A 121896-nucleotide genomic window follows, 5' to 3' on the forward strand; every position below is an offset into this window, starting at 1 on the left:
TTATAATTAATGGCCATTTTTTTGTAGGGGTTGATACATTTTTCACAAGGGCAAATCAAGTCTGACATTTTAAAGTGGAAATTACAAACTTTAGATGCCTGGATTTAGCGAGGGATAACTAAACACAGATCAAATACATTTTATCTGGAAGGAGTTATTTTGTAAACCTGGTATATCTTGCAAGAAATGCAATATGTTTGGTAACTATCTTGTACCACATAGTGATCACCAAGAAACCAAAAAGTAATGACTAAATAATTGTTACGCAATTACCGTTTTATTTCATTTAACCTTTACGTAACAAGAAAATCCCATTAAGATGAAGAGGAGCTTCCCTAGAATAGAATAAAACAGACAGACAGGAAAGAAAAAGCAATTCTAGACAGAAAGAAAAGACATTAATATGAAAACAACATCCGTCGTTCTCCCTTCCTCCCTGAGCCAGCCGTGTTGTGTTGGGGAGGAGAAGACTAGAAAACAACAAGGCTGCAGTCTGGAGGTTCCTTCCTTCCCACAGAAGGACCTGCACTTAAAGCTGTTTGTTTTGATAAGGTGAGTCTCCATTTATCTGTCCTCCCAGCCCGTGTATTACCATAATAATGATTTAAGCCAAGACTAATCCTTCCTGTTTTAATGAACATCTTCATTTTCCCAAGCTGCCTGCTGCCTGCTGCCTGCGTGTGAGGAGACGTAGTTGCTCGGCCCCTGTTGGCCGCCGCTGCCACACGGTGTCAATCTTCCAAACCTGGCAACCCGGCCCCAGTGGAATTGTGTTGATGATACTGTGTTGCCTGATGGGTAATTTTCCCAAAACGCCCCTATCATTCACTCCCATTCAATAGCCGCCCAGTCCCACTCTCACCCCTCTCTCTAATGCTTCACAAAGGCCCACAGAGATTTAATTTATACTTTCTTATGGCCATCTACCTCTCCATTGCCGTCGGATACAAAGAGGGTAATATTTAAGGGATTGATAATATTCATAGCCAGTGCTGTGGGAGGACAATGAGGTGTACTCTGAAAAGAGAATTGTTTGGCTCTCTTTAAGTCAATACAAGTCGCAACAATGTAGTAGCACTGGTATTCATGGACTTGCCTGCCGACGGGAGGTTCACAGAATTCCAACTGCCCTCCGTCCCCCACAACCCCGTCCCCCGTCCCCCGTCCCCCTCCCAAAATGGCCACCCAAGTTAGCTTTATGGGGAACCCCCCTGGGAGCAGTGTCCGCCCCTCATACCCCCCCACTTCCCTCTCTCTCTCTCTCCCACGAGTCCTCACCCCACCACAGCAGTTCACATGGACACCAGTCGATTAAAGAACAGTTAGCAGGGCCATTCAGACAGAGGACGGGTGACAAACAGCTTTTAGAAAAATTAGGGGGGGTTTCTGCCATCCAAGTAGACATGCCCAATTCATGTATTTATTTATGCCATGGTCACTGGTAAAACTGTCACATTTACTCTCCCATGTCACTAAGAAAAGTATCCTAACGCTACATTACATGGATAAAGCCTAAAAAGCACAGCAGGAAATGCACAACTTGTTTTAAAAAGTTTGTCATTTCCAATTTAACATTTCAGACTTGATTTGCCCACAAAATGTTTTATTAACCCCTACAAAACATATATTAATTATAATGTATTTCCTGCTGTGAGAAACTGGTCAAATTAAAATCCTACATCTGTACATGTAAAATGAATGTAACCATTCATGAAGTGCTTTTCAATAGTGTTTTAAAAACACCTGGATGCACATGATAATGCTGGGTGACAGAGTTGTGGTTCTATAGAATGTACAGAGACCCTGCGGTGAGTGACATTTCTCTAAAACAACATTTAAGCTAAAAGGTTTGGTGAGGAGTCCTGTGGACCAGAGAGGTTACAGAGTACAGCTCTCTCCTAATGCAGACCCCCCACAGAGTACAGCTCAGCTAATGTTGCACTTCTGTCAATCTGACAGAAAAACATTATACACTTGTTCAAGTCCCCTTAAGTTATGAAAAAATATTTTGTTAATATTTTTCTGTATTCAGTTTCATAAGTGTTGCTATGAAAATGTTGCAAATGGATGCAGAATCATATAAACACACACACACACACACACACACACACACACACACACACACACACACACACACACACACACACACACACACACACACACACACACACACACACACACACACACACACACACACACACAATATGCATGCATGTATTTCCCGATACATCTGTATGTGACATATCACCGTTTGCAGGGAGATCATCTCTTCTACCCAACTTAAAACCCAAACACTTCAACATCTTAGGCCTTTGATGACTACGATGGTGAGGAGATTTGTAATTGGGGTGACTAGAACATTCTGGGGGATTTTCAGGGCTTTAGTTATATGCTCGCTCCGGAGTGATCCAAAATCCCTTGGCAAGAGCCACTGGAGGGATAAATATACCCAGACAGTATGGAGGGAGCTGTTAGACTCTGAGCTGTTAGACTCTGAGCTGTTAGACTCTGTTAGACTCTGAACTGTTAGACTCTGTTAGACTCTGAGCTGTTAGACTCTGAGCTGTTAGACTCTGTTAGACTCTGAGCTGTTAGACTCTGAGCTGTTAGAATCTGAGCTGTTAGACTGAGCTGTTAGACTCTGAGCTGTTAGACTCTGAGCAGTTAGACTCTGAGCTGTTAGACTCTGAGCTGTTAGACTCTGAGCTGTTAGAATCTGAGCTGTTAGACTCTGAGCTGTTAGACTCTGAGCTGTTAAACTCAGAGCTGTTAAACTCGGAGCTGTTAAACTCTGTTAGGCTCTGAGCTGTTAGACTCTGAGCTGTTAAACTCTGTTAGACTCAGAGCTGTTAAACTCTGTTAAACTCGGAGCTGTTAGACTTGGAGCTGTTAGGCTCTGAGCTGTTAGGCTCTGAGCTGTAAGACTCTGAGCTGTTAGACTCTGAGCTGTTAAACTCTGAGCTGTTAAACTCTGAGCTGTTAAACTCTGTTAGGCTCTGAGCTGTTAGACTCTGAGCTGTTAAACTCTGAGCTGTTAAACTCTGTTAGGCTCTGAGCTGTTAGACTCTGAGCTGTTAAACTCTGTTAGGCTCTGAGCTGTTAGACGCTGAGCTGTTAAACCTCTGAGCTGTTAGGCTCTGAGCTGTTAGATTCTGAGCTGTTAGATTCTGAGCTGTTAGACTCTGCGCTGTTAGACTCTGTTAGGCTCTGAGCTGTTAAACTCTGTTAGACTCTGAGCTGTTAGACTCTGAGCTGTTAGGCTCTGAGCTGTTAGACGCTGAGCTGTTAGACGCTGAGCTGTTAGTCTCTGTTAGGCTCTGAGCTGTTAAACTCTGAGCTGTTAGACTCTGAGCTGTCATACTCTGAGCTCTTAGACTCTGAGCTCTTAGACTCTGTTAGACTATGAGCTGTTAAACTTTGTTAGACTCTGAGCTGTTAAACTCTTTTAGGCTCTGAGCTGTTAAACTCTGTTAGGCTCTGAGCTGTTAGACTTGGAGCTGTTAAACTCGGAGCTGTTAAACTCTGAGCTGTTAGACTCTGAGCTGTTAGACTCTGAGCTGTTAGACTCTGAGCTGTTAAACTAGGAGCTGTTAGACTCTGAGCTGTTAAACTCTGTTAGGCTCTGAGCTGTTAGACTCTGAGCTGTTAGACTCTGAGCTCTTAGACTCTGAGCTCTTAGACTCTGTTAGGCTCTGAGCTGTTAAACTCTGTTAAGCCCTGAGCTGTTAAACTCTGTTAAACTATGAGCTGTTAAACTTTGTTAGAATCAGAGCTGTTCAACTCTGTTAGGCTCTGAGCTGTTAAACTCTGTTAGGCTCTGAGCTGTTAAACTCTGTTAGGCTCTGAGCTGTTTTACACTGTTAGGCTCTGAGCTGTTAGACTCTGAGCTGTTAGGCTCTGAGCTGTTAGGCTCTGAGCTGTCAGTCTGAGCTGTCAGTCTCTGTTAGGCTCTGAGCTGTTAGTCTCTGTTAGGCTCTGAGCTGTTAGACTCTGTTAGACACTGAGCTGTTAAACTCTGATCTGTTAAACGCTCAGCTGTTAACCTGAGCTGTTAAACTCTGTTAGGCTCTGAGCTGTTAGACTCTGAGCTGTTAAACTCTGAGCTGTTAAACTCTGTTAGGCTCTGAGCTGTTAGACTCTGAGCTGTTAAACTCTGTTAGGCTCTGAGCTGTTAGACACTGAGCTGTTAAACCTCTGAGCTGTTAGGCTCTGAGCTGTTAGATTCTGATCTGTTAGATTCTGAGCTGTTAGACTCTGCGCTGTTAGACTCTGTTAGGCTCTGAGCTGTTAGACTCTGAGCTGTTAAACTCTGTTAGGCTCTGAGCTGTTAGACACTGAGCTGTTAAACCTCTGAGCTGTTAGGCTCTGAGCTGTTAGATTCTGATCTGTTAGATTCTGAGCTGTTAGACTCTGCGCTGTTAGACTCTGTTAGGCTCTGAGCTGTTAAACTCTGTTAGACTCTGAGCTGTTAGACTCTGAGCTGTTAGGCTCTGAGCTGTTAGACGCTGAGCTGTTAGACGCTGAGCTGTTAGTCTCTGTTAGGCTCTGAGCTGTTAAACTCTGAGCTGTTAGACTCTGAGCTGTCATAATCTGAGCTCTTAGACTCTGAGCTCTTAGACTCTGTTAGACTATGAGCTGTTAAACTTTGTTAGACTCTGAGCTGTTAAACTCTTTTAGGCTCTGAGCTGTTAAACTCTGTTAGGCTCTGAGCTGTTAGACTTGGAGCTGTTAAACTCGGAGCTGTTAAACTCTGAGCTGTTAGGCTCTGAGCTGTTAGACTCTGAGCTGTTAGACTCTGAGCTGTTAGACTCTGAGCTGTTAGACTCTGAGCTGTTAAACTAGGAGCTGTTAGACTCTGAGCTGTTAAACTCTGTTAGGCTCTGAGCTGTTAGACTCTGAGCTGTTAGACTCTGAGCTCTTAGACTCTGAGCTCTTAGACTCTGTTAGGCTCTGAGCTGTTAAACTCTGTTAAGCCCTGAGCTGTTAAACTCTGTTAAACTATGAGCTGTTAAACTTTGTTAGAATCTGAGCTGTTCAACTCTGTTAGGCTCTGAGCTGTTAAACTCTGTTAGGCTCTGAGCTGTTAAACTCTGTTAGGCTCTGAGCTGTTTGACACTGTTAGGCTCTGAGCTGTTAGACTCTGAGCTGTTAGGCTCTGAGCTGTTAGGCTCTGAGCTGTCAGTCTGAGCTGTCAGTCTCTGTTAGGCTCTGAGCTGTTAGTCTCTGTTAGGCTCTGAGCTGTTAGACTCTGTTAGACACTGAGCTGTTAAACTCTGATCTGTTAAACGCTCAGCTGTTAACTCTGAGCTGTTAAACTCTGAGCTGTTATACTCTGTGCTGTTAAACTCTGAGCTGTTAGACTCTGAGCTCTTAGACTCTGTTAGGCTCTGAGCTGTTAAACTCTGTTAGACGCTGAGCTGTTAAACCTCTGAGCTGTTAGGCTCTGAGCTGTTAGATTCTGAGCTGTTAGATTCTGAGCTGTTAGACTCTGCGCTGTTAGACTCTGTTAGGCTCTGAGCTGTTAAACTCTGTTAGACTCTGAGCTGTTAGACTCTGAGCTGTTAGGCTCTGAGCTGTTAGACGCTGAGCTGTTAGACGCTGAGCTGTTAGTCTCTGTTAGGCTCTGAGCTGTTAAACTCTGAGCTGTTAGACTCTGAGCTGTCATACTCTGAGCTCTTAGACTCTGAGCTCTTAGACTCTGTTAGACTATGAGCTGTTAAACTTTGTTAGACTCTGAGCTGTTAAACTCTTTTAGGCTCTGAGCTGTTAAACTCTGTTAGGCTCTGAGCTGTTAGACTTGGAGCTGTTAAACTCGGAGCTGTTAAACTCTGAGCTGTTAGGCTCTGAGCTGTTAGACTCTGAGCTGTTAGACTCTGAGCTGTTAGACTCTGAGCTGTTAGACTCTGAGCTGTTAAACTAGGAGCTGTTAGACTCTGAGCTGTTAAACTCTGTTAGGCTCTGAGCTGTTAGACTCTGAGCTGTTAGACTCTGAGCTCTTAGACTCTGAGCTCTTAGACTCTGTTAGGCTCTGAGCTGTTAAACTCTGTTAAGCCCTGAGCTGTTAAACTCTGTTAAACTATGAGCTGTTAAACTTTGTTAGAATCAGAGCTGTTCAACTCTGTTAGGCTCTGAGCTGTTAAACTCTGTTAGGCTCTGAGCTGTTAAACTCTGTTAGGCTCTGAGCTGTTTTACACTGTTAGGCTCTGAGCTGTTAGACTCTGAGCTGTTAGGCTCTGAGCTGTTAGGCTCTGAGCTGTCAGTCTGAGCTGTCAGTCTCTGTTAGGCTCTGAGCTGTTAGTCTCTGTTAGGCTCTGAGCTGTTAGACTCTGTTAGACACTGAGCTGTTAAACTCTGATCTGTTAAACGCTCAGCTGTTAACCTGAGCTGTTAAACTCTGTTAGGCTCTGAGCTGTTAGACTCTGAGCTGTTAAACTCTGAGCTGTTAAACTCTGTTAGGCTCTGAGCTGTTAGACTCTGAGCTGTTAAACTCTGTTAGGCTCTGAGCTGTTAGACACTGAGCTGTTAAACCTCTGAGCTGTTAGGCTCTGAGCTGTTAGATTCTGATCTGTTAGATTCTGAGCTGTTAGACTCTGCGCTGTTAGACTCTGTTAGGCTCTGAGCTGTTAGACTCTGAGCTGTTAAACTCTGTTAGGCTCTGAGCTGTTAGACACTGAGCTGTTAAACCTCTGAGCTGTTAGGCTCTGAGCTGTTAGATTCTGATCTGTTAGATTCTGAGCTGTTAGACTCTGCGCTGTTAGACTCTGTTAGGCTCTGAGCTGTTAAACTCTGTTAGACTCTGAGCTGTTAGACTCTGAGCTGTTAGGCTCTGAGCTGTTAGACGCTGAGCTGTTAGACGCTGAGCTGTTAGTCTCTGTTAGGCTCTGAGCTGTTAAACTCTGAGCTGTTAGACTCTGAGCTGTCATAATCTGAGCTCTTAGACTCTGAGCTCTTAGACTCTGTTAGACTATGAGCTGTTAAACTTTGTTAGACTCTGAGCTGTTAAACTCTTTTAGGCTCTGAGCTGTTAAACTCTGTTAGGCTCTGAGCTGTTAGACTTGGAGCTGTTAAACTCGGAGCTGTTAAACTCTGAGCTGTTAGGCTCTGAGCTGTTAGACTCTGAGCTGTTAGACTCTGAGCTGTTAGACTCTGAGCTGTTAGACTCTGAGCTGTTAAACTAGGAGCTGTTAGACTCTGAGCTGTTAAACTCTGTTAGGCTCTGAGCTGTTAGACTCTGAGCTGTTAGACTCTGAGCTCTTAGACTCTGAGCTCTTAGACTCTGTTAGGCTCTGAGCTGTTAAACTCTGTTAAGCCCTGAGCTGTTAAACTCTGTTAAACTATGAGCTGTTAAACTTTGTTAGAATCAGAGCTGTTCAACTCTGTTAGGCTCTGAGCTGTTAAACTCTGTTAGGCTCTGAGCTGTTAAACTCTGTTAGGCTCTGAGCTGTTTTACACTGTTAGGCTCTGAGCTGTTAGACTCTGAGCTGTTAGGCTCTGAGCTGTTAGGCTCTGAGCTGTCAGTCTGAGCTGTCAGTCTCTGTTAGGCTCTGAGCTGTTAAACCTCTGAGCTGTTAGGCTCTGAGCTGTTAGATTCTGAGCTGTTAGATTCTGAGCTGTTAGACTCTGCGCTGTTAGACTCTGTTAGGCTCTGAGCTGTTAAACTCTGTTAGACTCTGAGCTGTTAGACTCTGAGCTGTTAGGCTCTGAGCTGTTAGACGCTGAGCTGTTAGACGCTGAGCTGTTAGTCTCTGTTAGGCTCTGAGCTGTTAAACTCTGAGCTGTTAGACTCTGAGCTGTCATACTCTGAGCTCTTAGACTCTGAGCTCTTAGACTCTGTTAGACTATGAGCTGTTAAACTTTGTTAGACTCTGAGCTGTTAAACTCTTTTAGGCTCTGAGCTGTTAAACTCTGTTAGGCTCTGAGCTGTTAGACTTGGAGCTGTTAAACTCGGAGCTGTTAAACTCTGAGCTGTTAGGCTCTGAGCTGTTAGACTCTGAGCTGTTAGACTCTGAGCTGTTAGACTCTGAGCTGTTAGACTCTGAGCTGTTAAACTAGGAGCTGTTAGACTCTGAGCTGTTAAACTCTGTTAGGCTCTGAGCTGTTAGACTCTGAGCTGTTAGACTCTGAGCTCTTAGACTCTGAGCTCTTAGACTCTGTTAGGCTCTGAGCTGTTAAACTCTGTTAAGCCCTGAGCTGTTAAACTCTGTTAAACTATGAGCTGTTAAACTTTGTTAGAATCAGAGCTGTTCAACTCTGTTAGGCTCTGAGCTGTTAAACTCTGTTAGGCTCTGAGCTGTTAAACTCTGTTAGGCTCTGAGCTGTTTTACACTGTTAGGCTCTGAGCTGTTAGACTCTGAGCTGTTAGGCTCTGAGCTGTTAGGCTCTGAGCTGTCAGTCTGAGCTGTCAGTCTCTGTTAGGCTCTGAGCTGTTAGTCTCTGTTAGGCTCTGAGCTGTTAGACTCTGTTAGACACTGAGCTGTTAAACTCTGATCTGTTAAACGCTCAGCTGTTAACCTGAGCTGTTAAACTCTGTTAGGCTCTGAGCTGTTAGACTCTGAGCTGTTAAACTCTGAGCTGTTAAACTCTGTTAGGCTCTGAGCTGTTAGACTCTGAGCTGTTAAACTCTGTTAGGCTCTGAGCTGTTAGACACTGAGCTGTTAAACCTCTGAGCTGTTAGGCTCTGAGCTGTTAGATTCTGATCTGTTAGATTCTGAGCTGTTAGACTCTGCGCTGTTAGACTCTGTTAGGCTCTGAGCTGTTAGACTCTGAGCTGTTAAACTCTGTTAGGCTCTGAGCTGTTAGACACTGAGCTGTTAAACCTCTGAGCTGTTAGGCTCTGAGCTGTTAGATTCTGATCTGTTAGATTCTGAGCTGTTAGACTCTGCGCTGTTAGACTCTGTTAGGCTCTGAGCTGTTAAACTCTGTTAGACTCTGAGCTGTTAGACTCTGAGCTGTTAGGCTCTGAGCTGTTAGACGCTGAGCTGTTAGACGCTGAGCTGTTAGTCTCTGTTAGGCTCTGAGCTGTTAAACTCTGAGCTGTTAGACTCTGAGCTGTCATAATCTGAGCTCTTAGACTCTGAGCTCTTAGACTCTGTTAGACTATGAGCTGTTAAACTTTGTTAGACTCTGAGCTGTTAAACTCTTTTAGACTCTGAGCTGTTAAACTCTGTTAGGCTCTGAGCTGTTAGACACTGAGCTGTTAAACCTCTGAGCTGTTAGGCTCTGAGCTGTTAGATTCTGATCTGTTAGATTCTGAGCTGTTAGACTCTGCGCTGTTAGACTCTGTTAGGCTCTGAGCTGTTAAACTCTGTTAGACTCTGAGCTGTTAGACTCTGAGCTGTTAGGCTCTGAGCTGTTAGACGCTGAGCTGTTAGACGCTGAGCTGTTAGTCTCTGTTAGGCTCTGAGCTGTTAAACTCTGAGCTGTTAGACTCTGAGCTGTCATAATCTGAGCTCTTAGACTCTGAGCTCTTAGACTCTGTTAGACTATGAGCTGTTAAACTTTGTTAGACTCTGAGCTGTTAAACTCTTTTAGGCTCTGAGCTGTTAAACTCTGTTAGGCTCTGAGCTGTTAGACTTGGAGCTGTTAAACTCGGAGCTGTTAAACTCTGAGCTGTTAGGCTCTGAGCTGTTAGACTCTGAGCTGTTAGACTCTGAGCTGTTAGACTCTGAGCTGTTAGACTCTGAGCTGTTAAACTAGGAGCTGTTAGACTCTGAGCTGTTAAACTCTGTTAGGCTCTGAGCTGTTAGACTCTGAGCTGTTAGACTCTGAGCTCTTAGACTCTGAGCTCTTAGACTCTGTTAGGCTCTGAGCTGTTAAACTCTGTTAAGCCCTGAGCTGTTAAACTCTGTTAAACTATGAGCTGTTAAACTTTGTTAGAATCTGAGCTGTTCAACTCTGTTAGGCTCTGAGCTGTTAAACTCTGTTAGGCTCTGAGCTGTTAAACTCTGTTAGGCTCTGAGCTGTTTGACACTGTTAGGCTCTGAGCTGTTAGACTCTGAGCTGTTAGGCTCTGAGCTGTTAGGCTCTGAGCTGTCAGTCTGAGCTGTCAGTCTCTGTTAGGCTCTGAGCTGTTAGTCTCTGTTAGGCTCTGAGCTGTTAGACTCTGTTAGACACTGAGCTGTTAAACTCTGATCTGTTAAACGCTCAGCTGTTAACTCTGAGCTGTTAAACTCTGAGCTGTTATACTCTGTGCTGTTAAACTCTGAGCTGTTAGACTCTGAGCTCTTAGACTCTGTTAGGCTCTGAGCTGTTAAACTCTGTTAGACGCTGAGCTGTTAAACCTCTGAGCTGTTAGGCTCTGAGCTGCTAGATTCTGAGCTGTTAGATTCTGAGCTGTTAGACTCTGCGCTGTTAGACTCTGTTAGGCTCTGAGCTGTTAAACTCTGTTAGACTCTGAGCTGTTAGACTCTGAGCTGTTAGGCTCTGAGCTGTTAGACGCTGAGCTGTTAGACGCTGAGCTGTTAGTCTCTGTTAGGCTCTGAGCTGTTAAACTCTGAGCTGTTAGACTCTGAGCTGTCATACTCTGAGCTCTTAGACTCTGAGCTCTTAGACTCTGTTAGACTATGAGCTGTTAAACTTTGTTAGACTCTGAGCTGTTAAACTCTTTTAGGCTCTGAGCTGTTAAACTCTGTTAGGCTCTGAGCTGTTAGACTTGGAGCTGTTAAACTCGGAGCTGTTAAACTCTGAGCTGTTAGGCTCTGAGCTGTTAGACTCTGAGCTGTTAGACTCTGAGCTGTTAGGCTCTGAGCTGTTAGACGCTGAGCTGTTAGACGCTGAGCTGTTAGTCTCTGTTAGGCTCTGAGCTGTTAAACTCTGAGCTGTTAGACTCTGAGCTGTCATAATCTGAGCTCTTAGACTCTGAGCTCTTAGACTCTGTTAGACTATGAGCTGTTAAACTTTGTTAGACTCTGAGCTGTTAAACTCTTTTAGGCTCTGAGCTGTTAAACTCTGTTAGGCTCTGAGCTGTTAGACTTGGAGCTGTTAAACTCGGAGCTGTTAAACTGTGAGCTGTTAGGCTCTGAGCTGTTAGACTCTGAGCTGTTAGACTCTGAGCTGTTAGACTCTGAGCTGTTAGACTCTGAGCTGTTAAACTAGGAGCTGTTAGACTCTGAGCTGTTAAACTCTGTTAGGCTCTGAGCTGTTAGACTCTGAGCTGTTAGACTCTGAGCTCTTAGACTCTGAGCTCTTAGACTCTGTTAGGCTCTGAGCTGTTAAACTCTGTTAAGCCCTGAGCTGTTAAACTCTGTTAAACTATGAGCTGTTAAACTTTGTTAGAATCTGAGCTGTTCAACTCTGTTAGGCTCTGAGCTGTTAAACTCTGTTAGGCTCTGAGCTGTTAAACTCTGTTAGGCTCTGAGCTGTTTGACACTGTTAGGCTCTGAGCTGTTAGACTCTGAGCTGTTAGGCTCTGAGCTGTTAGGCTCTGAGCTGTCAGTCTGAGCTGTCAGTCTCTGTTAGGCTCTGAGCTGTTAGTCTCTGTTAGGCTCTGAGCTGTTAGACTCTGTTAGACACTGAGCTGTTAAACTCTGATCTGTTAAACGCTCAGCTGTTAACTCTGAGCTGTTAAACTCTGAGCTGTTATACTCTGTGCTGTTAAACTCTGAGCTGTTAGACTCTGAGCTCTTAGACTCTGTTAGGCTCTGAGCTGTTAAACTCTGTTAGACGCTGAGCTGTTAAACCTCTGAGCTGTTAGGCTCTGAGCTGCTAGATTCTGAGCTGTTAGATTCTGAGCTGTTAGACTCTGCGCTGTTAGACTCTGTTAGGCTCTGAGCTGTTAAACTCTGTTAGACTCTGAGCTGTTAGACTCTGAGCTGTTAGGCTCTGAGCTGTTAGACGCTGAGCTGTTAGACGCTGAGCTGTTAGTCTCTGTTAGGCTCTGAGCTGTTAAACTCTGAGCTGTTAGACTCTGAGCTGTCATACTCTGAGCTCTTAGACTCTGAGCTCTTAGACTCTGTTAGACTATGAGCTGTTAAACTTTGTTAGACTCTGAGCTGTTAAACTCTTTTAGGCTCTGAGCTGTTAAACTCTGTTAGGCTCTGAGCTGTTAGACTTGGAGCTGTTAAACTCGGAGCTGTTAAACTCTGAGCTGTTAGGCTCTGAGCTGTTAGACTCTGAGCTGTTAGACTCTGAGCTGTTAGACTCTGAGCTGTTAGACTCTGAGCTGTTAAACTAGGAGCTGTTAGACTCTGAGCTGTTAAACTCTGTTAGGCTCTGAGCTGTTAGACTCTGAGCTGTTAGACTCTGAGCTCTTAGACTCTGAGCTCTTAGACTCTGTTAGGCTCTGAGCTGTTAAACTCTGTTAAGCCCTGAGCTGTTAAACTCTGTTAAACTATGAGCTGTTAAACTTTGTTAGAATCAGAGCTGTTCAACTCTGTTAGGCTCTGAGCTGTTAAACTCTGTTAGGCTCTGAGCTGTTAAACTCTGTTAGGCTCTGAGCTGTTTTACACTGTTAGGCTCTGAGCTGTTAGACTCTGAGCTGTTAGGCTCTGAGCTGTTAGGCTCTGAGCTGTCAGTCTGAGCTGTCAGTCTCTGTTAGGCTCTGAGCTGTTAGTCTCTGTTAGGCTCTGAGCTGTTAGACTCTGTTAGACACTGAGCTGTTAAACTCTGATCTGTTAAACGCTCAGCTGTTAACCTGAGCTGTTAAACTCTGTTAGGCTCTGAGCTGTTAGACTCTGAGCTGTTAAACTCTGAGCTGTTAAACTCTGTTAGGCTCTGAGCTGTTAGACTCTGAGCTGTTAAACTCTGTTAGGCTCTGAGCTGTTAGATACTGAGCTGTTAAACCTCTGAGCTGTTAGGCTCTGAGCTGTTAGATTCTGATCTGTTAGATTCTGAGCTGTTAGACTCTGCGCTGTTAGACTCTGTTAGGCTCTGAGCTGTTAGACTCTGAGCTGTTAAACTCTGTTAGGCTCTGAGCTGTTAGACACTGAGCTGTTAAACCTCTGAGCTGTTAGGCTCTGAGCTGTTAGATTCTGATCTGTTAGATTCTGAGCTGTTAGACTCTGCGCTATTAGACTCTGAGCTCTTAGACTCTGAGCTCTTAGACTCTGTTAGGCTCTGAGCTGTTAAACTCTGTTAGGCTCTGAGCTGTTAAACTCTGTTAGACTATGAGCTGTTAAACTTTGTTAGACTCTGAGCTGTTAAACTCTGTTAGGCTCTGAGCTGTTAAACTCTGTTAGGCTCTGAGCTGTTAGACACTGTTAGTCTCTGAGCTGTTAGACTCTGAGCTGTTAGGCTCTGAGCTGTTAGACTCTGAGCTGTTAGACTCTGAGCTGTTAAACTCTGAGCTGTTAACTCTGAGCTGTTAAACTCTGAGCTGTTATACTCTGTGCTGTTAAACTCTGAGCTGTTAGACTCTGAGCTCTTAGACTCTGATCTCTTAGACTCTGTTAGGCTCTGAGCTGTTAAACTCTGTTAGGCTCTGAGCTGTTAGACACTGTTAGGCTCTGAGCTGTTAGACTCTGAGCTGTTAAACTCTGAGCTGTTAAACTCTGTTAGGCTCTGAGCTGTTAGACTCTGAGCCGTTAAACTCTGTTAGGCTCTGAGCTGTTAGACACTGAGCTGTTAAACCTCTGAGCTGTTAGGCTCTGAGCTGTTAGATTCTGAGCTGTTAGATTCTGAGCTGTTAGATTCTGAGCTGTTAGACTCTGCGCTGTTAGACTCTGTTAGGCTCTGAGCTGTTAAACTCTGTTAGGCTCTGAGCTGTTAGACTTGGAGCTGTTAAACTCGGAGCTGTTAAACTCTGAGCTGTTAGGCTCTGAGCTGTTAGGCTCTGAGCTGTTAGACTCTGAGCTGTTAGACTCTGAGCTGTTAGACTCTGAGCTGTTAGACTCTGAGCTGTTAGACTCTGAGCTGTTAAACTAGGAGCTGTTAGACTCCGAGCTGTTAAACTCTGTTAGGCTCTGAGCTCTTAGACTCTGAGCTCTTAGATTCTGAGCTCTTAGACTCTGAGCTCTTAGACTCTGTTAGGCTCTGAGCTGTTAAACTCTGTTAAGCCCTGAGCTGTTAAACTCTGTTAAACAATGAGCTGTTAAACTTTGTTAGACTCTGAGCTGTTCAACTCTGTTAGGCTCTGAGCTGTTAAACTCTGTTAGGCTCTGAGCTGTTAGACACTGTTAGGCTCTGAGCTGTTAGTCTCTGTTAGGCTCTGAGCTGTTAGTCTCTGTTAGGCTCTGAGCTGTTAGACTCTGTTAGACACTGAGCTGTTAAACTCTGATCTGTTAAACGCTCAGCTGTTAACCTGAGCTGTTAAACTCTGAGCTGTTAAACTCTGTTAGACTCTGAGCTGTTAAACTCTGTTAGGCTCTGAGCTGTTAAACTCTGTTAGGCTCTGAGCTGTTAGACACTGTTAGGCTCTGAGCTGTTAGACTGAGCTGTTAGGCTCTGAGCTGTTAAACTCTGTTAGGATCTGAGCTGTTAGACACTGTTAGGCTCTGAGCTGTTAGTCTCTGTTAGGCTCTGAGCTGTTAGACTCTGTTAGACACTGAGCTGTTAAACTCTGATATGTTAAACGCTCAGCTGTTAACCTGAGCTGTTAAACTCTGTTAGACTCTGAGCTGTTAAACTCTGAGCTGTTAACTCCGAGCTGTTAGACTCTGAGCTATTAGACTCTGAGCTCTTAGACTCTGAGCTCTTAGACTCTGTTAGGCTCTGAGCTGTTAAACTCTGTTAGGCTCTGAGCTGTTAAACTCTGTTAGACTATGAGCTGTTAAACTCTGTTAGGCTCTGAGCTGTTTGACACTGTTAGGCTCTGAGCTGTTAGACTCTGAGCTGTTAGGCTCTGAGCTGTTAGGCTCTGAGCTGTCAGTCTCTGAGCTGTCAGTCTCTGTTAGGCTCTGAGCTGTTAGTCTCTGTTAGGCTCTGAGCAGTTAGACTCTGATCTGTTAAACGCTCAGCTGTTAACCTGAGCTGTTAAACTCTGAGCTGTTAAACTCTGAGCTGTTAACTCTGAGCTGTTAAACTCTGAGCTGTTATACTCTGTGCTGTTAAACTCTGAGCTGTTAGACTCTGAGCTCTTAGACTCTGATCTCTTAGACTCTGTTAGGCTCTGAGCTGTTAAACTCTGTTAGGCTCTGATCTGTTAAACTCTGTTAGGCTCTGAGCTGTTAGACACTGTTAGGCTCTGAGCTGTTAAACTCTGTTAGGCTCTGAGCTGTTAGACTCTGAGCCGTTAAACTCTGTTAGGCTCTGAGCTGTTAGACACTGAGCTGTTAAACCTCTGAGCTGTTAGGCTCTGAGCTGTTAGATTCTGAGCTGTTAGATTCTGAGCTGTTAGATTCTGAGCTGTTAGACTCTGCGCTGTTAGACTCTGTTAGGCTCTGAGCTGTTAAACTCTGTTAGGCTCTGAGCTGTTAGACTTGGAGCTGTTAAACTCGGAGCTGTTAAACTCTGAGCTGTTAGGCTCTGAGCTGTTAGGCTCTGAGCTGTTAGACTCTGAGCTGTTAGACTCTGAGCTTTTAGACTCTGAGCTGTTAGACTCTGAGCTGTTAGACTCTGAGCTGTTAAACTAGGAGCTGTTAGACTCCGAGCTGTTAAACTCTGTTAGGCTCTGAGCTGTTGGACTCTGAGCTGTTAGACTCTGAGCTCTTAGACTGAGCTCTTAGATTCTGAGCTCTTAGACTCTGAGCTCTTAGACTCTGTTAGGCTCTGAGCTGTTAAACTCTGTTAAGCCCTGAGCTGTTAAACTCTGTTAAACAATGAGCTGTTAAACTTTGTTAGACTCTGAGCTGTTCAACTCTGTTAGGCTCTGAGCTGTTAAACTCTGTTAGGCTCTGAGCTGTTAGACACTGTTAGGCTCTGAGCTGTTAGTCTCTGTTAGGCTCTGAGCTGTTAGTCTCTGTTAGGCTCTGAGCTGTTAGACTCTGTTAGACACTGAGCTGTTAAACTCTGATCTGTTAAACGCTCAGCTGTTAACCTGAGCTGTTAAACTCTGAGCTGTTAAACTCTGTTAGACTCTGAGCTGTTAAACTCTGTTAGGCTCTGAGCTGTTAAACTCTGTTAGGCTCTGAGCTGTTAGACACTGTTAGGCTCTGAGCTGTTAGACTGAGCTGTTAGGCTCTGAGCTGTTAAACTCTGTTAGGATCTGAGCTGTTAGACACTGTTAGGCTCTGAGCTGTTAGTCTCTGTTAGGCTCTGAGCTGTTAGACTCTGTTAGACACTGAGCTGTTAAACTCTGATATGTTAAACGCTCAGCTGTTAACCTGAGCTGTTAAACTCTGTTAGACTCTGAGCTGTTAAACTCTGAGCTGTTAACTCCGAGCTGTTAGACTCTGAGCTATTAGACTCTGAGCTCTTAGACTCTGAGCTCTTAGACTCTGTTAGGCTCTGAGCTGTTAAACTCTGTTAGGCTCTGAGCTGTTAAACTCTGTTAGACTATGAGCTGTTAAACTTTGTTAGACTCTGAGCTGTTAAACTCTGTTAGGCTCTGAGCTGTTAAACTCTGTTAGGCTCTGAGCTGTTAGACACTGTTAGTCTCTGAGCTGTTAGACTCTGAGCTGTTAGGCTCTGAGCTGTTAGACTCTGAGCTGTTAGACTCTGAGCTGTTAGACTCTGAGCTGTTAGACTCTGAGCTGTTAGGCTCTTAGCTGTTAGTCTCTGTTAGGCTCTGAGCTGTTAGACTCTGAGCTGTTAGGCTCTGTTACACTCTGAGCTGTTAAAATCTGAGCTGTTAAACTCTGTTAGGCTATGAGCTGTTAAACTTTGTTAGACTCTGAGCTGTTGAACTCTTTTAGGCTCTGAGCTGTTAAACTCTGTTATGATCTGAGCTGTTAGACTTGGAGCTATTAAACTCGGAGCTGTTAAACTCTGAGCTGTTAGGCTCTGAGCTGTTAGGCTCTGAGCTGTGAGAGTGAGCTGTTAGACTCTGAGCTGTTAGACTCTGAGCTGTTAGACTGAGCTGTTAGACTCTGAGCTGTTAGACTCTGAGCTGTTAAACTAGGAGCTGTTAGACTCTGAGCTGTTAAACTTTGTTAGACTCTGAGCTCTTAGACTCTGAGCTCTTAGACTCTGAGCTCTTAGATTCTGTTAGGCTCTGAGCTGTTAAACTCTGTTAAGCTCTAAGCTGTTAAACTCTGTTAAACTATGAGCTGTTAAACTTTGTTAGACTCTGAGCTGTTAGACTCTGTTAGACTCTGAGCTCTTAAACTCTGAGCTGTTAAACACTGAGCTGTTAAACTCTGAGTTGTTCAACTATGAGCTGTTAAACTGAGCTGTTAGACTCTGAGCTGTTAGGCTCTGAGCTGTTAGGCTGTGAGCTGTCAGTCTCTGAGCTGTTACGCTCTGAGCTGTTAAACTCTGTTAGGCTCTGAGCTGTTAGTCTCTGAGCTGTTAGTCTCTGTTAGGCTCTGAGCTGATGGACTCTGAGCTGTTAGAATCTGAGCTGTTAAACTCTGAGCTGTTAGACTCTGAGCTCTTAGACTGTGAGCTCTAAGACTCTGAGCTCTTAGACTCTGTTAGGCTATGAGCTGTTAAACTTTGTTAGACTCTGAGCTGTTGAACTCTTTTAGGCTCTGAGCTGTTAAACTCTGTTATGATCTGAGCTGTTAGACTTGGAGCTGTTAAACTCTGAGCTGTTAAACTCTGAGCTGTTAGGCTCTGAGCTGTTAGGCTCTGAGCTGTTAGACTCTGAGCTGTTAGACTCTGAGCTGTTAGACTCTGAGCTGTTAGACTGAGCTGTTAGACTCTGAGCTGTTAGACTCTGAGCTGTTAAACTAGGAGCTGTTCGACTCTGAGCTGTTAAACTTTGTTAGGCTCTGAGCTGTTAGACTCTGAGCTCTTAGATTCTGTTAGGCTCTGAGCTGTTAAACTCTGTTAAGCTCTGAGCTGTTAAACTCTGTTAAACTATGAGCTGTTAAACTCTGTTAGACTCTGAGCTGTTAGACTCTGTTAGACTCTGAGCTCTTAAACTCTGAGCTGTTAAACACTGAGCTGTTAAACTCTGAGTTGTTCAACTCTGAGCTGTTAAACTGAGCTGTTAAACTCTGTTAGATTCTGAGCTCTTAAACTCTGTTAGACTCTGAGCTGTTAAACTCTGTTAGGCTCTTAGCTGTTAGACACTGTTAGACTCTGAGCTGTTAGACTCTGAGCTGTTAGGCTCTGAGCTGTTAGACACTGTTAGGCTCTGAGCTGTTAGACTCTGAGCTGTTAGGCTCTGAGCTGTTAGGCTCTGAGCTGTCAGTCTCTGAGCTGTTAGGCTCTGAGCTGTTAAACTCTGTTAGGCTCTGAGCTGTTAGTCTCTGAGCTGTTAGTCTCTGTTAGGCTCTGAGCTGTTAGACTCTGTTAGACTCTGAGCTGTTAACTCCGAGCTGTTAAACTCTGAGCTGTTATACTCTGTGTTGTTAAAATATGAGCTCTTAGACTCTGAGCTCTTAGACTCTGAGCTCTTAGACTCTGTTAGGCTCTGAGCTGTTAAACTCTGTTAGCCTCTGAGCTGTTAAACTATGTTAGGCTCTGAGCTGTTAGACACTGTTAGGCTCTGAGCTGTTAGACTCTGAGCTGTTTGGCTCTGAGCTGTTAGACTCTGAGCTGTTAGACTCTGAGCTGTTAGACTCTGAGCTGTTAGACTCTGAGCTGTTAGGCTCTTAGCTGTTAGTCTCTGTTAGGCTCTGAGCTGTTAGACTCTGAGCTGTTAGGCTCTGTTACACTCTGAGCTGTTAAAATCTGAGCTGTTAAACTCTGTTAGGCTATGAGCTGTTAAACTTTGTTAGACTCTGAGCTGTTGAACTCTTTTAGGCTCTGAGCTGTTAAACTCTGTTATGATCTGAGCTGTTAGACTTGGAGCTATTAAACTCGGAGCTGTTAAACTCTGAGCTGTTAGGCTCTGAGCTGTTAGGCTCTGAGCTGTGAGAGTGAGCTGTTAGACTCTGAGCTGTTAGACTCTGAGCTGTTAGACTGAGCTGTTAGACTCTGAGCTGTTAGACTCTGAGCTGTTAAACTAGGAGCTGTTAGACTCTGAGCTGTTAAACTTTGTTAGACTCTGAGCTCTTAGACTCTGAGCTCTTAGACTCTGAGCTCTTAGATTCTGTTAGGCTCTGAGCTGTTAAACTCTGTTAAGCTCTAAGCTGTTAAACTCTGTTAAACTATGAGCTGTTAAACTTTGTTAGACTCTGAGCTGTTAGACTCTGTTAGACTCTGAGCTCTTAAACTCTGAGCTGTTAAACACTGAGCTGTTAAACTCTGAGTTGTTCAACTATGAGCTGTTAAACTGAGCTGTTAGACTCTGAGCTGTTAGGCTCTGAGCTGTTAGGCTGTGAGCTGTCAGTCTCTGAGCTGTTACGCTCTGAGCTGTTAAACTCTGTTAGGCTCTGAGCTGTTAGTCTCTGAGCTGTTAGTCTCTGTTAGGCTCTGAGCTGATGGACTCTGAGCTGTTAGAATCTGAGCTGTTAAACTCTGAGCTGTTAGACTCTGAGCTCTTAGACTGTGAGCTCTAAGACTCTGAGCTCTTAGACTCTGTTAGGCTATGAGCTGTTAAACTTTGTTAGACTCTGAGCTGTTGAACTCTTTTAGGCTCTGAGCTGTTAAACTCTGTTATGATCTGAGCTGTTAGACTTGGAGCTGTTAAACTCTGAGCTGTTAAACTCTGAGCTGTTAGGCTCTGAGCTGTTAGGCTCTGAGCTGTTAGACTCTGAGCTGTTAGACTCTGAGCTGTTAGACTCTGAGCTGTTAGACTGAGCTGTTAGACTCTGAGCTGTTAGACTCTGAGCTGTTAAACTAGGAGCTGTTCGACTCTGAGCTGTTAAACTTTGTTAGGCTCTGAGCTGTTAGACTCTGAGCTCTTAGATTCTGTTAGGCTCTGAGCTGTTAAACTCTGTTAAGCTCTGAGCTGTTAAACTCTGTTAAACTATGAGCTGTTAAACTCTGTTAGACTCTGAGCTGTTAGACTCTGTTAGACTCTGAGCTCTTAAACTCTGCGCTGTTAAACACTGAGCTGTTAAACTCTGAGTTGTTCAACTCTGAGCTGTTAAACTGAGCTGTTAAACTCTGTTAGATTCTGAGCTCTTAAACTCTGTTAGACTCTGAGCTGTTAAACTCTGTTAGGCTCTTAGCTGTTAGACACTGTTAGACTCTGAGCTGTTAGACTCTGAGCTGTTAGGCTCTGAGCTGTTAGACACTGTTAGGCTCTGAGCTGTTAGACTCTGAGCTGTTAGGCTCTGAGCTGTTAGGCTCTGAGCTGTCAGTCTCTGAGCTGTTAGGCTCTGAGCTGTTAAACTCTGTTAGGCTCTGAGCTGTTAGTCTCTGAGCTGTTAGTCTCTGTTAGGCTCTGAGCTGTTAGACTCTGTTAGACTCTGAGCTGTTAACTCCGAGCTGTTAAACTCTGAGCTGTTATACTCTGTGTTGTTAAAATATGAGCTCTTAGACTCTGAGCTCTTAGACTCTGAGCTCTTAGACTCTGAGCTCTTAGACTCTGTTAGGCTCTGAGCTGTTAAACTCTGTTAGCCTCTGAGCTGTTAAACTATGTTAGGCTCTGAGCTGTTAGACACTGTTAGGCTCTGAGCTGTTAGACTCTGAGCTGTTTGGCTCTGAGCTGTTAGACTCTGAGCTGTTAGACTCTGAGCTGTTAGGCTCTGAGCTGTTAGGCTCTGAGCTGTTAGACTCTGAGCTGTTAGGCTCTGTTATGCTCTGAGCTATTCGTCTCTGTTAGGCTCTGAGCTGTTAGGCTCTGAGCTGTTAGAGTCTAACAGAGCCTAACAGCTCAGAGCCTGAGTTGTTAGACTGTGAGCTGTTAGACTCTGTTAGACTCTGAGCTGTTAAACGCTGAGCTGTTAAACACTGAGCTGTTAAACGCTGAGCTGTTAAACTCTGTTAGGCTCTGAGCTGTTAAACTCTGTTAGGATCTGAGCTGTTAGACACTGTTAGGCTCTGAGCTGTCAGTCTCTGAGCTGTCAGTCTCTGAGCTGTCAGTCTCTGAGCTGTTAGGCTCTGAGCTGTTAAACTCTGTTAGGCTCTGAGCTGTTAGACTCTGTTAGGCTCTGAGCTGTTAAACTCTGTTAGGCTCTGAGCTGTTAGACACTGTTAGGCTCTGAGCTGTTAGACTCTGAGCTGTTAGGCTCTGAGCTGTCAGTCTCTTTTAGGCTCTGAGCTGTTAGAATCTGAGCTGTTAGACTCTGAGCTGTTAGACTCTGAGCTGTTAGAATTTGAGCTGTTAGGCTCTGAGCTGTTAGGCTCTGAGCTGTTAGGCTCTGAGCCTTTAGGCTCTGAGCTGTCAGTCTCTGTTAGGCTCTGAGCTGTTAGACTATGAGCTGTCTGTCTCTGTTAGGCTCTGAGCTGTTAGACTCTGAGCTGTTAGGCTCTGAGCTGTTAGGTTCTGAGCTGTCAGTCTCTGTTAGGCTCTGTGCTGTTAGGCTCTGTGCTGTTAGGCTCTGTTTTGATCTGTGCTGTTAGGCTCTGAGCTGTTAGGCACTGAGTTGTTAAACTCTGAGCTGTTAAACTCTGAGCTGTTAAACTCTAAGCTGTTAAACTCTGTTAGACTCTGAGCTGTTAAACTCTGTTAGGCTCTGAGCTGTTAAACTCTGTTAGGCACTGAGCTGTTAGACACTGTTAGGCTCTGAGCTGTTAGACTCTGAGCTGTTAGGCTCTGAGCTGTTAGGCTCTGAGCTGTTAAACTCTGTTAGGCTCTGAGCTGTTAGACACTGTTAGGCTCTGAGCTGTTAGACTCTGAGCTGTTAGGCTCTGAGCTGTTAGGCTCTGAGCTGTCAGTCTCTGAGCTGTCAGTCTCTGAGCTGTTAGGCTCTGAGCTGTTAGTCTCCGTTAGGCTCTGAGCTGTTAATCTCTGTTAGGCTCTGAGCTGTTGGACTCTGAGCTGTTAGACTCTGAGCTCTTAGACTCTGAGCTCTTAGATTCTGAGCTCTTAGACTCTGAGCTCTTAGACTCTGTTAGGCTCTGAGCTGTTAAACTCTGTTAAGCCCTGAGCTGTTAAACTCTGTTAAACAATGAGCTGTTAAACTTTGTTAGACTCTGAGCTGTTCAACTCTGTTAGGCTCTGAGCTGTTAAACTCTGTTAGGCTCTGAGCTGTTAGACACTGTTAGGCTCTGAGCTGTTAGTCTCTGTTAGGCTCTGAGCTGTTAGTCTCTGTTAGGCTCTGAGCTGTTAGACTCTGTTAGACACTGAGCTGTTAAACTCTGATCTGTTAAACGCTCAGCTGTTAACCTGAGCTGTTAAACTCTGAGCTGTTAAACTCTGTTAGACTCTGAGCTGTTAAACTCTGTTAGGCTCTGAGCTGTTAAACTCTGTTAGGCTCTGAGCTGTTAGACACTGTTAGGCTCTGAGCTGTTAGACTGAGCTGTTAGGCTTTGAGCTGTTAAACTCTGTTAGGATCTGAGCTGTTAGACACTGTTAGGCTCTGAGCTGTTAGTCTCTGTTAGGCTCTGAGCTGTTAGACTCTGTTAGACACTGAGCTGTTAAACTCTGATATGTTAAACGCTCAGCTGTTAACCTGAGCTGTTAATCTCTGTTAGACTCTGAGCTGTTAAACTCTGAGCTGTTAACTCCGAGCTGTTAGACTCTGAGCTGTTAAACTAGGAGCTGTTAGACTCTGAGCTGTTAAACTTTGTTAGACTCTGAGCTCTTAGACTCTGAGCTCTTAGACTCTGAGCTCTTAGATTCTGTTAGGCTCTGAGCTGTTAAACTCTGTTAAGCTCTAAGCTGTTAAACTCTGTTAAACTATGAGCTGTTAAACTTTGTTAGACTCTGAGCTGTTAGACTCTGTTAGACTCTGAGCTCTTAAACTCTGAGCTGTTAAACACTGAGCTGTTAAACTCTGAGTTGTTCAACTATGAGCTGTTAAACTGAGCTGTTAGACTCTGAGCTGTTAGGCTCTGAGCTGTTAGGCTGTGAGCTGTCAGTCTCTGAGCTGTTACGCTCTGAGCTGTTAAACTCTGTTAGGCTCTGAGCTGTTAGTCTCTGAGCTGTTAGTCTCTGTTAGGCTCTGAGCTGATGGACTCTGAGCTGTTAGAATCTGAGCTGTTAAACTCTGAGCTGTTAGACTCTGAGCTCTTAGACTGTGAGCTCTAAGACTCTGAGCTCTTAGACTCTGTTAGGCTATGAGCTGTTAAACTTTGTTAGACTCTGAGCTGTTGAACTCTTTTAGGCTCTGAGCTGTTAAACTCTGTTATGATCTGAGCTGTTAGACTTGGAGCTGTTAAACTCTGAGCTGTTAAACTCTGAGCTGTTAGGCTCTGAGCTGTTAGGCTCTGAGCTGTTAGACTCTGAGCTGTTAGACTCTGAGCTGTTAGACTCTGAGCTGTTAGACTGAGCTGTTAGACTCTGAGCTGTTAGACTCTGAGCTGTTAAACTAGGAGCTGTTCGACTCTGAGCTGTTAAACTTTGTTAGGCTCTGAGCTGTTAGACTCTGAGCTCTTAGATTCTGTTAGGCTCTGAGCTGTTAAACTCTGTTAAGCTCTGAGCTGTTAAACTCTGTTAAACTATGAGCTGTTAAACTCTGTTAGACTCTGAGCTGTTAGACTCTGTTAGACTCTGAGCTCTTAAACTCTGAGCTGTTAAACACTGAGCTGTTAAACTCTGAGTTGTTCAACTCTGAGCTGTTAAACTGAGCTGTTAAACTCTGTTAGATTCTGAGCTCTTAAACTCTGTTAGACTCTGAGCTGTTAAACTCTGTTAGGCTCTTAGCTGTTAGACACTGTTAGACTCTGAGCTGTTAGACTCTGAGCTGTTAGGCTCTGAGCTGTTAGACACTGTTAGGCTCTGAGCTGTTAGACTCTGAGCTGTTAGGCTCTGAGCTGTTAGGCTCTGAGCTGTCAGTCTCTGAGCTGTTAGGCTCTGAGCTGTTAAACTCTGTTAGGCTCTGAGCTGTTAGTCTCTGAGCTGTTAGTCTCTGTTAGGCTCTGAGCTGTTAGACTCTGTTAGACTCTGAGCTGTTAACTCCGAGCTGTTAAACTCTGAGCTGTTATACTCTGTGTTGTTAAAATATGAGCTCTTAGACTCTGAGCTCTTAGACTCTGAGCTCTTAGACTCTGAGCTCTTAGACTCTGTTAGGCTCTGAGCTGTTAAACTATGTTAGGCTCTGAGCTGTTAGACACTGTTAGGCTCTGAGCTGTTAGACTCTGAGCTGTTTGGCTCTGAGCTGTTAGACTCTGAGCTGTTAGACTCTGAGCTGTTAGGCTCTGAGCTGTTAGAATCTGAGCTGTTAGACTCTGAGCTGTTAGGCTCTGAGCAGTTAGACTCTGAGCTGTTAGTCTCTGTTATGCTCTGAGCTATTAGTCTCTGTTAGGCTCTGAGCTGTTAGGCTCTGAGCTGTTAGAGTCTAACAGAGCCTAACAGCTCAGAGCCTGAGTTGTTAGACTGTGAGCTGTTAGACTCTGTTAGACTCTGAGCTGTTAAACGCTGAGCTGTTAAACACTGAGCTGTTAAACGCTGAGCTGTTAAACTCTGTTAGGCTCTGAGCTGTTAAACTCTCTCTGTTAGGATCTGAGCTGTTAGACACTGTTAGGCTCTGAGCTGTCAGTCTCTGAGCTGTCAGTCTCTGAGCTGTCAGTCTCTGAGCTGTTAGGCTCTGAGCTGTTAAACTCTGTTAGGCTCTGAGCTGTTAGACTCTGTTAGGCTCTGAGCTGTTAGACTCTGAGCTGTTAGGCTCTGAGCTGTTAGGCTCTGAGCTGTCAGTCTCTGAGCTGTCAGTCTCTGAGCTGTTAGGCTCTGAGCTGTTAGTCTCCGTTAGGCTCTGAGCTGTTAATCTCTGTTAGGCTCTGAGCTGTTGGACTCTGAGCTGTTAGACTCTGAGCTCTTAGACTCTGAGCTCTTAGATTCTGAGCTCTTAGACTCTGAGCTCTTAGACTCTGTTAGGCTCTGAGCTGTTAAACTCTGTTAAGCCCTGAGCTGTTAAACTCTGTTAAACAATGAGCTGTTAAATTTTGTTAGACTCTGAGCTGTTCAACTCTGTTAGGCTCTGAGCTGTTAAACTCTGTTAGGCTCTGAGCTGTTAGACACTGTTAGGCTCTGAGCTGTTAGTCTCTGTTAGGCTCTGAGCTGTTAGTCTCTGTTAGGCTCTGAGCTGTTAGACTCTGTTAGACACTGAGCTGTTAAACTCTGATCTGTTAAACGCTCAGCTGTTAACCTGAGCTGTTAAACTCTGAGCTGTTAAACTCTGTTAGACTCTGAGCTGTTAAACTCTGTTAGGCTCTGAGCTGTTAAACTCTGTTAGGCTCTGAGCTGTTAGACACTGTTAGGCTCTGAGCTGTTAGACTGAGCTGTTAGGCTTTGAGCTGTTAAACTCTGTTAGGATCTGAGCTGTTAGACACTGTTAGGCTCTGAGCTGTTAGTCTCTGTTAGGCTCTGAGCTGTTAGACTCTGTTAGACACTGAGCTGTTAAACTCTGATATGTTAAACGCTCAGCTGTTAACCTGAGCTGTTAAACTCTGTTAGACTCTGAGCTGTTAAACTCTGAGCTGTTAACTCCGAGCTGTTAGACTCTGAGCTGTTAAACTAGGAGCTGTTAGACTCTGAGCTGTTAAACTTTGTTAGACTCTGAGCTCTTAGACTCTGAGCTCTTAGACTCTGAGCTCTTAGATTCTGTTAGGCTCTGAGCTGTTAAACTCTGTTAAGCTCTAAGCTGTTAAACTCTGTTAAACTATGAGCTGTTAAACTTTGTTAGACTCTGAGCTGTTAGACTCTGTTAGACTCTGAGCTCTTAAACTCTGAGCTGTTAAACACTGAGCTGTTAAACTCTGAGTTGTTCAACTATGAGCTGTTAAACTGAGCTGTTAGACTCTGAGCTGTTAGGCTCTGAGCTGTTAGGCTGTGAGCTGTCAGTCTCTGAGCTGTTACGCTCTGAGCTGTTAAACTCTGTTAGGATCTGAGCTGTTAGTCTCTGAGCTGTTAGTCTCTGTTAGGCTCTGAGCTGATGGACTCTGAGCTGTTAGAATCTGAGCTGTTAAACTCTGAGCTGTTAGACTCTGAGCTCTTAGACTGTGAGCTCTAAGACTCTGAGCTCTTAGACTCTGTTAGGCTATGAGCTGTTAAACTTTGTTAGACTCTGAGCTGTTGAACTCTTTTAGGCTCTGAGCTGTTAAACTCTGTTATGATCTGAGCTGTTAGACTTGGAGCTGTTAAACTCTGAGCTGTTAAACTCTGAGCTGTTAGGCTCTGAGCTGTTAGGCTCTGAGCTGTTAGACTCTGAGCTGTTAGACTCTGAGCTGTTAGACTCTGAGCTGTTAGACTGAGCTGTTAGACTCTGAGCTGTTAGACTCTGAGCTGTTAAACTAGGAGCTGTTCGACTCTGAGCTGTTAAACTTTGTTAGGCTCTGAGCTGTTAGACTCTGAGCTCTTAGATTCTGTTAGGCTCTGAGCTGTTAAACTCTGTTAAGCTCTGAGCTGTTAAACTCTGTTAAACTATGAGCTGTTAAACTCTGTTAGACTCTGAGCTGTTAGACTCTGTTAGACTCTGAGCTCTTAAACTCTGAGCTGTTAAACACTGAGCTGTTAAACTCTGAGTTGTTCAACTCTGAGCTGTTAAACTGAGCTGTTAAACTCTGTTAGATTCTGAGCTCTTAAACTCTGTTAGACTCTGAGCTGTTAAACTCTGTTAGGCTCTTAGCTGTTAGACACTGTTAGACTCTGAGCTGTTAGACTCTGAGCTGTTAGGCTCTGAGCTGTTAGACACTGTTAGGCTCTGAGCTGTTAGACTCTGAGCTGTTAGGCTCTGAGCTGTTAGGCTCTGAGCTGTCAGTCTCTGAGCTATTAGGCTCTGAGCTGTTAAACTCTGTTAGGCTCTGAGCTGTTAGTCTCTGAGCTGTTAGTCTCTGTTAGGCTCTGAGCTGTTAGACTCTGTTAGACTCTGAGCTGTTAACTCCGAGCTGTTAAACTCTGAGCTGTTATACTCTGTGTTGTTAAAATATGAGCTCTTAGACTCTGAGCTCTTAGACTCTGAGCTCTTAGACTCTGAGCTCTTAGACTCTGTTAGGCTCTGAGCTGTTAAACTCTGTTAGCCTCTGAGCTGTTAAACTATGTTAGGCTCTGAGCTGTTAGACACTGTTAGGCTCTGAGCTGTTAGACTCTGAGCTGTTTGGCTCTGAGCTGTTAGACTCTGAGCTGTTAGACTCTGAGCTGTTAGAATCTGAGCTGTTAGACTCTGAGCTGTTAGAATCTGAGCTGTTAGACTCTGAGCTGTTAGGCTCTGAGCAGTTAGACTCTGAGCTGTTAGTCTCTGTTATGCTCTGAGCTATTAGTCTCTGTTAGGCTCTGAGCTGTTAGGCTCTGAGCTGTTAGAGTCTAACAGAGCCTAACAGCTCAGAGCCTGAGTTGTTAGACTGTGAGCTGTTAGACTCTGTTAGACTCTGAGCTGTTAAACGCTGAGCTGTTAAACACTGAGCTGTTAAACGCTGAGCTGTTAAACTCTGTTAGGCTCTGAGCTGTTAAACTCTCTCTGTTAGGATCTGAGCTGTTAGACACTGTTAGGCTCTGAGCTGTCAGTCTCTGAGCTGTCAGTCTCTGAGCTGTCAGTCTCTGAGCTGTTAGGCTCTGAGCTGTTAAACTCTGTTAGGCTCTGAGCTGTTAGACTCTGTTAGGCTCTGAGCTGTTAAACTCTGTTAGGCTCTGAGCTGTTAGACACTGTTAGGCTCTGAGCTGTTAGACTCTGAGCTGTTAGGCTCTGAGCTGTCAGTCTCTTTTAGGCTCTGAGCTGTTAGAATCTGAGCTGTTAGACTCTGAGCTGTTAGACTCTGAGCTGTTAGAATCTGAGCTGTTAGGCTCTGAGCTGTTAGGCTCTGAGCTGTTAGGCTCTGAGCCTTTAGGCTCTGAGCTGTCAGTCTCTGTTAGGCTCTGAGCTGTTAGACTCTGAGCTGTCTGTCTCTGTTAGGCTCTGAGCTGTTAGACTCTGAGCTGTTAGGCTCTGAGCTGTTAGGTTCTGAGCTGTCAGTCTCTGTTAGGCTCTGTGCTGTTAGGCTCTGTGCTGTTAGGCTCTGTTTTGATCTGTGCTGTTAGGCTCTGAGCTGTTAGGCACTGAGTTGTTAAACTCTGAGCTGTTAAACTCTGAGCTGTTAAACTCTAAGCTGTTAAACTCTGTTAGACTCTGAGCTGTTAAACTCTGTTAGGCTCTGAGCTGTTAAACTCTGTTAGGCACTGAGCTGTTAGACACTGTTAGGCTCTGAGCTGTTAGACTCTGAGCTGTTAGGCTCTGAGCTGTTAGGCTCTGAGCTGTTAAACTCTGTTAGGCTCTGAGCTGTTAGACACTGTTAGGCTCTGAGCTGTTAGACTCTGAGCTGTTAGGCTCTGAGCTGTTAGGCTCTGAGCTGTCAGTCTCTGAGCTGTCAGTCTCTGAGCTGTTAGGCTCTGAGCTGTTAGTCTCCGTTAGGCTCTGAGCTGTTAGACTCTGTTAGACACTGAGCTGTTAGGCTCTGAGCTGTTAGAGTCTAACAGAGCCTAACAGGTCAGAGCCTGAGTTGTTAGACTGTGAGCTGTTAGACTCTGTTAGACTCTGAGCTCTTAAACTCTGAGCTGTTAGACTCTGAGCTGTTAGTCTCTGTTAGGCTCTGAGCTATTAGTCTCTGTTAGGCTCTGAGCTATTAGTCTCTTTTAGGCTCTGAGCTGTTAGGCTCTGAGCTGTTAGAGTCTAACAGAGCCTAACAGCTCAGAGCCTGAGTTGTTAGACTGTGAGCTGTTAGACTCTGTTAGACTCTGAGCTCTTAAACTCTGAGCTGTTAAACGCTGAGCTGTTAAACTCTGAGTTGTTCAACTCTGAGCTGTTAAACTGAGCTCTGAAACTCTGTTAGACTCTGAGCTCTTAAACTCTGTTAGGCTCTGAGCTGTTAAACTCTGTTAGGATCTGAGCTGTTAGACACTGTTAGGCTCTGAGCTGTTAGACTCTGAGCTGTTAGGCTCTGAGCTGTTAGGCTCTGAGCTGTCAGTCTCTGAGCTGTCAGTCTCTGAGCTGTCAGTCTCTGAGCTGTTAGGCTCTGAGCTGTTAAACTCTGTTAGGCTCTGAGCTGTTAGACACGGTTAGGCTCTGAGCTGTTAGACTCTGAGCTGTTAGGCTCTGAGCTGTTAGGCTCTGAGCTGTTAGGCTCTGTTAGGCTCTGAGCTGTTAAACTGATCTGTTAAACGCTCAGCTGTTAACCTGAGCTGTTAAACTCTGAGCACTAAAACTCTTTTAGACTCTTAGCTGTTAAACTCTGAGCTGTTAACTCCGAGCTGTTAAACTCTGAGCTGTTATACTCGGTGCTGTTAAACTATGAGCTCTTAGACTCTGAGCTCTTAGACTCTGAGCTCTTAGACTCTGAGCTCTTAGACTCTGAGCTCTTAGACTCTGAGATCTTAGACTCTGTTAGGCTCTGAGCTGTTAAACTCTGTTAGGCTCTGATCTGTTAAACTCTGTTAGACTATGAGCTCTTAAACTTTGTTAGACTCTGAGCTGTTAAACTCTGTTAGACTCTGAGCTGTTAAACTCTGTTAGGCTCTGAGCTGTTAGACACTGTTAGGCTCTGAGCTGTTAGACTCTGAGCTGTTAGGCTCTGAGCTGTTAGACTCTGAGCTGTTAGACTCTGAGCTGTTAGGCTCTGAGCTGTTAGAATCTGAGCTGTTAGACTCTGAGCTGTTAGACTCTGAGCTGTTAGGCTCTGAGCTGTTAGTCTCTGTTAGGCTCTGAGCTATTAGTCTCTGTTAGGCTCTGAGCTGTTAGGCTCTGAGCTGTTAGAGTCTAACGGAGCCTAACAGCTCAGAGCCTGAGTTGTTAGACTGTGAGCTGTTAGACTCTGTTACTGTAGACTCTGAGCTGTTAAACTCTGAGCTGTTAAACGCTGAGCTGTTAAACTCTGAGTTGTTCAACTCTGTGCTGTTAAACTGAGCTGTTAAACTCTGTTAGGCTCTGAGCTGTTAAACTCTGTTAGGCTCTGAGCTGTTAAACTCTGTTAGGCACTGAGCTGTTAGACACTGTTAGGCTCTGAGCTGTTAGACTCTGAGCTGTTAAACTCTGAGCTGTTAAACGCTGAGCTGTTAAACTCTGAGTTGTTCAACTCTGAGCTGTTAAACTGAGCTGTTAAACTCTGTTAGACTCTGAGCTGTTAAACTCTGTTAGGCTCTGAGCTGTTAAACTCTGTTAGGCTCTGAGCTGTTAGACTCTGAGCTGTTAGGCTCTGAGCTGTTAGGCTCTGAGCTGTTAGGCTCTGAGCTGTTAAACTCTGTTAGGCTCTGAGCTGTTAGACACTGTTAGGCTCTGAGCTGTTAGACTCTGAGCTGTTAAACTGAGCTGTTAAACTCTGTTAGACTCTGAGCTGTTAAACTCTGTTAGGCTCTGAGCTGTTAAACTCTGTTAGGCTCTGAGCTGTTAGACTCTGAGCTGTTAGGCTCTGAGCTGTTAGGCTCTGAGCTGTTAGGCTCTGAGCTGTTAAACTCTGTTAGGCTCTGAGCTGTTAGACACTGTTAGGCTCTGAGCTGTTAGACTCTGAGCTGTTAGGCTCTGAGCTGTTAGGCTCTGAGCTGTTAGGCTCTGAGCTGTCAGTCTCTGAGCTGTCAGTCTCTGAGCTGTTAGGCTCTGAGCTGTTAAACTCTGTTAGGCTCTGAGCTGTTAGGCTCTGAGCTGTTAGTCTCTGTTAGGCTCTGAGCTGTTAGACTCTGTTAGACACTGAGCTGTTAAACTTTGATCTGTTAAACGCTCAGCTGTTAACCTGAGCTGTTAGACTCTGAGCTGTTAAACTCTGAGCTGTTAACTCCGAGCTGTTAAACTCTGAGCTGTTAGGCTCTGTGCTGTTAGGCTCTGTGCTGTTAGGCTCTGTGCTGTTAGGCTCTGTTTGGATCTGTGCTGTTAGGCTCTGAGCTGTTAGGCACTGTTTTGCTCTGAGCTGTTAAGCTCTGTGCTGTCAGGCTCTGTTATGCTCTGTGCTGTTTGGCGTTGTTAGGCTCTGTTAGGATCTGTGCTGTTAGGCTCTGAGCTGTTAAACTCTGTGCTGTTAGGCTCTGTTATGCTCTGTGCTGTTTGGCTTTGTTAGGCTCTGTTAGAATCTGATCTGTTAGACTCTGAGCTGTTAGTCTCTGTTAGGCTCTGAGCTATTAGTCTCTGTTAGGCTCTGAGCTGTTAGGCTCTGAGCTGTTAGGCTCTGTTAGACTCTGAGTTGTTCAACTCTGAGCTGTTAAACTCTGAGCTGTTAAACTCTGAGCTGTTAAACTCTGTTAGACTCTGAGCTGTTAAACTCTGTTAGGCTCTGAGCTGTTAGACTCTGAGCTGTTAAACTCGGAACTGTTAGACTCTGAGCTGTTACAATCTGAGCTGTTAGACTCTGAGCTGTTAGACTCTGAGCTGTTACAATCTGAGCTGTTAGACTCTGAGCTGTTAGACTCTGAGCTGTTAAAATCTGAGCTGTTAGACTCTGAGCTGTTAGACTCTGAGCTGTTAGAATCTGAGCTGTTAGACTGGACTATGAAAAAAAGTGTTGGTGGAATCAAGTTACCAAATTCACCTGAGCCCCGCACAATACAAAAATAAATAGACACGAAACAAAAACACCACATCACACATAGACATCAGTAAACAGACCATCACACGTAGACATCAGTAAACAGACCATCACACGTAGACGATCCGTAAACAGACCATCACACGTAGACATCAGTAAACAGACCATCACACATAGACATCAGTAAACAGACCATCACACATAGACATCAGTAAACAGACCATCACACGTAGACGATCCGTAAACAGACCATCAAACGTAGACCATCAGTAAACAGACCATCACACATAGACATCAGTTAACAGACCATCACACATAGACATCAGTAAACAGACTATCACACATAGACATCAGTAAACAGACCATCACACATAGACATCAGTAAACAGACCATCAGACATAGACCATCAGTAAACAGACCATCAGACATAGACCATCAGTAAACAGACCATCAGTAAACAGACCATCGCACATAGACCATCAGTAAACAGACCATCACACATAGACATCAGTAAACAGACCATCACACATAGACCATCAGTAAACAGACCATCACACATAGACCATCAGTAAACAGACCATCACACATAGACCATCAGTAAACAGACCATCACACATAGACCATCAGTAAACAGACCATCACACATAGACCATCAGTAAACAGACCATCACACATAGACCATCAGTAAACAGACCATCACACATAGACCATCAGTAAACAGACCATCAGTAAACAAAAACAAAACAAAATATATACAAATATATATACAACAATAAGACTCATGGATATCAAAAAGAAGTAACAAGACAAATAGAAACACATTTGTGTTGATTTGGCACTCAAGCATCAATACATTACCCATCCCCAAACACTGTCAACCAAGAGTCAAGACTACATTACCCATCCCCAAACACTGTCAACCAAGAGTCAAGACTACATTACCCATCCCCAAACACTGTCAACCAAGAGTCAAGACTACATTACCCATCCCCAAACACTGTCAACCAAGAGTCAAGACTACATTACCCATCCCCAAACACTGTCAACCAAGAGTCAAGACTACATTACCCATCCCCCAACACTGTCAACCAAGAGTCAAGACTACATTACCCATCCCCCAACCAAGAGTCAAGACTACATTACCAATCCCCCAACCAAGGGTCAAGACTACATTACCAATCCCCCAAACACTGTCAACCAAGAGTCAATACTACATTACCCATCCCCAAACACTGTCAACCAAGAGTCAAGACTACATTACCCATCCCCCAACCAAGAGTCAAGACTACATTACCCATCCCCCAACACTGTCAACCAAGAGTCAAGACTACATTACCCATCCCCCAACACTGTCAACCAAGAGTCAAGACTACATTACCCATCCCCCAACACTGTCAACCAAGAGTCAAGACTACATTACCCATCCCCCAACACTGTCAACCAAGAGTCAAGACTACATTACCCATCCCCCAACACTGTCAACCAAGAGTCAAGACTACATTACCCATCCCCCAACACTATCAACCAAGAGTCAAGACTACATGACCCATTCCCCAACACTGTCAACCAAGAGTCAAGACTACATTACCCATCCCCCAACACTGTCAACCAAGAGTCAAGACTACATTACCCATCCCCCGACACTGTCAACCAAGAGTCAAGACTACATTACCCATCCCCCAACACTGTCAACCAAGAGTCAAGACTACATTACCCATCCCTCAACACTGTCAACCAAGTCAAGACTACATTACCCATCCCCCAACACTGTCAACCAAGAGCCAAGACTACATTACCCATCCCCCAATCCCCCAATTACCCATCCCCCCAATGCCGCAATATGTCTGTAAAACTATATATTCACAGTATTATGAATGAATTGTGGTAGCATTTGGTAGCATTTTGTAGTGTGATTGATTTTACTAAATGCATTAGTACTGTACAAAGTTAGAGATGCTCTGTTAGATAGATTCCCCCGCTCCCACTACCTCGGGCTTCCAGTGTGGAGACCTGAGGTCAACCTACCCCCGCCCCCACCCCATCTCGTACTTCTACCTTCCCAGGCAGTAGCCTGCCTAGCTCACAAACTAGAATCAGGGCTCCCACTCTGACAAGTTTAACTGACCCACAGTCCCACACGGTGACATGATATCATTGACTTGACGTGCAAATGAGCGATAGAAAACCGATCGCGCAAATGTCATCATTCCAAATGTTTTGGTGCGGGTGCCCCGGGCCTTCCCCGGCAAGATGCCGCCCTGGGGGGCTGCACATGTCGCCTATACCTAAATCCGCCACTGCATAGGCCATCAGTAAACAGCAGATTTTCAACCTCAATCACATGAGCAGAGGATCAGGGGTAGTCTGAAAAATCCATCTGTGATAATTCCTATGTGTCACTGATGTCTGAATTACGTCCCAGACAGGTTCTGACACGTCTGGGATTAAATCTAGTCTAAGACAGCTGTTGCTGTCAGGGGTGACTTCACAGCGGACCTCCTGTCCGTCACCAACAGATGTCCCACACCACCACCCCCCGTCTGGCATTATTCCCTGGTACAGATATGAGAGAGGGATCTGGGGGAGATATGACGAGAGGCAGAGTTCATGGGGATGCAGACTGTCTATGATCATGCTGCTAAACTGTGAGTTGATACTGACAGAGAGAGATAGAGAAACAATTTCACATACTCTCTCTCTCTCCCACCCCATCTCTGCTCTCTCTCTCCGTCTCTCTCTCTCCCAACCCATCTCTCCTTTCTCTCCCCGTCTCTCTCTCTCCCACCACATCTCTCCTCTCTCTCTCCGTCTCTCTCTCTCCCAACCCATCTCTCCTCTCTCTCTCCGTCTCTCTCTCCCACCCCATCTCTCCTCTCTCTCTCCGTCTCTCTCTCTCCCACCCCATCTCTCCGTCTCTCTCTCGCTCTCCCACCCCATCTCTCCGTCTCTCTCTCCCACCCCATCTCTCCGTCTCTCTCTCTCCCACCCCATCTCTCCGTCTCTCTCTCTCCCACCCCATCTCTCCGTCTCTCTCTCTCCCACCCCATCTCTCCTCTCTCTCTCTGTCTCTCTCTCTCCCACCCCTTCTCTCCTCTCTCTCTCCGTCTCTCTCTCCCACCCCATCTCTCCGTCTCTCTCTCTCCCACCCCATCTCTCCGTCTCTCTCTCTCCCACCCCATCTCTCCGTCTTTCTCTCTCCCACCCCATCTCTCCGTCTCTCTCTCTCTCCCACCCCATCTCTCCGTCTCTCTCTCTCCCACCCCATCTCGCCGTCTCTCTCTCTCCCAACCCATCTCTCCGTCTCTCTCTCTCCTACCCCATCTCTCCGTCTCTCTCTCTCCCACCCCATCTCTCCTCTCTCTCTTCATCTCTCTCTCTTTAAACACATACAGTGCATCCGGGAAATGTATTTAGACCCTTTGACTTTTTCCACATTTGGTTACATTACAGCCTTTTTCTAAAATGTAAAAAAAATTAAACAATCCACTAATCAATGTACACACAATACTCCATAATGACTGGCTCTCGGGTGGCACAGCGGTCTAAGGCACTGCATCTCAGTGCTAGAGGCGTCACTACAGACCCTGGTTTGATCCCAGGCTGTACCACAACTGCCTGTGATCAGGAGTCCCATAGGGTGGCACACAATTGGCCCAGCGTCGTCAAGGTTAGGGGAGGGTTTGGCCATCATTGTAAATAAGAATTTGTTCTTAGCTGACTTGACTAGTTAAATAAAGGTTTAACAACAAATAGTACATAATAATAATGACAAAGCAAAAACTGGTTTTTAGAAATGTTTGCAAATGTATAAAGAAAATCATTTAAAAAATACCTTATTTACATAAGTATTCAAAGCATTCATAAGTATGCTTTGTGACTTGAAAATAAGCACAGGGGCATCCTGTTTCCATTGATCAATCTTGAGATGTTTCTACAACTTGATTGGTGTCCACCTGTGGTAAATTCAATTGATTGGACATGATTTGGAAAGGCACTGTCTATATAAGGTCCCACAGTTGACAGTGCATGTCAGAGCAAAAACCAAGCCATGAGGTCGAAGGAATTGTCTGTAGAGCTCCGATACAGGATTGTTTAGAGACACAGATCTGGGAAGGGTACCAACATATTTCTGCAGCATTGAAGGTCCCCAAGAACACAGTGGCTTCCATCATTCTTAAATGGAAGAAGTTTGGAAGCACCAAGACTCTTCCTAGAGCTGGCTGCCTGGCCAAACTAAGCAATCGGGGAAGAAGGGCCTTGGTCAGGGAGGTGACCAAGAACCCGATGCTCACTATGACAGAGCTCCAGAGTTATTCTGTGGGGATGGGAGAACCTTCCAGAAGGACAACCATTTCTGCAGCACTCCACCACTCCTCAGTAAAAAGCACATGACAGCCCGCTTGGCACCTAAAGGACTCTCACACCATGAGAAGCAAGATTCTCTGATCTGATGAAACCAAGATTGAACTCTTTGGCCTGAATGCCAAGCATCACATCTAGAGGAAACCTGGCACCATACCTACGGTGAAGCATGGTGGTGGCAGCATCATGCTGTGGGGATATTGTTCAGGGACTGGGAGACTAGTCAGGATCAAGGGAAAGATGAACGGTGCAAAGTACAGAGAGATCCTTGATGAAAACCTTCTCCAGGATGCTCAGGATCTCAGACTGGGGTGAAGGTTCACCTTCCAATAGGACAACGACCCTAAGCACACACCCAAAACAACACAGGAGTGGCTTCGAGACAAGTCTCTGAATGTCCTTAAGTTTCCCAGCCAAAGCCCGGACTTGAACCCGATCGAACATCTCTGTGTAGCGACACTGTGCAGCGACACTCCCCATCCAACCTGACAGAGCTTGAGATGATCTGCAGAGAAGAATGGGAGAAACTCCCCAAATACAGCATCCTACCCAAGAAGGCTCGAGGCTATAATCGCTACCAAAGGTGCTTCAACAAAGTACTGTGTCAAGGTTCTGAATACTTATGTAAATGTGATATCTAAAAATGTGTTTTTACTTTGTCCTTATGGTGTATTGTGTGTAGATTGATGAGGGAAAAACGCAATTTAATCAATTTTAGAATCAGGCTGTAATGTAACAAAATTTGGAAAAAGTCAAGGGGTCTGAATACTTTCCGAATGCACTGTATACCACTCCATCTCTTCTTTTCACAGCTGATACAGTAGAAGAGGAAAACACTCTCTCTCTCTCTCTCTGTCTCTCTCTCTGTCTCTCTCTCTCTCTCTGTCTCTCTCCAGGTGTTCATACAGTAGACGAAGTAAACAAACAGAGAGATGGAGAGAGCTCCAGTCGGTTCTGAACAAACAGAGAGATGGAGAGAGCTCCAGTCGGTTCTGAACAAACAGAGAGATGGAGGGAGCTCCAGTCGGTTCTGAACAAACAGAGAGATGGAGAGAGCTCCAGTCGGCTCTGAACGAACAGAGAGATGGAGAGAGCTCCAGTCGGTTCTGAACAAACAGAGAGATGGAGAGAGCTCCAGTCGGCTCTGAACAAACATAGAGATGGAGAGAGCTCCAGTCGGTTCTGAACAAACAGAGAGATGGAGAGAGCTCCAGTCGGCTATGAACAAACAGAGAGATGGAGAGAGCTCCAGTCGGCTATGAACAAACAGAGAGATGGAGAGAGCTCCAGTCGGCTATGAACAAACAGAGAGATGGAGAGAGCTCCAGTCGGCTATGAACAAACAGAGAGATGGAGAGAGCTCCAGTCGGTTCTATACAAACAGAGAGATGGAGAGAGCTCCAGTCGGTTCTGAACAAACAGAGAGATGGAGAGAGCTCCAGTCGGTTCTGAACAAACAGTGATCTGCAGCTGCCGAGGAAGCTGGGCAGAGCGTGGCACACAAGACACGGCTGCAGGCCAGTCACCTTCACACCCATTGATATTCTACACAGAGTTCAGCAACGTAAGCAAGCAGGCACACACAGGCACACACACAAACACACACAGCACCCCCTGCTTTCTTTGCAGGATCGCAGGGCAGTCTGTCTGTGCCATCCTCAGTCAAATAAAGGCTATTTCTCAAAGAGGTGTAGCCCTGAGAGAGATTGCTGCCCGCAGGCATTTAGCCAATAGGAAAGCCACGACAGAGAGAGCGGCGAGGAGAAAGAAGGGAGAACAACAAGAGGCTTAGAAAAGCATGTTAGCCCAGGCTGCATTAGTCTGTGTAGGTATCAGTGTTTGAAGATGAAGGGCTTGCAGGGCCACAGATAGATGGCTTCCTAAAGGCCTCTTCATCACCTTTCATTCCCAACGCCAGCAGGAGATCACAGAGAGCAACGGAGAGGGATCCAAAGGTACATCACCGTGCGGGTCTTCTAATGTACCTCCCAAATGGCACCCTATTCCCTTTATAGTGCCCATAGGGCTCTGGTCAAAAGTAGTGCACTATATGGGGAATAGGGTGCCATTTGAGACACACATAGTGTTATTACTGGAGATCTGAAGAGTAGCATTGCAGACTACCAATACATTTAGCCTGCAAGTACATTTATAGCAGCTTTGGAGTAATAGCCGTTCAAGGTTTATGCAATGCAACCATTTATTGTCGTTCTTCATGGACCTTGTAGTACAGTGGCTATGTAACTACATAGCTGTAAATAACCTGTTTAAGCCCTGTCATAAGATACTAAAGAAAACAGTTATTTTGCTTTAGTTGACCAGTCATTCTAGTGGAATTGTGTAACCACCGTCTTAAGTGCCTGCTAGCCAGTTACTGTCTACCCAATCCTCTCCAGCTTCCACAAGGCCAGGTGATGTAAGGATGTCCTGCTAGCCAGTTACTGTCTACCTAATCCTCTCCAGCTCCACAAGGCCAGGTGATGTAAGGATGTCCTGCTAGCCAGTTACTGCCTACCCAATCCCCTCCAGCTTCCACAAGGCCAGGTGATGTAAGGATGTCCTGCTAGCCAGTTACTGTCTACCTAATCCCCTCCAGTTTCCACAAGGCCAGGTGATGTAAGGATGTCCTGCTAGCCAGTTACTGTCTACCTAATCCCCTCCAGCTTCCACAAGGCCAGGTGATGTAAGGATGTCCTGCTAGCCAGTTACTGTCTACCTAATCCTCTCCAGCTTCCACAAGGCCAGGTGATGTAAGGATGTCCTGCTAGCCAGTTACTGTCTACCTAATCCTCTCCAGCTCCACAAGGCCAGGTGATGTAAGGATGTCCTGCTAGCCAGTTACTGTCTACCTAATCCTCTCCAGCTCCACAAGGCCAGGTGATGTAAGGATGTCCTGCAAGCCAGTTACTGTTTACCTAATCCTCTCCAGCTCCAAAAGGCCAGGTGATGTAAGGATGTCCTGCTAGCCAGTTACTGTCTACCTAATCCCCTCCAGCTTCCACAAGGCCAGGTGATGTAAGGATGTCCTGCTAGCCAGTTACTGTCTACCTAATACTCTCCAGCTCCACAATTCCAGGTGATGTAAGGATGTCCTGCTAGCCAGTTACTGTCTACCTAATCCCCTCCAGCTTCCACAAGGCCAGGTGATGTAAGGATGTCCTGCTAGCCAGTTACTGTCTACCTAATCCTCTCCAGCTCCACAAGGCCAGGTGATGTAAGGATGTCCTGCTAGCCAGTTACTGTCTACCTAATCCTCTCCAGCTTCCACAAGGTCAGGTGATGTAAGGATGTCCTGCTAGCCAGTTACTGTCTACCTAATCCCCTCCAGCTTCCACAAGGCCAGGTGATGTAAGGATGTCCTGCTAGCCAGTTACTGTCTACCTAATCCTCTACAGCTCCACAAGGCCAGGTGATGTAAGGATGTCCTGCTAGCCAGTTACTGTCTACCTAATCCTCTCCAGCTCCACAAGGCCAGGTGATGTAAGGATGTCCTGCTAGCCAGTTACTGTCTACCTAATCCTCTCCAGCTCCACAAGGCCAGGTGATGTAAGGATGTCCTGCTAGCCAGTTACTGTTTACCTAATCCTCTCCAGCTCCACAAGGCCAGGTGATGTAAGGATGTCCTGCTAGCCAGTTACTGCCTACCTAATCCTCTCCAGCTTCCACAAGGCCAGGTGATGTAAGGATGTCCTGCTAGCCAGTTACTGTCTACCTAATCCTCTCCAGCTTCCACAAGGCCAGGTGATGTAAGGATGTCCTGCTAGCCAGTTACTGTCTACCTAATCCTCTCCAGTTTCCACAAGGCCAGGTGATGTAAGGATGTCCTGCTAGCCAGTTACTGTCTACCTAATCCTCTCCAGCTCCACAAGGCCAGGTGATGTAAGGATGTCCTGCTAGCCAGTTACTGTCTACCTAATCCTCTCCAGCTTCCACAAGGCCAGGTGATGTAAGGATGTCCTGCTAGCCAGTTACTGTCTACCTAATCCTCTCCAGCTCCACACGGCCAGGTGATGTAAGGATGTCCTGCTAGCCAGTTACTGTTTACCTAATCCTCTCCAGCTCCACAAGGCCAGGTGATGTAAGGATGTCCCGCTAACCAGTTACTGTTTACCTAATTCTCTCCAGCTTCCACAAGGCCAGGTGATGTAAGGATGTCCTGCTAGCCAGTTACTGTCTACCTAATCCTCTCCAGCTCCACAAGGCCAGGTGATGTAAGGATGTCCTGCTAGCCAGTTACTGTCTACCTAATCCCCTCCAGCTTCCACAAGGCCAGGTGATGTAAGGATGTCCTGCTAGCCAGTTACTGTCTACCTAATCCCATCCAGCTTCCACAAGGCCAGGTGATGTAAGGATGTCCTGCTAGCCAGTTACTGTCTACATAATCCCCTCCAGCTCCACAAGGCCAGGTGATGTAAGGATGTCCTGCTAGCCAGTTACTGTCTACCTAATCCCCTCCAGCTTCCACAAGGCCAGGTGATGTAAGGATGTCCTGCTAGCCAGTTACTGTCTACCTAATCCCCTCCAGCTTCCACAAGGCCAGGTGATGTAAGGATGTCCTGCTAGCCAGTTACTGTCTACCTAATCCTCTCCAGCTCCACAAGGCCAGGTGATGTAAGGATGTCCTGCTAGCCAGTTACTGTCTACCTAATCCTCTCCAGCTTCCACAAGGTCAGGTGATGTAAGGATGTCCTGCTAGCCAGTTACTGTCTACCTAATCCCCTCCAGCTTCCACAAGGCCAGGTGATGTAAGGATGTCCTGCTAGCCAGTTACTGTCTACCTAATCCTCTACAGCTCCACAAGGCCAGGTGATGTAAGGATGTCCTGCTAGCCAGTTACTGTCTACCTAATCCTCTCCAGCTCCACAAGGCCAGGTGATGTAAGGATGTCCTGCTAGCCAGTTACTGTCTACCTAATCCTCTCCAGCTCCACAAGGCCAGGTGATGTAAGGATGTCCTGCTAGCCAGTTACTGTTTACCTAATCCTCTCCAGCTCCACAAGGCCAGGTGATGTAAGGATGTCCTGCTAGCCAGTTACTGCCTACCTAATCCTCTCCAGCTTCCACAAGGCCAGGTGATTTAAGGATGTCCTGCTAGCCAGTTACTGTCTACCTAATCCTCTCCAGCTTCCACAAGGCCAGGTGATGTAAGGATGTCCTGCTAGCCAGTTACTGTCTACCTAATCCTCTCCAGTTTCCACAAGGCCAGGTGATGTAAGGATGTCCTGCTAGCCAGTTACTGTCTACCTAATCCTCTCCAGCTCCACAAGGCCAGGTGATGTAAGGATGTCCTGCTAGCCAGTTACTGTCTACCTAATCCTCTCCAGCTTCCACAAGGCCAGGTGATGTAAGGATGTCCTGCTAGCCAGTTACTGTCTACCTAATCCTCTCCAGCTCCACACGGCCAGGTGATGTAAGGATGTCCTGCTAGCCAGTTACTGTTTACCTAATCCTCTCCAGCTCCACAAGGCCAGGTGATGTAAGGATGTCCTGCTAGCCAGTTACTGTCTACCTAATCCCCTCCAGCTTCCACAAGGCCAGGTGATGTAAGGATGTCCTGCTAGCCAGTTACTGTCTACCTAATCCCCTCCAGCTTCCACAAGGCCAGGTGATGTAAGGATGTCCTGCTAGCCAGTTACTGTCTACCTAATCCTCTCCAACTTCCACAAGGCCAGGTGATGTAAGGATGTCCTGCTAGCCAGTTACTGTCTACCTAATCCTCTCCAGCTTCCACAAGGCCAGGTGATGTAAGGATGTCCTGCTAGCCAGTTACTGTCTACCTAATCCTCTCCAGCTCCACACGGCCAGGTGATGTAAGGATGTCCTGCTAGCCAGTTACTGTTTACCTAATCCTCTCCAGCTCCACAAAGCCAGGTGATGTAAGGATGTCCTGCTAGCCAGTTACTGTTTACCTAATCCTCTCCAGCTTCCACAAGGCCAGGTGATGTAAGGATGTCCTGCTAGCCAGTTACTGTTTACCTAATCCTCTCCAGCTTCCACAAGGCCAGGTGATGTAAGGATGTCCTGCTAGCCAGTTACTGTCTACCTAATCCTCTCCAACTCCACAAGGCCAGGTGATGTAAGGATGTCCTGCTAGCCAGTTACTGTTTACCTAATCCCCTCCAGGTTCCACAAGGCCAGGTGATGTAAGGATGTCCTGCTAGCCAGTTACTGTCTACCTAATCCCATCCAGCTTCCACAAGGCCAGGTGATGTAAGGATGTCCTGCTAGCCAGTTACTGTCTACATAATCCCCTCCAGCTCCACAAGGCCAGGTGATGTAAGGATGTCCTGCTAGCCAGTTACTGTCTACCTAATCCCCTCCAGCTTCCACAAGGCCAGGTGATGTAAGGATGTCCTGCTAGCCAGTTACTGTCTACCTAATCCCATCCAGTTTCCACAAGGCCAGGTGATGTAAGGATGTCCTGCTAGCCAGTTACTGTCTACATAATCCCCTCCAGCTCCACAAGGCCACGTGATGTAAGGATGTCCTGCTAGCCAGTTACTGTCTACCTAATCCCCTCCAGTTTCCACAAGGCCAGGTGATGTAAGGATGTCCTGCTAGCCAGTTACTGTCTACCTAATCCCCTCCAGCTTCCACAAGGCCAGGTGATGTAAGGATGTCCTGCTAGCCAGTTACTGTCTACCTAATCCCCTCCAGCTTCCACAAGGCCAGGTGATGTAAGGATGTCCTGCTAGCCAGTTACTGTCTACCTAATCCTCTCCAGCTCCACAAGGCCAGGTTATGTAAGGATGTCCTGCTAGCCAGTTACTGTCTACCTAATCCTCTCCAGCTTCCACAAGGCCAGGTGATGTAAGGATGTCCTGCTAGCCAGTTACTGTCTACCTAATCCCCTCCAGCTTCCACAAGGCCAGGTGATGTAAGGATGTCCTGCTAGCCAGTTACTGTCTACCTAATCCTCTCCAGCTCCACAAGGCCAGGTGATGTAAGGATGTCCTGCTAGCCAGTTACTGTCTACCTAATCCTCTCCAGCTCCACAAGGCCAGGTGATGTAAGGATGTCCTGCTAGCCAGTTACTGTCTACCTAATCCTCTCCAGCTCCACAAGGCCAGGTGATGTAAGGATGTCCTGCTAGCCAGTTACTGTTTACCTAATCCTCTCCAGCTCCACAAGGCCAGGTGATGTAAGGATGTCCTGCTAGCCAGTTACTGCCTACCTAATCCTCTCCAGCTTCCACAAGGCCAGGTGATGTAAGGATGTCCTGCTAGCCAGTTACTGTCTACCTAATCCTCTCCAGCTCCACAAGGCCAGGTGATGTAAGGATGTCCTGCTAGCCAGTTACTGTCTACCTAATCCTCTCCAGCTTCCACAAGGCCAGGTGATGTAAGGATGTCCTGCTAGCCAGTTACTGTCTACCTAATCCTCTCCAGCTCCACACGGCCAGGTGATGTAAGGATGTCCTGCTAGCCAGTTACTGTTTACCTAATCCTCTCCAGCTCCACAAGGCCAGGTGATGTAAGGATGTCCTGCTAGCCAGTTACTGTTTACCTAATCCTCTCCAGCTTCCACAAGGCCAGGTTATGTAAGGATGTCCTGCTAGCCAGTTACTGTCTACCTAATCCTCTCCAGCTCCACAAGGCCAGGTGATGTAAGGATGTCCTGCTAGCCAGTTACTGTCTACCTAATCCCCTCCAGCTTCCACAAGGCCAGGTGATGTAAGGATGTCCTGCTAGCCAGTTACTGTCTACCTAATCCCATCCAGCTTCCACAAGGCCAGGTGATGTAAGGATGTCCTGCTAGCCAGTTACTGTCTACCTAATCCCCTCCAGCTTCCACAAGGCCAGGTGATGTAAGGATGTCCTGCTAGCCAGTTACTTTCTACCTAATCCTCTCCAACTTCCACAAGGCCAGGTGATGTAAGGATGTCCTGCTAGCCAGTTACTGTCTACCTAATCCTCTCCAGCTTCCACAAGGCCAGGTGATGTAAGGATGTCCTGCTAGCCAGTTACTGTCTACCTAATCCCCTCCAGCTTCCACAAGGCCAGGTGATGTAAGGATGTCCTGCTAGCCAGTTACTGTCTACCTAATCCTCTCCAGCTCCACAAGGCCAGGTGATGTAAGGATGTCCTGCTAGCCAGTTACTGTCTACCTAATCCTCTCCAGCTTCCACAAGGCCAGGTGATGTAAGGATGTCCTGCTAGCCAGTTACTGTCTACCTAATCCCCTCCAGCTTCCACAAGGCCAGGTGATGTAAGGATGTCCTGCTAGCCAGTTACTGTCTACCTAATCCTCTCCAGCTCCACAAGGCCAGGTGATGTAAGGATGTCCTGCTAGCCAGTTACTGTCTACCTAATCCTCTCCAGCTCCACAAGGCCAGGTGATGTATGGATGTCCTGCTAGCCAGTTACTGTCTACGTAATCCTCTCCAGCTCCACAAGGCCAGGTGATGTAAGGATGTCCTGCTAGCCAGTTACTGTTTACCTAATCCTCTCCAGCTCCACAAGGCCAGGTGATGTAAGGATGTCCTGCTAGCCAGTTACTGTCTACCTAATCCCATCCAGCTTCCACAAGGCCAGGTAATGTAAGGATGTCCTGCTAGCCAGTTACTGTCTACCTAATCCCCTCCAGCTTCCACAAGGCCAGGTGATGTAAGGATGTCCTGCTAGCTAGTTACTGTCTACCTAATCCTCTCCAACTTCCACAAGGCCAGGTGATGTAAGGATGTCCTGCTAGCCAGTTACTGTCTACCTAATCCTCTCCAGCTTCCACAAGGCCAGGTGATGTAAGGATGTCCTGCTAGCCAGTTACTGTCTACCTAATCCTCTCCAGCTCTACAAGGCCAGGTGATGTAAGGATGTCCTGCTGGCTTTGACATTGTTTGTTTTGATAGCTGGGATGTGCTCAGTTTCATGGCTCTAAATGTCACAGTAAATACACACGCGCACACACACACACTTTACACCAGGATCCACACACACACACCGCTCAGTCTGATAGCGTTGGCCTCCACTTTGGCTGGCAGTGTGTGTGTGTGTGTGTGTGTGTGTGTGTGTGTGTGTGTGTGTGTGTGTGTGTGTGTGTGTGTGTGTGTGTGTGTGTGTGTGTGTGTGTGTGTGTATGCATTAATCAGAGGAGCAGAGCTGGCCAACAGGGCATCAGCCAAATGGAAAATTACAGAGTGCGCTGGCTAGAAAGCTGTTATGCCCCCCCCCCCCCCCCCCCCCCCGGGACAATTGGCAGTCCAGCAAATCCCCCCCCACTATGGAAACTACATGAGGGATTGAAGAATTTTAGAGGTGAAGAGAGAGAGATAGGAAGGGAAGAGAGGTGAGGAAGAGAGGTGGGGGAGAGAGGAAATAGGTGGGGAGAGAAGGGAAGAGAGAGAGGTGGGGAATGAGGTGGAGAGAGGGTTGAGGAATGGAGAGAGAGTGGAGGAGAAGGAAGAGGATGAAACACTGTAATTCCCTACTACCAGGGCCAGGGACAGTGTTCAAATCCCCTCCTCTGTGCTCGTGTGTGAGTGTGTGTGGCAGGAAAGGAGGTTAACAAACAAACGCACACACACACACACACACACACTGCCTCCAGTGATTAAACAGGTGCTTGTAAATTAATTATCCTGATGAAATGCACCTTTAAAATGAACGACTCCCCCAACGTCCTCCCTTCCCCCTCCTGCCAGACTCCTCCTCCAATCACCCCCACCCCCTGGCACAGTGCCACCACTGTGAGTGGCCCCAGGGGGATGCTGGGAGCCTGGGTAAATATTGAGCTGGGATCGAGTAAACAAGGTGCTAGCACCAGATGGCCTGGGACTGCTCCACTGACACTGCCTTCAGCCAAACAAATAGCAGAGACAGAACGTGAGAGTGAGAGTGAGAGAGGGAGAGAGGCAGGAAGGCCCTCGGGGATGGATTTCTCCTCTCCTCCTCTCCAGTTATTTACCTCCTAATTGAAAAGCCCTCCTTCCCTTGTTCCCTGATGGAGGAGGGTGGGGCGTCGTCCCCACCTGCGTCTCTCCCAGCCCCCCCCCAGCCTCCCCCTTCCTCTGTCTCCCCCCAGCCTTCCTCTGTCTCCCCCTGTCTCCTCTCCCTCCCCCTGTCCTGTCCCCCTCCCACCGTCTCCTCCTCCTCCCCCTGTCTCTTCCCCAGCCTCCCCCAGTCTCCCTCCCAGCGTTCCTCTGTCTCCTCCCCAGCCTTCCCCTGTCTCCCCCCAGGCTCCTGGCCTGCTGATAGCAGGATAATTGATTCCTGTAAGGCAGGTTAAATGTGACTCACTTAGAGCTTAATGAATATGATCCATCCTAAAGTCATTTATCATCTCCTCAGTCTCAGGCTGTCGTTGCTAAGCAGCCCCAGGCCCGAACACTGATTTAGGTTGGGGCTGTGTGGCTTCAAACCTGTTTTCATTTTATTAGGTGAAAAGACAAAATGTTTCGAGTGGCCACCATATTTTAAAAAGCTTTGGGTTTGGACATGACTGATAGTAGTAGGTATTGCAAAAACCCACCTCCATCCACCAGGAGGAAGCGGTACTCGCTAAGCAAGCGGCGTGATATCCTTTACACATGCATAGGCCTTCCTAGAACAGACTCAGCTTCATACATACTGACAACAACAAACAGTCCGGATGATATATCACTGTCTGTATGATACAAGGAGGAAGAAGGAGAAGAAGAAGAAACCAGAAGAATGCAAACCTGGAGCTCTTGGAGACCTTGAATCAGCGAGCAGGTCGACAGTAGTCTCTCTCTCTCTGTTTTTAATTACCATACATAATAACACCTCCACAACAGAAGACAAACAACAACAACAAGTGCTGGGTTTTGACAGCAACATGATGAGTTCTGTGTAGAAGAGCTTCTCTCCAGTTTAAATAGTTGAAATATGTATATATATATAGGATGACATTTAACATTTATCTAACAGGATTCAGATTCATTATTACAGTCATTTTGTACAGTCATTGTGTATCGTCCTTTTATTCATGCATTTATCCATACACAGTCCAACATAAAGCACACACATCTTTCTCACACACACCCGCATGCACACACACACACACACACACACACACACACACACACACACACACACACACACACACACACACACACACACACACACACACACACACACACACACACACACACACACACTCATCCTAATAGACCTGTAATCATAGTCTGTGTCATTCACTGCCACTCACCCCTGCTCTCCGTCCTCTCATCCCCCTCTTCTCCTCCTCTCACCCCCCTTTTCTCTCACTCCTCCACCTCCTCCCATCATCATTAGTACATTATTACATCACAGAGACTTATCAAACCCTTGGAGGGGGTCTGAGGTTGGCCAGCCAACTCGCTCAGAGAAACTCTTAGCCTATCATGGTTCAGGTCTGACATCAATGCAACATCAACTGTGGAGAAACCTTGCAGTTAAAAGTATACATTTGCCGGAATGATGTAGTGTACTCACCTCAAACAGGCAGTGAAACATCAGAAAAACAGATTGCCTTTACTTGTGTAGTTTAGGGGTTGTTTAGCTGATGGATGGAATAATCTCTATGTAGACCAACACTGGATGGAGACAGATTATTCTATATAGAAGATTTAACTGACTACACTTACAGTCATACATCAACTCAACTATTAACAAACATCTGACCAATCCGAATAGAGCAAGGTAGTTGCTAGGTAGATAATCAATTAGCGTTACAATTCAACTGATTCCTCATATTTTAGAACCACACAGCTGAGATTTAAGAAATAATAATAATCTTTCATAAAATAATCCTACACTTGCATTTGGAAAGCAGAACCTAAAACATTTCAACTCAACTTCTTCAGGCTGGGGTACAGGATCTGACATCACATGTGATCAGTTGAGACTTCCTGGTATGGTGAATACATAAGCCCATTTGTTAAACTACTCAGGCATGTGCCAGCTGGGATGGTTTACTGATATAAACAAATATAAAAAAGAATATGAAATACATGTGTGAGGAGAGAAATCACAAATAAGAAAGCCTAACATAAAAAACAAGTTTAATATCCACAAAGATAACTATTTATTGCTATGTGTAGTTTATAGGTATACACAAAAACAAACCTTTCACAACAGACAAACAAAGGTGTGCACTCACTCACACACTGCTCATATCCACTAGTGTGTACATTGTGCTATTTCCTCCTGCGTCTCCCTGACTTCAGGATTGATGTGGCAAAACAAGGCCTGGAACACAATCTTACTGAAGGGAAATAATATAATTGAATCACCTCTGTTCTGACCTCTGAGCCAAGCCTCATATCCAAGGCCCTCTCCTCTCTCCTCTCTCCTCCTCTCTTTGTCTTCTGGCCTTTACCTCTTGTGTCAGGGTGAGAGTGGGAGCCGTGCATTCACCGTTTAGCCTGACCCTGTTCCTCTCAATCCTAAATCCTGAAGTCTCGCTAGGTCAGGATATCTACATTAATGGCCTGCCTGTCAGTCTGTCAAACCCAACGCTTGACTTCATCCAACCCAGTCTGCCATTAGAGGTCACATGATGCAGGGCCATTTGAGGGATTCTCTCCTTGCTATCGAGCAGGAAGCCTCTCTTTCTTCCTGTCTGTCTGTCTGTCTGTCTGTCTGTCTGTCTGTCTGTCTGTCTGTCTGTCTGTCTGTCTGTCTGTCTGTCTGTCTGTCTGTCTGTCTGTCTGTCTGTCTGTCTGTCTGTCTGTCTGTCCTCCTCCTCTCCCCTCTCTCTCTCCACTTCTCTCCTCCTCCTCCTCCTCCTCCTCCTCCTCCTCCTCCTCTCCCCCCTCTCTCTCTCCACTTCTCTCCTCCTCGTCCCCTCTCTCCAACTGCCTGGGTCCCCTCAGCAGCATTAGCATATTGGGGCTTGCTCTTTGTTTTTCTCTGACCTGTATAATGCGTGTCACATTAGCAACACAACATATCAAACGTTTGTTAATTTCCCTCGCTTTCCTCCACAGCTGCTCGCGTTATTGTGTCACCAGATTTTAATTAATATGATAAGTAACACTTGCAAAGCGGGCAGAGTTGTTTTTCTTTCCCTTTTTAATTGGCGAGTGTGAATGGAGGTAGCAGAGGAGAGGAGAAGAGAGAGGAGAGAGAGACGGGGAGGTTTTCAGTTAGAAAACAAGACAAAATCTTGTGTGTGTGTGTGTGTGTATGAGAGAGAGAGAGAGATTTGGCATTTCACCTGAGAGAGCTGCTGGGGAAGACATTTCAGCGTTTGTGATTTCCTGTCTGATTATCATGGGACATGATACGTTGGTAATGTCACTCTTCAGAATCATTTACAGAGTGAACCCAAAAGCCTTTCAGAGGACGGAAGAACCATCACAGGGTTGAGATTAATCTAACACACATACACGTACACACACACACACTTTGCCCCCTGCTGTGATCTTGGAAAGACAGCTGACACTATGGTGTGTGATATGTTGCCTTACCAGATCCTGCCAATCAAAGCCATATTCATCCTGTTTCCTGATTTGAAGAAAACACACAAGGAAGCCTAATTTGCCAATACCCGATTTTAACACAAATTTGTCTTCCTCTACATCTGCACGTGCGACAACAAATACGCACATACTGCACACTTCCATGCGCGCACACACACTCACATCAATACACCAGCAAGGAGACTGAGTGGGGACAAGCAGTGATTCCTATGAAGTAAAACACATGGCTACTTCCATATACTGTGTAGGATAGTACAACAATGAATAAATACGAATTATAGCCCAGTAGGAAACGTTTGACATGTTATTGAGGGCATTACTGAAGCACTACCTATAAGCATTCAGATGAACTGTTTCATTATAAAGCTTCTCCCAGGCCACACACACACACACACACACACACACACACACACACACACACACACACACACACACACACACACACACACACACACACACACACACACACACACACACACACACACACACACACGGTTTTCAGCTAGCTGTTTCTAAAAGGAACAGTGGATTTTCTCGACTCCCTGAGCTGGATTTATTAAAGTATCTTGAAGCATGAGATTCTGGGGGAGACAAACTCCCTGCCTTGGTTAGACTGTATCACTTCTGGAACCCCAGATATCAATTTGTCCATTGAGGACAGGTATATCGAGTTCATAAGTTTAATACAGAGTGAGTTTTCACATCCCAAACCCAATGTTGTAAAGTACTTTAGTAAAAATACTTTAAAGTACTACTTAAGTGGTTACTTTCTATTTATATTTTGGACAACTTTTACTTCACTACATTCCTAAAGAAAATAATGTACTTTTTACTCCATACATCTTCCCTGACATTTAAAGTACTCATTACATTTAGAATGCTTAGCAGGACCGGGAAATGGTCCAATTCACAAACGTATCAAGAGAACATCCCTGGTCATCCCTACTGCCTCGGATCTGGAAGACTCACTAAACACAAGTGCTTCATTTGTAAATTATTTGTGAATGTTGGATTGTGACCATGGCTATCTGTAAATACATTTTAAAAACAGGAAAATGGTGCCGTCTGGCTTGCGTAATATAAGCAATTTAAAAATATTTATACTTATAATACTTATGTTTATTTTTGCAATTACATTTACTTTTGATACTTTTACTAAAGTAGTATTTTACTGAGTGAATTTCACTTGAATCATTTTCTATCAAGGTATCTCTACTTTTACACAAGTATGAATATTGGGCACTTTTTCCACCACTGCCCAAACCACAACCCAAAGCCCAAAGCCCAAACCCAAAGCCCCAGGCGTGGTCCATTCACTAATGACTAGCCACAAGGTGATAGGAGTCACTCGATGGAGAGGTAGACTAGCACTTGTGTCTAACAGCTGCAATTATCAAACCCACACTAACTACTATTGATCCCCTCTCAGGTCAGGTGATAACAGGGCATTTCCCACTTACTACGAGAGCTGTTCACAGTGAGTGCTTATCCATCTGTGGAGGGGACCAGAAGGACTTGCTCAAATACCTGATGAGCGCTACGCAAATATTGGTACAGAGTTAGAGTTAGAGTGAGAGTGTATGAGGTTGCTGTGGATGACTTTTTCTGCCTGGCATGGCGATCGAGTGGGAGTGTGTGTGTGTGTGTGTGTGTGTGTGTGTGTGTGTGTGTGTGTGTGTGTGTGTGTGTGTGTGTGTACACTCTTAGAAAAAAAAGTGCTATCTAGAACCAAAAAGGGTTATTTGGCGGTCCCCATAGCAGAACCCTTTGAATAAACCCTTTTTGGTTCCATGTAGAACCATTAAGAGTACTTTGACTGTCCCCATAGAATAACCCTTTGAATAAACCCTTGAACCAAAAAAGCTTCTACCTGGAACCAAAAATGGTTCTGCTATGGGGACCGCCAAAGAACCCTTTTGGAACCCTTTTTTCTAAGAGTGTGCAGTTTAAGTCAGAGGTTTACATACACCTTAGCCAAGTACATTTAAACTCAGTGTTTCACAATTCCTGACATTTAATCCTTGTAAAAATCCCCTGTCTTAGGTCAGTTAGGATCACCACTTTATTTTAAGAATGTGAAATGTCAGAATAATAGTAGAGAGAATTATTTATTTCAGCTTTGATTTCTTTCATCACATTCCCAGTGGGTCAGAAGTTTACATACACTCAACTAGTATTTGGTAGCATTGCCTTTAAATTGTTTAACTTGGGTCAAACGTTTCGGGTAGCCTTCCACAAGCTTCCCACAATAAGTTGGGTGAATTTTGGCCCATTCCTCCTGACAGAGCTGGTGTAACTGAATCAGGTTTGTTGGCCTCCATGCTCGCACACGGTTTTTCAGTTCTGCCCACAAATGTTCTATAGGATTGAGGTCAGGGCTTTGTGATGGCCACTCCAATACCGTGACTTTGTTGTCCTTAAGCCATTTTGCCACAACTTTGGAAGTATGCTTGGGGTCATTGTCCATTTGGAAGACCCATTTGCGACCAAGCTTTAACTTCCTGACTGATGTCTTGAGATGTTGCTCCAATATATCCACATAATTTTCCTCCCTCATGATGTCATCTATTTCGTGAAGTGCACCAGTCCCTCCTGCAGCAAAGCACCCCCACAACGTGATGCAGCCAACCCCGTGCTTCACGGTTGGGATGGTGTTCTTTGGCTTGCAAGCCTTCCCCTTTTTTCCTCCAAACATAACGATGGTCATTATGGCCATACAGTTCTATTTTTGTTTCATCAGACCAGAGGATATTTCTCCAAAAAGTACGATCTTTGTCCCCATGTGCAGTTGCAAACCGTAGTCTGGCTTTTGTATGGAGGTTTTGGAGCAGTGGCTTCTTCCTTGCTGAGCGGCCTTTCAGGTTATGTCGATATAGGACTCATTTTACTGTGGACTTTCCCTAAATTCCCAGGATTCCCAGAGATCCCGTTTGGAACATTTCCAGAATCAGAAGGGAATAATCAGGATGTCCGGAATCCTCCAACCAGAATTTCTGGAAAACCTGGGAACGTTATCAGAATTGTGTAACCCTAGAAAAGACAGTCCAATTCAACGCAATATGCTGCTATTAAAGGGTTTGGCCATCTGCTAACATTGTTCATAGCAATAAGACTGCTGGAAGACAAGCAAAACAAAAGAGAGCGATTCTCAATTATTTTTTTCCCCAATTGGCATTTTGCAGAATGAGACTCCAGTGACAAATTCTATCGTGCCTCCACATTGAGTTACATTGTGAAAAATCACATGGATATTCTAGCTATTGTCCTCTCTAGCCATTATATTTCTATTGGCCCCACCCCATCAATGGATCTTTAAGGGCTTTGAGCTAATCACCAGTGTGCAGATAACAAAGGCAAGGTTAATGGTTGCTGACAGCATAACCTACATGAAGGATCTTGATAAGACCAGAGCCTTATGTTATCGCCACGGCGATTGCTTTGCCTATTTCCTGGTCAAGAGCCAGGGCAGCGAGGAAGGCGACGATCAATGCCCAGGGGCCAATGACCATGCATCTCACATTGTAACATATATATGGCCCATTCAGATAGCCCCTATTCAAAGGCAACAGGATATACGAGGAGTGCAGTGGCTGAGACACACAGACAAAGACAGGCTTTTGTTTTGTCCCATCACCTTCTCAGGATTTATGACGTCCAATTACAAAGGTGTGCAGCGAACACTATTCCCCATTAGCCTATCAAATGCCTTAGTGGTTGTTGTGAACTGGTTATCAGGCCTTTCTGTGGACACAAAGAATTTATAGCGCCCTGAAATCCACAAAGAGGTGTTGGCTTTCTTTCTTGTTGTGCGGCACCAAGTTAAAGGACAGGTCATTTAGAGTGGAGGACTTTGTGTTTAATTTGTTAGATGATTATGTTCATTAAACCTGCATCTCAATGCTGCACTTTCCCCATCTCCAACATCTCAAATTTGGAGGAAGAAGTCATTGGAGAATTGTACTGCTTCAAAACCAAGCTCATGATGGCTGGTTTTACTTTGGTTTCTTTCTGCTAGGAGTCATTTAAGATATTACATTAGGTGGGAAAAGGACTCCATTTAACACCAGAAGGGACAGATTCAATAACCATGCCATTCATACAAGTGTTCATTTGATCCTAAGACAAAAGATTAAACACAGGCCTACTCATAATAATCATTTCTCATAATACCATCTCATTTAGTTGTCTCATCCTATATATGACTCCCGTACCATGTTTCATTGGCTCTGGACAATATAAGCTGGGTATAAACGCGTTAAATCTAGCCCCAAGTCACTGCCAAACATACATAATGCATCATATATAAAACTAAATATGAATACCTAAAAAGACAAACACATGATAAAATACTGTGGTGTTATACAGTAACATTTTAGATGGTTTTTGGTTGCGTCTCCGTGAGTGGATGTCGATAGAATATCACTTGATTGTTGATTGTAGAACCCAGGCTTCTCCCGGCTCCCTCTCAGACAACCCAGTGCTGGAGGACGATCTTACTCTGTCACATTTGTTGGCAAGTTGCCATCAGGGCATGACAGGGAAATAACACTCTTCAAGGATAATGATACAGCCGTACGCCATCGGCTGCTCCAGACAGGCTTTAGCGGGTGTATAGTGAAAGCCCTACCATCAATGGCAAACAAAAGGGTTTACTTTATACGATTTACATGCATCTTTTAGAATATATATGGCGCAGAACTTAGATGTTGAAAATGCTTTTACATCCCAATTAATGGATTAACAAATTCCCTGTCACAATGTCTAATCATAGTGAGGAGAGAAATGGTGAGAAAGCGCTCTGTTGACATGCTGATAATAATAACTACAGTAGGGCCAGTAAACAGTCAATTCCTTTTTCATTTCTGTCTTTTTTTCTCCAGCCTTTGCTGTGTGTGTGTGTGTGTGTGTGTGTGTGTGTGTGTGTGTGTGTATGTGTGTGTGTGCATGCGTGTGCGAGAGAGAGAGACCACAGCGTGGGGTAGATTGTCAAAATTGTACTTGGTGAATAGCAAAATTGTTAGTTGTGTATATGACATTTAGGCAACAAAGTTAATAATAAAATGTTTTTAAAAAACATTGAAATGTTCATATTGCTAGGTCCAGAAGTAATAATGTAAAAGTTAAAAATAGCAGCATATTAAGTCCCCATAAACAACCCCAACAGCTAAACTTAGCTCCAAACCAGCCCCAATCTGACTTTATTCATATTAAGTGCAAGACAGACAAGCATATGGATTCATGTCAGTGGTAATCGGTGCTACTATTCCCATACGTCATTTACATTCTGCCCATTACCTACACAGCTCAATTCTCAACGTCAAATAGATTGTGGCGACTAGGAAATGGCACTCAATTTTCCTTCGCTAATGCAAACAATATACGTTTCCTCCAAATCAATATAATAGGGCTGACCATTACCCTGATTAAATATCTACTGTAATGCACTTACATCCCAAGACCTAACTACTTAGTTTCCTCATACAGAGGAGCTTAAGTAAGACTAAATATCCAAAATTAATGTTGATGGTTTGGAAATACAGTCAATCTTCGTGATGGACATTCTCACTATACTCCACCTGTATAAAAGTATAAGGATTATCAGATTTTTTTAAAGAGCATAGAATTACAGAAATTTAAAACTGTAGTTTAAAATAAGTGTACACAAGACTGTGTACAAGATTACGCAATGTCTTCCCAAAATACAAACAATCCAATACTCCCTGTTTTGCCAGTCTTCTAGAGTGAGTAAGTAAGTCATTGACATTGGGCACCTGCCTGCCCCTCAGTTCATTAATGACCATGGCTGCCATGGCAACAGGCGTTGGGCTCTAACCCTGCTGAGTCGCCGTCAGTCTCCCTGAGTGACAGGAAGTCAGAGCTGCCCAGCAGTTGGACACAACTTTTTGACTTCCACATCTTTCTCTGTTTCTCCCCTTCTCTTTGTAGCTGCCAGGTTTAGCCAGGGCACTCAACAACCAGGCCAAGACAGAAAGCCTAGGGGGGGGGGGGCATTGGGTCAGAAAACTCCCAAGTGGCAGAGGAACCGCACTCAAGCTTCAAGACAGTACATCATTGTTTTGGTGACTTTTTGACAGACCTAGAGGAAGTAGGGGTCAACAGTAGGGACTGTACATCAAAATCCCAGGCTGCCTGCAGGCCCCAGGACCAGCTGATTGTGTGAGGAGAAGTGGAGGAGAGGAGTGGAGAACACACCTGCGTGGCCCCGGAGGAGAGGAGAGGAGTAGGAGGTAAATCCACAGGGAAAATTGCACTAAAAGAAATGCACTATTTATTCCCGCTGGGGTCCACCATTAGAGAGCCAGTGGTTTGGTGAATGCGTCACAGAATGGCTGTTCAAAAATACAACGGTGGACTCCGAGCACCCCGCGTGTCTTGGGGTCCAGGTTAAATGGAAGTGGAGAAAAATGCTGGATCTTTGTGTACAGCTTGTGGCTGCAAAAAGCACCCGAAACCTGCTGTGAACCTTGTTGCCTGTAATCACCAAGCCCGGTCATACAATTATGCACAATGAATGAATGTCGAACTCAATGGCCACAAACATCGCTAACCTGCATTGACAGCACGCAATTCTGGGTGAATTCTGAGAAGAGATTTTTGTTCACACTGTTAGCATGAGAAGCACTTCGATACTAAAGGCACCATATTGCTTGTGTTTTTTAAGCTGCTGCTGATATTGAAGGACTTGTCACATTGGAAAATCAGTGTGTTTAATTCTGAAGAAAAACCCAAACCTACTCTGAGCTTAATACTCAGGCCATTGAAGGGAATTTAATGATAGAATGTAAAACATTGTAGGATGCTGTATGGCTGAGACGTTGACCCTGCCATATCTGACAAGGAAACATTGTTTCTCTGTATTTAGAACAAGCGCTGAAGCTCTTTACTGGTCCAATCAGTTAAATCATTAGAGACAGAGAGGAAAGGGTAATCATTTAATAGCCATCTTATTCATTCCAGAGAGAGAAGTAAAAGTATTTCTGAAGATATTGGCAAGGCTAAAAGGAAGTAGCCCTAAGAATTTAAAACACATAGTTCCTTTTTTACAAAGGTATTTTTCCCTATTTTGCTAATATACCGGCACCCCTTGTATATAGCTTCGTAATTGTTATGTGTTACTTTTTTACTTTAGTTTATTTAGTAAATATTTTCTTAACCAACAATGCAGTTCAACAAAGAGTTAAGGGCTTGTAAGTAAGAATTTCACAGTAAGGTCTACCTACACCTGTTGAATTCGGTGCATGTGACAAATACAATTTGATTTAAGGCTTGTTTCAGAGTTGGGGTCAATTCCATTTAAATTCCAGTCAATTCAGAAAGTCCAATTCCAATTCTCTTCAATGCTATTCAACGATGAACATTTGGAATTGGAATTTGATTTACTTTCTGAATTGGCTGGAATTGAATTGGAATTGAACCCAACTCTGGCCTGTTTGCTACATTTCAAATAGATAATTTGTTTACAAATCCTTTGTAATAACATATATTCAAATAGTTCATTATGGGGTAGCCAGAATTTTACGATTTTCCATCAAATATACCTCTTTTAAAATACACTGAGCTACTGTCTAGGCTACTAACAGTGTATTATCGTCAACATTGGGCCTTCATCTGTGAACAACGGTGAATCCTATGCATGCCCACCAGTGGAAGGATGATGTGTGCTGTTTTCTCATAGAGCTCAGGTGACATCTAGAGGCCACTAGTCACAGGTGCACCTTTTCATTCGACAATCCTGGAATCTTTGGATTTAAAAACTGCTGGATGTGTAGCATTCAGCAGAATGCAAAGGAAGCTGAAATTCTTTAGGCAACACTGCCATCTACTGACGAGAAGCTGTGTGACATCATTATCAACTCAGATTTCAACTCGAAAAAATACCAAGTGAGACAAATCAAAGAGCCTAGTTGATTAGGAAGATGTAGGCTCATGGATCAGGGTGTTAAAACAATATGGTGGACATCCACTGGGAATTTCTGAAGCCATTGCATGAGTTGACAGTAGGCTTCCCAGTACTGACAGGCAGGCAGTACTCTGTCTCGCCAGCTGATGGCAACCAAGAGCTTATGGTCACAAGAACTCCATGATTCACTTTGAGACAGTCCTGCAGGATATCAGAAACGCTTTAGTAAAGGGAAAACACCTGGGCACAGGTTAGTAGACTTTTATGGAAGGGAACACACAAACTGTCAATTCACGTGCAAGTCTGTTAGCGTATATCTGTGAAAATATATTTGTGTTTCTAATTAGCTACCAACTGTAGCTACTGCAGTACTGATGTGTCTGTTTTTATTTATTGTGCTGTTTGACAACTTAGCAGCAGCAGCAAGAGATTTCCGAACTGTTCAACTTAGTTTAGTCACACACGGACACCCTAGAGTGAGTTAAAGACACCTCGCAAAGTTACACAGCCAAGACAAGGTGTATAATTTGCCATTAACAACACACTGAGGTTTAGGAAACTGTCATTGATGTTGATGTAAAACACTTCCTGGTTGCCAGTCCTTTATGATATTGTAAACAATAGTATAATATACTGAACTAAACTACTGTATGATGGAAGCTTCACCTTTTCACATCAATAGTATAATATACAGGACTAAAGTACTGTATCCTCTATCTTCACATCAACTTCCTGAAAGGCTGTTTGGTTGTCAAGACAACAATCATTAAAAGTGTCTGATTTGATCAGAAGCAATCTCCAAATGAACAGATTGTCCCTGTCCTCCCTGCTATTTGATCCTATACTGTCATCACTATTCATCACCACTACCGTCTATATGACATGTCCTCTAGATCGGTGGTTCTCAACTGGTTTTGCCTCTGGACCCAAGTTGGACCAGGTTGTCTCATTCGCGAGCCAATATTGAAACTGCGAAAAACAATCTTCAAAATACCACCCGGAAAGATATTTTTAATGCTATGTTGATGAATGTTAGTAAGCGCACTGGTTTGAGACCACAGAATCAACCCAATCTGCTAAATAGTGCTGCTAATAGCTCTATATTCAAAATACTAATTTAATATTTCTTTTTTTCCGACACTAAATTATGAAAAAACGTAGGTTCATTATTATTTCTACACCCTTTCTACCTGTCTGAAGCTAGTAGTTTAGGTTCAGACTGGAGTATGTTTTAAATGAAATCCTTCCGCGACCCAAATTTGACCCCCCCAGTTGAGAATCACTGCTCTAGATCATAAGACTCAAGTCCACGTAGAACGCGTAAGCAGTTTAGAAACACAATCTTTCAAATCATTGTGTAGCTTCGTCCATCCTGAAGTGATTATATTCAATGCATCACAAATGATACATCCAAAAAGGTGCGGAACTATTAACGCACCTGAACTCAACAGCGTCCCTCAACACACACTCCACACACACATTCATCCTGGAATCTGGAAAATTAGGTTACAAATCGCCCTAGCCCTCGTAGGACCACCACAAGAAAACTTTCGGATAACAAATATGTCAAACCAGCAACACGATGAAGCAAAGGTTAAAATGAACACTCACATCCTGTCAGTCCTATCTCTTTTCTCCCGGGAAGGTGTGTTTAAATCCACTAGTCCCTCCACCACGTCTTCTAGACTCCTCCTGGTCCTGATGCTGTAACAGCATGTCCCTTCCAACCCAGACCATCTTGTCTTTACTCTGGCAGCCACAGACCTGTCAGCAGTGAATGTGTGTGTCCAGACGTGTGTACGCAGCAAATGTCCACAATTCCAAGAATTTTAAGCAGGTGCTTCTCAGTCTTCCAGTAACATATACCTGCAGCTTCCAGGAACACACACACTCTGGTGGGGCCCCTCCCACCATCCACACAAGTGTTCCACGTCTGTTCGGTCGCTCCACAGGTAATCCAGACACACCTGTTGTTATCTATAACCCCCCCCCCCCACACACACACACACACACACACACACCTCTCTCTCTGAACAGGTCCAAGCTTCTGAGCAGAAGTGAAGTTCTGTTGGAGTAAATCTCTTCTTCTGCTGCAGCTGGTGAAGAAGGAACAAGATAGACAAGTGCCAGGGGAGAGGAGAGGACAAAGAAAGAGACAGACAGGAGAGTGGAGAGAGAGAGAGACAGACAAGAGAGTGAATAAGAGATACAGACAGGAGAGTGAATAAGAGATACAGACAGGAGAGTGAATAAGAGATACAGACAGGAGAGTGAATAAGAGATACAGACAGGAGAGTGAATAAGAGATACAGACAGGAGAGTGAATAAGAGATACAGACAGGAGAGTGAATAAGAGATACAGACAGGAGAGTGAATAAGAGATACAAACAGGAGAGTGAATAAGAGATACAGACAGGAGAGTGAATAAGAGATACAAACAGGAGAGTGATTAAGAGATACAGACAGGAGAGTGAATAAGAGATACAAACAGGAGAGTTGCGAGAGAGACAGACAGGAGAGTTGCGAGAGAGACAGACAGGAGAGTTGCGAGAGAGACAGACAGGAGAGTTGCGAGAGAGACAGACAGGAGAGTTGCGAGAGAGACAGACAGGAGAGTGGAGAGAGAGACACAGATAAGAGAGTGGAGAGAGAGAGACAGGAGAGTGGAGAGAGAGACAGGAGAGTTGTGAGAGAGAGACAGGAGAGTTGCGAGAGAGACAGACAGGAGAGTGGAGAGAGAGACACAGATAAGAGAGTGGAGAGAGAGAGACAGGAGAGTGGAGAGAGAGACAGGAGAGTTGCGAGAGAGACAGACAGGAGAGTTGCGAGAGACAGACAGGAGAGTTGCGAGAGAGACAGACAGGAGAGTTGCGAGAGAGACAGACAGGAGAGTGGAGAGAGAGACACAGATAAGAGAGTGGAGAGAGAGACAGGAGAGTGGAGAGAGAGACAGGAGAGTTGTGAGAGAGAGACAGGAGAGTTGTGAGAGAGACAGACAGGAGAGTGGAGAGTGAGAGACAGAGTGGAGAGTGAGAGACAGAGTGGAGAGTGAGAGACAAGAGAGTGGAGATAGAGAGACAGACAAGAGAGTGGAGAGAGAGAGACAGACAAGAGAGTGGGGAGAGAGAGACAGACAAGAGAGTGGAGAGAGAGAGACAGACAAGAGAGTGGAGAGAGAGACAGACAAGAGAGTGGAGAGAGAGACAGACAAGAGAGTGGAGAGAGAGACAGACAAGAGAGTGGAGAGAGACAGACAAGAGAGTGGAGAGAGACAGGCAGACAAGAGAGTGGAGAGAGAGACAGGCAGACAAGAGAGTGGAGAGAGAGACAGACGAGAGTGGAGAGAGAGAGACATGAGAGTGGAGAGAGAGACAAACAAGAGAGTGGAGAGAGAGACAGACAAGAGAGTGGAGAGAGAGACAGACAAGAGAGTGGAGAGAGACAGACAAGAGAGTGGAGAGAGACAGACAAGAGAGTGGAGAGAGACAGGCAGACAAGAGAGTGGAGAGAGAGACAGACAGACAAGAGAGTGGAGAGAGAGACAGACGAGAGTGGAGAGAGAGAGACATGAGAGTGGAGAGAGAGAGAGACATGAGAGAGGAGAGAGAGAGACAGGAGAGTGGAGAGAGAGAGAGACAGGAGAGTGGAGAGAGAGAGACAGGAGAGTGGCGAGAGAGAGAGACAGGAGAGTGGCAAGAGAGAGACAGACAGGAGAGTTAAGAGCAACAGACAGGAGAGTGGAGAGAGAGCAGAAAAGAGAGATGCTGAGTGAGGGGAGGTAGAGAGAAAGAGAGAGCAGATCAGAGATCACAGAGATCGAAAGAGAGTGCGAGAGCGAGCCCAGTAGCAGCAGCAGCAGCAACAACCATCTCTGAGAGTTGTGGCAGCAGGACTGGTGTGTCTCCTCAAGCCTCTGTTGCCTTTTATATCCTGTTCCTCATACAGTCTAGTCCTGACGCTCTGGCTTTTACCCTTCCCTTCCCCGGGAGCACCAGCATGAATATATTATTATCAACACAAAGGCCTGCTTATTGTTTATGAATTACCAGCCTTCCTGGCAACAAAGGCTATTTTCATAAGAAAACTCCATTTCATTTCAGCTCCAATTTGATTACCAGTGAAAGAAAAGGAGCCCTTTGGTCGAACCCCCAAAGGATTTTTCTTTTTTATTCATGCCCATTGAATTGGGCTTTATTGCTTTTCTTTACAGAGCTGACGTGGAAAGCTTTTAGAGTAAACCATTGACTAAAAATTATTGCTCTGCTATTTTGTACAATAACAGAGTCTAAGAGAAGAGCATCCAGTCTTCGCCCGTCCTTTGTCCTTTTTACCTCCTTTTCTCTCTTTTTTGTTGAAAATTGCAAAGGCTGGAAATTAATGACAGGGCTGTGGAGAGAGAGAGAGAGATAGAGAGACAGAGAGAGGGGGGACTACTAGCTCTGGCTTCTACAATACATGTCAAATCTAAATGATCACTAGTCATTGAACAGAGCCAGTGTAAAGAAGCCAGGAACAAGTTGAGGAGTGTGTGTGTGTGTGTGTATATATATGCACATGGAGGGTGTACCCAGCTGATTGATTCAGGCCTCTAAAAATAAAGACACCTTGATGGTTTCAGAGCTGCCCAATTGGCTGAGGCCCATTGTAAGATGGCTACAGTGACTTGCTGTCACTTTCATTCTGTACAGAACTATTGATGGCAGACAATTTGCTGCTCTCAACCTAGACAATTGCCTTAGGACTATAGGGCTGTGTAGGTGGATGGAGGGAGCTGGCAAGACTACCATTACACTATGGGCATACTGTAAGACTTGAACACTTGACTTGACCCAAAAGCCTAAGCTTTCATGAGGATGATATAACAGATGTGTAGTTTCCATAATGCCTGTATAATAACAGTTAATTGACTATCTTCATTTTTCACACGTGTTGGACGTTACATCAGCTCTGTGGTGGGCAGAACTCAGACAGGGCAGAAAAGGACGGATCGCAGCAGGAACAATTACTGATCTTTGCCATATGAGTGTTGAATGCATGTGAGAGATACACTTTCCATTTTTGCCAGCTACCTCACCTGCTTCACCCCCTGCCGTTCAGTCGAGTGTAGGAGTGTGTCCCAAATCCAATAGTCTATAAAAGCTCCCTAATGCCTCATCCTCTCCATCTGCACTGAAACAAACTGGATGACAGGTGAAAGCTACTTCCTGGTAATCTTCCAGGATAGTGCTTTCAGCTATTCTTTGTTTTCACATAAAATATGAAAGGAGACAAGGAGAGGCAGCCACTTTAGACTATTGGACACCTTAGGTCAGAGATCTTGGCTCTCTGTGATCTTTGTCATAATCTTCGCCCAAGGCTTAAACAAAAACAGGCTTCAGCCTACTTAAGATCATCCAGTTGTTTCCTAACTCTAAAGGTACCAGGTACAGTAGGCTGGTCTACACTCAAACCCCTTGTTCCCATACTCATTATGAACCCCTCCTGGCACATCCAAGCGATCACCGCGTTTGATCTGCACTCTAAAAAGATACATTAGATGCTCTTTTCCATTTTTCTGCAGCGCTTTTGTGTTTGTGTAAGAATATTTAACGGTAGACAAAAGGTGACTTATCAATTATTCATTCACCATCAAGGCCCAGGCTGGCATTCTGAAAGGAGCTGACATTTCAGACTTTCCACCAACATCTGCAAAATTATATCCTTTCCATTGTAAGTCAATGAAGTAGAGTCATCGCCCCCATAAAAGGCAGTAAATTGCCTTGTCACTTTAATAAGGCCATCTTTATACAACCTTCACTCTCTCCACTGCCTGCTGCTATGAAGGGACTGAATGTGCAGCACTATCGCTTTTCAGTTCACTGCTTTTGTCTTTCTAGGGCTTGCATATGCATGTCCTTTAGAATGATAGAAATAAGGACTAGACAGAGGAACCAGGATATGGAAGCCAACATTGGGAGTTTCATTCGGCTACTTCCTGAAGAACTGAAACTTAGTCTAATTCCCAGACAACTCTGCTATCACTTCTTGCGGAGGTGAAAACATGTCTGGAAATCAGCATAATCTGTCAGTTCAAGACGTGGGGTATTATTCACCTCCCATGCATTGAAAACAGAGCCTGTCTGGATTTGAGCACCAGCCAGGAGAACAGCACTGTGAGAAACTGTCATGCAGAAACAACCACCATTGAACCCCGACCACAGTCTCTGCTTTAGTGAAACCATAGAGACAGACTACTAGTTAAGATCCTCATCAGTTCTTTATGCAGAACAGAACAGCACCACAGACAGTCTGGAGATCCAGGGCTATTCTAATCAGGGGCAGACAGGTAACATTTAGCCTCTGCTGTCTCTGTCTAGTGGGCAGGCCACCACCACTGGCTGCTCCCGAGCTTTGTCCTCATGTAAATGTCTACGAGATGTCATTCTCTCTCCAAATGTCATCCCTCGCTTCTGCACAAACAAAAGGAAGGAAGGAGGAAGCGTTCAGCCCCATCCGTCCGACTACACATCCCCGCGCTCTGCTCCGACTGGGTGTCCGCCCGGCGATTAAATCTCCCACAATTCCGTTGTCTCTGTGGACCTGTGAGGCTTTATGATTCAGACCGCTTTGTTTGTTATAATGCTGTTTTGAGTGGAGGCTGCTGGAGTGGTGTGTTGTTGGGGAAACAGTAGAACGAGCCTCTGTGAGCTGAATAGATTCATAGTTACACCCGAGTTGTATCCGTTTTTACTGCTCTTAAAATGGCATCTTCTCTTTACTCTGATACAGAAAGATGATGGAATAGATTTCACTTCCAGGGACAGGCAACTCCAGTCTTGGATGGACGTAGTGTGTGCAGGTTTTTATTCCAGCCCAGCTATAATGCACCTGACCAAACCTGGTCTAAACCGGCAACCATGAGGAGATGATAGATTTGAAATCAAGTGTGCCAGTCAGTGCAGGGTTGGAACAAAACTAAGGGTTAAAGGGTTAAATGACGCTCCCATTCGTCATCGACACACACTGTACTCCTCCACGATGGCTTCAATCACAGCCAAAACCTTTCTTCTCTCTTCACTCTCTCCCTTCAGCCCAAACCTGGATTACTGTGAAACAATGAGGCTGTGGGCAGGACAGTCACAATTGTGGAATTAACGTGGGGGGGGGACTTACCACCGGCTTATGCCAAGACAAAAGGTGGGCACAGTCGTCAAAGGTTTCCAGCCGTTTGAATACCCCCCCCCCCACCCCCACATAAAGGAAGCTTTGTCACATGGACCCTCCACAATAGAATGGGCTTCGCTCAGGCCAGATACGCCACATTGCCAACAGAAGTCATGCAACACTGGGACGCAACCTCACCTGATGGTACAGTGCTGAAACCTGTGGAACAACAGGGCCAGTTGTACCTACAGTTGGTAGCTGTGTTGAGAGGTGCAATGACTGAGGGGTTATACTGTAGGCAATGTTCCTTCAAAGACATTTCGGCACTAAGCAAATTTAAGGTCTGCTGAGTGCAAACTTGAACGTTGTGAAAATTCTGTGCAACTTCCGGCGCATTTACTGTGAACATTGAAGCAATACACACTTTAATTTACACTTTTAACAGTGGTCAAGTAGGCTACTGTGACTATTTGATCATAATGTACAATCATGACCAAAAGTTAAGAATGACAAATATTAATTTCCACAGTTTGCTGCTTCAGTGTCTTTATATATTTTTGTCAGATGTTACTATGGAATACTGAAGTATAATTACAAGTATTTCATAAGTGTCAAAGGCTTTTATTGACAATTACATGATGTTGATGCAAAGAGTCAATATTTGCAGTGTTGACCCTTCTTTTTCAAGACCTCTGCAATCCACCCTGGCATGCTGTCAATTAACTTCTGGGCCACATCCCGACTGATGGCAGCCCATTCTTGCATAATCAATGCTTGGAGTTTGTCAGAATTTGTGGGTTTTTGTTTGTCCACCTGCCTCTTGAGGATTGACCACAAATTCTCAATGAGATTAAGGTCTGGGGAGTTTCCTGGCCATGGACCCAAAATATCAATGTTTTGTTCCCCGAGCCACTTAGGTTATCACTTTGCCTTATGGCACGGTGCTCCATCATGCTGGAAAAGGCATTGTTCGTCACCAAACTGTTCCTGGATGGTTGGGAGAAGTTGCTCTCTGAGAATGTGTTGGTATCATTCTTTATTCATGGCTGTGTTCTTAGGCAATTGTGAGTGAGTCCACTCCCTTGGCTGAGAAGCAACCCCACACATGGTCTCAGGATGTGTTACTGTTGGCATGACACAGGACTGATGATAGCGCTCACCTCGTCTTCTCCAGACAAGCTTTTTTTCGGATGTCCCAAACAATCGGAAAGGGGGTTCATCAGAGAAAATTACTTTACCCCAGTCCTCAGCAGTCCAATCCCTGTACCTTTTGCAGAATATCAGTCTGTCCCTGATGTTTTTCGTGGAGAGAAGTGGCTTCTTTGCTGCCCTTCTTGACACCAGGCCATCCTCCAAAAGTCTTCACCTCACTGTGTGTGCAGATGTACTCACACCTGCCGCCATTCCTGAGCAAGCTCTGTACTGGTGGTGCCCCGATCCCGCAGCTGAATCAACTTTAGGAGACTGTCCTGGCGCTTGCTGGACTTTCTTGGGTGCCCTGAAGCCTTCTTCACAGCAATTGAACCGCTCTCCTTGAAGTTCTTGATGATCCGATAAATGGTTGAGATAGGTGCAATCTTACTGGCACCAACATCCTTGCCCGTGAAGCACGTTTTGTGCAAAGCACAAAAGGAACAACAATGATTCCAAGCACCACCCTTCTTTTGAAGCTTCCAGTCTGTTATTCAAACTCAATCAGCATGTCAGACTGATCTCCAGCCTTGTCCCCGTTAACACTCACACCAGTGTTAACGAGAGAATCACTGACATGATGTCAGCTGGTCCTTTTGTGGCAGGGCTGAAATGCAGTGGAAATGTTTTTGGGGGATTCATTTCATTTGCATGGCAAAGAGGGACTTTGCAATTAATTGCAATTCATTTGATCACTCTTCATAACATTCTGGAGTATATACAAATTGCCATCATACAAACTGAGGCAGCAGACTTTGTGAAAATTAATATGTGTGTTATTCTCAACTTTTGGCCACGACTATAGGCCTACCAGAGTGGCCTACCATCAAAAACAAAGAGAAATGCATCCCATAACATTTTAACATGGAAATAGCCATTATATTATTCAACCTACAGTAAGCAGCCAATGTGTGGTGTTCAATGTAGACCTACATTCCATGATACTTTTGAAGAAAAAAAAAACATGCAGGGCTTGACATTGTTTATTAATTTGTCCTTCAGACAAGGTGACTGAAAATGTGTTGATGTGCACAGGTGGATACATGCAGCTCTCGCTTTGATCTAAAAATAAATAAATGCATCTACTCGTGACTGCTCATGATGTAAACACAGTCCAGTTCAAAGTGAATGGCACAGATCCAAATAATGGCAATGGTTATTTTCATATACAGTGCATTTGGATAGTACTCAGACCTCTTGACTTTTTCCACATATTACATTACAGCTTTATTCTAAAAAAAAATATTTGTCAATCTACACACACACAATAACCTTAAATATCACATTTACTTAGGTATTCAGACTCTTTTGTCAGTACTTTGTCAAAGCACCTTTGGCAGCAATTACAGCCTCGAGTCTTCTTGGGTATGACTCTACAAGCTTGGCAGCATCTTGCTGTGGGGATGTTTTTCAGCGGCAGGATCAAGGCAAAGACGAACGGAGCAAAGTACAGAGATCATTGTCAAAAACCTGCTCCAGAGCTTTCAGGACCTCAGACGGGGGCGAAGGTTCACCTTCCAGCAGGACAACGGCCCTAAGCACACAGCCAAGACAACGTAGGAGTGGCTTGGCTTGAGTGGCCCAGCCAGAGCCCGGACTTGAACCCGATCGAACATCTTTGGAGAGACGTGAAAATAGATGTGCAGCATTGCTCCCCAACCTACCTGACAGAGCTTGAGAGGATCTGCAGAGAATAATGGGAGAAACTCCCCAAATACAGGTGTGCCAGGCTTGTAGCATCATACACAAGAAGACCTGAGGCTGTAATCACTGCCAACGGTGCTTCAACAAAGTACTGAGTAATGGGTCTGAATACTAAATGTGATTGTTTTTTACATTTTCAATATATTAGTAACAATAACAAAAAAACTGTTTTTGGCTTGTCATTGCTTGTCATTGGGGTTTTGTGTGTAGATTGTTTTTATTCCCCTCATCAATTTAATACTTTTTAAATAAGGCTATAATGTAACAAAAAGGGGTCTGAATACTTTCCAAAGGCACAGCTCCTCTTCTGTCCTAACTTGTTTCCCCAGAAGACTAAATAAAGTAGTGCTAACCGGAATAATGTCTTAGAACGAATGGATTAGTAATCTAATTAACATCGGTAAAGTTGTCTGATCTGTTTAGGGATCGGGAGAAAAATGCACAATAACTCCAAAATAACAGAAGTTTTGTTCCCGTACGAAGTGTCCAAATGTCATCAGTTTGACCGGTTTTAAGAAAATGAAAAGATGAAACAATGAAACACGTTTCTGATAAGACTTCAGTTGATCTTGGGTGCATATTTTGTGGTTGAAATACTGTCTGCAGGCATAACAGTGTCAAAGATAACATGTTACACTCACATTCACATTTTCTCAAGAGATGCTGAAAGAATTCATATTTCTCCACATCTGTTCCCGAGACAAAACTGTTGTATTTCACTACAAGAAATGTATAATTCCGGAGTCATTATATTACTGTACAGGTCAGAGGGCCTACAGTCAGTGTCCAGAGTCCAGTTACTATTCCATTTTACCCATATAACTTACATTTTAACTATTCTGCTTATTCATGGGTACAGGGATACTCGTGAGCGAGATATCAAAAGGTGCATGTAAACAGCTCATCCCAAATAAGACCTTATTTGAGCTACTGTGCGCATGGAAATGTGGTCACTGTCACCATTCCTGGACTGTTTATTGTATATTATCCACCTGAATCTACCACTGACAGGTAACCAATGATAACTGTCTGATACATTTGAAGTTAAAAGTGACAGCACTTTGCAGGACAAAGGCTCCATCACATTTAGGTCATTAAAGCAGACGCTGTTATTCAGAGGCAACGTACAGCCAGTGCTTTCAACTAAGACGGGTAAAACACGTCAGTCATCGCAAGTATTCAGACACACACGAGATTCAGTTTACTGGTTTAATTCAGAGACAAGTGGAGAAGAGTGAGAGAGACGAAGAGGTAATAAATAGAGGATATGGGAGGTTTTCACTGAACAATAGACTTGAGGAGTGCATAACACATTCCTCAGTCAATTTCATTTAAATACATAAATTACAGACATAATATAGAATCTGAAATAGTTAGAATAAGTAGTTTACATTAGTGTTCATCAATGGAATCAATATTGCATTGGAATATTTGACCTATTTTAAACTGAAGAGCCTGCCAGAAATGTAAGCTAATATCATGGAATCATTTCCCCAAGGCACATTTCATGATATTAATTTGAGACGCTACGGTTAGTTTCTGTACAAATCATAGGTGACAAAGAAGTAGAAAAGCAAAAGTAGAAATACAGTGTTTTCAGGAAAGCATTAAAATAGAAAGTCCATTATCCGGTAAAATAACAGAAACAAACAAGGAATAGGTCGTCCAGAATACTTCAAATCATCATCATCATCAGAAAGCCACAAAAATCACCTGAAAACGGTCCAGTATCGGATTGCTAAGGTTTCCATGGAAACATGCAGAATGAGCTAGAGGTTATGCTGTTCTGTGTGTTGGCCATAGGTTCCTACAAGGCTCAGAGGAATGGGCAGGGAGATGCGCCAGAGTGGGGTAAGAGGGTGGGGGTGTTGAGGAGCTTGGCAGCAGGGTAATGGAGGCAGTGACAAAATCATCATCTGTCAAAATTGTCTGGGTTGCATCTCAATAGTCTACCGTGGCTACCTTTCCTCGTCTTTCATCTGCATAAACCTGGACAGGTGGAAGGAAATCCCTTTGTAGGCACTAGGGACCTACTGCACATACCAGTGCAGATCAGCAAAGAGAAGAGCAAACCACTATTGAGATGCAGCCACTGTCTCTAGAAATGATTCCCTGAGACTATTCCTCTACATGCAGGGGATGGATCTCAATAGTCTGAACTTACTTCCTTCCTTTCCTCATCACAGATGTTAAAGTACTGTACAAGTGACAGAAAATTCCCATGTTGTTTTCACCTGCTTTCAGATCAGTGCAGAAGGGGAGAGGTAGAGAGGAATCACCCTTTGAGAAGCACCCGGAAGGAGACTTAGTCAGTGACGTCAGATGTATCTCCATTGGTGTGATTGTTCCAGCCTCTTTCCAATCCCAGATCAACACAGAGGTCGGAGGTCCATGTCGCAGCCAATAGTCTTCCAGAGTTATTCAGGGACGCTATTTGGCTGTTTTGACTTTGGACCACACCCAGTCTCTTACAACAGTGACAGATCAGTGTTCCACAGTGTTACGTCAGATGGCTTTGTGGTTAACAATTTTGGTCCAGTCACGGTGGAACCCGAACTCAACCATGTTGATGCGATGTCACCTGAGCACTCACAGGTTGGTCTCGTCCCAGGTGGGGTCGTTCATGTTCTTCAGGACTCTCCTCAGGATCTTCTCCAGCTCCTTCCTGGCTTTCTGCTCTTCATCCAGGGTTCTCCTCATCTTCTTGTTGTCCTGTTGGGGGGAGGGGACAAAGACGGCCGCTGGATCTTAGAAAAGGCTCTAAATTGCACATGCCAGGAATGAACAGTGCTCTGGTTCTGGGATGTATATGCTTAGAGTTTTCTTGTCATAGAGAGCCTCTAATTGATTCATTATGATGCTGAACGACTGACATGCTATTTGATGTGACGGTTTGGCGAACTCTCCTGAATGCTCACCTGTTTCAGCTCCTGCACTTCATCCTTCAGCCCATACACCGTGTCTACTAGAGTCCTAAGGCAGACAGACACGTTAGTTAACCAACCCAACCACAGCTCACCATTATCAATAAACCCCATTAGGGAACATATAAACTTTTGAACGTGTGAAGTGAAGAGTTCTCCCAATCTAACGCACTGGTAGTTCAGGGAGGAATGTAGTGCTTACTTCTCCTCGATGACAGTCTGTCCGTTGCTCTTGGTCTCCTCCACGATGATCTTCTCCTCCTCAGGGAAGAGCATGTGCAGACCTGACTTCTCCCTGGATCCTGATTGGTAAAACAAGACCGTCAGCAGAGCACATTGGTCGATGGACGGGATGACTCATTGACTGATTGGCTGACTGAGGGGAGGGTGACCCTTCCGTAGAGGTTTGACACACTAAGGCTGTAGCTCAATAGTTCAAACTAGCCTCTTCTCCTTGTGTCCTGTCCCCCCTGATCACAGTCCTTTATAGGAGCCCTTTCATTTATCAGCGGCAATGAAGGAAAGAAGACAAGGGGGCCATTTTAGAGTATTAGGATACAGCCCAAACCAGATTCAGATAAGCGGCCTGACAAAGGGGTCCTGTGGGAGGATCAGGACAGGTGTGGGTAGAGGAGGAGAACTTGACCTGGCAAATCAAGTCTCCCTCTCATCTACCATTTATCCTTCATCCATACAGGAGATTCCATTGAGATTCAATATCGCTGTTCTCCAAGGGAGATCTAAGCTATGACAGCAGCATATTAACTCATCATTTTAATGATTGTAACATGACACCAGGTCCTTTGAAGCCGTTAATAGTTCAGAACAGAAGGGAGGCTGAGGAGCAGTTATTCCCTTTGTCCACCGAGGTCTTTTGAGGGGGAGAAGGGTGTGTGTGTGTGTATACTACTGTTCAAAAGTTTGGGGTCACTTAGAAATGTCCTTGTTTTTGAAAGAAAAGCAACTTTTTGCCAATTAAAATAACATCAAATTGATCAGAAATACAGTGTAGACATTGTTAATGTTGTAAATGACTACTGTAGCAGGAATATCAGGAATATCTACAGAGGCCCATTATCAGCAATCATCACTCCTGTGTTCCAATGGCACGTTGTGTTAGCTAATCCAAGTTTATCATTTTAAAAAGGCTAACTGATCATTAGAAAACCATTTTGCAATTATGTTAGCACAGCTGAAAATTATTTAATCAGTTATTCTGATTAAAGAAGCAATAAAAACTTGTCTTCTTTAGACTAGTTGAGTATCTGGAGCATCAGCATTTGGGTTTGATTACAGGCTCAAATAGCCAGAAACAAATTACTTTCTTCGTCAGTCTATTCTTGTTCTGAGAAATGAAGGCTATTCCATATGAGAAATTGCCAAGAAACTGAAGATCTCGTACAGCGCTGTGTACTACTCCCTTCACAGAACAGTGCAAACTGGCTCTAACCAGTAGTGCATGCATGAATACATAGTGGCTTGCGAAAGTATTTTGTTGCCTTACAACCTGGAATTAAACTGATTTTTGTTTCCCAGTCCCTGCCGATGAAAAACATCCCCACAGCATGATGCTGCCGCCACCATGCTTCACTGTGGTGATGGTGTTCAAGGTGTTGAGAGGTGCTGGGTTTGTGCCAGACATAGCGTATTCCTTGATAGCCAAAAAGCTCAATTTTAGTGTCAACTGACCAGAATACCTTCTTCCAAATGTTTGGGGAGTCCCCCACATGCCTTTTGGTGAACATATTATTTTTTCTTTAAGCAATGGCTTTTTTCTGGCCACTCTTCCGTAAAGCCCAACTCTGTGGCGTGTACGGCTTAAAGTGGTCCTATGGACAGATACTCCAATATCCAATGTGGAGCTTTGCAGCTCCTTCAGGGTTATCTTTGGTCTCTTTGTTGCCTCTCTGATTAATGCCCTCCTTGCCTGGTCTGTGAGTTTTGGTGGGCAGCCCCCTCTTGGCAGGTTGGTTGTGGTGCCATATTCTTTCCATTTTTTAATAATGGATTTAATGGTGCTCTGTGGGATGTTCAAAACCCATCCCTGATCTGTACTTCTCCACAACTTTGTCCCTGACCTGTTTGGAGAGCTCCTTGGTCTTCATAGTTCCACTTGTTTGGTGGTGCCCCTTGCTTAGTGGTGTTGCAGACTCTGGGACCTTTCAGAACAGGTGTATATATACGGAGATCATGTGACAGATCATGTGACCCTTAGATTGAAAGTAAATTGGTGGCACCAGATCTTATTTAGGGGCTTCATAGCAAAAAGGGGGTGTATACATATGCACACCAATTCGTTTTTTATTTTTTAAACAAGCTATTTTTTTTCATTTCACTTCACTAATTTGGACTATTTTGTGTATGTCCATTACACAAAATACAAATACAAATCCATTTAAATTACAGGTTGTAATGAAACAAAATAGGAAAAACGCCAAGGGGGGTGAATACTTTTGCAAGGCACTGTGCATACATACATAAGGGAGAGAGGTCATGTTAGGTTCTTCACCATCTTCAGTTTCTGGCATGACAGACATTTCACAGAAACACCAGACACAGCTACTGTAAACCACACACAACCAACCATGACTAAGGGAGGGGGAGAAACTACAAACGGTGGCTGAAGGGCCGCATTCAGCAGGACACAACGTTGGCCGACATTCAGATAGAAATGTATTATGTTAATTCCTTATTCTACATGTTTGTTTATGTCAGCTCTATTCACTGCATCTCTATCTGCAACATTTGCGTACTGAATGTGGCCCAGCCAGAAATCGGATTCCAAAACTACGATGAAAGATAATCATATTTCTCTTTCAAAATAAAATAGTTTATTAAAAAAGGTGTGGGGGAGCAGGATATATGGGAGGAGCAACTGTAGCTCTTACGAGAAACGGAGGAGGTCCTGTAACTACTGGCGGTCCAAATACTGTCATAATCCGAGTCCTCTGATAGGTCAGACCAGGGCTCGGTCCCTCTGGACAGGCTGCTACGGCAACCTATAGTGTCCACACTGGACCGGTCAACTGGCTCGGCCAGCACGTGGTTATGCATCAAATCAGTACCCTGCCATGCTGGGGGAGTGGATCAAACCATACGGAACGAGGGGGAGTGAATCAAACCATAATAAAGCAGTGTGGGGGGGGGCAAATAATTGTTGAGGTAGGTTGTGGAGGGATCCATAATAATAGGATAAATTATATACAGGTATATTTAAAACAAGGAGGGATGGTGGGGTTATGAATGAGGACAAAAATAATATATTTTTTTTAAAGGGAGAGGACACAAAATAGACAAACCAAAAGGAGGGGGAACAGAGCAGAGAATAACAGAATGCAAAGGGGATGAGGGGAGAGAAACAGGAGAGAACATAGTTAGAGAGAGAGGAGACAAGACTGAACTATGAGTAGCAATAGACTAAAAGGACAGTTGAATCTAAACAGCTGTACTCTAAAGAGCATCCAGAACCTGTGAAGTCTTAGAACTAATCTGGACATGGTTCATGTTAGTACAGAAATAAAAGACAGGCTTCGGAGGAGAAGTCAAATGACACCAAAGACTAGTTGGTATTGGTTGAAGTATTGGGTCTCTGACAGGTTGTGTGTTTGCGGCGTAGTCTTACTTGAGTTGAGTGTCTGTCGTGTTTTGGCGCTGGTGCAGTAGGCCTCGATCACTTTCAGGATTTGGGCATCCTCCTCCAGAGCTGCAGTACTCTTCCTGGTAGCAAAGTCCTCATCTGAAGCTTTCCTCTCAGGCTTACGCTTAGGCAGCAGCTTCTTCATACTCTTAGGACTTTTACTCATATCCTAGAGAGGCAGATACAAAGAGGAAGAGAGATGCTCTCTTAGAACCCTAGAGGTGGGCTATTTTATTGATAAAGGCATCATCTCTAGAAACTGTGCTGACTATTACTGTTTGGAACCTATTCCCTCTTACACGAAAGGCCCAGGACCATACCTCTTTATAGCAGAGTGCTGCCGAGGGCTTGAGTGGGGGCGCGGGGCGGAGGCAGCTGAGGCTCCAGGGTTTGGGGGTGCTGGGGGGCTCCAGGGGACCCCACATGGGGGGGGTTTGAGGGGCCCCGTGGGAGGAGGGGTGAGGTAGGGTGTGGTAGGCAGGGCCCCCAGATACACCCCTACTCTCTGAGTGCCTGGTGGGGGTCAGGGGATGGGACGGGAGCTGGGGGAGAGAGAACAGAGGGGAGAAGTTTAAGTCTGGTACAAAAAAGAGAGAGTATATCATATATACAGTAGCATCTCTTGGAATGAATGGTGCTTGCTGAGTTCATAACCAAGTGGGAAGGTGGTAATAACTACTAACTAGTGGGAAGGAGGTCAACCGATGAAATCGTAATGGCAGATTAATTAGGGCCAATTTCAAAAATCGGTTATCGGCCTTTTTGGACGCCGTGGCAGGGTGACCACCTGTTACACAAGTGCAGCGGCAAAAGGAGCCAAGGTAAGTTGTTAGCTAGCATTAAACTTAACTCACAAAAAAACAATCTTCACATAATCACTAGTTAACCTAGTAATATCATCAACCATGTGTAGTTAACTAGCTTGTCCTCCGTTGCATATAATCAATGCGGTGCCTGTTAATTTATCGAATCACAGCCTACTTCAACTTCGCCAAACAGGTGATGATTTAACAAAAGCGCATTTGCGAAAAAAGCACATTCGTTGCACAAATGTACCAAACCATAAACATCAATGCCTTTCTTAAAATCAATACACAGAAGTATATCTTTTTAAAAAACCTGCATATTTAGTTAAAATAAATGCATGTTAGCAGGCAATATTAACTAGGGAAATTGTGTCACTTCATTTGCGTTCAGTGCAAGCAGAGTCAGGGTCGTAGGGAACGGTGTTCCTTCCTAACAAAGACCGTAATTAATTTGCCAGAATTTTACATAATTATAACATAACATTGAGGTTTGTGCAATGTAACAGCAATATTTAGACTTAGGGTTGCCACCCATTCGATAAAATAAGGAATGGTTGCGTATTTCACTGCAAGATTAAACGTTTTGTTTTCGAAATGATAGTTTCCGGATTTGACCATTATTAATGTCTAAGGCTCGTATTTCTGTGTGTTTATTATAATTAAGTCTATGATTTCATAGAGTAGTCTGACTGAGTGGTGGTAGGCAGCAGCAGGCTCGTAAGCATTCATTCAAACAGCACTTTCGTGTGTTTTGCCAGCAGCTCTTCACAATGTTTGAAGCACAGCCCTGTTCATGACTTCAAGCCTATCAACTCCCAAGATTAAGCTGGCAATACTAAAATACCTATTAGAACATCCAATAGTCAGAGGTATATGAAATACAAATGGTAGAGAGAGAAATAGTCAACGCGCCATAATTACTATAACCTAAAACTTCTTAACTAGGAATATTGAAGAACTGGGAATATTAAAGAACTGGGAATATTAAACCACCAGCTTTCATATGTTCTCATGTTCTGAGCAAGGAACTTTTAAAAAACAAGTTAGCTTTTTTACATGGCACATATTGCACTTTTACTTTCTTCTCAAACACAGTTTTTGCATTATTTAAACCAAATTGAACATGTTTCATTATTTATTTGAGACTAAATAGATTTTGTATTATATTAAGTTACAATAAGTGTTCAGTATTGTTGTAATTGTCATATATATATAAAAATAAATAAAATTTTAAAAAATCGGTATCGGCTTTTTTGGTCCTCCAATAATCGGTATCAGCGTTGAAAAACCATAATCGGTCGACCTCTAGTAATAACCAGTTGTAAATACGAGTTGGATGCATTCAAGTGCTTTGAACTCGTTGAGAATCGCTGCCTGGCTAACGGGCAAACAATCTGCTTCAACCATAAATTAAAAGAACAGCTAGCTAGCTTGTAAACAGATGATAGTGTTCAAAAACTATATTAATAGATTGCTTTTTATAAATGATGTTTATTGTTGCATTTACCTGCCGAAAATGCTGTTATAGAGGTATTTCCTCAGTATGTGACAACTAAGTTCAACATGTGGGAGAAGTCTGATGGTAGACGAGTTTCCCACTAGTAATACCAGTTGGAGGGGCATTCAAATGGATCTTTCCCAGTGGTATGGTCATATTTACGAATTTCCAAGATGTTATGAACGCAGCATTATCTTTCCCATTCATTTGGGATTTAAACCTGCAAATATCCTAATCCATGTACCTGGATCGACACAAGAAAAATGCCAGACAAACGTCGATACCCTTCCCTTTAACTGACAGTCAGACTGGAGAGGTTGGGGGTGTTACCGTGTGGCAGGGGACAGACTGGGGCTTGGCGGTTGGTGTGGTCATGATCACGGAGGGGGTGTTTCTGATCTGAGTGTGTCTCGACAGATGCTCCACCCACTCCTGCAAATCCTGCTGGTTGTTACACACCACCTGCATCCGCTCACACGTACTGCCTGTAACACACACACAAAGTCTGGTTTAACTAACCTTGTGGGGACACAATTTATTCCCATTCAAAATTGTATTTTGCTTAACACCTAACATCAACCTTAGCCTCCTAGCATTTTTCCTTCGGGTCCCCACAAGTATAGTTAAACATGTCCATACGCACACGCACACACACACACAGACACACACACACACACACACACACACACACGTAATTACCCTTATTTTGAGCTGTTTAAACTCCACTAGTAAAAAATAAAAAAAAAAGTTAACATACCTGATATTTCAAAAGCGTTTTTGACCATCTCACAATCTTCTATTCTTGAGATAAGCATTCCTGTCAATGGCAGCTTACCCTTTAAAGCAAATCAACGACAGAGTTACACAAACCTTTAGTGTTTACACACTTAAAGGCACTATAAAATCCATTTGATTTTTGCCTGATTCCATTTCTTCAGTTTTTCCCACTGTTGAAAAAAAAATCTAAGAAATGTAGATTTTTGGGTGTAATTACCCTTTAACTGCTCACTAGCCAGAGACAGTTGTTTGGTTAGGATGTTTCTGTAGCACTCATGTGATTGCAAAGTTTGCAAAACAAATGGCCAATGGATTGATGCAAATAGTCATGATATCGTTCTGCCAGTATGCTACTTTGTAGTTAAAAAGGTACAATAGGCAAAAATCCCTCCACTATTTCTTCTGGTTGCTAAAATTCCAATAGTTCGCTTAATTTCAGTTTGTGTGACAAAACAAGCATGTGTAGAGAATCATTGTATCATCTAAACCGCTGTGAAATATATTTTCTATAACCAACAATATTGTATTTTCAGCTGTTTGAAGCTGGTGTACAAAACTGAAAGTAAAAGAAAAAACAAAACTTAACTGGAAGAATAGAAATAGCGCACACAGAACAGACACACCGCTTCTTAGACAACCTCAAATCAAAATCTAATTTTATTTACACATGGTTAGCAGATGTTAATGCGAGTGTAGCGAATTGCTTGTGCTTCTAGTTCCGACAATGCAGTAATAACCAACAAGTAATCTAGCTAACAATTCCAAAACTACTACCTTATACACACACAAGTGTAAAGGGATAAAGAATATGTACATAAAGATATATGAATGAGTGATGGTACAGAGCGGCATAGGCAAGATACAGTAGATGGTATTGAGTGCAGTATATACATATGAGATGAGTATGTAAACAAAGTGGCATAGTTAAAGTGGCTAGTGATACATGTATTACATAAAGATGCAGTAGATGATATAGAGTACAGTATATACATATGAGATGAATAATGTAGGGTATGTAAACATTATATTAGGTAGCATTGTTTAAAGTGGCTAGTGATATATTTTACATCATTTCCCATCAATTCCCATCATTAAAGTGGCTGGAGTTGAGTCAGTGTGTTGGCAGCAGCCACTCAATGTTAGTGGTGGCTGTTTAACAGTCTGATGGCCTTGAGATAGAAGATGTTTTTCAGTATCTCGGTCCCAGCTTTGATGCACCTGTACTGACCTCGCCTTCTGGATGATAGCGGGGTGAACAGGCAGTGGCTCGGGTGGTTGTTGTCCTTGATGATCTTTATGGCCTTCCTGTGACATCGGGTGGTATAGGTGTCCTGGAGGGCAGGTAGTTTGCCCCTGGTGATGCGTTGTGCAGACCTCACTACCCTCTGGAAGGCCTTACGGTTGTGAACGGAGCAGTTGCCGTACCAGGCGGTGATACAGCCCGACAGGATGATCTCGATTGTGCATCTGTAGAAGTTTGTGAGTGCTTTTGGTGACAAGCCAAATTTCTTCAGCCTCCTGAGGTTGAAGAGGCGCTGCTGCGCCTTCTTCACGATGCTGTCTGTGTGGGTGGACCAATTCAGTTTGTCCCTAGGGTGTACGCCGAGGAACTTAAAACTTACTACCCTCTCCACTACTGTTCCATCGATGTGGATAGGGGGGTGTTCCCTCTGCTGTTTCCTGAAGTCCACAATCATCTCCTTAGTTTTGTTGACGTTGAGTGTGAGGTTATTTTCCTGACACCACACTCCGAGTGCCCTCACCTCCTCCCTATAGGCTGTCTCGTCGTTGTTGGTAATCAAGCCTACCACTATTGTGTCGTCCGCAAACTTGATGATTGAGTTGGAGGCGTGCGTGGCCACGCAGTCGTGGGTGAACAGGAGTACAGGATAGGGCTCAGAACGCACCCTTGTGGGGCCCCAGTGTTGAGGATCAGCGGGGTGGAAATGTTGTTGCCTACCCTCACCACCTGGGGGCGGCCCGTCAGGAAGTCCAGTACCCAGTTGCACAGGGCGGGGTCGAGACCCAGGGTCTCGAGCTTGATGACAAGCTTGGAGGGCACTATGGTGTTAAATGCCGAGCTGTAGTCGAAGAACAGCATTCTCACATAGGTATTCCTCTTGTCCAGATGGGTTAGGGCAGTGTGCAGTGTGGTTGAGATTGTCTGTGGACCTATTTGGGCGGTAAGCAAATTGGAGTGGGTCTAGGGTGTCAGGTAGGGTGGAGGTGATATGGTCCTTGACTAGTCTCTCAAAGCACTTCATGATGACGGAAGTGAGTGCTATGGGGCGGTAGTCGTTTAGCTCAGTTACCTGAGCTTTCTTGGGAACAGGAACAATGGTAGCCCTCTTGAATCATGTGGGAACAGCAGACTGGGATAAGGATTGATTGAACATGTCCGTAAACACACAGGCCAGCTGGTCTGCGCATGCTCTGAGGGCGCGGCTGGGGATGCCGTCTGGGCCTGCAGCCTTGCGAGGGTTAACACGTTTAAATGTTTTACTCACGTCGGCTGGAGTGAAGGAGAGTCCGCATGTTTTAGTTGCGGGCCGTGTCAGTGGCACTGTATTGTCCTCAAAGCGGGCAAAAAAGTTATTTAGTCTGCCTGGGAGCAAGACATCCTGGTCTGTGACAGGGCTGGTTTTCTTTTTGTAATCCGTGATTGACTGTAGACCCTGCCACATACCTCTTGTGTCTGAGCCGTTGAATTGAGATTCTACTTTGTCTCTATACTGACGCTTAGCTTGTTTGATTGCCTTACGGAGGGAATAGCTACAATGTTTGTATTCGGTCATGTTTCCGGTCACCTTGCCCTGATTAAAAGCAGTGGTTCGGGCTTTCAGTTTCACGCGAATGCTGCCATCAATCCACGGTTTCTGGTTTGGGAATGTTTTAATCGTTGCTATGGGAACGACATCGTCAACGCACGTTCTAATGAACTCGCTCACCGAATCAGCGTATTCGCCAATGTTGTTGTCTGACGCAATACGAAACATATCCCAGTCCACGTGATGGAAGCAGTCTTGGAGTGTGGAATCAGATTGGTCGGACAAGCGTTGAACAGACCTCAGCGCGGGAGCTTCTTGTTTTAGTTTCTGTCTGTAGGCAGGGATCAATGAGATGGACAGATCTAAACTCACATTTCTATGTGAATTTGGTTGGGTCACGCAAAAAGTCACATATTGCAGCTGTAACATTTAATTGAGAAGGTTTTTGGGAAAGCTTTACCATCTATACCAGAAGACAGTTGGCAACACATTAGCATAATCGCTAACGACTACAAGAAGTGGTAGACAAACACACAGGCATTCCTGTGCCGTTGCCTCTTCAGAAAGTTGAAGGAAAATATGAGTCACTGATGCATTTTATTTATGTCATGATAATTTTGGGCGAATTAATGACTTTTCTAATAAGTTCAAACCATTTAGTAAATTTCTACTAAGTTCAATACATTTTTGAATATTGTTGAATTACGTTTTAATGTCGAGATTCCAGGATTCCGTCATGTTCTCCACAAAGCGGATTCTATAGGGCCCTAAATACTAACAAAGGACAGAGCGAGAGCGAGATCCTGACCTGGTAGATGAATCCACTCATTCTGGAGCTGGCAGACAGCAGTAGGAGAACATTTGGGAACAGCAGGAGGTAGCGTTCACTCTTCTCCTAAAGAAGACAAACACACACTGTTAAGACGTTCCTGGGTGTAGATTTTAGATGTGCGTCTTACCTCTGATCCGTGTGTGTGGCAGAGTGTGTGTGACATGTACAGGACAGGGCCCAGGGTTCTGATGTCATCTCCCTCCCAGCGTCTGATCGTCTCAGTTAGAATCTGCAGCTCCAGCTCCTTACGTTTCCTCACCTCCTGACACTGAGCCTGAAGCCATGGAGACACAAACACACACAAATAGAAAAGGAAGCTGTTTTAAAGTATGGAATCCCAGTCAATGTGAGAGACAGCGAGACAGACAAATGTATGCATGTGCACACACACACACACACACACACACGAAAGATCCAGGCTGCATAGAAGCCCAAGTCAGGGCACCAAGCCACAGAACAGCAGAGCCAAACCGTTGAGCCCAGAGGCAGGCTAAAGCTTTTCCCCCAGCCCAGGATTAGCAACAGTAAACACAACAAGACAGAGAGTATTTAATATATGTCAATTTAACCCTGAATAATACTGGATTCCATATACACTAGTGCTCAAAAGTTTGGTGTCACTTAGAAATGTCCTTGTTCTTGAAAGAAAAGCAAAAAAAATTGTCCACGAAAAAAACAAAATTGATCATTAATAGTGTAGACATTGTTAATGTTGTAAATGACTATTGTAGCTGGAAACAGCTGATTTTAGGCGTACAGAGGCCCATTATCAGCAACCATCACTCCTGTGTTCCAATGTCACGTTGTGTTAGCTAATCCAAGTTGATCATTTTAAAAAAGGCTAATTGATCATTAGAAAACCCTTTTGCAATTATGTTAGCACAGCTGAGAACTGTTTTGATTAAAGAAGCAATAAAACTGGCCTTCTTTAGACTAGTCGAGTATCTGAAGCATCAGCATTTGTGGGTTCGATTACAGGCTCAAAATGGCCAGAAACAAATAACTTTCTTCTGAAACTTCTGAAACGTCTATTCTGGCAGCTTCATTAAATACTACCCACAAAACACTAGTCTCTGCGTCAACAGTGAAGAAGCGACTACGGGATGTTGGTCTTCTAGGCAGAGTTCCAAAGAAAAATCCAGATCTCAGACTAGCTAATAAAAACAAAAGATTAAGATGGGCAAAATGTATGTATCGATAAAAAAATAAAATAATAAGATTCCAGCTACAATAGTCATTTACAAAATTAACAATGTCTACACTGCATTTCTGATCAATTTGATGTCATTTTAAAATGGAAAAAAATAAGTGACCCCAAACTTTTGAACGGTAGTGTACATCATCAACAAGAGACATGTAAATGTAACCCTTCAACACCGCATAAGTCATTAAACCGAGACAGGGACGGTAAATGTCCGACTTACAGAGAGGCCTTTGAAGGAGGTCAAACACTTCTGGATGTCTGGTCGATCGGCATGATGCTCCTGATGAAGAAGATGGGGATGTTTGATTCATCAGAAGATCACAGGTCTAACAGTCAATATAGTCTACACCTAAACAACAAAAAGCAACCATTCACAGGCAAATGACCTTTATCTATAGTACATAGACAAAAGACACAGATCGATGGGACTAAAAACAAACAAAAAGATAACTAACGTAAAATACACTGTTCATGAAATGTTTGTTGTATGTATAAGTTGGAAGTAGACGCCTACTTGTTGTTCATTGTGTTGTTGTTCATTAGTTTACTCCAATTGGGGGAGGGGTGGTAGGGTTAGTGGAAAATAATATAGGAATATGTAAAAATATATATACTGCTCAAAAAAATAAAGGGAACACTTAAACAACACAATGTAACTCCAAGTCAATCACACTTCTGTGAAATCAAACTGTCCACTTAGGAAGCAACACTGATTGACAATACATTTCACATGCTGTTGTGGAAATGGAATAGACAACAGGTGGAAATTATAGGCAATTAGCAAGACACCCCCAATAAAGGAGTGGTTCTGCAGGTGGGGACCAGACCACTTCTCAGTTCCTATGCTTCCTGGCTGATGTTTTGGTCACTTTTGAATGCTGGCGGTGCTTTCACTCTAGTGGTAGCATGAGACGGAGTCTACAACCCACACAAGTGGCTCAGGTAGTGCAGCTCATCCAGGATGGCACATCAATGCGAGCTGTGGCAAGAAGGTTTGCTGTGTCTGTCAGCGTAGTGTCCAGAGCATGGAGGCGCTACCAGGAGACAGGCCAGTACATCAGGATACGTGGAGGAGGCCGTAGGAGGGCAACAACCCAGCAGCAGGACTGCTACCTCCGCCTTTGTGCAAGGAGGAGCAGGAGGAGCACTGCCAGAGCCCTGTAAAATGACCTCCAGCAGGCCACAAATGTGCATGTGTCTGCTCAAACGGTCAGAAATAGACTCCATGAGGGTTGTATGGGGGTTGTGCTTACAGCCAAACACCGTGCAGGACGTTTTTCATTTGCCAGAGAAGACCAAGATTGGCAAATTCGCCACTGGCACCCTGTGCTCTTCACAGATGAAAGCAGGTTCACACTGAGCACGTGACAGACATGACAGAGTCTGGAGACGCCGTGGAGAACGTTCTGCTGCCTGCAAAATCCTCCAGCATGACCGGTTTGGCGGTGGGTCAGTCATGGTGTGGGGTGGCATTTCTTTGGGGGGCTGCACAGCCCTCCATGTGTTCGCCAGAGGTAGCCTGACTGCCATTAGGTGCCGAGATGAGATCCTCAGACCCCTTGTGAGACCATATGCTGGTGCAGTTAGCCCTGGGTTCCTCCTAATGCAAGACAATGCTAGACCTTATGTGGCTGGAGTGTGTCAGCAGTTCCTGCAAGAGGAAGGCATTGATGCTATGGACTGGCCCGCCCGTTCCCCAGATCTGAATCCAATTGAGCACATCTGGGACATCATGTCTCGCTCCACCCACCAACGCCACGTTGCACCACAGACTGTCCAGGAGTTGGCGGATGCTTTAGTCCAGGTCTGGGAGGAGATCCCTCAGGAGACCATCTGCCACCTCATCAGGAGCATGCCCAGGCGTTGTAGGGAGGTCATACAGGCACGTGGAGGCCACACACACTACTGAGCCTCCTTTTGACTTGTTTTAAGGACATTACATCAAAGTTGGATCAGCCTGTAGTGTGGTTTTCCACTTTAATTTTGAGTCCGCCTCCAAATCCAGATCTCCATGGGTTGATAAATTTGATTTCCATTGATAGTTTGTGTGATTTTGTTGTCAGCACATTCAACTATGAAAAGAAAAAAGTATTTAATAATAATATTTAATTCATTCAGATCTAGGATGTGTTATTTTAGTGTTCCCTTAATTTTTTTGAGCAGTATATATACACACACAGTACCAGTCAAAAGTTTGGACACCAACTTATTTCAGGAATTCTTTATTTTGACTATTTTCGACAATGTAGAATAATAGTGAAGACCTCAAAAGTATGAAATAACACATATGGAATCCTGTAGTAACAACAAAAAAAAAGTGTTACATTTAAATATATTTATATTTGAGATTCTTCAAAGTAGCCGCCTAGTGCCTTGATGACAGCTTTGCGCTCTTGGTATTCTCTCAACCAGCTTCATGAGGTAGTCACCTGGAATGCATTTCAATTACCAGGTGTGCCTTGTTAAAGGTTGATTTGTGGAATTTATTTCCTCCTTAATGCGTTTGAGCCAATCAGTTGTGTTGTGACAAGGTAGGGGTGGTATACAGAAGATAGCCCTATTTGGTAAAAGACCAAGTCCATATTATGGCAAGAACAGCTTAAATAAGAAAAGAGAAACGACAATCCATCATTACTTGCAGACATGAAGGTCAGTCAATCTGGAACATTTCAAGAACTTTGAAAGTTACTTCAAGTGCAGTCACAAAAATCATCAAGCCCTATGATGAAACTGGATCTCATGAGGACTGCCACAGGAATGGAAGACCCTGAGTTACGTCTGCTGCAGAGGATAAGTTCATTAGTTACCAGCCTCAGAAATTGCAGCCTAAATAAATGCTTCAGAGTTCAAGTAACAGACACATCAACAGTTACGAGGACACTGCGTTAATCAGGCCTTCACGGTCAAATTGCTGCAAAGAAACCACTACTAAAGGACACCAATAAAAAGGAGACTTGCTTGGGACAAGAAACACGAGCAATGGACATTAGACCGGTGGAAATCTGTCCTTTGGTCTGATGAGTCCAAATTCTGGTTGCAACTGCCGTGTCTTTGTGAGATGCAGAGTAGGTTGAGCGGATGATCTCTGCACGTGTGGTTCCCACCGTGAAGCATGGAGGTGGTGGTGTGATGGTGCTTTGCTGGTGACACTGTCTGTGATTTATTTAGAATTCAAGGCACACTTAACCAGCATGGCTACCACAGGATTCTGCAGCGATACGCCATCCTATCTGGTCTTTCGCTTAGTGGGACTCTCAATTGTGTTTCAACAATAACCCGAAACACCTCCACGCTGTGTAAGGGCTATTTGACCAAGAAGGGGAGTGATGTAGTGCTGCATCAGATTACCTGGCCTCCACAATCACCTAACCTCAACACAATTGGGACGAGTTGGACCGCTGAGTGAAGGAAAAGCAGCCAACAAACGCTCAGCATATGTGGCAACTTTTTCAAGTCTGTGGGAAAAGCATTCCAGGTGACTTTCATGAAGCTGGTTGAGAGAATGCCAACAGTGTGCAAAGCGGTCATTATGGCAAAGGGTGGCTACTTTGAAGAATCTCAAATATATTTACATTTGTTTAACACTTTTTTTTTGTTACTACAGGATTCCATAATAGTTAATAAAACCCTGGAATGAGTGTTTCCAAACGTTTGACTTGTACTGTATATTTACAAAACAATATATATGGGAGATTGGAAATGATGCAGACAATTCCATTGACGGAAGCTACAATCTGTCTGTAATATTAAAGCTGCTCTACCCCTAAAAAAATAAATACAAAATAACCAGGCGGTCTCCCTCTCACCTCCATGTGTCTCTCCAGTTCCTTCAACAGTGTAGGGTATTTGTCCAGCCTCATGAAGGGTTTACTGAGACCAGTGGTGAGGGTCAGGATACCTGGACTACTGGCTCCCTTCCCCTCCATAAACTCCCCCAGCTCCTCACTGAAACACACAGCAACATAGTAAACTCCCCCAGCTCCTCACTGTAACACACAGCGACATACTAAACTCCCCCAGCTCCTCACTGTAACACACAGCAACATAGTAAACTCCCCCAGCTCCTCACTGTAACACACAGCGACATACTAAACTCCCCCAGTCCCTCAAAGAAACACACAGCAACATACTAAACTCCCCCAAGTCCCTCACTGAAACACACAGCGACATACTAAACTCCCCCAGTTCCTCACTGAAACACACAGCGACATACTAAACTCCCCCAGTTCCTCACTGAAACACACAGCGACATACTAAACTCCCCCAGTTCCTCACTGAAACACACAGCGACATACTAAACTCCCCCAGTTCCTCAAAGAAACACACAGCAACATACTAAACTCCCCCAGTTCCTCACTGAAACACACAGCTCCTCACTGAAACACACAGCAACATACTAAACTCCCCCAGTTCCTCACTGAAACACACAGCTCCTCACTGAAACACACAGCGACATACTAAACTCCCCCAGTTCCTCAAAGAAACACACAGCAACATACTAAACTCCCCCAGTTCCTCACTGAAACACACAGCTCCTCACTGAAACACACAGCAACATACTAAACTCCCCCAGTTCCTCAAAGAAACACACAGCAACATACTAAACTCCCCCAGTTCCTCACTGAAACACACAGCTCCTCACTGAAACACACAGCAACATACTAAACTCCCCCAGTTCCTCACTGAAACACACAGCTCCTCACTGAAACACACAGCGACATACTAAACTCCCCCAAGTCCCTCACTGAAACACACAGCAACATACTAAACTCCCCCAAGTCCCTCACTGAATAACACAGCGACATACTAAACTCCCCCAGTTCCTCACTGAAACACACAGCTCCTCACTGAAACACACAGCGACATACTAAACTCCCCCAGTCCCTCACAGAAACACACAGCGACATACTAAACTCCCCCAGTTCCTCACTGAAACACACAGCTCCTCACTGAAACACACAGCGACATACTAAACTCCCCCAGTCCCTCACAGAAACACACAGCGACATACTAAACTCCCCCAGTCCCTCACTGAAACACACAGTCCCTCACTGAAACACACAGCGACAAACTCCCCAGTCCCTCACTGAAACACTCAAAATACTTTGCAGATATTGTAACTGAAAATAGTCCGCTATCATTTTGACAGTCAACCCGGTGACATAAAATGACACGATGGATTTGGTTACACACACACGTGCACACACACTTTTACCTGACGTGCACGCACACTTACCTGTGTTCTGTGAGGACGTTGACAGCCGAGGGGTGGTTGGAGCAGTAGGCCATGTAGAGAGCCTTCATCTCGGGCAGCAGGTTGAGGAAGAAGCCCCCTACTCTCTGCTGGCTCTCTGGAAGCCTACACACACACACACACAATGTGCTCATCACCACAGCACTACCAGAGTCTACCAGTAGGTGTCAGTGTGACCTGTATAAACAGCATGTTGATGTACTATTATATATGAGGAATAGTGCTCCCTCCCACACAGCGGGTTTTAAGGTGTGGCTTTAGATCCTATTGGCAGACAGGATGTGGTCTATTTCAGAGTTGATTCATATTTTAAGTTTGCATGGGCACCCATTTGGTACATCCATGTATTGATGAGATACATTTGGTCAATGCTGGACTGATCATATTGTGTGTGTGTGTGTGTGTGTGTGTGTGTGTGTGTGTGTGTGTGTGTGTGTTCGGGGACTCACCTGGTACATTCCTCGTAGGACTGAACCAACATCAGCTGGAAGGAAGAGATGTCCTCCAGATTCCCCAGGATGTGACTGACGTCTGCACTGCTCAACCTGGAGACAGAGGGAGACGGTGTGGGGAAAGCTGGAGCGATATGGTTGGGGTACAGTAAGGTTCATAGTACGCTCAAATCAGACCCTCACACACACACACACAAACACCCCTGACAAATACACACACAGCCATGTGAACACAAACACACTCACTTGTCTGTGGGTTGCAGTGAGTGCAGGTATGAGGTCAGTAGGCTTTGGAGCTCCTTGGAATACTCGGTCTCGGTCTCTAGAATGTTCTGGAGCACCTGGATGGAGAGAGACAGAACAGGGGGGTTAGGAGAGGATGATGACAGATAGACAGACAGGCAGGCGGACAGACAGACACTGAACTCAGACACCCCCACCGAGGAGACCCACCCTCTCTCCTCCTAACCTCCCCCTCGTTGACAGAATGGGGCCAGGGAGACCATCCATTCTGCTTCCTGAAGCCTGTCCTCATGTTTCATATGAGGAACCCATTAGACAGAGAAACCAGAGGACAGAAATAAACTGCTTTCCTTTTCTCATCAAATACTGACCTCTTCAGTCCATGTCATTACTGGCTAGGTTCAGAGCAGGCTTTATGAAGGATGCAGAGATGGATGGATAAAGGGGGAGGGTTTAAGTTGGCTTTTTTTATGGATTTCTATCAGATTGCTCCATGTGGATCTTCACGCATTCTTGTCCACTGGGACAACAGATACTCTCCTCAAATATCCTTTCCTCAGATATCCTCTCCTCAGATATCCTCTCCTCTCCTGAAAGTTTCTTGTCCTGAATAGTTGATATCTCCCGGCTTCAGCTTCTCTTCTCCCAGCACCAGAATAAAACAGAGGGCCTCCCAGGATGCTTTGCAATGTGCTCCCATCACCATCACGGCAGCAGGACACACAGTCCCTGTGAACTATCTCTGACCCAGACACCAAAACACACACCATAGTGACAGTGTGCTACCACTAGATAGAAACGGAGCAGCCAGTCACAAGGCCTTGAGGCACAGCTGGCCCAGCAGCCAGTCAGACGGAAGAAACAACCTACATTACTGCACACGAACACACGGCAGGCAAAAGCCTCAATTCTAAAACCCTCGTGGTATTTCAGATCTCAGTGCAGTAGGTCGTGTAGGTTCTCACCAGGTTATAGTAGGTCTTGCTGACAGCTGGTGTGTCAAAGCCTTTCACAGGGTTTTTGAGGGTGCCAGACTTAGGAGACACTGGTTTGTCTGTGTGGTAGAGAGAGAGGATAAGAAAGTGTAGAGTAGAAGTAGGACAGAAACATGAAGTTGTTCATTTTATAATAGAGTTTACAGCAATGTTATCCGGCAGGGAAAGATGCTGGCTTCATTTAGCTACAGACCAGACCAGAGGCTTTCTATGCACTACAGAGAAATGGGGACACATTCATGTTGCTGTGTTTTAGTAGCTAACCCTTGGGGCAGAGATAGCATAAAGAATGGAGAGAGAACAGCATGACACACAGCAAAGGAACAAAAATTGTGGCTCGCTCTCTGCAGCCAGAGACAGAGGGCATGTTCATGTGTGACTGATTGGATACAGAAAGGGAGTGGGTTACCACTGTGAGCTTATAGAGAAATGGCAATTCGTTTGATACATAGTTCATTATGTGTAGGTAGGTAGTAGGCCAACAGAGGGAAGCACTGGGAGCTGTTTGGTGTGTTTGGGGAAGTCCCACCCACAGGCTCAGATAAGGAATGTCCTGTCTTTGTTTAACCACGCAGTTTCCTTCCTCTCCGTTATAATGCACAATAGCTACATTAATAGTGCAATCACTGTGCACAACAGCTGTGCACAAAGAGTTTATACATCTACTATACATTTCTGTATATGATCTGATAGAACACTTAATGTTGCAGATAGAAATATAGTGTATAGAACAAACTCAGAGCTCTACTCTGCATTACATTTCTATCTGTAATGCTTTGCACATTGCAGTCCATTGAATAAGCTGGAGTAGAGCCATGTCTTGGTGAGCTTAGTATTGGCAACACGTTCCTTCACTCTGTAATTCCTCTTTTAAAAGACGCACTATGCAGAAATTGCTCCGCTATTTCCTGGTTTCTCAAATTCTAGTAGTTCTCCTCATTTCAGTTTATGCGACAAAACAAGCACGTATAGTGTAGAGAATCAATATTGTATTTTCGGCTCTTTGAAGCTGGTGTACAAAAACGAAAGTAGAAGACGCAAAAACTAAACTTAAGAACAAGAAGCATAGAAATAGCGCACATAGAACATATCTACCACTTCAGTGCGAATGACTGATCTATGGACACCCAAAAAGTTACATATTGCCGTTTTAAATGATTCTCTTCATGATCATTCTCTTTGGCCAGCAGCATACCACCCTATACTGCAGTGAATGCGTAGGTGTTCTCAGTCAGCTTACCTGGTAAAATAAATCAAACATGTTATTACAGCTCTAGCAGCCGGGGGAAATGCTGACTGCATGAAATGGGTATTAGATGTATCGCCATTAAAAACAGCAGAGGATATTCCCTAGAGACACACATTAAATACGGTGTGTAAATAACACCAGCTATCAACAGCCTGGTTTAGCTGCGTGATTCAGAGGTACAGTCAGCTATAGGGGGGACCACTATCAGATATCATCAACACAGGAGATATTTCTCTGAGAGTTATACAGTTGTAATAGAGCTGCTATAGATGATTATAAAGTTGTTATAGAGATGCATAAGCCTAACGTTTAAACTCGCCAATACAAACTATGATCCCTACTTAATATTCAATCCAAGCCGCCCAATCACTGACACCCACCGCTGCCTTTGACCTCCTTGACATAGTTGCTAGGGAACCAGCCCTTGTTGCCGTTGAGCGAGCCCTCCCACCAGCCGCCGTCTTCCTGGCGCGACACACTGATCATGTCACCCTTGTTGAAGGACAGCTCGTCTTCATTGGTCTGCTGGAAGGTGAACTTGGCCCTCACCAGTACCCGCTGCCCACCGCTCTCCGACATGTCCTAGTGGGGAGGAAAGAGGGAGCGACGGAGGAGGGGAAAGAACAGAGGAGCAGGAGAGAAGGGGAGAAATTAAGAGGGAGAGAAAAAAAAGAAGAGATTGAGAAAGTAAGGATGGAGCAAAAACAAATGGAGACCGAAAACAACCCCAAGCTGCAGGTGAGAACCACCTCAAATGGTTCCGTCTAGTTCTGTTGGGTTCTATGTGGTTGTGTGACTCACCAGGCTGCGGTACTGGTTGTGGAGGAGCTTGGAGGAGCGCCCGCGGGGAGACTGAGCGTTCAGAGAGTCAAACGACTTGATCCGTAACGAGGACGAGTGACGCGCACACACGGAGTCACTGCCCACTCCTATGTCTGTGGAGGAGAGAGAGAGGGATGAGGACACACACAGAGTCACTGCCCACTCCTATGTCTGTGGAGGAGAGAGAGAGGGATGAGGACACACACAGAGTCACTGCCCACTCCTATGTCTGTGGAGGAGAGAGAGGGATGAGGACACACACATTAGCCTCGGCGGGGCCGTCAACAACCAGATGATCCGGTTATCAGGGGAAATGGAAGAGAGCCTGTGACGTGACTTACGCTTTCGGACGTTAACAAGGCGTCACTCCATCTTAACTCCTCCCCCACATTTACTGGATTGGTTGAAGAGAGCAGAAGAGAACCCCCCGCCCCTGACAGAATGTGGGGGGTCTAGTTTCAGGAGTTTATTTTAGGCCTGCTACTTTAGGTTCAACACACATTAATGTGAGTGAAGAACACAACATGCTGCAACGTGCACCCATCATTCTACACAGACACACACAGGCCTAATAACACACACAACGCCCACTCTGATAGAGACTATAGGTTACATCTGGGACTTCACAGGTATGGATTTGCATAGAAAACAGGAAACCTTTCATGAATCACCCCAGACACACTTCTGTCTTTAGTCCACTTACCCTCGGTGGCTTTGGCCAGTGCCACCAGAGAGTTGAGCACCTTGGTGAAGTTCAGTCCCTGGAGAAGGTCATTGACCTCAAATGGCTGAGAAAAGGAGGGAGAGGAGAGATATCCTTTAGCTTATCAATCCTTATTTTATTTTAAACATCTATATAACTGACTGAAAACAAACAAAACTGTTTCATAACATTGCAACGGCTTAAAGGTCTTGTCATATTTCCTCTGGTTCTGGTGATGAAAACCTGACACCGGAACTTCCAGACATTCCCATAGTACAGTAATTTGTGTAATGTCGGTAAAGATATTTCTCACAGTAAGGAGGCCTAGGTTTGAGGCCTGGAGAATATCAGAGTTAAAACAACTACTGATTGACACAGGCAGCAGAACTCAGCCATAATCTACCCAAGCATTACCGAGACTGTGTACAGACGCTGGGATATCGTACCACAGACACACAGACAACCACAGGAAGGAAGCCCCAGGGCTAAGGACATCCTGCTCTCCTTCTCTTTGTTCTCAGTCCAGACAGGTCAGGAATGTGAGTGTCATGTTAAGATCCACCCTCTGTCTAACTGGGGATCAACCACTAATACACTCAGGACACTTCATGCTGTATTATTCTCAATATAATTGCTACCTGCAATGTTGGGTGTTTCATATTTGAACTTTGACCTTTAGGACAGGAGTCTCATTTGGCATGGGTGTCTCTTTCAACTATATGTTGTCAGAGTTCATTAAAATGACTGTTAGATACACAGCCAACATGAAATGCTATTAGTGCCCTGGCCTGGCAGGATATAGTGTGACTGTATTTATCAGATTACTACCTAATTCTGTAGTACAAATACAGGATTTCATCAGGCTTCCTAAGGTGACTAAGTGTACCAGGTGACTGGGCCACAGCAGGAGATGTACTAACTCTGTTGCACAACCAGGCCAACACCCCAGTTTACTTACTTACTGCTATTCTATTGTGTTCAGCACCATTTGGCATGGCATTAAGTGTAGTAGCTCTACGAGGTCTACTTCCCCGTCAGAGTATTAGGTCATTTTCATAGCTGAGTGGTAATTCAGCAGTGTCATTGGTTTCCTCAGCCCTACATGCTGCTTCTGCTCTGAGGGCAGTTTTCACCCAGTCTGGTCCAGCACTCACTGTGGCACACTTATGGCTAAGCACCCACACAGTCCCACCCTCTACCCACCCCTGCCCCTTAGTCTGGACACACACACACCCTCACTCCTACCTTTTAACCATCCAGGGCCAGTCTGGGGGATTAGCAGCAGTCTGAGCCGTCTCTCTAATCTCTGCCTCATCATGTTCTCTAACCAACACACACACACACACACACACACCCTCCCCCCAAACCCCTTCCTAACCACCCCTTACTACCTAATCCTATACACACACACACTTCTGTATGACCTCTTCTTGATCTGACAGAGAACTACATGGATGTATTAAGCAATATGGTGGATGACTCAATGTGGTCTCTAGAGTGAAGAGATCTATTAGGAATGAATGTCTATAAGGAAGGGGTTGTTTTGGGACAATAATCTACCATGGCCATCATGACAGCTTATTGCTCCTTCACACTACAGTGTATGTCCATGTCTGGTCATTTTGGAATTTAGCCTTGCGACCTAATCGACCTTGTTGGAAAATCCATTGGTTGGGTTGACATTCTCATGAACCCGCCCAGCACCACCTCTTGCATAAACTGTATTGATTCAGTTAGGCATGACTGACAACAGGACAGGACCAGACAGACAGGACCAGACCGAGACAGACAGACCAGAGTCGGGTGCTAAAGGCCATGCTAGTTACTATTGCTGCAGCCCAGCCTCAACATTGCAGTGAGCAGCCATGAGATATAACTGTCCAGCAGCTCTCACTCCTGGTAGGTATGAGTCACAGGCCAATATCCACACTAGCAAATACACTGCTTCATTCTCTGTGGTGTCGTGTGAACACTGGAACAGAGCGGTCACAGTCTTTCCATAAGGCCTGGTCTTGAAGCAGTCAGTAACATTGTCGAGATGAGACAAGGCATTCACAAGAACTAGGCCATGGTAAGGCAAGTAGTTTACTACAAGGTGTACAAATGTATATTTTTCGGGAGAAGTGGACTGTCTACGTTCCCAGACGGATTTTAAAATCAGGAGGCTGTTCAGATCACACCTTTGTTTACATGTTTACCTGGCACCTGCCATATCACACAATCTCTCAGAAGTTTGAGGCAAATCTTGTTTCCATGACAAATAGAAAAGTGTGTGATGGCTTCTCTTGGAATACTGTGCAGCTATTTGTGCTTTAAAACAGAACTCCAACAACTCAGGTTTCACACAGTAGAATTTGAAAGTGTTTTGTAATGTTGAAATAGGGTTCATGGTATTGACTGACTGAAATATGGCTCTTGGCCTTGGCTACTCATGACAGTAGATGTGCCCACAGTTAAATTCCCTTGTTCTGCATATTGACCAGAACAGCTCAATATGCAGAATAACAATTTGTTAAATTAAAGGACAAGATCACTAATTTACAACTTGATGTTAGATGGTTCCTCACCCTGAAAATAGTCTATAGGCCAGGAGAAACTAGAATCCATGGTTCAGTTCTTTACACGGCCATTACAAACTTCAGCTAATTTGTGAGCATGTTTTTATTAGATTGTTATGGCCAAATCGCCTTTAAGTAACATCAAAACAAATATGGAGTTGGTTGCCCCCATCGCTTCCATTGCTTTTTAGCTAACGGTGGCTAATGTCAGTTGAAGTTTGTAATGAATGTGTAAAGAACTGAAGCATGGATTGCAGTTTCTACGGGCCCATAGATTATTTTCAGAATGAGGAACCATCTAACATAAAGTTGTAAAATGGTGAACTTCTCAGTTAAACGGCCAAATCATGGTGACCAAATCATTCTACCCTAACCCTACACATTGAGTAGGGTAGTATTCGTTTGGAATGTTGTTACACTACGTTAGAAATACAAATGAAAACCCAGACTTAGTATCCAAAGGGCGACGGGCTGCAACTGTAGTATTTCTGCTTGTATGCTTGTACAACTGGGCTGTGCTAACGCCCCATGGGGCAGGCTCACGTGTTGATCAAATTAAATGTTGATACAGTGTTTTCAGTCATGTTTAGAGCGCGTTGTATTGTCGATATTTACAACAAAGTTACAGAGCAGCAGGCAGGTTAAATTACTCACCTCCACTCGGAAGGACCCGCAGCCTTTCAGAAACTCCTTTATATTGCTCTGGAACTCACTATCATTCCTTGGTTCTTGGAAGATCTGTGTGAAAGGGAGTTAAACGTTTTTTGAAGTAAATCCCCGAGCCATACATGCACGCATACGGCCGTCCGTAGGTAACCTGTTTCGTTCTCGGTTTTGCAAAAGACGGTACAGATCCACGATTTCAGTGTGAAACTAAAATCTCCAATCGGTGTTTCTGAAAGACCCCTCAATCTCCCATCGGGAAATTGGATTAGTAGAAGAGGAAATGACGTGGTATGTATATTCCACGGTGAAAACCGGAACCCTGCGGCTACACCTTTTGGTGCCTACCTGTGCAAACATAACCCTCCGCGACTATATCAGTAGTGGCAATCACATGCTTCATAACCTAACCATTACTCTCCTTATTAGGCCTATCGTCATTGGCTGTTATTTAGAAATCACCGACCTGTTGTTGTTATGCTGTTAACTTTTCCCAATTGTGCATAAATTGCAAGTGCACAAGGGCAGGTACATTCTTGCTCTGTCGGTGTGTGACAGAAATTACGTTTTTTCCCCCTCAGTTAAAATGTCAAGGCAACAAATAAACACGATTTCTTCTTCTCATGACAAAAAAAAAGCTATCAAAACGTTTGTTTGTAATTAATTAGTCTTTATACAGTGGTGTAAAGTACTTAAGTAAAAATACTTTAATGTACTACTTAGTAATTTTGGGGGGTATCTGTACTTTACTATTTATATTTTGGACAACTTTTACCACTCTATATTCCTAAAGAAAATAATGTACTTTTTACTCCATACATGTTCCCTAACACCCAAAAGTACTCGTTACATTTGGCATGCTTAGCAGGACAGGAAACTGGTTCAATTCACACACTCATCAAGAGAAAATCCCTGGTCATCCCTACTGCATCGGAACACAAATGCTTCGTTTGTAAATTATGTATGAGTGTTGGAGTGTGCCCCTGGCTATCTGTAAAAATGAAATAAAAATAAAAATCGTACTGTCGTTTGCTTAATGTAAGGAATTTTAAATCATTTATAATTTTACTTTTGATACTTATGTATATTTTAGCAATTACATTGACTTTTGATAATTAAGTATATTTAAAATACTTTTTAAAAACTTTTACTCAAGTTGTATTTTACTGGGTGACTTTCACTTTTGAGTAATTTTCTATTAATGTAACTTTACTTTTACTCAAGTATGAAAATTGGGTACATTTCCCACCACTGTCTTTTTTAATGTATTGTCTGTATCCCCCTGAATGTTGTTTGTAATGTTTGTATACTCCGTTATATACTCTGTTTTTCTATTTTGTATATTTTGAATTGCTTTACAACAAAAATACAAAAAAGTCAAGCCCATAGGGTCTCCCGAGTGCCGCAGCGGTCTAAAGCACTGCATCTCAGTGCTAGAGGCGTCACTCCAGACCCTGGCTGTATCACATCCGGCCGTGATTAGGAGTCCCATAAGGCGTCGTACAATTGGCCTAGCGTCGTACAATTGGCCCAGCGTCGTCCGGGTTACGGTTTGGCCGGGGTAGGCAGTCATTGTACATAAGAATTTGTTTAACTGACTTGCCTAATTAAATAAACAAAAATAAAAAGTATCCCTAATACAATGGTGTTTCCATAACCCTTAAATGAGAGCGTTTCACTGAATAATTGGGAGAGTCCCATCACTAGGCTAATGCGTTTCCCAATGTTACAATGTAAACCTATGTGAGTGGTCTACTCTGATGGATAAATATGTTTAAACACACTGTTCCTTTAAAAGAGAGGGTGAGGGGGGAGGGGTCTTCCTCTGAGTGAAATTGAAATTGCAGTCAATGGCGGCCCACTCATGTTAATCTATTTGTAGTGTACCCCATTATAGCAGTTGATCCGAACCAAAAACACCCGTTTATTATCGCAACATTTTTGGGTGGAACAAAAATAAAAATGTGCATACTTAATCCGAAAATCAAACATGTTCTTTTTTTTAAAAAAAGCGTCTGTTTTCAATCTAGAAAAAAATAATGTGACTTCAATGCCATCTGTAGCCAATGTGAACACAATTACGTTATTACTCACTTAAGAATAGGTTATATTGGGAATAGGTATCTATCTTATTGTCAATGCAAACTAGTGCTGAAGTGAGACACACGGACATCTGTCCGGAAATTCCACTCTACTCCGTACAATAACCCCTCTGTTAATGATCTAAACTAGGATCAGTTTGAGATCTACAACAACAAAGACATACTAATACAATGTTTAATTCTTCAAGTTCCACATAATAGTTGTCTAAGGCAGAGGTGGGACATCCAGCCAATAAGATATGACCTTACTTTCTCAACAGAACCAGGGCGCAATCGCTCCACCAGCTTGCACAGGACAACCCCATCTTTGAGAGAAGACTGCAGGAATCCTTCAGGGTCAGAAATTGTCTTTTTCGGTGACTCCAAGACCCCCAACGTTATCAGCCACGTTACCGTCTGTTCCGCCGAATTCATTGCTATTATTATAATAACATCCACTCTATCCTATCCTGGGATGTTTTGGGAGAAGAGAACGGTGTGATTGGAGAATAACAGCCTATTCAGAATAAAAACATATCCTAATGGATAAAGATAACATGACTGCGTTTTGGAGAGGTTGACGGACAGCTGCTTTCTTCCTATAAATTGTAGCTAGTCTATCGGCTTCGTTTCCCTGTCTTTTACGCCTGGTAAACTGTCAACTGCCCCCCTCTCTCGTTATTCCCCCAACCTGTGTCGCCTGCTGCTGCCGCGAAATGCTCCAACAGAGAATGACATCACAAAGATGTAAAACTATAACTGCTTTTAGAGACTGTCCCCCTGTTGACGGTTTAATATTTTACTCGTAATTATTTGCATAAGTTTGCATGAGGTAGCTGGGTCTACATCAACTATTAAAGGTTGCTGTAATAATAGCTCCTTATAATACAATCCATGATATTAGATTTCAGAGTGGGCTTCTGCATTTTAACCCTCACATGATTGTATTTACTTATTCAATCGGTATTAAACTGTGTGTTAATGTGTATAAATATAAAGCTTTGCATAATACACCGTTTATTACAAGGACTACAATATTTAATTTATAGGACTCCCGAATCCCACGTTAGAATGAACTGTAGCGCCCCCTGCCTGCAGAAATTTAACATCTCCACTACCTTGAGGGTGATTCAATTATTTTTTCTATTCAAATAGCTATTATTGCCATTTGTACAACACAACCTACATTTTCTGTGCACTATAACTGTATAGATTTGCATGAAAGAAAAACTACTTAACAGGGTAACAAAAAACAGCCATCCACCCATTCTGCAGAAATTCATGAAATTTCACGATTTAACAAATATTGAAAAAATACATCTGGGAACAGGGGAACTCGACCTCACTAATAACAGCATATGAAACCAGGGGAACTCGACCTCACTAATAACAGCATATGAAACCAGGGGAACTCGACCTCACTAATAACAGCATATGAAACCAGGGGAACTCGACCTCACTAATAACAGCATATGAAACCAGGGGAACTCCACCTCACTAATAACAGCATATGAAACCAGGGGAACTCGACCTCACTAATAACAGCATATGAAACCAGGGGAACTCGACCTCACTAATAACAGCATATGAAACCAGGGGAACTCGACCTCACTAATAACAGCATATGAAACCAGGGGAACTCGACCTCACTAATAACAGCATATGAAACCAGGGGAACTCGACCTCACTAATAACAGCATATGAAACCAGGGGAACTCGACCTCACTAATAACAGCATATGAAACCAGGGGAACTCCACCTCACTAATAACAGCATATGAAACCAGGGGAACTCCACCTCACTAATAACAGCATATGAAACCAGGGGAACTCGACCTCACTAATAACAGCATATGAAACCAGGGGAACTCGACCTCACTAATAACAGCATATGAAACCAGGGGAACTCGACCTCACTAATAACAGCATATGAAACCAGGGGAACTCGACCTCACTAATAACAGCATATGAAACCAGGGGAACTCGACCTCACTAATAACAGCATATGAAACCAGGGGAACTCGACCTCACTAATAACAGCATATGAAACCAGGGGAACTCCACCTCACTAATAACAGCATATGAAACCAGGGGAACTCCACCTCACTAATAACAGCATATGAAACCAGGGGAACTCCACCTCACTAATAACAGCATATGAAACCAGGGGAACTCCACCTCACTAATAACAGCATATGAAACCAGGGGAACTCCACCTCACTAATAACAGCATATGAAACCAGGGGAACTCGACCTCACTAATAACAGCATATGAAACCAGGGGAACTCGACCTCACTAATAACAGCATATGAAACCAGGGGAAGTAGCACTTCATATTTATTTTTTATAGAATTGAATTCAATGCATATTCCATTCATACCATTATCCAAAATATACAACAAGGCAGAGGGGGCAGAGTATGCAACTTCTATAAATATGTCTTTATTGATGTAGATTTTTTATTATCTCTTACATTTTGAACTCAAGTAGAGAGGAGAGGGACCGCCTATTTTGTCACCTAGTTCATTCATGGTAAAAAAAGGTCCGTAGGCACCAGTCGAACTGCGCTGACAGGGGGGCTGGTGATGGGTGGTGGTGATGTCAGAGAGGGAGGGGCTTTTTAAAAGGACCATAAAATAACTGCATTCAAGAAAAGAGAAAACACTGACAAGGTCGTATTATTCAGACGTCTAAAACTTCTGGTAAGAATGCCTCCCCTCTCCCCTCTTCTAATTCAGGCCTTTGGCGCACAGCTCCCCTTGATCCGTGATAGATATAAAGAGTTCAGCAAACTAGCCTCCATGTTGGCAACCAACATGTCATAACAATAAGGTTCTCATTTGCATTCTCAGTGGAACGTCATTCTCCTTGCGACTTCCGGTGCCAACATGGCACCCACGGAAACTTGTCAAACCCAGTTTGCTGAATTCTGTAGATCTGTGGTTCCAGTGACGCCTGACCCAGCTTTCTTCACTCCCACTCGCCCCCCTCTCCAGTCTCACCCCAGCCTGAACACCAGAGTGATTACAGAGGGCAGGACTCCAGCAGCAGACAGATGTGGAGGGTGAGTGAGAGAGAGAGCGGCAAAATGAAAAACAAAACTCAAGATGATTCCAAACAACAGGCACGTTGGAATAGTGTGTGTGTTGATGCTGTCTAAACTGTCACTGTTAACAACAGCGGGAAATAGTTTGGTTTCTCACAGAAAAACACTGTTTCCCCTCTAAAAATACACTCCCCCACCCACCAGAGGGGAGGGGATGGGGGAGAGGGGGACACTGCACTGCTCCCACCATTTATGGATGTATGCATACGTGGCTTTGATGAACAATGTGTGTGTGTGTGTTTTTGATCAGGTGTCACATGATCAGTGGTGTGTGTGTTTGTGTGTAGGTGTGCTGCAGACATGAAGGTGTGTGCCCGTTCTTCCGTTCAGATGATTTCAAAAGTCTTCTTGAGCTCCATGATGAGCTGCCAGTCAGATTTGCCCATCTCGTCTCTGAACCAGTTCTTCAGGGCATCGATGGACGCTCTGGTGATCTGGAGAACAAACAAAAGACCACATTCAGAACTCCGAAGTCTCCCCATTCTCATTATGGTCCACTACTTCTAGTACAGAACCCAGTGTTGTTAGAGTTTGGGTACCTGCTGTCAGTACAATGTAACAGTGAGTACTGACAACATCTGATACACTGTGTTGACCTGAAAACCCACCACACGGTAATTTGAACTTTGAAAAGAAAAGTGTTGCCTTTCTCCTCTCTGTGACTGTACCTTGCTGACGAGGATGTCGGTGGCCTCAAAGTGTCGGCCGAACATCTTGGGTGCCTCTCCGGGGATCGGTTCGATCTTTATACAGATCTCCTGGCCCTTCTTGGCACTGTCCACCATCTTGTGGTTGATCTCAATGCTGGTCACGATGCCAATGTCCACAAACTGACAGGGAGGAAGTCAGTCAGATAATATTATTACACCTGTTCCTACGTCCTACAAAGATAGAAACAGGTCCCACAAACACACGCTGCACTCTACATATACACACACACTCACCCCCTTGCTGGGCACACAGAGTGGGGTTCCCTGTCTGAGGACCCCAGCCTCCACGTTGACTCCCATGACTATGGGGTCTCTAGAGTTGAAGATGAACTGAGGCAGGATCTTCAGCTTAGTGGGGAACACAGCAATGTGTCTGTGGAAAATGACAGAGAAAACGACTGTTACTACACCACAAACCTACTGTTCTGTCTACAAACCTAGCCCAGGCATACCCCATGCCTACTGTCCTGTCTGGAAACCTAGCCCAGGCATACCCCACGCCTACTGTCCTGTCTGGAAACCTAGCCCAGGCATGCCTACTGTCCTGTCTGGAAACCTAGCCCAGGCATACCCCACGCCTACTGTCCTGTCTGGAAACCTAGCCCAGACATACCCCACGCCTACTGTCCTGTCTGGAAACCTAGCCCAGGCATACCCCACGCCTACTGTCCTGTCTACAAACCTAGCCCAGGCATACCCCACGCTTACTGTCCTGTCTGGAAACCTAGCCCAGGCATACCCCACGCCTACTGTCCTGTCTACAAACCTAGCCCAGGCATACCCCACGCTTACTGTCCTGTCTGGAAACCTAGCCCAGGCATACCCCATGCTTACTGTCCTGTCTGGAAACCTAGCCCAGGCATACCCCATGCCTACTGTCCTGTCTGGAAACCTAGCCCAGGCATGCCTACTGTCCTGTCTGGAAACCTAGCCCAGGCATGCCTACTGTCCTGTCTGGAAACCTAGCCCAGGCATACCCCATGCCTACTGTCCTGTCTGGAAACCTAGCCCAGGCATGCCTACTGTCCTGTCTGGAAACCTAGCCCAGGCATACCCCACACCTGTCCTGTCTGGAAACCTAGCCCAGGCATACCCCACACCTACCGTCCTGTCTGGAAACCTAGCCCTGGCATACTACACGCCTACCGTCCTGTCTGGAAACCTAGCCCAGGCATACCCCACACCTACCGTCCTGTCTGGAAACCTAGCCAAGGCATACCCCACACCTACCGTCCTGTCTGGAAACCTAGCCCAGGCATACCCCACACCTACCGTCCTGTCTGGAAACCTAGCCCAGGCATACCCCATGCCTACTGTCCTGTCTGGAAACCTAGCCCAGGCATGCCTACTGTCCTGTCTGGAAACCTAGCCCAGGCATACCCCATGCCTACTGTCGTGTCTGGAAACCTAGCCCAGGCATGCCTACTGTCCTGTCTGGAAACCTAGCCCAGGCATACCCCACACCTGTCCAGTCTGGAAACCTAGCCCAGGCATACCCCACACCTACCGTCCTGTCTGGAAACCTAACCCAGGCATACCCCACACCTACCGTCCTGTCTGGAAACCTAGCCCAGGCATACTACACGCCTACCGTCCTGTCTGGAAACCTAGCCCAGGCATACCCCACGCCTACCGTCCTGTCTGGAAACCTAGCCCAGGCATACCCCACGCCTACCGTCCTGTCTGGAAACCTAGCCCAGGCATACCCCACGCCTGCCGTCCTGTCTGGAAACCTAGCCCAGGCATACCCCACACCTGCCGTCCTGTCTGGAAACCTAGCCCAGGCATACCCAACACCTACCGTCCTGTCTGGAAACCTAGTCCAGGCATACCCAACACCTACCGTCCTGTCTGGAAACCTAGTCCAGGCATACCCCACACCTACCATCCTGTCTGGAAACCTAGTCCAGGCATACCCCACACCTACTGTCCTGTCTGGAAACCTAGGCCAGGCATACCCCACACCTACCGTCCTGTCTGGAAACCTAGCCCAGGCATACCCCACGCCTACCGTCCTGTCTGGAAACCTAGCCCAGGCATACCCCACGCCTACCGTCCTGTCTGGAAACCTAGCCCAGGCATACCCCACACCTACCGTCCTGTCTGGAAACCTAGCCCAGGCATACCCCACACCTACTGTCCTGTCTGGAAACCTAGCCCAGGCATACCCCACACCTACTGTCCTGTCTGGAAACCTAGCCCAGGCATATCCCACACCTACCGTCCTGTCTGGAAACCTAGCCCAGGCATACCCCACGCCTACCGTCCTGTCTGGAAACCTAGCCCAGGCATACCCCACGCCTACCGTCCTGTCTGGAAACCTAGCCCAGGCATACCCCACACCTACTGTCCTGTCTGGAAACCTAGCCCAGGCATACCCCACACCTACTGTCCTGTCTGGAAACCTAGCCCAGGCATACCCCACACCTACTGTCCTGTCTGGAAACCTAGCCCAGGCATATCCCACACCTACTGTCCTGTCTGGAAACCTAGCCCAGGCATACCACACACCTACTGTCCTGTCTGGAAACCTAGCCTAGGCAGGACAGGTGTAGCCTTCCAATGGGCTGAGTGTGGATCACTCGTGCTAAGGCCTATGACAGCAAAACAAAGTTATGGTTGGTATCATGTAGTGTGTGTGTGTGTTCACATACTTGAACTCGTCCTGCTTGGCCTTCTTGTAGTCCTCTCTGTACTTGGTGAAGGCATCAAACAGGTGGTAGATGATCTCAGCGCTGAACACCCTGACCCCCAGACTATCAGCCATCTCCTGAGAGTCCCTCTCCACCTTCACATCAAACGCCAGGATCGTTGCATACCTAGAACAGGACAGCGTGGATTTTTATTGTCCAGTTTTCACCGATTGGTTATTGTCTCAGCGTAATTAACCTATCAAACACATGTATGACAGGGTATAGAAAGGAGAGAAGACAGAAGAGGTCACACACTGTGGGTCATGCTCCAGCATAGTGGAAGCTTTCATCACGTCTTTCTTGTGGACTGGACCGATGTTGATGCCAGCGTACTGTTGGAGGAGACGGAAAAACATGAACATTACAGCACAGTTTCTCAATACTATATTGTAGTTTGATACGGTGTGTGTGTGTATGTGGGTGATACTCACAGGCACTTTGGACACTCGTAGGAACTCCAGCAAGGCTTCCAGGGATCCGAGAGTGGAGGCCTGGACGTACACACCCTTCTCCTCCAGCTTGATGGAGTTCAGAGTCTGTTTCAGCTCCCGCACCAGCTCATCCTGCAGGGGGATCATAACGCAGAGGATCTCAATACACTGTGTGTGTGTGTACTAGTAACTAACTCAAGAGATGGAAAAATAAGACAAGGAGAGGAAGCAGGGAGCCATTCATAACTATTGACATGTGACATGACATAAGTGGCAGAGGAATCCAGTCTAGCACTATTGAGACACAGCCCTGTTTTCATACACAGAAGGGTTTCTTCAACTATGGGTCGGGTTCCAAGTGGGTTGCAAATAATGAGAATACATCTATAATCCCACATTATTTCTTCTTAATTTGGGTGGTTGGAGGATGATTCGGGTCACAGGGTCAATTTCTCATTTGGGTCTCGAGCTGAAAATGTTTAAGAACCTCTGATACACAGTACATAAACTGGGTGGTTCGAGCCCTGAACGCTGATTGGCCGAAAACTGTGATATATCAGACCATATACCCAGGGTATGACAAAACATTTATTTTTACTGTTCTAATTACATTGGTAACCAGTTTATAATAGCAATAAGGCACCTGAAGGGTTTTTAGTATATTGCCAATATACCACAGCTAAGTGCTATATCCAGGCACTCTGCGTTGCGTCGTGCTTAAGAACAGCCCTTAGCCGTGGTACATTTGTCATATACCACACCCCCCCCCGGGCCATATCGCTTAAATGTGCCAGTCTCACCCTGAGCACGGCCACCTCGTCCTCCTTGTGGGCCACCAGCAGGGGGAGCCCTGCCAGCGTCTTCTCCAGATCTTTCCCCAGAATCTTCACTCCCTGGGCCGTACACACCTCCTTATGCTTCTCATACTGGTTCTAAAGAGGACAGGGGTCAGATCATTCATTAATACTACCTACTGGTTCTAAAGAGGACAGGGGGTCAGATCATTCATTAATACTACCTACTGGTTCTAAAGAGGACAGGGGTCAGATCATTCATTAATACTACCTACTGGTTCTAAAGAGAACAGGGGTCAGATCATTCATTAATACTACCTACTGGTTCTAAAGAGGACAGGGGTCAGATCATTCATTAATACTACCTACTGGTTCTAAAGAGGACAGGGGGTCAGATCATTCATTAATACTACCTACTGGTTCTAAAGAGGACAGGGGGTCAGATCATTCATTAATACTACCTACTGGTTCTAAAGAGGACAGGGGGTCAGATCATTCATTAATACTACCTACTGGTTCTAAAGAGGACAGGGGGTCAGATCATTCATTAATACTACCTACTGGTTCTAAAGAGGACAGGGGTCAGATCATTCATTAATACTACCTACTGGTTCTAAAGAGGACAGGGGGTCAGATCATTCATTAATACTACACACAGATCATCATTATGGGGCCAATAGTTTTTTTTAAAGGTTTTATTGTCACATACACCAGATAGGTGCAGTGAAATGTGTTGTTTTACAGGGTCAGCCATAGTAGTACAGTGCCCCTTGCTCAAAAGGCACAGACAGATTTTACACGTTGTCGGTTCGGGTATTTGAACCAGCGACTTTTCGGTTACTGGCCCAATGCTCTAACCGCTAGACTACCTGCTGCTAATTCTAACTTCCACCGTCAAATTATCGCTTAGTCTGCCATTGACATCAGTGAATGATTTAGTGAAAATGAGACGTGGAAGTTAGGATTAACCCCTAGCCAAGTCATGGACAGCATGACATTCCTGTTGAAATCAGGTCAGAACTGTCTGCTGCTCCTACAAGTGCTCTTTAAAATAAACAAACATTTCCTCCATACCTTGACCCTGAGCTCCTTCATGGGTGGAGGCAGCAGCAGCCCCCTGATCTGGGTGACGATGGGTCCCTCCACCCCCGGGACGATGACGGTCATGCCCTCCCGGAGAACGCCGTTGATCAGGATCACGTCTATAGTGGTGCCCATACCAGGCAGGGCTTTCACCTGACGATGGACAGGGACACATGTTGAGTTTAATACAACATTAAGTGTTAGATGACGCAACGTTAATGACACTTGCGTAACGGTAGTGTGACTGGTGTAACGGAAACGACCCTAAAATAACAGCAATCTAACCGTGACAACAACAGGGAGGATCATTCTTCCTCGTCCCCATAAACTGTGACAGTAATGTAGTAATTGTCCCTCACCTCCATGACCTGAGCCCTGAGCTCGTCGCAGTGTGCCAAGCGTCGTGCCAGCATGGTCTGGGTGAGCTCCACCAGCAGAGCGATCAGGTTGCCCATGCCGTCCCCGGAGTGGGCCGAGGTGGGTACCAGAGACACAAAGGTCCTCGGGTCCTTGTTCTCATGGAAGAGAGCTGCGTTCAGACCCTGTACGAATACACAATCAAATCAAAGTTCATTGGTCGCATACGCAGATTTGTAGATGTTAAGATGCAGTGAAATGCTTATCTTTCTAGCTCTACCAGTGAAGTCCTGTCTAACACAATAACAACATACGAATGAAATGAAGAAATATCAGAACGAGCAATGTCAGAGACCAGAATATAAATATATACAGTGGGGCAAAAAAGTATTTAGTCAGCCACCAATTGTGCAAGTTCACCCACTTAAAAAGATGAGAGGCCTGTAATTTTCGTCATAGGTACACTTCAACTATGACAGACAAAATTAGAAGAAAAAAAATCCAGAAAATCACATTGTAGGATTGTTAAAGAATTTATTTGCAAATAATGGTGGAAAATAAGTATTTGGTCAATAACAAAAGTTTATCTCAATACTTTGTTATATACCCTTTGTTGGCAATGACAGAGGTCAAACGTTTTCTGTAAGTCTACACAAGGTTTTCACACACTGTTGCTGGTATTTTGGCCCATTCCTCCATGCAGATCTCCTCTAGAGCAGTGATGTTTTGGGGCTGTTGCTGGGCAACACGGACTTTCAACTCCCTCCAAAGATTTTCTATGGGGTTGAGATCTGGAGACTGGCTAGGCCACTCCAGGACCTTGAAATGCTTCTTACAAAGCCACTCCTTCGTTGCCCGGGCGGTGTGTTTGGGATCATTGTCATACTGAAAGACCAAGCCACATCTTCAATGCCCTTGCTGATGGAAGGAGGTTTTCACTCAAAATCTCACAATACATGGCCCCATTCATTCTTTCCTTTACACGGATCAGTCGTCCTGGTCCCTTTGCAGAAAAACAGCCCCAAAGCATTATGTTTCCACCCCCATGCTTCACAGTAGGCATGGTGTTCTTTGGATGCAACTCAGCATTCTTTGTCCTCCAAACACGACGATTTGAGTTTTTACCAAAAAGTTATATTTTGGTTTAATCTGACCATATGACATTCTCCCAATCTTCTTTTGGATCATCCAAGTGCTCTCTAGCAAACTTCAGATGGGCCTGGACATGTACTGGCTTAAGCAGGGGGGACACGTCTTGCACTGCAGGATTTGAGTCCCTGGCGGCGAAGTGTGTTATTGATGGTAGGCTTTGTTACTTTGGTTCCAGCTCTCTGCAGGTCATTCACTAGGTCCCCCCGTGTGGTTCTGGGATTTTTGCTCACCATTCTTGTGATCATTTTGACCCCACGGGTTGAGATCTTGCGTGGAGCCCCAGATCGAGGGAGATTATCAGTGGTCTTGTATGTCTTCCATTTCCTAATAATTGCTCCCACAGTTGATTTCTTCAAACCAAGCTGCTTACCTATTGCAGATTCAGTCTTCCCAGCCTGGTGCAGGTCTACAATTTTGTTTCTGGTGTCCTTTGACAGCTCTTTGGTCTTGGCCATAGTGGAGTTTGGAGTGTGACTGTTTGAGGTTGTGGACAGGTGTCTTTTATACTGATAACAAGTTCAAACAGGTGCCATTAATACAGGTAACAAGTGGAGGACAGAGGAGCCTCTTAAAGAAGAAGTTACAGGTCTGTGAGAGCCAGAAATCTTGCTTGTTTGTAGGTGACCAAATACTTATTTTCCACCATAATTTGCAAATAAATTAATTAAAAATCCTACAATGTGATTTTCTGGATTTTTTTTCTCATTTTGTCTGTCATAGTTGAAGTGTACCTATGATGAAAATTACAGGCCTCTCTCATCTTTTTAAGTGGGAGAACTTGCACAATTGGTGGCTGACTAAATACTTTTTGCCCCACTGTATATACACATATAATAGTGTGTATAGACAGTATGGACAGACAGTATATCAATAGAGAAGGTGTGTACAGCAGTAGATAACTACAACCTGATCGCTCTGCTGGTAGATAACTACTGCTGTACACACCTTTTTAATTGATGAATCTCGACTAGAATACAGTATATACATATGAAGTGTGTAAAACAGTAGGTAAACATCATTAAAGTGACTAGTGTTTCTTGTCTATGTACATAAGGCAACACTCTCTCAGGTGCAGGGTCACTCAGGGTTCACACAATAGGTGCATCGCAATAGTGAAAAGTGCTGTCAACGCCAAAACTCTTTCCCCCTCCGTTGTTCATATAGTTAGTGACCTGCTGGGCGAACTCCACGATGACAGCTTTGGCCCTCTCGTCAAACTCATCCTTGGTGTTCTTCTTCTGCTTCTTCAGTGTGGCCACCACGTCTGTGTCCGGACTCTTCTTCCAGTCGTACAGACGGTCAATCTGGAGTAGACATAGAAATGGAACGAATAGAAGGGACAAAAATGCACATGTCACATGGATGGGCAACCAATTAACTATTTGTGCAAAAAAAAAAGAATTCCGCAAGCTATTGTAACCTGGTAGCTTTTTCCCAGTGAATTGTGGGCCATTGAGTGCCTTTAATACATGCAAGTCCTCTACTAGACATCTATCCATCCCAGAGGTAAGCTATGAGCATGTCTGACCAGACAGACTGACCTTGTTAAGTGCTACAATGAAGGGACACTTCTTCTCCTTGAGCAGGTTGATGGACTCCAGGGTCTGAGGCTCCAGGCCGTGCATAATGTCCACCACCAGGATGGCTATGTCACACAGAGAGCTGCCCCGGTTCCTCAGGTTACTGGACACACAGACAGACGGAGCGAGACGCAGTCAGGACAAACACATTTAGGGCACTGGACACACATTTTTCTGAATGAGGGTTTACCTGAAAGACTCGTGGCCTGGGGTGTCGATGATCAGCATTCCTGGGATTTTAATGGCCTCGTTGTTGAACTGAAGAGGAAACAATTAAATGATTAAAGAGCCATTAAACACCAACTATCTATTCAAATCCAATGCCATACACACACTGAGTGTACAAAACATTCGGAACACCGTCTCTTTCCACGAGACAGACCAGATGAATCCAGGTGACAGCTATGATCCCTTATTGATGTCACTTGTTAAATCCAATTCAATCCGTGTAGATGAAGGGGAGGAGACAGTTTAAAGAAGGATTTTTAAGCATTGGGACATGGATTGTGTATGTGTGCCATACAGAGGGTGGATGGGCGAGACAAAACACTGAAGTGCCTTTGAACGGGGTAAGGTAGTAGGTGTCAGGCGCACCGGTTTGAGTGCGTCAAGAACTGCAACGCTGCTGGGTTTTTCACATTCAACAGTTTCCCGTGTGTATCAAGGATGGTCCACCACTAAAATGCCATACAGCCAACTTGACAACTGTGGGAAGTGTTGGAGTCAACATGGGCCAGCAACCCTGTGGAACGCTTTTGACACCTTGTAGAGTCCATGCCACGACAAATTGAGACTGTTCTGAGGGCAAAACAGAAGGTGTTCCTAATGTTTTGTACACTCAGTGTACGGTCACTGTTCCGTGTATGACTGGGTCTGAGCTGAAGGGAGAGGAGCAGCAGTACTCACGTTCTTCACCATCTTGGTCTGCTCTACGATGGCCTCCAGCGGTACGTTAGTGGCTCCGATCTGTTGGGTGATCCCTCCTGCCTCTCCGTCCTGTACGTGTGTATGCCTCAGCTTGTCCAGGATCTTGGTCTTGCCTGTGTCTACGTGGCCCAGTACACAGACGACGGGGGAGCGGAGCTTGTCCAGGTTTATGTTCTTTATGTTCTCTGCTCGCCGTTTCTACAGAGGAGGAGCACAGAGACAACAACATTACACTTCCCTACCGTTTAACAATGTTGGTAGGATGTGTGTTTGTGAAAGACTACCTCAATACGCTTCTTGGCCTTGTCGTAGATCCGCTCCTCTTTAGTGCGATCGTCATCAGAGTCGCTGTCACTACTGGACTCTGAGCTCTCCTTCACTCCCTTCCTCTTAGTGGCTGGGGCCTGCTGCGTTGTGTGAGCCTGACTCTCCTTCTCTTCCTCCTCACTCTCCTCCTCTTCGTCATCCTCTTCCTCCTCGTCCTCTTCCTCGTCGTCGTCCTCTTCCTCCGGCTGTGACAAGGGTTTCTGTTGGGGCTGCTTTGGTGTCTCTGGCTTCACCTCAATGTGGACCGTCTTCAGCTCTGTAGAGGGAGAAGAGACGTTATGTGAGGTGTAAGCCACCAAGCCTTTGGGAGATATTGCCATATTGCTAAAAACCTAAAGTCTGTCCTGTCTTACCTTTGTCCTGATCGATGGTCTCAGCGATAGCCTCCCAGTCATCAACTGCAGACTCAGCTTTCTGCTCTACCTCTGGGGGGAGGGACAGGAAGACATGACACAAAATGTGACTGAGGCAATGAAAGTTGTCTGGCGTTACACCCAGATCTGGACAACAAGCGGAGGACATTAAGGCAGGCTCCGTCTCCAAGATCTATGGTCCATTTTACCTGCTGCTACTTCGGGAGTTTCCACTGCCATCTGTGAGATGATTGGCTCTGCTGTCTCCGACGTGGGTGACATGACCTCTGAGATCTCTGACCGGGGAAGAGGAGGAATGAGGGACGAGGCACAAACAAATAGATGACTTTGCAGTTGGACATGTATTTGATGTGGATTGGAAGAGGCTGTTACCTTCAGGGGTCTGTGCTTGTTGGGGCTTCTTTTTCCTCTTGTCTCCGTACACTGGCTTTTTCTTTGGCACTGAGTCGTCTTTGGATGGCACTTCAATACCCTGGGCCTTCAGGAGTTCAAGTGTGGCCTCTGCCCTGGCCCGGGCCTCTTTCTGGGCTTTGGTCAGCAGTTTGCCCTCCTTCTTCAGCCTCTCCTTCCTCTCTTTCTCCTTCTGTTTCTTCTTCTCCTTGCGCTCCTGTTCCAGACGCTCCTGTAGGTGTTACATTGAAGAGGTCAGTTGGTAAGAGGTCAGTGTGTGTGTGTGTGTGTGTGTGTGTGTGTGTGTGTGTGTGTGTGTGTGTGTGCTTAACCTGCTCCAGTCTCTGAGCCTCCTGCTCTTCCAGGCGACGCAGGTTCTCCTCTTCCTCCTTCTTGGCGCGCTCCTCTTCCTCCTTCATGTGAGCCAGAGCCTCCTGCATGGCCTTCACTGTGGCCTTGCTGGGTCCCTTCTTCTTCTCCTCTTTCTCCTTCTCCTTGTCCCCCTTCTTCTTCTTCTTGTCTTTCTTGCCCTTCTTGTCTCCCCCTTCCTCTTCTGAAGTAGCACAAAACCCCCGACAGAAATCAGTCACAGCACAGTAACTATGCAAGCCATTTCTACATTTTGGACTAATTGCATGTAACTACACAGTAACGCCACTTTTAACTACTTTGAAAACATCACCATTGGGTTCATTCATTGTTTCCACCACCGCATCGGCAGCTAATGGGTACAGAATTAAGATCAGTAGACTTCTACTATTGTAACTGCATGCACCTACACATTAACACGTGTATTTGTATGTATTATGCTGCTCATCCTGGGGTCCAGCTAAATTAAGGCATCTAACAAGCTACCTTGAAGCAGAAATCTGTTTGTTTCCTTCTCTTACCATTAATTGCTTCAAGCACCTCATCGGCAGCTAATGGGTACAGATAAGCATTTACACATTAAAACGAAAGTAGTTCCTACATGGCATATGGGCAACTCATTGTAAAGTGTTGCCATTTAGGCTGTGGAATGGATACAATATAAACCAATTGTAAATCTCACCCTCTCCTTGAGGATCAGCCCCTTCCTGATCTTCAATCTCTGCTGCTGCCTCCGTCTCTGCTGCTGGGGCTGCTGCTGGGGTTGGGGCTGCTGCTGGGGCCACCGCTGGCTCACTCTTCTTCCCTACCTCTTTCTCTTTCTTAGGCACTGCTGCAACCTCAATACTCCCCTCTTTCTCCTCCTCCTTCTCCTTCTGCTTCTTCAGCTTAGCCCTGTCCTCCTCTTTCTTCTTGCGGTCTCTCTCCTTCTTCTCTGCCTTCTTCTGAGCTGCCGTCTTCATCTTGAAGGTTCCCTCCTCCTCTTCCTCTTCTTCACTGTCTGCCTTGGCTTTGCCCTTCTTCTTCTTGCCTTTCTTTCCAGCCTGCGATGCGTCAAAAGAGTCATCATCTGAATCATCCTCCCCTCCCCCCTCTCCTTTCCTCGCACCTCCATCGTCGTCCTCCTCTTCCTCGTCCGAGGCCTCCTTGTGGCCTCCTTTCTTCCCTGCCTTGGGTTTCCTCCGGGTCCGTGAGGCGTCGTCCTCCGAGTCTGAGCCAGCAGCAGCAGCAGCAGCGGGGGCAGCAGACGTCTTCTTGTCCTTCTGCTTGTCTTCGTCTTCCACGTAACCCGTACCCGAAACCTCTTCGTCGTCCCCGTCGTCATCCTCCAGGCTGGCTCGCTTGCCCTTCCGCGTCTTCTTCTTCTCTGCTTTGGTGGGCGGCGGGGGCTCGGCGGCACTCTCCGGCTCGTCTGTGGCGTCTGGTTTCTGTGGATTGCGGAAGTGATGAGTGCTCCATAGAAGCATGTGCTTTGCCAGACAGGGTCATTACATAAGCAGATTAGCATTGGGCTATTAGCCCAAGGGTTTCCGGTTAGAAAATGTGGCGCCAGACATGACTGGACCCATAGGACTATGCATTGGGTGCATACCCTGACTAGGCGTCCATCCACGTGCCCAGAATAACAGACACCACATTTAGATTATGGTAATTAATTTTAACAGAACATGCAAGTCAAGGATGCAGTGACCTGTGTCCTTCTTACCGCGCACATTGAAGATGTTAGAATATCTGTCCACATGAACTTTTCCTCAGCCAACAAGACAAGTGACGAACAGCAAAAATAGGCAGTGAGTTTCAAGTTTGGGGAAGCTATTTTTCCCAGGAAAAAGGAAAAATGCCCCTTTATAATAAAGCATTCCATGAATCATCGCATTAGCAGACTTATGTAAGATAACCTACTATTCTTAAGGAGTAAATCGGACAGTCAACATTTTGATTAATTATATAACTCAATCACTGTTCGCAAAAAAGACTGTTCAATGCGGAGCTCGTATAGAGTAGAGGCCTCGTCTATATCAGATACGCTTTTTTCTTTCTGTGCACGTAAAACAAATATGGCCATTTATAAAAACACATTTCATGCAATTCTACTACACTTTATATGACTGCAGACATTAGCAGAATCTTTTTTTAAATGACAAATGACAGGGTAGCCTACTCTGCTGACACTCACAATATAATAGGTCTACCGGAAAGGGTGACAGAATATGACATCCATCTAAACTGGAGGAGGAAGATTATAGTCCAAAACAAACTTTTAAGTGACACTAAAGAGTGAATTTGAGCAAAGCGCACTCAACGGGGTAATGGCCGATGTCTCTGCTGGTGCCAATAAGATAGGCTATAGGCCTACTGTTGTTCGCTCAATTGAGTTGAGAATTTACAGATTAGAGTGTTTTCATTGTCTTCTCTTTACAGCAATAGCCATTCTTCTTTCCAAACTATGTTTTCCCATGTTGAATTTTTAAATATTCCAATATGCCTGGCTGGGCCTCTTTTCATTGACAGTCATAACTCAACAATAATCTATTTGGCATTTTCCACATGTGCTGCCCAAATTCCGCGTGCTGCCTTTCCTTCCAACTGTAGGCAATGGGATTTAAAACAATCCACAACTTATTAAACATTTTTAAGGCTAGAGGAGGCTAACGATCCTCTGTGGCCAAATCATGCTTAACAGCCTATTTTAAATTATTTTATTTATTTCTGTATAGACAGGAGTAGGCTAATCAGGCTATATCATTTTGGCAATTTAATAACATTTACTTAGGGAAACCTTAGCATTCCCTAGCCTTATCACTGTGCATGAGCCTGTCAATCTACTATCCCCCATAGTAGAAAAGTTGACCTATTCTATTGGTCCGTTTGTTGAGATGGAAAGAGCCCAAACAGACTCTGGGACAGTTGTTGGACGATAGATCCCAAATTCATACAACCAGTAGGCCTCGGATACAGAAAACATACTTTAAAAAGCAACGAGTTGGGCGCAACAGATCAGAACGTTTCGCTTAAATGTTTAAAAAATATAATTTTTTAAGATTATTAAGTCAGCAATGTGCACAAGGCAGTAGGCGGGAATGTGCATTTGGCTACCGGACAATGAAAGAAAGATGATAACCAATAGAAAAGAAGAGAAATAGTCTGCATAAAATATTTTCCTCCCCGGATATGGTGGGATTCTGCCTAGTCTACTTTGAAGCCTGGTAAAACACGCCCCATAATATGTAGTAAAACACGCCCCATAATATGTAGTAAAACACGCCCCATAATATGTAGTAAAACACGCCCCATAATATGTAGTAAAACACGCCCCATAATATGTAGTAAAACACGCCCCATAATATGTAGTAAAACACGCCCCATAATATGTAGTAAAACACGCCCCATAATATGTAGTAAAACAAGCCCCATAATATGTAGTAAAACACGCCCCATAATATGTAGTAAAACACGCCCCATAATATGTAGTAAAACACGCCTCATAATATGTAGTAAAACACGCCCCATAATATGTAGTAAAACACGCCTTATAATATGTAGTAAAACACGCCCCATAATATGTAGTAAAACACGCCCCATAATATGTAGTAAAACACGCCCCATAATATGTAGTAAAACACGCCCCATAATATGTAGTAAAACACGCCCCATAATATGTAGTGTAGTAAAACACGCCCCATAATATGTAGTACAACACGCCTCATAATATGTAGTAAAACACGCCCCATAATATGTAGTAAAACACGCCCCATAATATGTAGTACAACACGCCCCATAATATGTAGTAAAACACGCCCCATAATATGTAGTAAAACACGCCCCATAATATGTAGTAAAACACGCCCCATAATATGTAGTAAAACACGCCCCATAATATGTAGTAAAACACGCCCCATAATATGTAGTAAAACACGCCTCATAATATGTAGTAAAACACACCCCATAATATGTAGTAAAACACGCCCCATAATATGTAGTAAAACACGCCCCATAATATGTAGTAAAACACGCCCCATAATATGTAGTAAAACACGCCCCATAATATGTAGTAAAACACGCCCCATAATATGTAGTAAAACACGCCCCATAATATGTAGTAAAACACGCCCCATAATATGTAGTAAAACACGCCCCATAATATGTAGTAAAACACGCCCCATAATATGTAGTAAAACACGCCCCATAATATGTAGTAAAACACGCCCCATAATATGTAGTAAAACACGCCACATAATATGTAGTAAAACACACCCCATAATATGTAGTAAAACACGCCCCATAATATGTAGTAAAACACGCCCCATAATATGTAGTAAAACACGCCCCATAATATGTAGTGTAGTAAAACACGCCCCATAATATGTAGTAAAACACGCCCCATAATATGTAGTAAAACACACCCCATAATATGTAGTAAAACACGCCTCATAATATGTAGTAAAACACGCCCCATAATATGTAGTAAAACACGCCCCATAATATGTAGTAAAACACGCCCCATAATATGTAGTAAAACACGCCCCATAATATGTAGTAAAACACACCCCATAATATGTAGTAAAACACACCCCATAATATGTAGTAAAACACACCCCATAATATGTAGTAAAACACACCCCATAATATGTAGTAAAACACACCCCATAATATGTAGTAAAACACGCCCCATAATATGTGGTAAAACACGCCCCATAATATGTAGTAAAACACGCCCCATAATATGTGGTAAAACACGCCCCATAATATGTAGTAAAACACGCCCCATAATATGTAGTAAAACACGCCCCATAATATGTAGTAAAACACACCCCATAATATGTAGTAAAACACGCCCCATAATATGTGGTAAAACACGCCCCATAATATGTAGTAAAACACGCCCCATAATATGTAGTAAAACACGCCCCATAATATGTAGTGTAGTAAAACACGCCCCATAATATGTAGTAAAACACGCCCCATAATATGTAGTAAAACACGCCCCATAATATGTAGTAAAACACGCCTCATAATATGTAGTAAAACACGCCCCATAATATGTAGTAAAACACGCCCCATAATATGTAGTAAAACACGCCCCATAATATGTAGTAAAACACGCCTCATAATATGTAGTAAAACACGCCTCATAATATGTAGTAAAACACGCCCCATAATATGTAGTAAAACACGCCTTATAATATGTAGTAAAACACGCCCCATAATATGTAGTAAAACACGCCCCATAATATGTAGTAAAACACGCCCCATAATATGTAGTGTAGTAAAACACGCCCCATAATATGTAGTACAACACGCCTCATAATATGTAGTAAAACACGCCCCATAATATGTAGTAAAACACGCCCCATAATATGTAGTACAACACGCCCCATAATATGTAGTAAAACACGCCCCATAATATGTAGTAAAACACGCCCCATAATATGTAGTAAAACACGCCCCATAATATGTAGTAAAACACACCCCATAATATGTAGTAAAACACGCCCCATAATATGTAGTAAAACACGCCTCATAATATGTAGTAAAACACACCCCATAATATGTAGTAAAACACGCCCCATAATATGTAGTAAAACACGCCCCATAATATGTAGTAAAACACGCCCCATAATATGTAGTAAAACACGCCCCATAATATGTAGTAAAACACGCCCCATAATATGTAGTAAAACACGCCCCATAATATGTAGTAAAACACGCCCCATAATATGTAGTAAAACACGCCCCATAATATGTAGTAAAACACGCCCCATAATATGTAGTAAAACACGCCCCATAATATGTAGTAAAACACGCCCCATAATATGTAGTAAAACACGCCCAATAATATGTAGTAAAACACGCCACATAATATGTAGTAAAACACGCCCCATAATATGTAGTAAAACACGCCCCATAATATGTAGTAAAACACACCCCATAATATGTAGTAAAACACGCCCCATAATATGTAGTGTAGTAAAACACGCCCCATAATATGTAGTAAAACACGCCCCATAATATGTAGTAAAACACGCCGCATAATATGTAGTGTAGTAAAACACGCCCCATAATATGTAGTAAAACACGCCCCATAATATGTAGTAAAACACGCCCCATAATATGTAGTAAAACACGCCTCATAATATGTAGTAAAACACGCCCCATAATATGTAGTAAAACACGCCCCATAATATGTAGTAAAACACGCCCCATAATATGTAGTAAAACACGCCCCATAATATGTAGTAAAACACGCCCCATAATATGTAGTAAAACACGCCCCATAATATGTAGTAAAACGTTGAGGTTTCAAACAACTGAGTAGCTATACGTTTTCAAGAGGCTTACTGCCTCCAGCTCATTGCAAAGTGGTGTGTGAAGCCTGATGAAGCCTGATGAAGCCTGCCTTCCGTTGACTGTGTATTTGAATGACGAATGGGAAGCACGCTTCAATTACCAGTAGAGAAAAAAAAAAAAAAAAGCAGGTATTTTTAATCGTGGCCACAAAAATGTTTTCAACCCACGATTGCATTTACAATTGTTGTGCAATGATTGGGCTTATAAAAGCTCTGTCTGACAGATTTTCCTGGTTTAAGGCTCAGTATCTGTATGCTGTGCACTTGTGATTAAAAAGATGTATAACGAATATACACAAGCGGCAATTTAATTACACTAAATTATGCTAATTAACTCATAGAAAGAATAAGCATGAACGGTCAAATATATTTACATCAATTGGTATTTCCGTCAATAGGCTAAAACGCATTATCAGCTTTTCTAATTTATTTTTTTAAGCCGGCTATTACTGGCTAACGGAAACCCTGTTATAGCCTACTATAGGGTCATTATATATGCAGATTAGCACTGGGCAATAACCTGGTATAGGATCATTACATATGCAGATTAGCATTGGGCTATAGCATGGTATAGGGTCATTACATTTGAAGATTAGCATATGGCTACACTTCACCTTGCTGCCTTTAGCTCCTGTGGTTTCAAGAGACAGTTCCTCCAGCTCCTTCAGGATGTCGTCTTCACTGTTAAAGATCAAATCATTATGATCAATACACAGTAGGCTGCAAAATCCAAGGCAAGTGTAGAAATATTTCCGTCCAGCAGTTGGTTCTTATTTCCTTAGTTATTTTAAAATGGAGCGTTCATTACTGTTGAAGAGAGAGAAATAAAGACTTACTCAAAATCGTCCTTCTTTTTGTCTTTTTTCTTCTTGGCCTTTCCTTTACCTTGCTCCTTGGAGGCTCCCGCTCCTTCGATTTCTGCTGCTAGGGCGTCAAGGTCGATGCCACCGTCTTTGGCACTGAAACAAAGTTATGCAAATCACATATGATGAACATTACACATGGTAAAAGACAGCATTACCAAGCATATCTTCTCCATGCAGATTTCTGCCATATGCTATGTTACAAAAAATGCAGGCTTACAGGCTGACTACACCGCTTACGTCGCGTGAGCGAGCATGCAAAATACATGTAGAAATCTATGTTATTCAATTATTGCACCAACACTGCTCACACGGCGCCAACAAGCATCTGCGATGTCAAGGGATAAAATATAAGTAAGTTCTATTTGTGACGCAGATCGCTCTGCAACTCCTGCCTCTCCCATCTCCTCATTGGTTATACCCACGTGGGTGACTGAAAGACGAACGAGGTCAGTGGCGGTAATGCACCTAATTTATGAAAGTTGCCAATCGCAATATAAAGTCAAGAGAAGAAAAGTCCTGGAAGGAGGAGAGATTACTAGAAACGATTTGTTTGACCGTTTTATGTGTGGATTATTTGGCGGAGTAGAGAACCTTGTGCATTTCAGGTAAAATAACAACTCAATGTTTTCATCCCAGGAAAAATTAGCTAGCAACAGCAAGCTAGCTAAAAAGGACAAATTAGATAGCAAGTGCAAGCTAGCTAGCTAAATTGCCATAAATGTTTAACGCTTTCGACCTGTCCCCAAATTAATATAATTGGTTGAGAGTTTGTTTTGATATTTTAACCTTTGTGTCGTGATCGCATTTGGTGTGGGGGGACAAAATAAATTGATGCACGCGCGTAGTCGGTTTGGGATCCGTGTTAGCAGCAAAATGATACAAACTAGCAACGAATGTGTGGGATTTCAAATATTTGCAGGCTTGATCAAATTAGCACATTTCACGCAAATATGATTTTCATATCCAGTCCAAAAAAAAGACAGACCCAGTCAGTCAGTCGGACAAAAAGACAGACCCAGTCAGTCAGTCAGTCCGACAAAAGACAGACCCAGTCAGTCAATCAGTCTGACAAAAGACAGACCCAGTCAGTCAATCAGTCCGACAAGACAGACCCAGTCAGCCAGTCCGACAAAAGACAGACCCAGTCAGTCTGTCCAACAAAGACAGACCCAGTCAGTCATTCCGACAAAAGACAGACCCAGTCAGTCAGTCCAACAAAGACAGACCCAGTCAGTCAGTCAGACAAAGACAGACCCAGTCAGTCAGTCAGACAAAGACAGACCCAGTCAGTCAGTCAGACAAAGACAGACCCAGTCAGTCAGTCAGACAAAGACAGACCCAGTCAGTCAGTCAGACCCAGTCAGTCACAGGACACTAAAAAGTCTTGTCAACAGAAAATGTTGACAGATTTGAAGGCTTTACTGCGGTCCTAAAATTACTTGCTGGTGGCCACAAATCAACCCTGACAGTGGGAAGTGTGCATCCAACAAGAACAACACCACCACCTGAATGGCAGCTGCACACTTGACACTGTTACGCCTTCAGTCCAAAAAATGCAATAACTAATTCTAGACCTTCAGTCTTATGTCAGACGGGTGAAGATGAAAACCAAACATGAAAGACAAACAACGTCAGTCCCTAACCTGTAATGACCATTATGATCATCTCAACTACTAACCATCCACAATCCAACCACAATAACCTTACCTGAAGCAGCACATGGATATTTGAGACTAAAAGCCCTACGTCTGCTCAGCCTCAGACTTTATACAGAGGGTGAGGCTAGCCTCCTTGCATGCCTGTTGCATCAGCAGTGGAAAACACCTCTATGTTAGAATGAACAGGGCCCAACCCCGGGTGAAACACACAGGGTGCACAGTGCAGACACTCTTGCCTCTGGGTAATAAAATCATGAAGAAGCAGCTGATAGACAGGATGTTGATGGAATTATCCTATTCTATCAATGTTATTCCTTTCACTTATTTACCTGTAATAACTACTATGAATATTGCTTAAATACAAGTGCCTTTAGGGTTAGGGGCTAGTGGTTGTTTCTGGACCAGACCTATAATAGTTGTTGGTTATGGGGAAAAGAGAGGACCATAGTTAATCAAGCTTTAATATCCTTCTGCCATTGCTGTTCAGCGCCATCTTTAGCCCTGGCCTGGTATCATCTTGACCTCACAGCAGAGTTGACTGGAACAGGAGCAGGCTACAGATCAGCAGTATACAGTACAAGGGGTGAGAGCTCACCATCACGGCAGGTCAGTCAATATATATCCCTCAATTATCAACTTAAATGGCAGCCGCCGCCACCAAGCCAGCACGACACTTAGCCTACTGTCGCTCTGTCTATTATCTGTCAAGGCTCATTCCCACAGTCAAAAGCAGACACCTGGTCATGACTTACAAAGGGTGGATAAGAGTGCCTACTACAAGGAGCTAGTGTAGATTTGTGCACTTGGTAGACAAGCAGCCATTGTAGGGCTATGTCGTAATGAGACGTGAGTCAGTGTCAATTGACATCTCTATTCAGGAATGTATCAATTTATGAACAACAACATTGTTTAAGACTTTTGGTCGTAAAGCATCATACTTGGCAATGGAAATAGTATATATATTTTAACCAGAGATCAGTATACTGCTTTATTCTGAAGCCCCACCAAACTGAGGACAACAACAAATATCTGGGGTATCAATCGCAAATGACCATGTTTACTCACACAGGGTCACAGCCATTGAATGGATACTCAAGCCATAGAGGCGACAGTTTGGACAATGAATGAGGGCCCTTTCTGACAGCACAATGAAAAGGGATGATGTTGCAGGCATGGGGCATAGCCAGGCTGGAGGTCCTCACTTGTGTTGTCAGTGACTCAAAGATTCAGCAATAGTTCGCTGACAATGTCCTCCTAGAATTGCAACATATATAGCTAGTTATCTGCGTTTCCCTATTAGTGGGCGAGCAAGGTAGCTAAGTTAGATAGCTCACGAGCTAATGGAAATTAACTTCATTATGTGACTGCATGGAGCCTGGCTAGCTAGCTGGTAGTAGGATGCCAATGTAGCTGCATAACATATGCTAGCTAATAGCGAGAATAATAGGTTTCGTGTCTCTGTTGTTCAGCATCAAGTATGTTTATACGAGATATAAATTGGTTAATTCATTGTCAATATGAAAGGTAGAAAACAAGTGCGCGAGGATAACGTTAGCTTATGAATAAGCCCGAGACGGGAGGCCTAGCCAAGGCAATCTGCCGCCACATGAAACTCATGGCTTCAGTATCATGCTAATGCTAGCCAGCTCAGCCTGTACGACTAGCGTTAGCTAGCTAACCGTTATAGTCATAGAAGTCTGTTGCATACATCACAACTTTCTCAAATCGTATGACACACGGGCCACACTATCGTGTACCTGTCATCGCCTGACTTTTTCTGTTTCTTCCCCATTCTCCTTGTTTTTAATTTTATCCACAATGTTCAGCCTCGTTGTTCGCCGATACAGCACATATGGTTGGTCCAATGGGGGTTGGTCACACATCCTGCGCAGTTGCAGAGCGTTTTCTATTGCCTGTACTGAAGTGAAGGGCATCTTCACTGCGCAAATTGCGCAGGTATAATGGAGTAACACATTATTAATAGTATTGTTATTGTGACAGGTGCAAAGAAATGTGTTGTTTTACAGGGTCAGCCAGTAGTACGGCATCCCAGGGGCAAATTAGGGTCAAGTACCTTGCTCAAGGGTACATCGACAGATTTTTCACCTTATCGGCTCAGGTATTCAAACTAAT

General features: G+C 44.7%; 2 protein-coding genes across 5 annotated transcripts; both read right to left on the reverse strand.

Annotated features, from left to right (window-relative positions):
- Positions 1 to 68328: 68328 nt before the first annotated feature.
- On the reverse strand, positions 68329 to 98922 carry LOC110495686 (rho guanine nucleotide exchange factor 7). 3 transcript variants are annotated; one of them, XM_090207923.1, is made up of 21 exons: positions 96870 to 98058; positions 94510 to 94593; positions 91298 to 91382; positions 90574 to 90707; positions 90153 to 90354; positions 88494 to 88582; positions 87532 to 87626; positions 87283 to 87378; positions 86816 to 86938; positions 85386 to 85524; positions 81800 to 81859; positions 80503 to 80649; positions 80352 to 80438; positions 76756 to 76834; positions 76329 to 76483; positions 74015 to 74236; positions 73680 to 73863; positions 72946 to 73131; positions 70260 to 70359; positions 70052 to 70106; positions 68329 to 69845 (listed from the first exon to the last, which is right to left on the reverse strand). In XM_090207923.1, exons 1-21 carry the CDS (start codon positions 97032 to 97034, stop codon positions 69723 to 69725), a joined length of 2610 nt encoding a protein of 869 aa, XP_090064049.1. In that variant the 5' UTR covers positions 97035 to 98058; the 3' UTR covers positions 68329 to 69722. The 3 variants fall into 3 exon arrangements, with proteins under 3 accessions (XP_090064049.1, XP_090064050.1, XP_090064051.1); XM_090207924.1 differs by lacking the exon at positions 72946 to 73131 and having other exon boundaries at positions 96870 to 98922; XM_090207925.1 differs by lacking the exons at positions 72946 to 73131; positions 96870 to 98058 and having other exon boundaries at positions 94510 to 96050.
- LOC110495685 (eukaryotic translation initiation factor 5B) lies at positions 98920 to 121688 on the reverse strand. 2 transcript variants are annotated; one of them, XM_036952051.2, is made up of 23 exons: positions 121521 to 121688; positions 118076 to 118198; positions 117854 to 117920; positions 111575 to 112319; positions 111414 to 111443; positions 110856 to 111076; positions 110506 to 110755; positions 110322 to 110408; positions 110113 to 110184; positions 109717 to 110015; positions 109412 to 109630; positions 108696 to 108763; positions 108467 to 108608; positions 108098 to 108229; positions 105776 to 105958; positions 105408 to 105569; positions 104340 to 104471; positions 103540 to 103671; positions 103364 to 103440; positions 103070 to 103234; positions 100650 to 100788; positions 100374 to 100535; positions 98920 to 100139 (listed from the first exon to the last, which is right to left on the reverse strand). In XM_036952051.2, exons 1-23 carry the CDS (start codon positions 121553 to 121555, stop codon positions 100032 to 100034), a joined length of 3750 nt encoding a protein of 1249 aa, XP_036807946.2. In that variant the 5' UTR covers positions 121556 to 121688; the 3' UTR covers positions 98920 to 100031. The 2 variants fall into 2 exon arrangements, with proteins under 2 accessions (XP_036807946.2, XP_036807947.2); XM_036952052.2 differs by lacking the exon at positions 111414 to 111443.
- Between the last annotated feature and the right edge of the window lie 208 nt (positions 121689 to 121896).

Source organism: Oncorhynchus mykiss, chromosome 18, assembly GCF_057628025.1.
Source record: "Oncorhynchus mykiss isolate SJ-2025 chromosome 18, ASM5762802v1, whole genome shotgun sequence".
Taxonomy (NCBI): Eukaryota; Metazoa; Chordata; class Actinopteri; order Salmoniformes; family Salmonidae; genus Oncorhynchus; species Oncorhynchus mykiss.

Excerpts from the sequence above, each read along its gene's own strand:
- LOC110495686 (XM_090207923.1), bottom strand. The coding sequence starts at position 97,034 with ATGAATTCGGCGGAACAGACGGTAACGTGGCTGATAACGTTGGGGGTC. Across the intron at positions 85,525-86,815 it reads AACGTCCTCACAGAACACAG|TGAGGAGCTGGGGGAGTTTA; the intron begins GTAAGTGTGCGT and ends TGTGTGTTTCAG. Across the intron at positions 70,360-72,945 it reads CAGGACCTCCTCCGTTTCTC|GATCCAGGGAGAAGTCAGGT; the intron begins GTAAGAGCTACA and ends TTTACCAATCAG.
- LOC110495685 (XM_036952051.2), bottom strand. The coding sequence starts at position 121,555 with ATGGGGAAGAAACAGAAAAAGTCAGGCGATGACAG. Across the intron at positions 112,320-117,853 it reads CAGGAGCTAAAGGCAGCAAG|AAACCAGACGCCACAGACGA; the intron begins GTGAAGTGTAGC and ends CGCAATCCACAG. Across the intron at positions 109,631-109,716 it reads AGGCCAAGAAGCGTATTGAG|AAACGGCGAGCAGAGAACAT; the intron begins GTAGTCTTTCAC and ends CCTCCTCTGTAG.